At 42.3% G+C, this 144179-nt stretch overlaps 1 protein-coding gene and 1 pseudogene across 1 annotated transcript; both read right to left on the reverse strand.

The window, feature by feature from the left end:
- Window positions 1–1344: 1344 nt before the first annotated feature.
- LOC112926965 (U6 spliceosomal RNA) lies at window positions 1345–1431 on the reverse strand (annotated as a pseudogene).
- Window positions 1432–2541: 1110 nt separating this feature from the next.
- DDX60 (DExD/H-box helicase 60) lies at window positions 2542–98052 on the reverse strand. Its single transcript, XM_026008101.2, has 38 exons — window positions 97746–98052; window positions 90873–90924; window positions 90673–90742; window positions 89895–90084; window positions 88443–88781; window positions 86613–86729; window positions 80875–81036; window positions 78991–79149; window positions 72533–72674; window positions 71494–71649; window positions 67532–67637; window positions 66938–67053; window positions 65466–65626; window positions 64158–64404; window positions 62523–62689; window positions 61804–61959; window positions 60270–60419; window positions 59233–59352; window positions 57723–57818; window positions 55044–55159; window positions 54018–54160; window positions 53822–53931; window positions 47414–47518; window positions 46694–46822; window positions 45271–45395; window positions 42994–43152; window positions 40040–40187; window positions 37476–37628; window positions 34823–34927; window positions 33486–33686; window positions 27565–27669; window positions 27152–27293; window positions 25241–25362; window positions 20083–20230; window positions 18393–18535; window positions 14378–14529; window positions 6454–6516; window positions 2542–3271 (listed from the first exon to the last, which is right to left on the reverse strand). Exons 2-38 carry the CDS (start codon window positions 90874–90876, stop codon window positions 3172–3174), a joined length of 5127 nt encoding a protein of 1708 aa, XP_025863886.2. The 5' UTR covers window positions 90877–90924; window positions 97746–98052; the 3' UTR covers window positions 2542–3171.
- Between the last annotated feature and the right edge of the window lie 46127 nt (window positions 98053–144179).

Here is a 144179-nt window from a genome sequence, read left to right on the forward strand (position 1 = left end):
CAGGGTTGTGAGATCAGCCCCCCTGTCGGGCTCTTCACTTCGTAGGGCATCTGCTTGTGATTCTCTCTCTCTCCCTCTGCCCCTCCCACTCATGCTCTCTGTGTCTAAAATAAATAAGTCTTTAATAAAAGAGCATGTGCATTTGCTTGTTGCAATACTTTAATGACAGATACTGTAAAATCCTTATAATTTAATCTCAACATTAGCTTTATCTTGGTATCAGTATCAGTGGTTTGTTTTGTTTTGTTTTGTTTTTCTCATTCAGGTTTTGATTTCTCTATTGATATGATGAATGGCATTTTACTGTATCCTTTGGACATTTTAGATATTACGCTAGGAGACTCTCAAGCCTATTTAATATGCTGCTTTTTTAGAAAGTGAGGTAAGGTGTAGCATGAGGAATGGGGTGGGTGGCAGTTCAGCTTTCTTGTAGACCTGCCGGCATCACGCCGGCTCAAGGAGCACAAGCTCACATTGCCTCCACGCCGAGAGTGACGTATTGAAGCTCAGCTTCGCTGGCAGGCTTCCTGACATCTCCCTGGTGAAAGTGGAATCATGCTTTCACTGCCTTGTTACTTGCCTCTGAGTGGGATATGTATGGACCTTCCCTACTAGGCCTTGCCCACAACAGGGAAGGGGGAAACAGGGTTCACTCACACTGCTCTGTTGTTTTAGGATGAGGATGGGAGCTCAGCGGTCACAGGAATGGATGCGGGACAGCGTTGATTAGTCTCTTGTGAAAGGACTCGTCACCAACTCATTCTTTCTTACTAATGCTGTTTGAGGGAAGAGGTTCAGCATCCTCCTTCCTCAATACACACACACCAGGGAAGGGGGTAAAAGCGGGGTCCTAATTAGCTCCACCTCATACCGCCTTGTTTATTCCCATAGAGGCTAGGTCAGGGAGTGGCTGGATGGTCCCAATGGCACCTGGAGATGGTGAAGTGAGGTCGTGATCAGCCTTTCCTCAGACTACAAGAGACAGCAAGAAAACTCAGTGTCATGTCGTTTCTCAAGTCCCAAGTTTCCTTTTGTTTTTGTGTTATGTCTAGTTACTTTGGTTTCACAGAGGAAGACCAAGGAGGAATGGGACTGCTCTGTCTTTGACTTTTATTAAAAGAAAGGAAGATATGGACATGTTAGGAAAAGTTTAAGCATATATATATATATATATATATATATATATATATATATACATATACATTTTTTTTCACATGAATCAGTAACTGGGCCAAGGGAAAGCTTCACTTCTTCATAAGGTTATGATTTCATCAGTAATTTGTATGTGGCCCTTTTGTCATATATTATTAACCATATATGTATGGGCTTTTTATTTTTCTTTTTTAAAACATGGAACATTCACAAATTTCCATGTCATCCTTCTATAGAGGCCATGCTAATCATCTCTGTATCATCCTAATTTTATTTTTTTTTATTTTTTTTTTAATTAATTTTTATTGGTGTTCAATTTACCCTAATTTTAACCTATGCAGTGCCGAAGCAAACATAGTATGTTATTTCTTATGCCAGCATTTGCACCTATAATTTGTATTTATCAAAATACAAATTTTTAATAAATGGCTCTTATAGAAGACCCTTTATAGACCTAATGCCAACATGATTTTCTCCTCTCATAGGAAAAAGGAATAAATTATGGTGATAATAATGCTTCTCCAGTAAATCTCACCAGGGTCTCTGCACATGTTTCACAGAAAGAAAAATTTCACATTATTACAACAAATGGACCATAAAATGCTTTTAGAGTTCCTGTATAATCTCTCTTTTCATAAGTTGTTCCAAGTTACTTTTTAAAGTTTTTGCTAAAAGTCAAAAAGGAAACAAAGGAAGCTTCCCACTAGACCCACCGCAAAAAGGTTAGATATAACTCCCTTTTAGCAGAATGACAGATTATAGGAAATAATCCTATTTTACCTCTAAAAATTAGGGAACCAGATTGGCTCAGTCATATGGAAAAAAAATCTTCATGTCTCCATCAGATTTATGAAACCACAAGTAAGAGGTAGAAACCAATGTGAGGTGACAATCTATTAATATTGTGTATCGGTGTTTTGAGTATAGAGGTCAGTAGGAATCACTTTAATTTCTAAGTATTTTGGTGTTCATCAATTGTTGCAGTGCACATTTTAAAATAATGTGAATGGATTTAGTCTGAAGAAACTGGAGTCTCCTAACATGGCACATGCAGGAATGGGTCAGTTCCAGGTAACAGAGTATTCCTTTATCTCCAGACAAAATGAACCACAGGTGTATTTCTAAGCCAACGTAATATATGTATAAATAATATCATACAAAAGATTATCTTCAGTAAGACATATAGATAGGAGAGAGCAGACCTTTAGCTCTGAGGATAAAATGTTCTGCTCAAGTTTAGAGTCTAAAATAGATTCCAAAACTATAATCTGAGGCTTAGATTATGGAGGGAAAGTTATTAGACATAAATTATTTATTATATATAAAATGCAGATGTGTGCAAATGGATTGAAAGATGTACAGACTTAATACAAAGAGACCAATGATAAATTGATTACACCCATTGTATTTATTTGTGGGTTTTCAGTCGTTTATATACAATTAAAATCAAGCCAAATCACCAGCTATATTTTATTTTAAAGCCTCATGGGACTTATGCCAAAACTGTCATTCATATTTTTCTAAAAAGTAAGTCAAGATTACAAGATGGTAAAATACATATCTAAGTCATATAATCACATTTAAGTTAATTAGAGAAAATATATTTCTACTCCAGGATACTGTAATAGCTTTCTTTTAGCCTTGATAGACTTTTACAAATTATGACATTGAGGAGGAAAATGCTGAGAATGTCATATTTGTTTACACTTCTCGGAGTAAAATTTTTTCTTCGGTCACACACAAAAATCTTTGGATTTTCTCAATCAGTCCACAAACTAGTTGAAATATAAGCATTATTATTCAACTATCTAAGGAAGCCAAGATTAAAAGATATTAAATAACTTGTCTAAAGGTACTTATAAGAGAACATGGCAGGTTTGATCACAATTCTGAATCCAAAGTGTTTGCTCTTTCCACTCCACCATATGTGTATTTCTGACAAAGAGTATGAGGATCGTAAAATATGACTTGAAAAATGCCCATAGCAACATTTTTAAGTGGTCTGGATAGTCTCTGTTTTTAAACTTCATCAAGTTTTTCAGAAAAGCTTTTACTCAATTGTTCAAATGCTAAGACCACGTTGTCGTCTTCATCTTCACATAGTTCACGCAAGGACACACTGTAAATGGAAACACACACACAGAGCACACATTTTAGTGAGAGTCAGTATTTTAAGAAGGACTTTCTACAGGCAGGAAGAATTAAGCAAATACCACTAGATGATGTAATGTTAGCAAAATATGAAGAATACTGATAAATATATTTACCTTTAAAAAAACTTGTATAGCAAATAATAATAATAATAATAATAAATAACAAAAGGTTCCCATGCACTTCCTCTTCATGTCGATTAGCAAGAAGATTTTCAAGGCCACCAAATCCCACCTAACCTTCTCCCATCCCCCTTCAATAGCAGCAACACAAAGTCCCTTCCTTTTCTCCACACATTTCTTTGGAGCCTATTTTGTATTTTTGTGGCTACCGTGTCCAGTATATACTGAAATCCACAAGTAACTACTTCTATGAAGATCAAAATATTCCTTCCTTTACCTAGATATGTGAGAAAAAATTTTAAAACAGAATATAATAAACAGAATAGTGGCTTTTATTTGTGTTCTAGGGACACCTGGGTGGCTCAGGGGTTGAGCATCTGCCTTCGGCTCAGGGCATAGTCCCAGGGTCCTGGGATCGAGTTCCGCATCAGCGTCCTCGTTGTATTTTGAATAAATACAAAATCTTTAGAAAAATTTATTTGTGTTCTAATTCACAGAAATCTAGGACCATGTTAGTTTACATGGTAACAGAGAATTAAGGTTGCAGATGGAATTGAAGTTGCTGATCAGCTGACTTTGTGATAGAAAAATTATCCTAAAAAAAAAAAGAAAAATTATCCTGGATTATCTGGGTGGGTGCAATATAGTCAAAGATTCTTGTGAGAGGCTTGTCAGGAGAGAGTTCATCTCAGAGTGATGCAATGTAAGACTTCCCTCACCATTGCTGGCCTTGAAGATGGAAGGGAACCATGATCAAAGTAATGCCAGCAGCCTCTAGAAGCTGTGGAAGACAATAAAGGAGATTCTCCTAAAGTCTCCAGAAAGAAATGAGCTTTGCCAACCTCTTTACCGTAACCCAGTTAGACCCATTTCGGACTTCAGGCTTCCGGGACTGCAAGAAAATAAATCTCTGCTGATTTAAACCATGAAGTTTGTGGTGGTTTGTTATGGCAGCAACAAGAAATGAATATGCAGGTGAAAAGAAAGGAGAGGAAATCCAAGAATGAACAGTGCAGCTGAGCTGACAAAGTACTGACCACAATCAGGATCTGACATTTCATCAGCCTTTTGCAATTCCTTATCTACCTTGGTTCCACTGGAGTTCCAAAATTTTTCCTAGTGTCTTCACTGACCTACTGCAGAGAATGACCAGATCTGTGTCTATAACACTGAATTTCTTCCTAGTCATAGACCTATAATTATGACACTGATCATTTCCCCTCGAACGAATTCCCGCAGGTATTACATGACATGTATAAATTCTAAGTCATTGTTTTTGGTTCTTGGTCCTCCTCAAGCTTCATCCTCACTTCTATGTTTCTTACGTATCCTTAACTAAAATAGAAACCTCATTATCATTACCAGCTACATGAACTTTGACAATTTCTCTGAATTCTATCTCATAAATATTTATCCAACCAACCATTTTTTTCTATCATTACTCTATTTCCTTAATTAAGATCCACACTCATTCTGACCTGCTTGGGTCTCAGCCTTTGAGTCTCTGCCACATATATAAACCAACCATATGCCATGGACCCATAGCATATTCATGCCTATATACTACCTATACATTATTCGGCATATTAAGTCCAAACTCCATGATATGAGAATTAAGACCCTTTCCAATGCCTATCCAAATTGCCTTTAAAGTTGCTTTAAACTTAACTCAGTGTCTTTCCCCATCCCTGTGACAAGTCCCACATTCCCCATGCCAGTAGAATGAGATTGAAGCCTACGCCTGACATATAAGACCACACTTTCTCATTTCTGTACATTGAAAACACTATTTCCTCTGCCCCATCCTTTAAGATCCTTTAAGGCTTAGTGAAAAAATTACTTCATTTGAAAATCCTTCTCTGAATCCAAGGTTGCCCCCATTATCTGTCATCCTACCCCTTATTGCCTTTAAAATAGTTTACAAGTCAGTTTCCTCACACTACACTGTAAGATTATGTCTAAAGCAGGGATAGATTTGTTGATTCTGTACATCTCAAATCCTTAGACGTATGTCTCAGACTAATAGTATTTCAATACATTTTAGATAAATGAATGAATGATATTCCTAGGACCAGATTTTGAGATTAAACCAAAGTCTATGGGGTTTCTTAGGATACTCTTGAATAACTATGAGCCACTCAAGAAATACACTACCTAGAGATGCTCAAGATAGTGAGCATTTCCCTCTGCTCTAGCATCCCCATAGTTTCATTCTCTGTATAAAACCTCCAAACAGGTCTGATTAATCTCATATCAAAAAATTAAAAAACAATGACCCGAATACCAAGAGCTTCATGAAGAGATTCATGGTAAATTACATATGTGCATGTATGTGAAGATATATAATTTTAAAGTAAGTGTAGAAAAGGGAAAAACATAAAGTATTAAAGTATGTGTAGACTACAGGCTTTAGAAAGATGTATATTTAACCAGGCAATACTAGAAGGGCCTAAGAATGGACCTTCTAAAAAGTCTTAGGATGGATGTATCCATATGAAGTTTAGAGTTGTCTGGGTCCCCACTGAGTCCCACATTCCCCATGCCAGGAGAATGGCAGGATAAAAAACAGGAAGCCAAATGAGAGACCAGACTGATAAACGCTGGAAAAAAACACTGCATAAAGCAAGAGAGTCTGGAATATGTAAGTTGATATAAACCAGGGACCTGGTGGAGCCCTAAGGGGCCTTCTGATGTATCATGTATCTCACAGACACTGGTTGTGAAAACTGAGAATACTGGGATCTAGGAATTCTTGAGGCTTTGGAACATTATCCTGCTGTTTGCAGGGCCTGAGGCTGGGGCTCTGGTTTGAATGAAACCTTCTGTCAAATGGGATTTGGAATTAATCCTATTATAGAACCAGTGCAACAGGGTGTTGAAGAGAAGCTCTGCAAAATGTTTGGGCAGTTGAAATTTGTCAATCTAACAAGCTTAATGGCACTTTTAAGTATGAGGTCAATGTTTTTCAAATTACCATTAAATTTTTGGAAAATCTGAAATCAATATTTAAAATATATAACATACATACCTGATAGATTTAATGGTAAGTGCAAAATCTTTCAACAAGTCATATGCAGCTCCTTCATGTAGCCTAAACAAAACATACTTTTGAAAATTAATAGTATGAAAACAAAAAAGAAATTAATTCATACTGAAATGCTGGATTTGTTGATAATAAATTACTTTTGTCCATCAAGACATATTTACTAGAAACATTTTGCCACAAGTCCTAGATGATGATTCAATCAACAGGAATAATGATTATAAATTCAAAAGTCATACGTATCACAACCACACATAATCAATACACACAGGGGACTGATCATCTCAGGAGAAAATCAAAATAGGAAAATTGTAAGCTCAGGAGAGTGAATGGGAGCTGGAGAATCAAAAGGAAAAATAAATCAAATGAATTATTTACTAATGTCACAACGTTATTTACAATAATGAGTCATATTTTGAAAAATGATCAGAATCCCATCCAAGAGGGAAGATGGTAGTGGAATAGAAAGACCCTAGGCCTGACTCATCCCATGAACACAACTACATAATGATGAAAACATCATAATACCCCAGAAAGCAACCTGAAGACTGACAGAACAAACTCCACAAAGGAAGGCAGACAAGAAACCACATTGAAGGTATGAAGAGCAGAGACATTGTTTGGGAGAGAACTGGATAATGGCCACTGCAGTGAGTAAGAGCCATGGAGGTGGAGCAGGCAAGACACAGACTAACACACAGCAGAGTATACAGGGAAGATGATTTCCCATAGCAACTGGTTTGGAAAATGAGAGGGGTTAAATTTCATGAGTTCTTGCAACCAGTGAAGCTTAAAGCTTGGAATTTTAAAGGTCAGTGAGCTTGGCTCGGATACGGCCCAGGGTCATTAGAGCTGCTTTTAGAGAGAAGGCAGGGCCAACAACTCATAGATATATAGCATGGAAACAGCAATTTGAAGAGTGCCTGTGGCACACAGTGGGGAGGTTATTTGCTCTTCTCAGAGCATATCCCAGAGAGGCAGTGCTCACAAGAGACCCCTCTGTGAACAAAGAAACTGGTCAGCACCACTTCCCTCCCCCGACCCTCAGCATAAGCACAGGGCTACTTGCAGGAACCAGTACCATGCCAGCACTCAGTACCTAACTTGTTTATGCCAAACTCTGCACGTGCCATGCTCTGATGGAACCACCCTTCTGAGTCATACTTGCCTTAGTCCCAGGCTCTGGACCCTTTCTCCAGGAAGACCATCTCACACCCCTTCCTACACTGCATCTCCCAACACAGGAGTTTTTCTGTATGAAGCTATTATCCTCAAAAACAGGAGAAGTAGCTGACTTTCCTAACACACAGTAGCTGATGCAAACTTATACAAAACGAGAAGACAGAGGAATGTGTCCCAAATGAAAGAACAGGATAAGGCCATGGCCAGAGATCTAAGTGAAACAGAGACTTTAAAGGAATGATCATAAAGATACACACTGGACTTAAGAGTGGAAGACATGATTGAGAACCTTAACACAGAGATAAGGAATAACACAGTGGAAATAAAGGGCTTGATAAATGAAATGACAAACATGCTTGATGGAATGAACAGCAGGATGGAGGAAGTAGAGGAATAAATTAATGACCTGGACAACATAGTAATAGAAAGTAATCAAGCTGAACAAAAGAGAAAAAAAATTATGCAAAATAAGAACACACTTAGGAACTCAGTGACTCTGTCAAATGTAATGACAATCACATTATAGGAGTGCCTGGGTGGCTCAGTCAGTTAACTGTCTGCCTTTGGCTCAGGTCATGACCTCAGGGTCCTGGAATCAAGCCCCATGTCCAGCTCCCTCACTCAGTGGAGAGTCTGCTTCTCCCTCTCCCTCTCTCCTCCCCATTTATGTCCTTTCTCACTCTTTTTCTATCTTCAAATAAATAAAATCTTTAAAAATTTTTTCACATTATAAAAGTCCCAGAAGAAGAGAAAGAAAAGGGGACATAAATTTATTTGAAGAAATGATAGCTGAAAACTTCCCTAATAAGGGGGAGGAAAAACATATCCAGATCCAGGAGGCATAGAGAAATCCCAACAAAATCAACAAAAGTATATCCACACTAAGACATAACTAAAACACCAAAATACAGTGATAAAAAAAATAAATAAAAGCAGCAAGGCAAAATAAGGCAGTTATATACAGGGGAAACTCCATAAAGCTATCAGGGTTGTTTTGGTTGTTTGTTTGTTTGTTTGTTTGTTTGTTTGTTTGTTTTGCAGCAGAAATTCTCCAAGCAAGAAGAAAGTGGCATGATATATTCAAAATGCTGAATGGGGAAAAAAAATTTGCAGCCAAGAACACCGTATCTAGCAAGTCTATCATTCAGAATAGAAAAAGAGATAGAGTTTCTCAGACAAACAAAAATTAAAGCAGTTCATGACCACTACACCAGTCCTTCAAGAAATATCTTTGAGTGGAAATGAAAAACCAAAAGTGACAGTATGAATGTACAAAACACAAAAGCAAAAGAAATGAATCTTTTTGTAAAATACCAGCCAAGGAACTCACAAAATAAAAGTATGTAAAATCAGTCACCACATATCTAAAACATGGAGAGGAGGGGAGTAAAGCATGGGCTCATACCTAAATGACCATCAACTTAATATAGACTGCTATATGCAGAAGATGTAACCTAATGGTAACCAAAAATCAAAAACCACTAATAAATATGCAAAGAATAAAGAGAAAGGAATCCAAATATATCACTAACAAAAATCAGCAAACTATGAAAAAGAGAAAGACAAGAAAGGATCAAGGAAAATCTTCAGAAACAACCGCAAAACAAGTAATAAAATAGCAATAAATGCATACCCACCAATAATTACATTGTATGTAAATGGACTAAACACTTGAATCAAAAAACACAAGGTGACAGAATGGATAAAATAAATAAATAAAATAAAAGACTCAACTATATGCTGCCTAGAAAAACATTTTAGCCCTGAAGACACCCACAGATTGAAAGTGAGGGGATGGAGAAACATTTACCATGCAAATGGATGTCAAAATGGAAGTCAGAAAGCCAGACTAGCAGTACTTACATTGGACAAACTAGACTTTAAAGCAAAGACTGTAACAAGAAACAAAGAAGGATGCTATATAACCATAAAGAGGACAACCCAACAAGAAGATATAACAATTGTAAATATTTACACACCCAACATGGGAGCACCTAAATACATAAAGTAGTTAATAACAAACATAAATGAACTAATTGATAATAACACAATAATAGTAGGGGACTTTAACATCCCACCTACATCACTGGACAGATGATCTAAACAGAAAACAACAAGGAAACAATGGTTTTAAATTACACACTGGACCAGATGAACTTAAAAGATATATTCAGAACATTTCACCTTAAAACACCTGGAATATTCTTCAGAATAGATCACATAATAGGCCACAAAATAATCCTCAACAAATTCAAAAAGATTCAAATCATACCATACATCTTTTGTGGCCACAACCCTAAGAAACTAAGAATTCAATCATAAGAAAAAATCTGGAAGAACCACAAATACATAGAGGTTAAATAACATGCTACAACACAATGAACAGGTCAACCAGGAAATCAAGGAATAAATTTTAAAAAATTGAAACAAATGTAAATGAAAACATAATGTTCCAAAACCTTTGGGATGCAGCAAAAATGATTCTAAGAGGGAAGTTTATAGCAATACAGGTCCACCTCAATAAGTAAGAAAACTCTCAAATAAAAAAAAAAACCTAACATTATACCCAAAAGAGAACAAGAACAATAAGCAAAATTGTTCTTTAGAAAAAGAACAATAAGTAAAACCTAAAACCAACAGAAAGAAGGAAATAATGAAGATTAGAGCAGAAATAAATGATATAAAAACTAAAAGACAATAGAACAGATCAATGTAACCAGAAGCTGGCTCTTTGAAAAAAAATAAATAAAATTGATAAACCTTTAATTACAAATGAGAGGGGAGACATAACTACCAACAGAACCAAAATACAATTATAAGAGAATATTATGAAAAACGATATGCCAACAAATTAGACAACCTGAAAAAAATAACTAACTTCTAAATTCCTAAAAATATAAAATGTGCCAAAACTAAAACAGGAAGAAATAGAAAATTTGAATAGACTGCATATCAGTAAAGGAATCAAATTAGTAATAAAAAAAATCCCAACAAACAAAAGTCCAAGACCAGATAGCTTCACAGGCAAATTGTATCAAGCATTTAAAAAAGAGTTAATACCTAGTCTCAAAATATTCCAAAACCTCCAAATTCATTCTATGAGGCCAGCATTGCCCTGATACCTAAACCAAATAAAGATACCATAAAAAAGAGAATGATAGGCCAATATCTCTGATGAACATAGATGCAAATATCTTCAATAAAATACTAACAAACCAAATCCAACAATATACTTAAAAAAAACAATTTACCATGATCAAGTGGGATTTGTTCCTGGGTTGCAAGAGTGGTTCGATATCCACAAAGCAACCAACATGATATGTCACATAAATAAAAGAAAGTATAAGAACCATTTGATCATCTCAATAGATGCAGAAAAAGCATGTGACAAAGTACAACATCCATTCATGATAAAAACCCTCAACAAAGCAGGTTTAGAGGGAACATACCTCAACATAAAAAGGCCGTACATGAAAAACCCACAGCTAAAATCATCCTCAGTGAGGACAAACTGAGAGCGTTCCCTCTAAGGTCAAGAACAAGACCAAGCTGTCCATCCTCACCACTCTTCTTCCACATAGTCCTGGAAGTCCTAACCACAGCAATCAGACAGCAAAAACAAGTAAAAGGCATCTAAATTGGTAGGGAAGAGGTAAAACTTTTACTATTTGCAGATGATATGATACTATATATAGAAAACTGGAAAGACTCCACTAAAAATCTGCAAGAACTAATAAATGAATTCAGTAAAGTCACAGGATACAAAATCAATGTACAGAAACCTGTTGCATTTCTATCCACCAATAATGAAGCAGCAGAAAGAGAAATTAAGGAATCAATACCATTTACAATCGCACCAAAAACGAGATACCTAGGAATAAACCTAACCAAAGAGCTGAAAGACTAGTACTCTGAAAACTATAAAGTGCTGATGAAAAATGACACAAAGAAATGGAAAGACATTCCACGCTCATGGATTGGTAGAAAACATATGATTAAAATGTCTATATCACTCAAAGCAATCTACAGATTTAATGCAATCCCTATCAAAATACCACCAGCATGTTTCACAGAGCTGGAACAAACGATCCTAAAATCTGTGTGGAGCCACGTGGGACTCTGAATACAGCAAAGCAACCTTGAAAAGCTGAAGGGATCCCAATTACAAACTTTAACTTACATTATAAAGCTGTAATGATGAAGACAGTGTTACTGGCATAAAGTAGACATATAGATCAATAGAAAAGATACAAAACCCAGCAGTAAACCCAAAATTATATGATCAATCGATCTTCTACAAAGCAAGAAAGAATATCCAATGGAAAAAAAGTAGTCTCTTCAACAAATGGTGTTGGGACAACTGGACACCATATATTCAGAAGAATGGAACTGGAAGGGGCACCTGGGGGGCTCAGTCAGTGAGGTGTCTGCCTTCAGCCCTGGTCGTGATCCAGGGGTCCCAGGATCCAGCCCTACATGGGCTCCCTGCTCACTGGAGAGTCTTCTTCTCCCTCTCCGTCGGACCCTCGACCTGTTCCTTCTCTCTCTCTCTCTCTCTCTTTCTCAAATAAATAAAATCTTTAAAAAAAATAAAAAAGAATGAAACTGGAAAACTTCATTATACCATATACAAAAGTAAATTAGAAACGCATTAAAGACCTAAACGTGAAACCTGAAACCATAACAATTCTAGAAGAGAACACAGACAATAACTTCCCTGACCGTGGATGGAACAACTTTTTTCTAGATTAGTCTCCTGAGGCGAAGGAAATAAAAGCAAACATAAACTATTAGGACTACAAAATAAGTAGCTTGAGGGGCACCTGGCTGGCTCATTTGGTAAAATGTAGGATTCTTAATCTCAGGTTCATGAGTTCAAGCCTCATGTTGGGCATGGAGCCTACTCAAAAAAAGAAAGAAAAAAAAAAAAAGTAGCTTCTGCAATGAAGGAAACAATTAACAAAATGAAAAGACAAGCCCCGGGGATGGAAGAAGATATTTGCAAATGACATATCTAATAAAGGTCCACAACCACAATATATCAAGTATTTATAAAACTCAATACCCCCAAAAAACAGTCCTTTAAAAAATGGCAGAAGGTCTGAAAGGACATTTCTCCAAGGAGGACGTACGGATGGCCCACAGACACGAGGAGATGCTTATCATTACTTGCCATCAGGGAAATGCAAATTAAAATCATAATAAAAAAAATAAAAATCATAATGAGATCTCACCTCACACCTGTCATAATGGCTAAAATAAAAAACACAAGAAACAGCAGGTGCTGGTGAGGACGTGGATAAAGAGTAAACGTCCTGCCCTGTTGGTGGAGTGAGGCCTGGTACAGCCACTGTGAGAAAAAGGAGTGTGGAGCTTCCTCAGCAGGTTAAAATTAGAGCCACCCTGCTCTCCAGCAATCACACTCCGGGGTATTTATCCAAAGAAAACATAACCCTGATCCCAAGGGCTACATGCACCCTCACGTCTATAACAGCATCACTTACAACAGGCAAGATGTGGAAGCAGCCGAGTGCCCATCAGCCGCGAATGGATAAAGAAGAGGTACATGTATATAAATATGTATGTAATACTGTGTTATTATATATCACATATATTTAATGAAATGTTATTCAGTCATAAAAAATGATATCTTGCCATTTGCAATGACATGGGTGGAGCTAGACAGTATAAAGCTAAGTGAAATAAGGCAGCCAGAGAAAAACAGATACCAAGGGCTTTCACTGCTCTGTGTAATTTAAGAATAAAACAAAGCAGCGAAGAGAAAGAGAGAGAGATCACATCACAGAGAGAGGCAAACCAAGAAATGGAGTCTTAACGATAGAGAAGGGATGGGTGGGGCGTTGGGTAATGGGTGAAGTGGGTGATGGGGATTAAGGAGGGCGCTCGTCATGACGAACACAGAGTGATTAAAATAAAAACTTAAAAAAAAAAAGAATAAAATCCAGTGAGTGAGCTGTGAAATACAAAACGAGCAAACCCCAAAATATCAACGTTTCTCTAGTGTCCTGAGTTTTAAATCCTTTAATTCAATAAAGACCGTTCAAGATTTTATGTAAAACGTCTATTGAATTCCTGCTTACTGTGAAGAAGGTCTCTCCCACATCTATATGCTCAGTGTCTGGGCCAATTTCTCTATTCTCAGGTAAATCCAAGAGGGTTTACCCCGCCTTACTGTTTTGGAAAATGATTTCCTTGCCAAAGCGCTAAGATGAGTCATAGGCCTTTTTATATACTTTGCTCAGATAATGGTGAGTATCGCATTGTTTGTTATTCTTTGTCAGTCTTAAAATATCTAATATTGAATAAATAGGATGTTAACAAATAAAAACACATCTGTGAACGTATAGAAATATAATCGTAGGGGACATCTCTAGGTCAAGCGAGGGTGTCTAAGTCCCCAGATTTTGCCGGTAAGCCACAAACAAAAATAACACAAAGTTTGTTTTTTCTCTCTCATCATTGATCTGCAGGGAAAAAGTTCCAGTATATTTTTTAGCATGATTCAACTCTACTTAAAATCATAAAAAGCTTTGCCTAAAATTCATTAGGTTCATCCACAATATATAAGATGTAGAGAGGGATACAGCAGTGGAACTGGAGGTGGAGGTAGAAATGAAAGAGGAAGACGGGGCCAGAGACACAAACGCAGACGTGGGACAGGAGAGCAAGATTCTAAGTGGTGGAGAAGAGAAGGGGACAAGCCCACCTGTTGTCCTGGACTAGTCCAGTCAAGGAGCCATGTTTGTAGAAATCAAGCGCGTAAGCATCGAGTGGCATCCTTCTTCCTTGGTTGTCAAATGTCTGTGACCACAGCACAGGAGCCCGACTGTGATCGATGCCTATTGTGCGCAGAACGACCTAAGGAAACACAACTCTTCTCGTTATTTGCGTGCAAAGAGTCTCTGATCTCTGACACCGAGCTGTGAACTTCCTTTCTGTACTCGGCCCTCTTGAAGCACACCCTTCGCCATGAAGGCAGAGGGTGTCTTCCGTACACAGTGGGTTGGTGGCGTCCTGAAGCAGGCCTGCAGGGTGACTTGGTACCGCCTGTGAACCTACTGCCTCAGAGCACGCGGACACTTCCAACCACCCAGCCGTGAGAATCACAGCAAGCCTCACTAGAAAAGAAAGGCTAATTTTAATTTTTTTTTATTATTATTATCCTAATTGGCCTAAGAGATACCTTGTAAACAGAGTATCGGAGAACCAGTGCCTTTCCTGTCTGAAGAGTTCGACTGAACGACTCTACCAATCACAAAAACCCAACCACCACCAGGATAAAAAGGAAGATATAGGGGGAAAGAGAAGAAAGATAAGAAGAGGAGGTACACAAGTCACTCGCTTTTGATGTCTGCTTATTTTACAACGACTATACGGGGTCATTAAGAACTACTCCGATACACTAATTGGTACAACTTTTCAAACGGCTTGGTAGTAGCATGGAAAGTTCTTTTATTATTAAGAGTTTCTTGGAATATTCTTATTCTCGCACAATCTAGAAAACTGTTGTGCCCTCAAAAATCCAGAAGATTCTACATTCAAGAAACTGCCATGCACGTGTACTAGACATTTGTGGCAGCGCGTTTGTAACAGTAAAGACTAGAAACAAACACAGTTTCTAAGAAGAGAATAGATCAACGGCTCTGAAATACTGTGAAGTAGTAAAAATAAAATAGAGCTTCATGCGACCACGTGGACGGATCTTGGGAGCATGGAGTTGAGTCCAGAAAACAGAAACAAGAAATGCAGGAGACTGCAGTGAGGATTCCTTTGCTTTTCATACAAAAGCAGCAAACATAAAAAGCAACTTTGGAATATGATGTTTTGTAAAGAATTAACACAAAATTCAGGATAATTGACATCCAGGCGAAAGAGGGGAGACAAGAGAATAAAACGGAGGAGGAGCCCATGGGTGATGAGTCCGTGAGTCTTCATTTTAGTTTTATGCTTTACAACGTATCTATGCGTGATTTAAAGATATCGTGAATGTCTATTTAACATTAAATTAAAAGGTAACGACCAGTAAAAGCAAAAGAATCTTGAGAGTGTACTAGGATACTAGGAAAGTAAAGTTGTATGTAGTGAGTGGGGTAAGGCAAAGGGCGTGCTGTCATCGAGGAATACTCTGGAAATCTTCATCAGTGCAGGATGCTTCAAAATAAATGAACTAGAACCACGCTCTTCCCTAGCGCACCATCAGGCACAACGAAAGGCCCGTCTTAGTCCATTCCCTGCACCTTAAAGGTCTCTTCTAATTGATGGTGACTGCGCAGCAACAGGACATAGACATTTTATCCTATTAAAACTGTATCAAGTCCCTCCAAAACTCGAGGGGGAAATTTGCATATGGAAAGGAACCAAAAGGGGGGATCCCTGGGTGGTGTAGCGGTTTGGCGCCTGCCTTTGGCCCAGGGCGCGATCCTGGAGACCCGGGACCAAATCCCACGTTGGGCTCCCGGTGCATGGAGCCTGCTTCTCCCTCTGCCTATGTCTCTGCCTCTCTCTCTCTCTCTCTCTCTCTCTCTGTGACTATCATAAATAAATAAAAATTAAAAAAAAAAAAAGGAAAGGAACCAAAAGTTAATGGTAGGTACTGACCATCCCTTAATTGTAAAATAGAGAAAAAGGGAAATTATAATACTTAACAAAACGCCTTGTTTTCAATGTGATTGGCTGCAAACGTCTTATATAAGTAATTCATTGTAATTATAGATATAACATACAGGGGAAAAAAGCTTCACAAAGTCATTGATCTTACAAGCGTGGTTCAGTCCACTCTTATTTCTATGCAAGATTCCACGTTCCGTAAGACACCGCTCGACGGGGGTAAAGAACTAGCCTGAGAGCTTCCCCGAGGCCCTGAGCAGTGGTCTCTAGTTCATTTTTAAACCATGTACATTATCAGTGAAAAAAAAAATTCTTTCTCATCTCTTCTTTCATAAATGCTTTTCTCTCATCTTATAAAACAAAAAGCTTCCTCAAACTTACGTGGGGTTTGAAAACGTACAGCGTAGCAATAAAGAGCAATATTGCTTTCCTAATGAGAAAGTGGATGACTTTAAAGGCTACATAAGAAGTGCATTTTTTTTCTCTTTTAAATTAGGTTGCTTCCAATTCCTTGAATTCAACAAAATTAAAGTGGCTCTAATTAAGTTGCTGATTAAAAGAGCATTAAAAATATATTTGTGGTAATAGACTGCTGGGTGACTTGAGACAAACAACTCAGAGGGAATCAGAAGAATCGTGTATCACTGGCATAACGAAAGTTGGTCAATTCTAAGCTACTTATCTATTTGAATAAGGTTTCTCAACATTCAAATTGAAATTCAATGATGGAACCCTGTTTCATTCTGAAAATAAGTAAATATTCATTCTTAGTTATATGGACTAATTTATAAATAGTTTCAGCCACTGCATTAATACATATATTTCTAATACAATATTAATTTTATTTTTAGTAATCCTCATAATTCATATTATATTTAAGTTTCTGTAATTAACAGAAAATAACCATTAAATTGAAATTGCATACTATTTAAGCTTAGAAATGGATAGGGTGGGTTGGTGTTTAAAAATATATTACATTATGTGAGAGAATGTATAATCTAACTCCAAGAGAAAAGAACTGTCCCAAATTTTTTAAGTCATTAGAAATTTTATTCTTGACTGTTTTTAATTTTATAATTAAGTCATTAGACATTTTATTCTTGACTGTTTTTAATTTTATAATTAAGTCATTAGAAATTTTATTCTTGACTATTTTTAATTTTATAATTACGGGTATCCAAATGCTTCAGTATTCATATTCCATTTTATTCATTAAAAATGATATGATGGCATTATTTTAACATATCAACATTTATCTGAAGCTGGAAATTATATCATTAGAAATTATTTGAATTTGTGATAAAAACGTATGTGTCCATTTAAAATGCACAACAGTCAAGACTCCTGGGTAACTCAGTGGTTTAGCGCCTGCCTTCGGCTCAGGTCGTGATCCTGGGGTCCCGGGATCGAGTCCCTCATCGGGGTCCCCACGGGGAGCCTGCTTCTCCCTCTGCCTGTGTCTCTGCCTCTCTCTGTGTGTCTCATGAATAAATACATAAAATTTAAAAAAAAAATAAAATAAAATGCACAAGGGTCAACTTAGTTTCTCAAAATTCTTTTAGGTAGACTATTTTACATAATAGAGGACAGACCGACTTGAGATGAGAATGGAATTGAGACACTAGTGTCTAACCGTATCAAATATCACGAAACTTATTTTTTTCACAAACTGTGTTGAAATATGCATTAAATTCCTACAAGATTCCAGCATTCAGTGGATTATCCAGCATGTTCCCAATGTGCTAGTTCTCTGTACTCCACTTTGGACATCAGTGATCCAGAATATATATATGGGATTTGTGGCCTCTGTAGCAATACTGGGAAAGCCCGAAGATAGTTTTAAGTGCTTTATGCATAGCAAACTTGCATCAACCTACAAAGACAGAAGAAAAGCTGGGAATTCTGTATAATGGAGCAGGGTTCCCCAGGCCAACACCGAAAAAAACAGAAATCCTACAGGGCTCAAGAGTACCATTTCCTGGATATTTCTGTTCATACACCTGGAATTTTTGTTTTTCAATTTGCGAAATATCAAATCCTTCTTAAACAGCCTAGAAGTTTAAATCTACTTCTTTCTTAAAGATCTTTTATTTATACACCCCATCTCCACTTACATGGTTTGGAGTATTTGGTTGAAGCAAATCGCTATCAGAGTTTCCAGAGAGACAAGCAAATGGAGAAATTGCTACTCTTCCTTCTTTGCAGCTCATCAAGTGAGACACAAGTTCAGAGTCCTCACATTCGTTTCCTGTGAAATCTGGTCATAATAGATTGGGATAGATCAGTTTTTTAAAAACCAGCCAAATTGGTAAGCTTCATGCACATACTCTAGGCCATGCTACAGAGGGAGTCATTCCGCGTGGCAGGACCCGTATCAGACTGGATGGGATATATCACGTAAAGTGAGCAGCATGTCTTGGCACAGAATACACTCAGTAACTGTTAGCTACCAATACGTCATCAATATCATAAAAGTTTGTATTATATTTGAGTTCCTTGATCAACAGGTAATAAAAGACCACATTTAAATTGCAATGCTAACATAGAATTATTGTTATTACCTTGGTGCTTTTTCCCCCCACAATCCTTCCAGACAGGGTATTCCAAGAGGCCACTATCACTAGGTTTGAAAATGGCATATTAACAAGAAATATTTTTTTTCCATTCCTACTCTTTTTGTTAAATATTTTATCTATTTATTTGAGGGAGAGTGAGAGAAAGAGAGAGAGCACGAGCAGGGGGAGGGGTAGAGGGAGAAGCAGACTCCCCACTGAGCAGGGACCCTGACTCAGGTTATGATCCCGGACTCTGCACCCCCATGAGGGACTCTGGGATCACCACCTGGGCTGAAGACAGACGCTTAACTGACTGAGCCACTCAGGTGCCCCCTCTGTTCCTACTCTTAAAAGGTACCGGATTATGCACCCGAAGTTGGCTCTGATTTGTAATGAAGGCACTGCCATTTGGCCTTCTCTGGGATGCTCACAATGTTCCACTGCTCCCATCTGCTTTTGTCCACGCTGCTTCCCACTTTAATAAGGTCCAGCAAGTAATAGGCTCTGCTTCCTTTACTTTTTCCAATGGAGGATGTTAGGGTTTAATGAAAGTGGGAAATTACTTCCCATGGCTCAACCCTTTCCTTTTATCCCAGCCAGCTTTTCCTGTTTACTTTCCCCTGGAAGATTTCTATCCAATAGCTTATGAAAAATAAGAGCAAAGATTAATGCATTTACTATGTGCTAGGTACCATTTTAAGATAGTCACATATATTAACTGAATTATTTAAAGCTTACCCCAACGAGGTAAGTAACGTTATTTTCTTTTTTTATATATCTTTTGAGAAAATTGAAGTATGAATATGGGTTATTGAAATAATATGGAATATTGCCCGAGGTCTCACTGCCAGGAATAGCAGGACCAGAGTTTGGGCCCAGGTCACCTGCCAAGAGTCTATATGTATTTCCTCTCAAGAAAATGAGCAATAGAATGATTTCTCACTTCCGTTCAATTCATAGGTATCCTTACTGTTTGTCAGGCTTGCCCCAAAAGCAACCTTTAATCAAGATGGTTTATGAATGACTCTAGTTGCATTCTCCGTTGCCCTTTTCACTTCTAATAACCAAGAGTTAATAATAATAATAATAATAATAACCAAGAGTTTGTTTCTTGGGGAAGCAAGAAGAATCTCCTTATTTTAAGGCAGACTGATCTTCCTCAGACTCTACTAGTTCTCTGGGAAAAAATATTCTTAGGAAGATAATATTTTCTTTAAATTGTTCCACAGTGGAGCTAAGATATACTTACTTATTTTTGACAATGGGAGTTGATATTCCTGTTTCATATCAGCCAATTTGGCAACATTTAGTAGGAAGGAGGCAAATTCCTTTGTAACATTCATGTTATACTCATGTAAAGCATCATTAAAATCCTCCGGGAGATCCTCAAGGAACACCTAAATCATCAGGGAGATCATTAAAAACACTGGAAGGCCAAATATTTTTTTTAAAAGAGAGATCTATATACCTTCCTTGAAAACTGAAACTTTGGAAGAATGGTAAAGAACACTGCAATACAATTCTGTAGTTACCTCTTTATTTAATAATGTAATTGTTTCATCCCTTCATCCATGAAATTGAAGTAAAATTCATTTTTTGTTTCTATTATACATTTATGAAAACTTGTATTTTCACTCTTAAATATTTACTTTCACACTAATTAATCAACACCACCTTTTAAAAAAAATTTTTATTTAAATTCCAGTACAGTTAACATACAGTGTGATATTGGTTTGAAGTGTAGAGTGTAGTGATTCAACACTTCCATATATACCCAGTTCTCGCTGTAAGTGCACTTTTTCTATTATTGTAGGAAAATTTTTAAAATAATTGAACACATTTCTTTAATAGATACCAGACACAGGACTTTTTTTTTTTTTTTTTATCTTCCTTGGTTAGTTTTGGAGGTTGCATTTTGTAGGACTTTGCCCATTTTGTCCAAATAATCAAATGTACTGGCATGAATTATTCATAATATCCTCATTTGTTCTTTTTGATATTCAAAGTAAGATCTGTAGTAATGTCCCACTTTCTTTCCTGATATTTGGAAAATTCATCCTGTTAGATTTTCTATTTGTTTTGTTTTCCTAGCTTCTGAAGCTGAAAAATTAAATCATTGATTTTTTTTCACCCTTTATTCTTTTCTAAGATATGATTATAAGGCTATCAATTTTGCTCTAATCATTGTATGAATTACATCTTGTATGTGTATGTTTCTTTTATTATTTTTAAATAAAATATTTTATAATTCCATTTTATTTTTGTCCTATATGTATTTTTTCTTATTTTAATTTTTAAATTTTCTTTTTTTAAGAAAATTTTCTTAAATTTTTTTCTATTTATATTCAAAAGGTATTTATCACAGTAAGCAATACAAGTACAATTTTTTAAAAAATCAGTGTTAAAAGGCTTACTCAACTACATGAACCTGTCTAATTTTCAGGCAGTTAAGGTGTTTCTGATTCTTCTGGTATTTACCTGGAATATCCCATTTTCTATCATTTCACTTTCAATCTTTCTGGGACCTTATAGCTAAGATATGAATTACATAAACAGCATATAATTGTTGGGGTTTTTTCTTAATAAAATAAAAAAAAAGTTAGTATTTTACCTGAAGTATTTAGTACATATATATTCAATGTACTTACTTATACAGTTGAGATTATATATACTATTTTAGTATTCAGTTTCTGTCTTGACCATATATTACATATTATTTTCTCTGTTCTTATCTTTTTAATGATCAAATGTACTGGCATAAATTATTCATAATATCCTCATTTATTCTTTTTGATATTCACAGTAAGATCTGTAGTAATGTCCCATTTTCTTTCCTGATATTTGTAAAATTTACCCTGCTAGATTTTCTATTTGTTTTGTTTTCCTAGCTTCTCAAGCTGAAAAATTAAATCATTGATTTTTTTCACCCTTTTCTTCTATTAGCACTTATTTGTACACTATTTTAGAAGATAATTGATGTGTTATGATGTCAAAACTATTACAAAATACATTTTTAATTTTTACAATTCTTAATACTGCAAGAACCTTAAAATACTCAAATATATTTACCCTTCCCAACACTTGTATCATGACTGTCATGCATTTTAGTTATGTACGCATATTATAAATTCCATAATACATTATAATTATTTTTAGATACAGTAGATATTTATTTATATCTACCCACACATTATCCTTTCTAGTGTACTTCATGCCCTGTTACATTTACAAGTTTAGATTTTTTTGTCTGCCTAAAGTATATGATATTTCTTTTAGCACATACACCAAAACCTGTTAGAACTAATAAGCAATATCAGCAAAATTGGAGAATACAAAATCAACATTAAAAAATAGTTGTGTTTCAAAAAAAAAAAAAAGTTGTTTCTACATACTAAGTAAGTATCTGAAAAGAAAATTAGGACAATCTCATCTGTAATATATCAAAAAAAATAAAGTTTTTAGGTATAAACTTAACCATGGAAGTGAAAGACCTCTACACTGAAAAGCATAAAACACTGATGAAAGAAATTATAGCAGACACAAATTATGCCAAGACATGCCATGTTCATGATTGGAAGAATAATTACTATTAAGATGTCAAAACTATCCAAATTGATCTACAGATTCATTGCAATTCCTATCAAAATCCCATGGCATTTTTTACATAAACATAAAAAACAATCTCAAAAATCATATGGAATCACAAAAGACCTTGAATAGTCAAAATGATCTTGAGGGGAAAAAAACAAAGCCAGAGGCATCACATTTCCTAGTTTCAGAATAGATTACAAAGCTACAGTAATTAAAACAGTATGGTACCGGCATAATGAAAAACATAGATTGATGGAACAACAGAGTAAGTCCAGAAATAAATCCACGTGTATATGGTCAACAGATCTTTGACAAGGGTGCCAAGAGCACACAATAGGAAAGGATAATTTCTTCAACAAATGGTGTGGGAAAAATTTGGTATACACATGTAAAAGAATGAAATTGACCCTTACCATACACTGTACATAAAAACAAACTCAAATGTATTAAAGACTTAAATGCAAGACTTGAAACTATAAAAGTCATAGAAAAAAATACGGACATTATATTTTTTTCAATTCTGAAGTTTCCATTTAATTATATGGTAAAATTCTAATTATCTGGTGAAATTCTCTATCTTTTCATAAATTTTGTCTATCACTTCTCCTATTTTCTTGAACATATTAATCATACTTATATTCTTTATCTCTTAATCCCAATATCTGAATCATCTGTGTATCTACTACTATTGCCTGCTCTTCTTCCTGCCAGTTGGTCATACAGTCTTGCTTGCTTATTTACTTTTTAGTTCTGGGGCTTTTTTTTTTTTCACCATAAATTTTTAGGACTTGATAGGATTTAAATGATGTTATCTTCCACCAGAGTGAATTTTCCCATTTTTGTGTTTGGTTATGTGATTAAAATGTGATCACTCCAATCCAAGTAGAGATTAAAGTGGTATTGTTGGTATTGCTGGTATTGTTTTCCAGTTTTATTAAGTTTCAGTTGATACCTGATTTATATATTTTTAAATTTTTTTAAAGCTTTTATTTATTTACTCATGAGAGACACAGAGAGAGAGGCAGAGTCACAGGCAGAGGGAGAAGTGGGCTCCCCACGAAGAACCCGATATAGGACTTGATCCTGAGACTCCAGGATCATGCCCTGGGCCAAAGGCAGATGTTCAACTGCTGAGCCACTCGGGCATCCCAAGTTGATACCTGATTTAACTCTGTTCCTGGGTCATGACCCTCTTGGGACTTTGAGTATAAGGCTGGTGGGTCTCGTTTACTCAGTCCTAAAAGATTCCCAAAGATCCACCTCTTTCCTACAGAGCTTCCTAACCTTTTACATCTTCTGGCTCTAAAAGTCTTCAAAAATGTCTTGAGAGGAATACAAGCCTGTGAATAAATGCAGAACCTTCCTTCTAGTGGGTTTTTACTTAATAAATGCCACAAGACTAGAAACAGTTTGGTGTAGTAACCTCACATTTCACTCAGATCTGATGCTCAGTGAACGTTCTCAGTAAACTCATAGAAACCCCATCTCCTCAATTTCTGTCACTCCAGCCCCATGTGGTCACTAAAAGCTTTAATAGCTTTTTTTTTTTAAATCTCATAGGAGAGGCTCTCTGAATATATGCTAAGTACAATTTTCAAACCCTGTCCAGAATCAACAAATCCTTTGGGAGAAAACCATGATTAAAGATTCCCATCACACCATTCGTAAGTTCTTGCCATTTTATAATTTTAGCCAGCCAAATCCTTATTGTTTCCACAGCTCTCTGTCTCAATACGAATGATAACCACCCACTACGTCCTACTTGGAAGTGCACAAATTTCCAATAACCTTTAAAAAAAAAAAGACAGAGAAAGAGACAGACAGCGAGAGAGACAGGAGATCTCCATGCAAAACATTTCTTTATTGTATATTTTTTATATCTTTTTCCTTGTAAGATTTTAGGTACTAACTTTTCTAAGTTAAATATAAATCATTTAAACAAAATGAATAATACCTCAAGAGTATACTTGTGATGAAAAAAATGTGATGATAGATCAGTGACTAAAGTTGTGTTCACTGGTCAAGAGAATATTCCTTGAGGGCTAAGATTTGTAATTTGACATTGTGGAGCTAGACAATATAGACTTGCTCATCTCTCGGTTCCTTGTCACCTTTTACTAATGTTATTTAGTATAACCAGCCTATCCCATTTTCTCAGATCCTCCTGGGGTATATTAGGAACAGTATTTGATGCTGATTTAATAATAGCAAATCCTGATCAAAGAATATGTTGCAAATAAAATTGGAAAAGAGTTTTCTTGCCTTTATCCTATGTGAGTCAAGGGATGATTTCTTCAACGACTATTCTAATATTTTTCAGTGAGGACATTATAGTTCATAAGATGTATTTCTTACCTGTGCCCCACCTCAAGGTGAAAAGACCCTAAGGGAACTACAGATTCAATGATGGGAACTATTAGTTCATTTACTGTCTAATTATCTACATTTTTATTTTAGTCACTGGATGTCCAGCCACTGGACATCCCCATTTTTAACATTTAAGTTGAATGTTTGGCTGCATTTCATTTCATGGAAACTGGATGCTATAATTTGATACAATCATACAATAAAATGGAAAACATGAGCAAAATTCTTTATCTTATTATTCCTCAAGGCATTTCATCTTTTGATAGATTTATGTGCAGAAGCTTATGAATTATAGGTTAACTAGGACAGTAATCACTGATACAAAAAATTATTATTTTATAAAACAAATGAGCCCTATATTGATAAAACTCTACTGCTGCTGAATCACTTACGGTTGGATCTACTTAATCACAGTAATTATTTAATGTCATCAGAAACATGAATTTTACCTTTGATTGATAAAACTTGATAGTAGTTTCCTGAAACTTTGCTGGAAGAATTCTTCTTCCAAACAGATTGGCCAATATTAACACTAGCTTTTCCATAACATCTTGAGAAAAATGTTTTGAACCTATACAAATCAAAGAGCCTTGTTATAAAGGTAAAAAAGGTGCATCAATCTCATCTTTAACATTTCTTTAAAGATTATAGTCATTTATTTGACAGAGAAGCAGGGGGAAGCAGGCCCCCCGCTGAGGAGAACCAGGTGTGGGGCTCGACCTTGGGTCGCCGGGATCATAACCTGAGCTGAAGGCAGATGCTTAACTGACTCAGCCACCCAGTCATCCCCATTTTTGACATTTAAATTGAATGTTTGGCTGCATTTCATTTCATGGAACCGGAAAATCTGTAACAAATACAGCAACCAAGGAACTGACAGTGTGCAACGGTGCCTTCTTCTTCCTGCTTTCTACTCCCACACTAGTTCATACCATAGTCATTCTAACCGCAAATTGGCCCATCTCCTCACCTGGATTCCATCCACTCCTCTCACCCTCAACTTCAAGCTATGATCAGTCTTCCTAAAGCATTTTATGATCATGTCTCTCACCCATTCAAAAATCTCCAATTACACCTCAGTATCTAGTGAGCAAAATCCAATCTCCTTAGCCTAGCATTTAAGGCTTTCCAAAACTCAGCCCACCAATGACCAAGTCCTATCTCCCTTCCTTACCTTCTCGCCACTCACGTTAAGGCACCACCCCTTTGACTTACTCTCTACCGTTCACAACGCATGAATATTACACCGTAGTGATTAAAAAAGTGCTACTTTTAATGACTGGGGCTCTAGACTCAGACCATTTATACGTGAATCTTGGCTCTGACACTTATTACAACTGTATGGCCATGGCAGTTTATTCAGCTTCTCTGTGTCTGAGTTTCCATATTTACAAAATAGTGATAGCCATGTCACATGCCTCATAAAGTCATCAAATTTTCTACCTCCATGATTATAATAGTATACACCCTCCCACCCCAGCTACCCATGCCCACAGAGCTTTTGGGGGGATAGAATTTCCTAAGTGCCCTTGTTTCATGGAACGATGCATGCTCAGAGCATAGTGACTAGACTTCTTGCACAAAGTAAAGTGTTGCTATCAATTATGATAGAAGATAAAGAAATGCTATGAAAGGCACTGCATTTGTCAGGAATTGGGAAATATAACAAATTTAAGCACAAAAAGGAGAACACTTCTTTTAGAGACACTGTTTAAAGGTCTACGGTTTAATTTAAAAAATTGAAGGCTTTTAATTTAAAAAAAAAATATTAGCCATTGGAATATTAGGCAGGCATCAAAATGCAATTCACAAAAGATTACATGATATTGGCAAAATATATTTCAAGGAAAAGAAGATTCTAGATTCTAATTAGTTATTTAAATATATAAATTTATATATATTTATACTATATACTTATATATTTACTCTACTATACTATATATTTATACTCTAAGAAAATACGATTGGAAAAAAAATTCACAAATACTAATGGTGAATATTATATTTAACATAATGCTTTCCTATATCTCTTTTCTACGCTCTGCACATATTAAATTTAGTTATAAAAGATATTTATTAAAAAATCATATATTTTAAAAATATGCTCTGAGTCCTAGAATCTAGAAATTACCCAAGTTCATAAAAAACTAACATTTTAAAATAGATGACACAAAAGATGGTTGTCTCTCATATAACCTATATTAGTAGGTATATAAAACTTTATTTTATCTAATTCAGTAGTTCCAAACTATCTAAATATTAACTTGTGTTATTTTTGGCGAAAAAATTTTCCTGAAGTGCTAGCTCCACTATAGTTTCTGTTGCTATTTTAAGATTATACACAAGAACAGCAAGCTTACCTTTCCTAGTTGGCTGACAGAGATTATGGAAAAGGCCTTTTATGAGAAAACTGACAAAAACAAAATTAGAAGGCTCATGATAATGCAAATGTGATACAAGGCCAGCAAACCCCCTTGGTTTACCTTCTTGATCTAAATAGCCCTAAAAAACAAAAATAATTTATTAGTTTGACTCAACTCACCCACGTGTAGTAATTAATAACTAACTTATTCAGTGTCAGTTTAAAATAGTATTTAATACCAATACAAGAGGAATTGGTCATTGTTATCTGGCTCATATGTGACAATCATATCAAGTAAAGAAACATTAGTCATTGGATATAACCTTGAAAGACCACAAATTAATTCAGTATGATTAAAAAAATGAAGATAGTGCCATTCCTGTTTCACAAAAAGACAAGGGGCAATCATACCTGTTTCACAAGGAGTTGGAAAGAAAACAAGAAGTAAAGTTTCAATAGCTCCGTGATTCTGGGTTGTTTGAAGGACAGCAGTGAATGCTTTAGCACGGACAGCACCTTTAAAGAAGAGTATCCGCACCCTGTTAGTTTTATGAAATATATTTGCAAATAGTAATATAGACATGCTCTAATCTTAAATGTCTTTCTGTATCTTATGATGCTTAGACATCTTAAAAAACCTTTCCGGAAAAACAAATATCCTTTCTGGCTGGAGAGAGACTGTCGCTCCCAGGCCTAGCTAACTCCTGAAGGTGACAACGTCTCCAAAGCACGCCTTCCATGTACAAACCAACCGGTCCCAGGTGTATACCCCAGCTACTCCTCCCCAGCTCGCACACACCTAGCCAATATTTCTTGTCCAACGTCACCCCGGAGCCAGGTCCCAGGCAACAAGAGGCCACCTGTAGAGCCCAAAACCCAGGAGAGTTATTCACAGTCGCCAATCCCAGACTGCTTGCTCTGACCTGTCTCGCCTTTTCCATAGAAACTATAATAAAGGAGGCACCTGAACCTTCCTGCTCCTCCCGTCTTTTGCCTCCAGACCAGCCTGGTGTCCTTCACAGTGCCCCGTAGTGTGCCGTGACTCCTGTCTCTAAGCCTTGTAAATATAACACTTTATTTTCCCGAGCTTTATCTCTGTCTCCTCTTGTGGCTGCACCTGACTATCACATAAAAGAATATAAAGGCAGGATATCAGCCGTATGTGCTATACCACAGATACGACGAGCAACATGTACGATCCAGTTAAATTTCACACTATGTGCTTTACCGTCTCCTTACATGGCACATCCTTCCTTTAACAAATAGAACATATAAAACACAACCATCAGAACTGAAGCATGTTGCCAAATAACCTGGTAATAAATGTGAACCCAGTTTAAGAGCTTACAGCCCTTAGTTTATTCTGGAAGAAAACAAGGTCTGCCGTCGCATGCCCTGCAGTGTTGTGGCAAAAATAACAGAAGTGTGTTGATTAAAACAAAAGTACTGAGAACACTGCTTGGTTTCCGCTGTGAAACAGCACTGGGGGCGTAGTTCAGGTACCTTGGAGCTGCGCACTAACACGTCTATGAAATACCAATAAGAGGAAGATTTCCCAACGTCATCACGTTTGAGCCTGTCTGCCATCAGGCCTGGGAGTTTATAGAACCTGGGAAGAACCTGTATTCATTGTAAGGCCGGCGGACTCTGAAATGAAGGTGGGAGGATATGGATGAGAGAGAGAAGGGAGAAAGGCAGGGGGTATAGTATACGTCGTCCTTACTCTAGGATGATCCTTTATGAGGGTCCCCAAAAATGCCCTTTCCTACCACCTCTCTCTCTCTCTCTCTTGCTCTACATTTAGTCATAGATGGCAACAGCAAGAAAACAGCAGAGTAGTAAGAGGGTGAGCAAGTCATGGTAGTTCACTGTAGTCTTAGAGCTGTAGACACATAACTAAAGCCTTACTAAGATAGTAAGGACCCTGACGCCAATGCAGGCCACCGTTGTAGCGATGACTGACATCTACGTGATCAATGTGGCAGCAGGACTGGCAAAAGTAGATCAATAAACTTCCAGTCCAGAAAAGCTACATAAGTGTTAAAATCTATTACACACTAGCATGTGGTTCAAAAGCTATTCATCAAGCCTCACATTTAATAGGGTATTTGAGCCCCACTTAGGAGGGCAGAGAGCAGCCAGAGTGAATTCATACATCCTATTCTTTGGTAATCCAACAGATTGCCACTAATGTACCTATATCCAAAAGTGAGAAAATAGAAAAACCCACAATAGATCAACTTTTTATAAGAAAATTGATCACTTTCCTAAAGTTATTCAGTCATGCTAAAAAATATTTATTAAATGTCTATACGAGGAATGAAGACAAAGATCTTTGGCCACAGAGTGTTTATATTCCAGTGGGAAATATAGAGAAAATAAGTAAAAACATGATAGATAGATGATAGATAGATAGATGATAGAAGATAGGTAGATGATAGATAGATGATAGGTGATAGATAGATGATAGATAGAAGATAGATAGATAGATTAGATAGATAGATAGATAGATAGATAGATAGATAGATAGATATAGATAGATAGATGACATAAATAGATAGATGATAGGTGATAGATAGATAGATAGATAGATAGATAGATAGATAGATAGACGATGGGTGACGATAGATAGATGATAGATAGATGATAGGTGATAGATAGATGATAGATAGATGATAGATGACAGATAGATGATAAGTGATATAGATAGATAGATAGATAGATAGATAGATAGATGATAGATAGATGACAGATAAATAGATAGATGATAGGTGATAGATGATAGATAGATAGATAGATAGATAGATAGATAGATAGATGATAGATGACAGATAAATAGATAGATGATAGGTGATAGATGACAGATAAATAGATAGGTGATAGGTGATAGATAGATGGTAGATAGATAATAGGTGATAGATAGATAGATAGATAGATAGATAGATAGATAGATAGATGATAGATAGATAATAGGTGACGATAGATAGATGATAGATAGATGATAGGTGATAGATAGATGATAGATAGATGATAGATGACAGATAGATGATAAGTGATATAGATAGATAGATAGATAGATAGATGATAGATAGATGACAGATAAATAGATAGATGATAGGTGATAGATGACAGATAAATAGATAGGTGATAGGTGATAGATAGATGGTAGATAGATAATAGGTGATAGATAGATAGATAGATAGATAGATGATAGATAGATAATAGGTGACGATAGATAGATGATAGATAGATGATAGGTGATAGATAGATGATAGATAGATGATAGATGACAGATAGATGATAAGTGATATAGATAGATAGATAGATAGATAGATAGATAGATAGATAGATGATAGATAGATGACAGATAAATAGATAGATGATAGGTGATAGATGATAGATAGATAGATAGATAGATAGATAGATAGATAGATGATAGATGACAGATAAATAGATAGATGATAGGTGATAGATGACAGATAAATAGATAGGTGATAGGTGATAGATAGATGGTAGATAGATAATAGGTGATAGATAGATAGATAGATAGATGATAGATAGATAATAGGTGACGATAGATAGATGATAGATAGATAGATGATAGGTGATAGATGACAGATAAATAGATAGGTGATAGGTGATAGATAGATAACAGGTGATAGGTGATAGATACTGATGTGCGGAAGGAGGGGCAGCGCTGTGTATAAGTGAAGCAGGATACAGCGCAGCACACAGGAGAAACATTTACAACTTAGAAAGGGCAACGTCAGGCTTTACTGAGAGTAACGTTAGAACCAAAACTTGAATGAGGTAAAGGAGTGAGGCTACGCACACGACTGAGAGAAGATGTTGGAAGCAAAAGAAACAGCAAAGCCCTGGTCCTCAGGCTGTAACGTGCCTTGAATATCCCTGGGGCAGGCGGTGGGCTCATGTGGGACGCAGGGAGACGTGAGTTCAGCAAGATCATCGGGAATCCGGTTCTGCAGAATCATCATAAGAAGGGGTAGGGGGCTGACCTATAAAAACTGTTTTCTTGAGACGCCCGGGGGGCTCAGTGGCTGAGCGTCTGCCTTGGGCTCAGGGTGTGATCCTGGAGTCCCGGATCGAGTCCCACATCGGGCTCCCTGCGGGGAGCCTGCTTCTCCCTCTGCCTGGGTCTCTGCCTCTTTCTCTGTGTCTCTCAGGAATAAATAAATAAAATCTTTTTAAAAAATGGTTTTCTTAAAAAAATGGTTCTCTTTATGGAACAAAATTGTTTTTTGAGAAATTATTTGGCATCCTTGATGGGCACCATAAGATACGACCTCTGCAAGACAAGGCAAAATAACATAAGGTAAATGGATAATTATGAATTGACATTTAAAAAAAATACTTTATTAACATGTGGAAGAGTGATGTAAGAAATAGTGAAGCATTTCAGGAAAATTAAAATTCCGGTAGCAGACTTAAAATCCACATGTGTATAACTACAGAGCAGAACTGAAACCGGAGAGGGCAGCAGCGACGTGAAAGATAAATTTCACATGTTCTCCCATAATGAAGAAACACATAGCAATAGAGTACAGAGAAAGAATTCTTGATTTAAAAACTATAATTTTTCCTGATAAAAAATTGGACAAATGAAAACAGAAGCAAATATCAAAGACCTAACTTAAGAAATCTCTTCTTAGTTCCAAAACCACTTGACCGTAGCGAAATGGAAATGAATTTAACATTACTGAATCGTACGCTTAAAACCGGCTAAGATGGTAATTTTACGTTATTTTTATTTTACCACAATTTTAAAAACTGATCATGAAGATTCAAAGTTCTTAGCATGCAATAACTAAAACATCCATTTTAAAAATGGCCCACAAAACAGATTTTGAAATTTAAGGATTTTTCTTAAAGATTCATATAAATACGTAGGCAGAAAAAAATCAAATTAACGACAAGAGAGTAGGAATTACGTGGCTCCTTTAGGGGAGACTAAAAGTGTCTACTCCTCTTTATTTTTTTTTATTTTATTTTTTTTTCTACTCCTCTTTAACAGTACGCTCCAGAGGAAACGAAGCCATCTTACTTTGATGTGATGAGTAGAGAAAATTCTGAGAACTTTATGTCCGTAGTTGAGCTTTTTATGTGTGAAGATTACACATAGATTTTCTTGAATATGCCAAGGCAAAGAAAATAAACCACCCCAATAAACTTCCTTAAATTTTTTTTTAAAAACTTGCTAAAAGATCTATTCTTCTCTCCTACACAGGAGTAAAAATTAAGAATGCAGAAATGGGAGAGTTTTGGTCTAAAATGATAGGTGCCTGCACTGTTAGACCAGCACCCCCAGAAGAGCCAACTCATTACGAAAGTCCTAAAAGATTCCTCGCATCAACAAACGGTATCTGAATTAATATACAATATTAAATATTAATATTCAATATACAAAAATAATGCATCTTCATAAGAATAAACATCAAATTGTTTTGTTATGAATTTTAAATCTCTCATGGTGAGATTAGACACAAAATATTCATCTCAGCGAAAATTTCAGGAAAAGTTCAAAATCATATCAACGTCTAATCAAATATATCAGTGTTTAAAAACCAAACGTACATGTGTGGCCAAATACCAAAATGATAATAAGACTGTCTTTGGATGATGAATCCTGTATGCGTTTCATCTTCCTTCAACCTTCTATATTATCTAAATATTCTTTGATGAATTTGGGTTACTTTGTGTTTTTGCAAAAAATAAACCCATCTGTTATGAAATGATCACAACTAATCATCTTGCTCCTTTTGAAAATGGAATCTAACACAGATCTTTTAAGATCTACCGCCAGGGGCAAGGGGGTGGCTCCGCGGGGTGAGCATCTGACTCTTGATTTCCGCTCAGGTCGTGATCTCAGGGTCATGAGATGGAGCCCGGAGTCAGGCTCTGAGCTCAGCAGGGCGTCTGCTTGAGGCTCTCTCTCCCCCTCCCGCTGCACCTCCCTCCCCTCATGTTCCATCTCTCTCTCTGAGTAAATAAATAACATTTTTAAAAAATCAAATCCAATCAAATCTATAGCCAGCCCTTAACTACTCTAGGACAACACCGATCCCACATGAAAAAAAAAAGTAATCCTTAATTCCAAATGCCCATTCAGCACAAATCCTGTGATTGTCAGAGGAGACAAAACTAATGATTATCCTCTCACTCTAGCCCCAACCCTCCACAATGCAGGACATTGCAAAGCGCAAAAAGCCGATGAAACTGAAAAGTCACCGCTACAGACCGCTAAGGGAAAGCCAAGCTGACCACGGCCGGGCTGGCAATGAAGACTCCACCTCCGAGAATATCAAGCGCGATACCTTGGCTTTAGCATCCTCTGGGTCGTCCGCCTTGGAAGCCAGCAGCATGAGTCGCAGGACCAGGGTGATGCCCAGAGGGAACTGTCCTCTCAGTTCAGGAACGTTGGATTTAATGAGTTTTTCTATTTTGGGCAATGGAATACCAAAGAAATATACATCTCCCATCAGGTCTTGACCTCGTCTCCCGGCTCGTCCAGACATCTGGAACCGAGAGAATCACAAGGTCAAACTCCCCTACACATTTTGTCCATCGCAGGGTGAGAAATGAGCCTTTCGCGTGGGGCTGGAGCAAGTCAGCTGCGCGTACGTCCAACCGTTAAGTAACCTGAAGCTAGAATCCAACTAAGACAGAGCTGAGAACGAGGCGGTTACCATTATTACGCCCTCGCTTCGTGTCAAAAATGGTGCTAAATATTCATATCATGGTATAAATTGGAAAGAGCACAACGGGAAGAGAAGACTGGCCCTTATTTCAGATTCACTTAGAGCTGAACTGTTTACCCCAATCCTGTCCTTCCCCACTTCCTCTCCCTTGTTCCTTCCCTACACACCGGTGTGCTGTGCCGCATCACCAGTCACCATCCAAATTGTGCACAGATTGAAGAAATACACGAGTAAGATAAAATTCAGAGATGCTACTCAGAGAAAACAAACTCTTTGTAGGAGCTGCATTAGTTCTCATCTCTTAGGTGCTCAGAATGCGCTAAATCCTTTGAACTGTTCTGATACGGGCCTCGCAACACACACCACGTGAGGTAAATATGACCATTATCTCCATGTCACGATGTGGGGATAGGAACGCGGGGCACGGAGAAACTTGTCCGTAGTCAAACACCAGGAGGGGGAAGATCCAGGACTCACACCATGACACCTTGACCCCAAAGCTCCTCATCGGCAATGTCATAACGCCCTGGCTCCGGAGCCCGACGCGATTGCAAAGGTGCCATGGGAGAGGGAGCTGGTGCAGAACACAGCCCGGGAGGAGAGAGCACAGGACAGAGGTTGGGGAAGAGGCGGGAAATAAGAGGGGTGTTCTGTGGGATGGAAATGGGGCCTGCGGGGGAATAAGGAGGAGGTGTTTGGAGAGAAGGAGAGGAGGGCATTTGGATGACAGCCTGAATGCTGGCTGATGGGCATTTGGATGACAGCCTGAATGCTGGCTGCCAGACGTGGTCCCGCGCCCTTGCGCTCGTGTGCCACTCTGCGTCCCACACTCAGAAGCGATGGGCAGGCCCGAGTGGAGGTCAAGGTGCGCCGGCCCAAGAGCAGGCCCTGGGTGCCAGCGCCTGAGGGCCGCACATGCACACGGCGACGGGAGCGTCTGCGTGTGGCAATACCTGTCTGTAATTGAGGGCATCCAGGTACATGGAGTTCTGGGCAAAAACCACGGATTTACAGGGCATATTGATTCCTAAAGCCAGTGTCCCGGTAGCTGTCACCACCTAGGAAGAGAAGAAAGGGATCCTTCACGAAATAGCATTTCAGGAGAAGGCTAACCCTGGGCTTCCCGGAGCCCCCGAAGGAGACCCCCCCCCACCCCACACACTCCCGGGGGCCACGGCCCAGGACACTGTTCTCCTGCCAAGCTCATCTGGCTGATTCAGTTCTCGGCTCAAAGGTCGAACAGAAAACCTGGGACCAGCAGAGCCACAGCAAGCACCGGCCACCGGCCGGCCACGACCCCCCGCCCTGCACACGTGTCCTCGTGGGACTGTGATGCTCAGGTGGCAGTCGTGGGTCTGCTGTCCTCCACTGGGCCCCGAGCCCTCTTGGCCACTGCATCCCCGGGGACGAGAGTCCCTGGCCGGGGACAGGTCCTCAGTGACTGTTTCTTAATGAGGGACTGAAAAGGGGATTTCTTCCTGGCGGGGCAGCAACACTTAGCAACCCGCTCCTGGGCTATTGCCTGCTTTGCCCACGACCACTTACTTGTGAAGGTTATTTCTATGGAAATTACGGATCTTGTAATAATAAGAGCAAAACAGTTTCATTTTTCCCCCAGAAGTGCCTTGACAAACTGACCAAAAAGGCACCAGGGCAAACTTTAATGATTCTTAAATGATCCAACTTTTGCTCATTTTCTCATATAATGCTGAGTATTTCATTTTTTTTTTTTAATGCTGAGTATTTCCAACGGCCCCCTCTTTCTCTTTTCATTGATTGTTTATATGCCATGGCTTCATGTCAATGTGGAATAATTTTCTGGAGTTATTCTGTAACTCAGACCTACACATCTGTGAAAATGAAACGCATACTCTATTAGCTCTTTCTAAAGCTCGTTAATGAAAACAAAAATGGGAAAAGTAAAAACGTTAAATTTATATTGTAACTAGAAGAAATACCTCTTTAGAAATGTGTTCTCTATGACAAAGCTATCACTATTTCCATATTGCCTTTTCCGGGGTGATCTAATTACTCATTTAGTAAACTGGTAGTATTTAGGCCTCTACTATTTAACGTATACTGTTTTATTTATTTTTATTTTATTTTATTTATTTTTATTTTTTATTTTTTTCGTATACTATTTTAGACACAAGACATGTCAATCAAAATAGGTGTACCTCTCTTCCTCAATGTACAAGTGTGTAGAAAATCTTGTCTCTAGTTACTGTCTTTTTCCTTAAGGATTTATTTGAAAGAGAGAGAGGGTAGGAGTGGAGGGAGGGGCAGAGGAGAGGGACAAGCAGACTCTCCGCTTAGCAGGGAGCCCGACGAGGGGGCTGCATCTAGGACCCTGGGGTCACGACCTGAGCAGAAGGCAGAGGCTTAACTGACTGAACCACCCAGGCGCCCCTCTAGTTAATGACTTTTAAAATAAATAAATAACTTATTAGTTAGGAGAAAAGCCAAGCAAAGTTGTTAATGATACATCTTAGTTTTTATCCAGATTAAAATATTACCTTTTGATTTTCTTCAACACATTATTCAAAATTAAGAAATACTTACCTACAGTATTATCCTCTCCCTCTCTCCTCCCTCCCTCCCCCTCCTTTGGCTCTCTCTTTCTCTCTTTCTCACTTTCTTTCTTTTTTTTTTTTTTTAAGATTTTATTTATTTATTCATGAGAGACACAGAGAGAAGCAGAGACCCAGGCAGAGGGAGAAGCAGACTCCATGCAGGAAGCCCCATGTGGGACTCGATCCTGGGATCCCGGGGTCACGCCCTGAGCCAAAGGCAGACACTCAACCACTGAGCAGCCTAGGCATCCCTCTTTCTCACTTTCTCACGTACACAAATATATATCAGACAAAAGAATTTGATATGGATACTTTTAAAAATTCAGGGGCTATTTTTAAATATTACTCAAGGTCTGAACTGAGATATTATATTAATTGTCCTTGTGGATTTATCCAGACTATCTGCACACACCCTCATGTAACATACTACATAAAATGTAATAAGGGCTGGCTTTCCAGCCATGTAAGGTAATCTTCGTCTTATCTGCCATCAGTGACAGGAGAGACAGCACGTAGGGGCGACTCAAATAAAAACTGCCAAGACAGGCATGAGCTCCGAGGAAGTGACACATTCTTGCTCTGACTTCAGCTATTACAGAGAAAAGATTTGACCAAAACCCTATTATAAGTGTCCTCTAAGCTCATGAAAGGATGTCTGTAACGAAGATCACATGAACAACTGGCAAAATTCCCTAGAAATTATGAATGAAAAAGCAAGGGGTTGCTGTTGCAAGATCATAATAGGCATACTTCATTCCAGAAATATCTGGAAAAGTATCTGCTTAGGGAATATTTTAATTCATGAGAAAGAGGTAATAATGAATTTCAAACCCCCTCCCTCAATTAAATAAGGTGGAAGACTATGCAGTGATATCCTGAGTTGTAAATATATATATATATATATATATATATATATATATATATATATATATATGATATAATTAGATAAGAAAGAATTGCTATTTTCCCCTTTCATGGACATTCACTTTCATATAGACACACTTCAACTTTTAGGATGAAAAAATTTACCTACCCTAATAAATCCTTTCCTAAAAAGAATCTCAACTAACTGTTTGTCTTTGAAGCTTAAAGAGCCGTGATGATATCCAATACCCCTTCTTGCCAAAGCCTTCAGCTCTGCACCTTTTCTTGTGAATTTTACTCGATCAAATACCATCCGCAAAGTCTGAAAGAAGCAAGAATATTAGGGACTTTGATCACTTATCTAAGTTGAATTTAAATCAGAATAAAATATTTAAATGAAAGTAGCAGTCATACTATGTAATAGTTTTGTTCTGTTTTTAAAGATTTTATTTCTTATTCATGAGAGACCCAGAGAGAGGCAGAGACCCAGGCAGAGGGAGAAGCAGGCTCCATGCAGGGAGCCCGATGCCGGACTCGATCCCAGGACCTTGGGGTCACACCCTGAGCTGAAGGCAGAGGCTCAACCGCTGAGCCACCCGGGCGGCCCTTATGTAATAGTTTGACTAAATGAAGCAACTGCTTGAGATTAACTCTACGTGAGAACCAAGAACATTTTATGGCAGCAACAGTAACTACAGGAAATATTCCCAAATCCTTGAACATGCTGTCTCTGTTTCACCCCACTTTAGAGATGAAAAATAGTGACAAAACAGTAAAGAAAACACCTAGCGGAGGCATGAGTATATGACCTGTCCTAGCCTGAGTGATGTCAGCTCTCTGTGGAGCCTCAAAGTTCTCCCTGGGCAGAAAAAGACTTCTCCAGGAAGGCAGAGCTGGCTTCGTACCCTGTATGGTTGGAGAGCACTTACCTCTCACTGTAAATCAGTCATAAAAGGCCTTAAACATGGCGATTCCCTAAGGAGGAAATCCACTTGTGTGGAGAGTTATATGTACAAAGATAAATACTGCGTATGAGAGAGAGAAGAAAAGAAAGGAGAAGAAAGAAAGAAGAAAGAAAGAAAGAAAGAAAGAAAGAAAGAAAGAAAGAAAGAGAAAGAAAGAAAGAAAGAAAGAAAGAAAGAAAGAAAGAAAGAGAAAGAAAGAAAGAGAAAGAAGGAAAGAAAGAAAGAAAGAAAGAAAGAAAGAAAGAAAGAAGGAAGGAAGGAAGGAAGGAAGGAAGGAAGGAAGGAAGGAAGAAAGAGAAAGAAGAAAGAAAGAAAGAAGGAAGGAAAGCAAGAAAGAAAAAGAAAGAAAGAAAGAAGAAAGAGAAAGAAGGAAAGAAAGAAGAAAGAAGAAAAAGAAAGAAAGAAAGAAAGAAAGAAGAAAGAAAGAGAAAGAAGGAAAGAAAGAAGACAGAAAGAAAAAAGAAAGAGGACAAAAGAAAGAAAGAAGGAAGGAAGGAAGGAAGGAAGGAAGGAAAAGAAAGAAAGAAAAAAAAAGAAAGAAGACAGAAATAAAGAAAGAAAAAAGGAAAGAAAGAAAGAAGGAAAGAAAGAAAGAGAAAGAAGGAAGAAAGAAAGAAAGAAAGAAGATGAAAGAAAGAAAGAAAGAAAGAAAGAAAGAAAGAAAGAAGGAAGGAAGGAAAGAAAGAAAGAAAGAAAGAAGAAAGAAAGAAAGAAAGAAAGAAAGAAAGAAAGAAAGAAGACAGAAATAAAAAAAGAGGACAAAAGAAAGAAGGAAGGAAGGAAGGAAGGAAGGAAGGAAGGAAGGAAAAGAAAGAAAGAAAAATAAAGAAAAAGAAAGAAGAAAGAAAGAAAGAAGACAGAAAGAAAAAAGAAAGAGGACAAAAGAGAGAAAGAAAGAAGGAAGGAAGGAAGGAAGGAAGGAAGGAAGGAAGGAAGGAAGGAAGAAAGAAAGAAAGAAAGAAAGAAAGAAAGAAAGAAAGAAAGAAAGAAAGGAAACCCTAAGTATCCAAAAGCAAGAGATACTTCAGTTGTTTAGTCATCCATGCAATGGAATATTGAGGAGATACTCATATGATGATGTAAATTTATGCTTATTAAAAAGGAAGAGACTGTGTAGTTTACCAAAAAAAAAAAAAAAAAAAGTATACAGTAGAACTGTGTGTGTACATAGTCCCCAATTAAAAATGTATGAAAGGTTCATCCAAAGGGCAGTGATTCCTTCTGATTGATGCTATTGCTTTTATTATTACTAATTTGTATTTTCAACTTCATCGACCTTAAGCCTGGATTATTTTCATTTAAAAAATTTTGAGGAAAAAAATGGCATACCACTTTTTAGATATTTCAATGTCTCTTTGGTGGAATGTACTAACTATGATGTAGACAGCTTCTGATTTTGACAAATTCATTATTTAAAGAGTATTGAACCACATGTACCCAAATATTCGAATGAGGCATGTGGGATGGAAGTGTAGAATTCAGGATGTGAAAAAGCCTTTCTATGAAAGAATAAATAATAAAAGGACAGACCCGCTCCGGGATTAATGGTTAACAAGCAAGAAATAATCTATAAAGCCAGATCCTGTCCTTTCTAGATACGCTCTGCTCTGTAGAGCCCTCGAGTTACATGTAGCTAGGAGGTCACACACAGAGATCTCTGTTCTGCTGGAGATCGCATTCAGTTATTACATTCAACACTGTCTACAACTGAGAGATAATGGCTGATGAGTGACATCATTTCCCGGAGTATTTCATTCCGAGAGCTGACCTCAGCATCTATCGCTTTTTGATTAGCATATGTGCACTCCTCAGGGATTTCCAGGTTCTTCTTTAGAATCTTGAGTAGATTATTATGTTCAGCTTCACGTATTAGCTCTTGATCCATTTTTCTGGGATTTTTCTGGCTTCTCTCATCTCTGTTCATAAAGATAAGTTTTAAGTAATAAATAGTCAGATTCAGCTACCATCGTGAGCCCAGGGCTTCCCAGACCCCCTCATCACCCAGACATTCGCTCCCACATACATCTGTACTGCTTTGATTCAGACTTCTACTGCACTTCCTCTAATGCACTCCCCTATTAGCCTCTGGGACTGGTGGTCCTTCGGTAGACGTTTCGCCTTGTACCCATATTTTCCTTGAATGTTCCCTTTCGTCTCTGCTGCAAGTAGCCTTCTAACCAAATCTAGTTCTCCTCAGACGACCTCTGTTGCTACAGTGGTGATCGTTTTCTCTGTCTCAGCCTTCGTGACATCAGGCTTGGAGGTAAGGTAGGTGTCTCCCTTGCTCCACATTGCCAATTTCAGGCCACTGTACCTCTCCCCTTGTGGTAAAGGCTGTGACAGCTCTGAGTTTGGTTGTTAAGCAAGGGCTTTCAGCACCACCATTCCCTGGAGAAGTGTCCTTAACTGACAAGAGCTTCCTAGAAATGCCTGCGAGGTTACAACCTCTCTTGGGAGAGAGGAAGAGTCTACAGCCAGTAATTGACTAATATGAGGTATAGAAATCAGCCCCCTGGGCCCAGGCTGGGACATTTTGTGATGCTCCCAGATCTCCCTATTGGACCAGGACCAGCCAATGTTCCAGAAAAACTCACATCCATGCATGTTTTCTTTGCTTTCTCTCTCCCTCTCTTTTTTTTTCTTCCTTCACTCTCCTACAGGTCCTTCATAAGTGGAACCTTTCAATAAATCACTTACACAGATATCTCCATCTCAGGGCGTACTACTAAGGAATCTTCCCTCAGACACTGTTGCATAAACCCTGGCTGTGTCATCAGACCATATTGTCCATTACCTGTCAATGTAACAGCCTTTTATACCCAGCTCACTTACTTTTCTTTAATTTTTTTTTTCACATTGTGTCCTAGCTGTGAATATAAGACAACTTCAAAATGATAAGAAGAGCTCAGTGGTATCCCATCACTAAGAGTTTCCCCCTCCAAATAACATCACCCTTAACTCAAGGGAGAATGATGTGACTATGGAAAGGCCTGGCCCTAATGTTTGCAGACCATGGGGCAAAGTACTAATGGAGGCCCACATATTGTTGTTTAACTACTGGTTTTAAATCAAAGTAACAAACTGTCAAATAAAATATATTCTCTCCTTCTACCTTGACACATATAGCTCCATAATAATATGGAATTTAAAAGGGTGAGAATGAGCTCTGGGTGGCTATGCCTCCCAAGATCCACTGACTCCTAATATTATAGGAATAGTTACAGATAGAAGAGGGAGGGCCAGAGGGGAACCCTCCAAAACACAAGGCTCAAGATAAGATCCCCTCTTACCCTCCATATAATGGTGGTACTGAACAAGATATTAAAACATCCTTTATATTTTTATATTTGAACTGTTGGTCACTAATCCATTTGGAAATGATGGCTCCCAGTGGCCTGAAGAAAGGTCGCCTAGAGATCAGCTCCTGAAAAGGCTTATACTACCGATGCTGTCCCTGTCTGGGCTCTTCACCTCCCACTACTTCCAAGAAAACATCACAATAAGCAGAGGGAAGATAAGAAAGGTCAGCAGCAAAGTACAGCTTGCTCTAGAGCTTGAGAAATCTGACTCAGAGAAGTTCTAAAAGCTGTGTCTACTTTGAAAAAAATATCGGAGTTTGATTGCTCGGAATCATTTAAAAATATCTTACCTTCCAAGCAATATGCTGAGCATTGCGGATAAAAAGAGGAAAATATTGATAATGTAGGAAAAAGAAAGACAAGTGAAAAATAACAGTAATGCATCATAATAATTGATCTACTAAACACTGAAAGCGTAACAAGAACACAGGGAAAAAAAGATTACTAAATTTAGGGAATTACAGTAAGATTCAGAGGAGAGAGCAAAATTATGAGTGTAAGCTTTGGGGACAATCAGAAAAGAGTGCACTTAAGGCAGATGGGCCAGATCATGTGCAAACATAGAGGTAGAAGAACAGGTCATGTAAGGAGAACCGTCATGCTGAATATGGGTAGAGGGGAGTGGTAGGGAGTAAAATGGGAAAAGTCATGGCAAAGCCCCAAACCTGTTGGCATACAGCAACAGCCAAAATGAGAAGAAAGAATACTGAACATGGAATAATTTAATCAATCAGAGCAACTGTTAGCTACGCTGGAGGGTAGTGAACCCCCAGGCTCTGGAGTCTGAAAAGAAGACCCCTGCAGTCATTCAAGGAAGACTCATAATGAGCATCTACCCCGGGTGGCAACTACAGAAGGAGGCAACTACGGGGAGACCATGAACTCGGAGGACCAGAGCTGTCAGGATTCTGCATGAGAACAGCAGGGAAGAGGAGTCAAAAGCAAAGTTCTCAACCATAAAACTGACATTGCTGTCAGTTCTCAAATCCCTCAGATGTTCTCGTAGGTGACCGTGATGCTAAATCCCTGTTGTGATCCAAGACACGACGCCTTCCGACCTTGTTCTGAGGACTGACCCAGAGCTGGAGGCGCGACTATGGCAGGTAATAACCCCCCACGCTCACAGGCTGTGGTCCAGCCGCCCGGGAGCCCTGAAAGACACTCGTCTATGCAGCTAAGGTATATGCATATGAATAGCATCACCACCAGTCTTTACCCCATTCTCCCACCCAAACTTACACGATTTGCAAAGAAGTCCAGGCAGTTACTAGAACTTCTTTGTAGCACATTCAATGCATCTTTCTGACTGGACTTGTGAAGTACTTTGACCTTTAACCACTAATTCATTTTGTTAAATACTTACATGGTCTTTTGTCTCTCGATGGATTTTTTGATTTTTCGAATTTTGTTAATCACGTCATGGGCCTCTTTATCAGCTCTGGGAGGCCTTTTTATTGCTTGCTTTCGCACCAGGAAATTCCTCAAGCTTGCAGCCCTTCCTTCTACATCTCCTAAGTTGAATCTACGAATAAATGAAAAGACCGCTTACCTTGGAAACCATTTCATCAATAAAATCTAAATCATATTTCCATCTACTGTTCACATCCTGACATATACCTGGTGAGTTCTTAATATCCACCTTTAGGAGTTTTATCCCGAATAGGCACACAGGGTGCCTGGGTCTGCAGACTCCTTATTAATTACCTTCTATTTTTTTTAAATAAATTAATTTTTTATTGGTGCTCAATTTACCAACATACAGAATAACACCCAGTGCTCATCCTGTCAAGTGCCCCCCTCAGTGCCCGTCACCCATTCACCCCCACCCCCCGCCCTCCTCCCCTTCCACCACCCCTAGTTCGTTTCCCCGAGTTAGGGGTCTTTTTCTTCTCTGGAACCAGTAAGCTCCCCTCCTTGCTGCAGACCTTACCCCGAGGCAACAACCAGAGCCCATGGAGATTTTTCCTGTAAATGTACTCAGATACTCCACAGGTAAAGGAGAGAGAACAATGGATTTTCCCTATTTACGTACAGAAAAGAGATCGCTCCTTCCCCAAAACAAGATGAGAAAAAGAAGTTTAAAAACAAAAAAATATATATGCTCTTCTGCTGATTTGTGTTATTGTTGTAGTTGCTCTTGTATTAATTCCACTCATCTTGAGGTCAAAGGCCTTAGCATTATATAAAAATATGTAAGTTCAGATTTCACAAATCTTTTGTGAATTTTAGGGATTCCTTTGTGGTTTTTTTTCATTTTACTGAAATCTAATTGACATGTAACATTCTATAAGTTTAAGGTATACAACACGATATATTTGATACACATGTGCACCACAAAGTGATTACCAATACAACATTAGTTAACACATCCATCACCTCCGCGTAGTTGCCTTTTGTGTATTAGTGTGAAAAGATTTAAGATCTACTCTTTTACTAACTTTGAAGTAGATAGTACAGTATTCTGGGTCAGCAGACTCCAGTCTACTGCTTTCTACAGAATTGTGTTTCTTTCTAAAATATGTAGCCATGCTCTAAAGTAAAGTAGGTGAGCTGTGTAACTTTTGGTACAAGTTACACAGTTTTGGTACAACTACCAAAAGTTCAGAAATTTTTTTCCTTGTGCCAACAAAAAAAAAGGTAAAAGGATTGCTATCTCCAAAAGTTCCAAACACAGCCATACATCCAATTACCATCATTATTTTAAATATACATCACAAATAATGACCCCCTACTACATGTCTGTTACATATAAACAAGTTTCATTAAACTTTGCCAGCTGAGCAAAATTATGTAGCTTTATTGGTTGATTGATTGATTGATTGATTGATTGATATCTGTAGCCTGTTTAAGCTTCTATGGCTGAAAGTAGTTTGAAATTGTCTAAAGTAAAAAAAGCATTTTATTCTGATCCCAAACTATGTGATCAAAGTTAATCCAGGATATAGTGTTACCTATGTAGTGATTTTATTTAGGTATAATTAAGGTATAGAATATATATATAATATATATACCTTAATTATATATAATCATATATAATTATATATATTATATATAATATATATAACTTAATTACAAATATAATATAGATATTTATACATATATATATAGGTATATTTAAGTATATAATTTATACCTCACCCAAACTGGATGATTACATTCAATTTTAAGCTATTTTCACGCTATAGCATATATATATGTTAGCAAGATTGTGTCTCTAAGTTACAGTTCTCTTAACTTTAAATTAAAAACAATAAAATATACCACCAACAAATACGCTAGCATGTTGTAAGGATACTCTAATTCTACTTGTGTGTGTTAACATTCAATTTATTTTGCCAAGAATCTCATTATTTACTGGAAATTTACAAGACCTAAATAAAAATATAATAGTTTGTAGTATGAAGATAACCAAAAAAAATAGAGTAGGAAACTATTTAAAGATGGTAATTTGTAATAGCACCAGTAAAAATATTTTTTTTAAGAACTGAACTAGGAAGGTATATCTTTTAAATATGCTTTCTGATAAGTGAACACCAGAAATAGTTATGAATATTTTATTACAACAGTGAATTTGTGTAATTTTCCTCAACAGAACAAGCTTCATTCAAATTACAAACAAAAACAAATTAAAATGACTTACAAAAAAAACAATGCTGGTAACTTTTCCATTTTCCTTAGCTTTTCAACGAGAAGTGGAAACATGCCGACTGTGTTTTCTGAACTAAAAACTGAATCAGGACAAAGATTCTTCAGAACTGTTTTGGCCTGTAGCAATGAATTAAAAATCACTAGTTTTGAATTCTGCATAATAAAGAAAGGAACTACCACTTTCAGCTAAAATATTTTCATAGTTGTCTAGTCTGTGTTTCTGTGCTTCTTTAAGATAAAATAGAATAACAAAATAATTATGAAAATGTAAACTTTTGTAGAGAATGACCAAAGATATATGCAAATCAATGCACCAAAGAACAACAAAAAGACTAGTCTATATACATGCACACATCTATGCAACTTAACATGCAATCATGTAAGGCAACATAATCAGGCCGAAAGAGCTCGCTCAGTAAATGATGCCGGTGCCACTACTGCAAAAGGTGCGGTAAATCAGTTTCTCTCCATGCCGGGTATAAAAACCACTTTCAGATATGTTTTGAACGCTTTTAAACAACAAAAATAAATGGAAGGAAATGTAAATTAATTATGCTTCTGAGTGGAAAGAGATTTCCTAAATTAAAATGTAATGGGAAAAAACCTCAAATGGGAAAAGTCTAGCACATGTCACTCACCAGAAATGAGAAACCTCAATGTGTGACAACAAAACAAACTTCAAAATATAAAGACCATCATCAACTTACTTAACATAAATATGCAAAACTTATGACTCCAGGTTAAGGTTCTAAGACACCAATAGTTCCTACAAATTGAAATAAAAATCATAAAATAAAATTTAAAAAAAATCCCTTCGGGCTCCTGGGTGGCTCCGTAGGCTAAGCGTCTGCCCTCAGCTCAGGCCATGATCCCGGGGTCCTGGGACCAAGCCCGGCACGGAGCTCCCTGCTCAGTGGTGAGTCTGCTGCTCTTTCTCTCTCTCCCTCTGCTCCTTGCCACTGCTCGTTCTCCTCCTATCTCTCAGGTAAATAAAATATTTTTTTAAAAAGAAAGAAAGAAAGAAAAGGGGAAGACAAAAAGATCCCAAGACAAACATGACAAAGGAGTAAAGAGTGCTTCGGAGCTACCACTACTGTGACTTCAGTCTCTCTGCTGTCAAGGCACCAACACTGACCGCGGATGCCGGCGCCCCTGTTCTGGTCCCATTATGGAAGGGGGCTTCTGCTGCACGCTTCGGAAAGCCAGAGGATTAAGCAAAGAGCAATTTCCTCTTCCCCCTTCTATCCTATCTCAAAATCCCTAGACCTCCAGTTCAACATAAAACCCTAAAGTGAACATTGAAGACTAAACCAATAGCAGTAATGATGATGATGATGATATTGGCGATGGCAACGTAAGTCAAGAAAACAAAGAACATAGGGTTTTGCCAAAAAAAAAAAAAAAGTGAAAATTACCTCCTCGGCATGGCCATTTTTAACCCAACTGGTTAATTCTGCCTTTAAGCTCTCTTCGTATTTTCTGGCATCCAACTTTCTAATGACTATTTTATCCTTAAAATGAATGAATTTCTCCGGATCCAACTCCTTGAAAAGAAATGCCACAGAATCAAACAAAAAAAACATGCAGGAAAATCCAAAGATGTTTCTCAATTATGCATTTAATTAACAGAATTACAAGCTCCTTGAGAGTACAGATTACTGAAGGTCTTCTAACCCCCCGCGCCCCCCCCCCAAGTTTCCCGGACGAAACCTAATAGGATGAATGAACTCTTCAAAGGAAGAATGCAGAGCAAAACCACGCAGAAGATGAAAACAGACAGCACGTAGGGCCTAAGGAGGGAAGGGCAGTGCGATGAGAGAATAAAGGAATATGAATCCAAGACGTAAAAGGAGACTAAAATATTCTAACATCCCAGAAATTGAAAAAAAGAAATATTTTCAGGGATTCCGTGGCATTTTACCCCACTAAAGTGAAACACAAAATATTAGCAAGAAGCATGTCTGAGAAGGGGTCATTTTATTTCGGAAAAAATCGATCAATAATTTTAGAAGATGAGAGGCACAGGATCGGAAGGGGTGAGACTTTATCCTTCTGAACAACGATGTCACCATCCACTATAATAAAACTAATAAAACTAATTCTAATTTCTAATGAAATGTGTAATTATTACGTACCTGGGCCCTGGGCCAGCTCTCCCAAAACTGAAGCATGGTATCATAAAGCTGGACCGTTTCTCGAGGGGAAAGGGTCAGGTCACGAGGGAATCCGTACTTTTCGATCTAAATTTCAAATAAAATTTAAGAGTTTCATATCCTTTCATATTATCTCATGTTCTGTGATTTGTACCATGAACCAGTGTGACCTCTTGGCCCGGGAGAGCCTCTGTTCAGGGACTAAAACCTTATCTCGTTTTTGAAACAGGAACCAGGAATATTGAAGTGGGGAAGACCCAGGATTGAGAACAGGACTGCTGGGTGTGTGCCCTTGGGAAAAACTGCCCCCCCCCCCCCGGGGGCACCTGCGGGCGGTGGGTTAAGGTTGCCCCGGGCTGGGGTCGGGCTCCCAGGGCCCGGGAGGGGGGCCTGCTTCTCCCTCCCCTCCCTGCCTCTGCGCTGTCTCCCGATCTCTGTTGCTATCTCTTGCCTCTCAAATAAATAAATGAAATCTAAAAAAAAAAAAAAAAGAGAGAGAGAGAGAGACACTGAAAAAGATATTTTCCTAGCCACTGACATAACGCACTCAGAAAACCAATAAATCATCAACTTCAAGCACATCTTCCAATCCTAATCTTTGGAAAACAACTTGTGTAAGTTTCCTGATACTCCCCCAACTGGCTAACAAAGATCCCTGGCGCTTACTTTTCAAGTGCGACACAATCTGCCTTTGGCCCCAATTTGCAGCTCCAAGACCCCAGATGAATACCTCTCTTTCGGCTCCTGTTCTTCCCTTTTCCTCAGTCAGCAGCCTCAAAGTCACTACCAGGAGCCCAAAGACACTGAAAACAGCACTAAACTAAAACGTTCAAAGGGTGATAAGTGCTGACTATAAACAAAACACTAAGCAAGAGCTTGACTGATTTTGTAAAAAAAAAAAAAAAAAAAAAAATCCACCAAAAAGTGTTTGCATTATTTCCTAAAACATTTTAATTGGGCTCATTCTCTATAAACTGCCTCTGCACGTCCAATCAGAGTGGCGGAAGCTAAAAGATGGGCGGGCTGCGTAGGCAAGAAAGCACAACCTGTTCCCCGTAGCTGAAAAGGGTTTAATTATGAATATGGTCCCTGTTTCCGAGTACCAACCCAGGCTAAAAAGGGCCAAACCTAATTTTCTTAAGTTCTGAGAAAGGAGCTGGGCCGACTTCAAGACTAAGACGCGGTGATCGCCTTTGAGACACTCAGGAAAGCTTCCTTCCCAGGTCAGTCACTTGGTTCTGCTCTAAGCCTTTCTGATATGCGTGTCACTAATTTTTCCACAAGCATTTTAAGGTATAAATTAAACACTCCCGTTCCCCCCAAATTTGCACTGTGGGATTTTTTTAGTGGTTTCAACCGCTGTTGCTACAAATCAATTGCCTGGCAAGCCCTGATCCCTGAAAGGTTAATAGGTCATCTTTAAAAGAAAGCGGGCGGGGGGGGGGGGGGGGGGGGGGGGGGGGGGGGGTGTCTATTCAATGGGCTTCTTAAAGGTTTGTCATCGGAAATGGTAAGTCTTAAAGAAGGGACCATCCTATACAGATTTCTCCACATCTTTTCACAGCAGGACACCCGTTTTAGCAAATAGCTGTGAAGTTAAGGAACTCAGGTTTGGAAATTCTGCACTGAGGAAGCCACACCAAACACAAGGCCGTTGGGCAAGAAAACTGCTTGGTAGGATGCAGACGACAGCAGAGCCTGAATCAGAAAATCCCGTTCTATTTCCTCCTCTAGATGACTCCTCATCTATAATACAGGAATTAAAATATCTGTACTTCCACCTTATAAACCGGTAAAACCAAACGAGATAAACATGACAGGATGATTTTTAAATTTCAAAGACTAGTAGGTAAGGAAGTCCTGAAGGTCTAATGCCCAGTACAGCGATTACGGACGATGCTGTAACACAAACATCAAGTACGCTGAGACTGGATCTAATTATCGCCACCACCAAAAAATAACAATAATGGAAATAACTGTGGGAGACAGAGGCGCTGGCTGGGGCTGCCCTGCCAATCGCAGTGCAATATATACTATGCGTGGGTCAAAGGAGCATGTTGTATCCCGTCCTCCTTTACACTGTCACGTGCCCAATAGATTTGTTGAAAAGTCAATTCGCCTTTGAATTACGCTTGTAAAAAAATAAAAAAATAAAAAAATAAAAAAACTAAGGTGCAGATCATTGCCTGGAATGGGCTGCGTGATGCCAACACAGTAACGGGATACGTGATTTTGGATCCTGAGCATTCTGTTCTCTAATTATTACGACTTGGAAGTGGTGACTCATTTGGCCTAAGAAACAGGTATGTACGATCAACCCGAAAATTATCACCGTTTTTACGACAGAAGTCTTATTTCTGTCACTAGAATGCTTGTGATCTCTATTTTTTTTTTTTTTGCTTGTGATTTCTTAAGGCTCTTAACCTTTTATCGAAGGCTGAGTTTCTTCGTTTCTAAAATGTACAACTCTGCCTACGCCATAGACTCATCGTAAGAATCGAGTTAGATTAAAAAAGAAGAAGAAGAAAAAGAAGAAGAAGAAGAAGAAGAAGAAGAAGAAGAAGAAGAAGAAGAAGAAGAAGAAGAAGAAGAAGAAGAAGGTTAGGTGATGGATGTAATAGGTCTAGGGAGACACCCGGCACCTGGTTGGCCCCTCAACTGTCAGTGACCACCTTACAAGGCTGACTGGTGAAAGCGGTTTAATGACTCTGGCTAAGAGCTGGGATTCAATCCAGTTGTTCTCCGCTAGAGTCACTAATGACCTGGCAAAGCCCGAGCCAGCCGAGGTGGAAAAGGATGGGAAATAGGAGGTCACAGATCCGTACCATCCTTCATGTGCAGGTACTACAGCATTGTGCTACGATGCTGTTCTGCAGACCACATTGTCCCTAAGGCCACAGGCGATGGCAAGAATTGATATGCACTGAGCAGAAAGAGGCGATGGTTCTTTCAAGGACCTCCTGGGACTGACATCTCTCCGTGATGAGCAGCTGCTCCCCCCCGGGCTTTGTATTGGTTGCAAAGGCCGGTCGGGCTCTTCCAGAAAGAAGCCTCATGTGGATAGAGGCGTAATCCTTCCCCTCAGCTGGATTAACAAGTTTACCCATCCTGCTCCATCCCTTCCCATCTAGGGATCCCTGGGTGGCGCAGCAGTTTGGCGCCTGCCTTTGGCCCAGGGCGCGATCCTGGAGACCCAGGATCGAATCCCATGTCGGGCTCCTGGTGCATGGAGCCTGCTTCTCCCTCTGCCTATGTCTCTGCCTCTCTCTCTCTCTCTCTCTCTGTGACTATCATAAAAAAAAAATTAAAAAAAAGAAACTACTTCTAGGATGGAGCTCTAGGGGCAGCGATCAAGGTGGATGTTTCTCTTCTTTACGTTGCCACAATCTATCAAGCTTTTTCTGGCCAATCAGTTCTTTCATACTGATCTGCGGTACGGCACACAACATCAGGAATAGTAAGTCTACTCCTTTGGGAAGGTCTGCCCACTCCGTATGGCTGCTGCTACAGGGGACACACTACATAAACACGTGCCACACAAACAGCTACCAGAACACACTTAATAATGCCCAAGCCTTTGAGGTCACCCTCCATTCCTGCTGCAAAAGTCCAGAAGTCCTAAGGAGACTCTACAACAATGTGACCTTCGCAGAAGTCATAGCAGGTCAGAGCACACTGCAGCAGTTCTGCTGCGTCCACTTTGTCCTGAAAATACAGGAAAGGCACTTGGACCAACATGCCAGTCGTGCTAGGTACTCCAAGCCCACTACCCTCATTGCTACTTAAAGATAACAGGCCTGAGGCACCTGCGGGGCTCAGGGGCTGAGCTGAGCGTCTGCCTTCAGCCCAGGGCGTGATCCTGGAGACCCGGGATCAAGTCCCGCATCGGGCTCCCTGCGTGGAGCCTGCTTCTCCGTCTGCCTGTGTCTCTGCCTCTCTCTCTGTGTCTCTCATGAATAAATAAAATCTTTAAAAAAAAAAGAGAGATAACCTGCCTGGAACCATCCTATGCAAAATAAATATATATATTTTAAATACTACGCTGCTCTAAAAATGCCAGGTGACTATGGGGAAAGAAAAAAAGAAACAGAAAGAGAAAGAAAGAGACAGAAAAAGAAGTCTATTATTTATGTGTGGGTTATTATCTATATTCTAAGTTTGGGATGTGAGGTCACAGGAGTTTTGTCCATATTTTAGTGTTATTTAGTTTGAATTGGGCCATTGCCACACAAAAGAGAAACTTTTGTAATAAAATCTTAGAAAATCACCATTCACACCAAAAGAAGTCATTCAGTTGCTCTTTAGAAGCCACTGCATCAGCCCAAAGGCTATAAAGTGGTTCTCACTCATTCACTCCTTCAAGAGTGCGGTGACCACAGGGTGAGCTCTGGAGTCTCCCTTGATTGTATCCTGGCCCCACTACTTACTTGTGGTGCAATAAGGAGTTGGGTAAGTGCTCTAAGCCTCACCTTCCTCGTTTCTAAAACGGGAGTATTCACAGGACATCTATCCTCAAACTTTTGTGATGGTTAAAAGGGACAAAATGCATAAAATTCTTAGAACACAAATAAATGCTTAATTTAAGTTGGCTATCTTTACTCAACATACATTGATTTTTTTTTTTCTAACAGGCTTTAAAAATAACCTTTTATTTGAAAATGTAGAATTATCAAAACTAAGAAAGTAACATTGGTACAATATGATGAACTAACCTATATACTTTATTCAGATATTATTAACTATTCTATTATGTCATTTTATATCATTTGATCCAAGCCAGGATTCTGCATTGTATCTAGATGGCATGTCCCTTGAATATCTCAACATACATCGATTAATCATCTTTTTTATAGACACAGTTTTTTGGGAACTCATAAGAATTCAAATTTGTCTTCAAGGAGTTATTCTAGTGAGATAAAGGAGATAGCAACCAGCAGGAAGCTGATCATAATTGGTGTCATGCAGGAAATTACAGGCAAGGTACTATGGAGAGAAGGTTGTGCCCAGCTTAGGAAGTCACAGAAGGACTCTGAAGATGTTTCACACTAGAAGATTCATAAAAGATGAACAGGACCTGAACAACCGGCACTTGGCATCTCTGGTGAAATACCCCAGGAACAAAAGGCATCGAGGGCCTCCAGATCTGGGGGCCGGTCAGAGAAGACCTAGGAGGCCAAGCCAAGGAGCCGTGCAATTAGTCACGTCCATCGGAAAGCCATTAAAGCATGGTGAGATCATAATTATGTTTTAGGAGGTTTACCTGACAACAGAATTTGGAATGTTTCCTGCTCGCTAGGTTTTGAAAGGAAGGGAAACTAATGACTGATTATCACTTTGAGAGGCAATGAGAGCTTGAATGGGCCATTCCTAAGAACAGGATGAGAAAGAAAGATAATTATGCAAGGAAGACTAAGAACTCTTCCTCCACAGGCACCCCGATGCCCCAAATAATATCTTAAGACCTCCACTTTATTGACTCACACCAAAAAATCATGTAATTGCTGTTACTGAAATGTCTTTTCCTTATTTGACCTGACTTGCAAGGATCAGATTCTCACATGTACTAGTAGCCGTCCGCACATAGTTGTGTGCTAAGGGTTAGCGTCACCAGGGTGGACAGAGGGATGTGGATGCTGAGAATTAAAAATGGACAAAGATAATGTACAAGAATAAGTAAAATTAACCAAAAAAAAAAAACACTTCAGGTTAAAAATTTTAGTTATTTTCAAGCTTTGTGGTTCTAGACACCACTGAGGTTTCGTTGATGACCACAAAGTCATTTTTGTTACTTTTAAAAAACTGAAGTTAGCAAATATTATTTAACCCTGAGAAAGGAGGATCCCCTGCCATTTGAAACAACATGGATGCATCTTGAACACGTTACACTAAGTTATAAAGAGATAAGTCGGGGAATGAGAAAGAACTGCATCGTATCACTTAGATGTGGAATCTAAAAAAGTCAAACCTGTAAAAAAAAAAAAAAAACACACACACAGTAAAATGATGGTTAGCAGGGGCCGTAACAAATTTGCAATGAGGAAACACCACATAGAGGTTTAACGCATAATATAGTAAATATGGACAATGATATTGTAGCATAATTACGTAATGTGGCGGAGGTGCTACATACTGCTATCCCACGTACTTTACAAGATATGACCATATCAAATTAGCATGTTGCACACCTTCAATTTATATCATGTCACACGTCACATGTATTCAATGAGATAAAATACAGCAAAATAGCAAAATAAGAGATAAAACGACGGTTGAATATCCGTCATAAAGTATCAGTTCCGTAATTTCCGTAAAATAGGCAGCTTGTCGGCTATAATATGTACACAAGTAACTTGCATCGCTCGGAGCAAATATGGCTAAAGCGCTACTTACGTGATCCACTGTCAGCGCGGCACATGGGTGGAAATGGTCGAAACAAACGTCGCGACGTTTTATGGAACATATGTGCTTCTCTAAATCGTTGTATCTCTCTCCATAGAGCACTAACGGTGAAGAGCGAGAATTTCCAAATCAGTGGACACGTGAGGACTGGAAGGATTTTCAGGTAAAAGAAAAATTCCAGACATACCAAGTCTAACTTTATACGATTCCCTTATCTGGAAGTAATCTTTGGGGGCCTTGGTGCGCCGGCCAGCGTTTCTTTTAAAAGCAGTATTTTCTCTCATTGTCTTGTCTTCTTGTTTCCAGTAGCTTTTCACTGATTGCAGCCACCTTAAAAAACGAATTTACGTATTATGTAGACAATAATACAGTTCCACTTCCTATGACATTAAACATCTTAATAAAGAAGACGTCGTGTGCCTTAAAACTCGTACATAGAGGACGAGGCCTGGAGGCCGAGCAGCCGAGCCTCCTCACTGCTGCCCGAGGCTCCTGCTTGAATCGCTTACATTCTTCATGTCTCGTTTTCCACGTCCTACATGCCATAAAAATGGAAATAATTGTAGGAGTAGTAGAAACACTATTTAATAGTAGTAATGGAAAAAAATTTAAAAATAAAAAAATAATAGTAGTAATGGAAATAGTAAATCATAAGGGTTGTTGGGTATTTAAGATAAATTAATATTTGCAAAGCGCTTAGAATAGCGCCCGGCACACGGGAGCCTTGGCTCTAATTGTCTCTATTACTAGGCAGAAATCTGGCCCGATGACAGAACAACACAGGCCTTCCAGTTAGTAGGGCTTTGCTCTCTTTCTAAACGTCTACAAAGGGGGACAGTGACAGAAATCTCAAGGTCTGTGGCAGAGGATGTCATACTATTTCATATTTTATTTCTTGCTAACAGACCAAAACAAAAAAAAAAAGGAACACAGATTTATCATTTGTGGTGAACTTTATTTGACAAATGGAAAAAAATGTCCTACTGGATCCCAGATCTGGCTAGGGAGGCCCTTGATTTTCCTTTATTGCGTGTGGCCTCTCTCTGCCCCTGCCACGAGGTGCTACCAATGCTCCGTTGCTTGAGTAGCCAGAGCTAAGTCAATAGACTCGCCAGAAAGTCACGAAACGCTTCGGAACCTATAGGTAAAGTACAAAATTCAAAATATAAGAGCCTTTATCCGAATTATAACCGAATTATAACGTAATGCTTACTCAGTGAGATGCTCAGGGTTACTTATAGTAGCTGAAAGGGCCAGAAAGGGACATCGGATCATGACAAGGAGATGCTCCCAGACTTCTGCTCCAATTTCTCCACCAAGACAATGGACCTATTAAAGAAAAAGAAAAAAAAAAACTCTCCTTTAAAAAGCTAATTTAAAAATGACAGATGAAAATAAGGCACAGAAGCTCCAGTCACTATGCACGGTCTCATGCTACCTTGAATTGACCGTGGCGAGTTCATATAAATAGCCCCAAATCAGGTAATAGGAAATCTTGACACAAATTTTCTTCAATCCCCATAACCGATCCATCAATAATTCATCTTTCTCTTCCTTTCCAAGGTTCTTTCAAATCTATGCATTTCTCTCGGCGTCCACCGCTCCCAAGTCACCGTCACGTCAGCTGCAGCCCCAGTACCCTCCTGACTGCTCTCCTGCTCTCACCTGATGCCTCCTACCTTCTTCGAGTCACGGCCAAAACGATATGGCCTAAAAGACAGATTAGATCAGGCCGTGTCCCTAATTAAGTGCCTTCCACAGCCTCCCTGCACGTGGGGCAGAATGTTAGCTCCTCACCAGGCTGTACCTCACACCTGCTAACCTGGCCCTGCTTCCTCTCCAGCCTCCTAGCAGCCCTCCGGCCTACGCCGCTCCCCGCTCCCCCCTTGCGTAGGACACCCTAGACTTCTCTGCGTTCCTTCAACACGCCTTTCCTCCCCCAGAACTTTCACGTGTATCATTCCCTCTGCTTATCACGTTCTTACCCCCCCCCCCCCCGCAACTTCCAGAACCCAGGCTAATGTCGCTCCACTAGGAAGGCTCCTCCGACGGCCGCTCCAGGGCCGCCTTCCTACCAGCCTGCTGCCCTCGTGACAGCCAGGACCGCCTGCCCTTTCTCCCGACAACCTGTCCCCGTGGGGGCCGGCCTCGTCATTTGTACTAATTCCCTTCTTTCAGTCACTCTGCGACCTGAGACCCAGGCACTCCCAGCACCAGCAGTGCCTGGCATGCCGGGGGCACCCCTTAAATATTTGCTGAATAAAAGAATGAATGTCTTTTAACCAAGTAAGTCACATTGAACTTGATTCAGAGAAGATTCCCACACGTGGTCTTCTTTGAACACATTAAATCATGGAACGTGGCAATTAGCTGGAAAGGACCAGCAAGCCAGATGATTCAAAATATATTTTTTTTCAGGTGCCTGGGTGGCTCCGTCAGTTGAGCATCTGCCTTCTGCTCAGGTCGTGATCGCAGGGTCCTGGGATCCAGTCCTCCAGGGGGCTCCCTGCTGGGCCAGGACTCTGCTCCTCCCTCGGCCCTGCCCCCAGCTTGTGCGTGCACGTGCGTGCGTGTGCACACTCTCTCTCAAAAATAAATTAAAAACATATTTTTAGACATTTTTTAAAGACTTGGTTTGGGCCTGGTTGGATACTACACAGCTCTGCTTTTATGAAGCATTCAGCACTTTTCTCTGACTCTGACAGAAGAGGCACAGCCTTCAAAACCCTTCAGCTTCGCCCTTATATGAAACTGGGGAAATTAAGGTACCCAATGTCACAGCATTTCAGTTTTGAAATCTAGAGTGCAACTACAACTCACGTTCTTGATTGCAAAGAGAGAACTGTTGAATTTTTATTTTGAACGGGAATGTTCAAGGCCTTCAAGATGCAATATATACGGAGTAACCAAAAATAAACACAAAAATCAGTATCAAACAAATAAATATAGGCTGCTCAGCAGCTCCAAGTCGGCAACAAGAATTAAGTTAAATACAAGCTTATCATTCTTTTCCCCTTTAGGGCGAAAATCCCTCGGAGTATTTTAAATCTCTTCCATTAAATATCTTTAATAATGCTACTATAAAAGTGGTATAAATATCTCCCTTCGGCCCCCATGAATCTCCAGTGTTTTCCATCCTGCTCTTTTCGGCCCAGGAAACTGACCTATAGAGACGACCTTACAAGGACTCCAGTGCTTTCTGGTCCCACCGGACTTAGCCAATGGAGAGCCTTGATGGGATCAGGAGAAGGGAAGAAGGATGGGAATGAGGTCTTTCCTTCCCCGGGTCCCTTCCCGAAAGGTCACCTTGAACTGGCCCTGACCCTCAACTGACGCAAGTTCTCCCAACGTGGCCACCTCGGTCAGGATCTCCTTCGTGCCTCAGTAACTGCTTCTTTTCCTCGTCCCTTCAAGCGAAGGGCTAGGTCACTACCCCTACGGGATGCCCGATTGCTGTGCTAACCTTATAGTTTTCCCTCGCACACACTTTTGGAAAACTCTTCCCGAATTGCTATGTTTTGACTGTGCCACTTGCTTCTCTTTGGGGTCCACGGCTGATGAAATAACTTACTTAACTGCTATCATTGTTAGAGACCAAAATGCTCTGCTTTAGAGATCACAGACTGGATTTGGAAGCCTCTCCCCAGGAAAACTTACACCATGGAGGTCAGTTCTCCCCTTGCCGCACAGACCTCTGCAGCTTATGCTGACATCCCCTATTGAGTCACGACGCAGAAACGGAGCCAAGAGCCTGAGTACGATTTGCTGAGGAAACCATTGGGAAGGACGCGCCCCCTGCTGACCTGAGCTCTATACCAAGGGACAAGTGTCATGAAGCACCAGCCCAGATGCACACTAGGAGATCAACCTAGAGCAGTAATACCGAACCTACCTCATCAAATATGACATATCTGATCCTTTTCACCCATGCTTGGCGATGAGGAGCTAATAGCAGAATTTCAAAGCAGGCAGGCACTGTGATAAGTACCTAAAAATAACATAGCATAAACAAAAATTTTGAGTACTTATTATTACGTACAGACTTCATTGTGAGGATACAAACGATAGAATTCCAACTCTTGAATGTACCTGCTAATGACTTAGTATCGCTCTGAGAATATTTTATTAAAATTGTGACATAGTAGGTTAAAGCTTATGAAACTATAATTTTTACGAGTCAACGTGGTAAAATATCAGATTTGAAGCTTAAATTCTTATTTATTTATTTATTTATCTATTTATTTATTTATTTTAATTCTTTTTTAAAAGCATTCAAAGTAATACAAACGGAGAGTTAACCATCACAGGTTTATTTCTTCCTCTGACTCTAAGATAGTTTTGTTTGAAAAATGTCACAACATTAGGATCAACAACAACGGATGTGGGGAGAAGTAGGACTGGGCCGACGGAGAGGCCAAACTTCAAAAGAGACCTGAGGAAACCTTGGCCAACGCGGCTCAGACCTCGGAGCCCAGGCTGCTGTCAGAGCCCTTCCACTGCAGGCTGAGATGTCCCAGTGTTTGCCCCCTGCCCAACTCAGCCCCCGGACATGGACTGTGGAGCGGAAATGGAAGAATTGACAGTTGGCATTGGTCCCGACCAGTCCCCACATCTGGGCAGCGGGTCCGTCCTTGAAAGGAAATCGGGGGGGCACATCTTCATGTCCGCTCTGCAGTGTTCTATGATCAACTTTCTACTTTTTTGTTCAGTCTTATTGATTTATGGATTTGTTAGGGAGGAAAACTATCTATGACTTATTCAGCATTAGGTATTCTATCAATAATACAACATATTTTGAATTATGATGAGTATCAGGGCGCCTGGGTGGCTCAGTTGGTTTAGGCATCCGCCCTCGGCTCGGGTCATGATCGCAGGGTCCTGGGATCAGGCCCCATGTCAGGCTCCCTGCTCAGCCAGGAGTCTACTTCTTCCCCTGCCCCTTGCCCCTCCTGTGCATGCATGCTCGCTCTCTTTCTCTCTCTCTCAAATAAATACATAATAATTTTTAAAAATCATGATGAGTATCCTACTCATCAAAAAAAAAAAAGCGACTATATCCTAATTGTCAAGAAAAAGTCATTCTGGTTAGAAATTGGTGTTTGTTACTTTTTATAGCATTGGGTTCTTCAGATCATTTCGAATCCATTTATAAGCCAAGATTATACAATAAACTATAACTGAAATCTGAAATCAAAATATAAGTATCCTTAGAGAAAGATGAGTGCTATTTCTCAACTCTGGAACGTGACAATATTAAATTTTCTGTAAAGCCATTTCATCTTTTGTAAATTCAGAAAACTATTTCCATGAGGCTTTGGGAAGATGCTGAGTTTCTAGTGAAATAGATATATATTAGTACTATTACACATTTGAAAACAAATGCATTAATCAATATATCTCACCTGACAGTTTAAGGCGTCATGACGATAATCCCTTGTAAAAACACCACATAGAGCTTCACCATTTGGCAGACTTTTGGTAAAACGATTATGAACAGTTGCTGCCACTTGATTAACAAGGGCCTGATTGACAAGGAAAGAAATTCAATAATCACATAATAAGGCAGAGATGACACCTCAAAGAAGGAGAGGAACCGTCTAAAAATGTGTATGATTGTAAGTGTAGAAAGCTTAACAGCCTGTCTTATTCACATCTATTTTAAATACACTAACATGCTCTCTGAGATATTTGCTATGCATAGATCAAATGAACCTCATTGATAAACCTCAACTTAAAGTAAAATGGGAAAAAATAAAATAAATAAAGTAAAATGGGGGAAAAATGGCTTAATCAGAAGAAAAAAAAAAAACAGGAAATGTCGCTCACACATCGGAAAAAAAGGCTGAATCCCTGGATGACCAAGGCTTAGAAAGGAGCTGTTGAGTCTACGATAGAAGAAAGGTCAAGTGAAGGACGGTCAGATAGACCTCTGGTTCTTATGGAAACAGAGAACAGATTGATGGGGTAGGGGTGGGAGGCAGTGGGTGAAATGGGTGAAGGGGGTAAAAGGTACAAACTTCCAGTTATAAAATAGATAAGTAGTAGGCAAGGAATGTACAGCATGGGAACGCTCGTGGACAATACTGCCTCGCATATTTGAAAGCTGCTAAGGGCGTGGATCTTAAAAGTTCTCATCAAAAGAAAAAAAAACAAAACAAAAAAAAAAGCAAAAGAAAAAAAGTTTGTAGATACATGAGGTGATGGACGCTAACCAAGCTCACCCTGGCAAGCAGTTCACCACGTCTGCATCCCTCAGCGTATGTGTGTGCACCTTAAGTAGCACAATGTTACGTGCCGATCATACATCAATAAATACATCAATACAACTAGAAAGTAAGTAAACCGTAAAAAGTGAGACAGACTCACCACGGGACGACATGCGGTATTTTAAAAAGAGCTTTAGGAATGAAAGAGAAAATTGGAGTCACTGGAGCGCTACCTTTGTTGGTGCGACATACACGACCACCCCTTCGTTGCTCTCCTTCAGCACCTTCTCCATGCAGTAGTAGGAAGCATAGGTCTTGCCCGAGGACGTGGGGGCAACAATCACCGCCGACTCATTATTATCCACAACATCAAGGAGCTCTCGCTGCAGGGTTCGGAGCACGTGAACAGCCCATTACCAAAACAAATCCATTGGTTCACTTCTAATGTAATTTTCTGAACCTCAAATGGCATGAAGGGGAGTTGAGAACACATGAAAAAACATGGGAAAACCTGAAGAACTGCTGGCATTCTCTCAGAAGACAGAAATGCTATGTTTCGAGCGTCGGAAGGTGGGTTCGTATGTGAAAAATGAGCCTGAATAAGATATCTTCTCATTGGGAAGATTTCTTTTTTTTTCCCTAAGTGTCATTGATTAAATACAGCCCTTCTCTAAAGGCTTTGAGAAATTAAGTATTTCTAAGAAGTAGCCAATGTGTATTTTTGTAATAGTGAAATGGTAGCTGAAGAGAGAAAAAAAATCAGTCATTCATCATTTTACCGCTTAGCTTGTACTTTTTTATATAGAAGAATGTCAGGTGGCTACTTTGGAGGACATGCAAAATTTCCATCCTCTCAGTTTATGTTTTTTATTCATCAAAATGATAACTAATCCAAGAATCATACATTTCTATGATGGACAGAAGATGGAAAAACATCCCCCAACCTCAGTCTGCACACTCGTGATCTAGGTCCACTCTGGGCCACACCTCAAAATAAAATGGACAACGGGTGTGGGATTTATAGAGAGCACTTGGCTGTTTTGTGTCCTGCGCTAACGTAAGGAACTGGTCCTCCCGTTCCCGAAAAGGAGGCAGGAATTTTTTAAGATATCCTACTATCATCAACATAAGAAAGACAAAGTCATATTCTGTACTGGAAATCTGTTAGATTGAACTTATGAAATTGCACTTCTGTAGCTAAACATGTTCAATTTATCAGCAATTTAATACAGTTCAATTTATGTAGAAGCACACCATTTTATTTCAAATTTTATATCCATCAATTTTGCATTTATTTATCGAAAGATGGCTACTATGGTGACAGGCAGAGCATGTAAATGTCTAAACAATGGCTGTATTGTTTAAGCTACCACGATTGCTCTGTGCACATTTACATATGAAACCCTACGACGCAGTGAAAACGTGGAGATTGCTCCACAGTGATACACCTGGATGACACAGACAGAACTTGAAAAATAGATATGGGAATCCTTCAAAGTACCTCCAAGGAGACGGCCTATTTATAAAACATGAATGAAATGAAAATTTTACTCTCTTTAAATAGAAAATAGTTTCCATTTTGTCATTTCTAACGATGAAATAATTTTCAATGACATGACTCAATATTAAGTTCATGCCAAATATAATATGTAGAGTCACAATAATGAGAAGTTTCTGAGATCACATTTAATAATAAAATTAAAAAATTAAAAAATAATAATAATAAAATACAAATAAAATAAAATTTTTGTTTCATTCCATTATTACCTGCCATGTGTCAGGAATAAAATCCTGAACTCTGGGATCTGGATCTTTTCTCTCATCTCGTATCAAGTAATGACCCATGTATTGTAGTTGAAACCGAACTGGCCCCATGCCAACTGAGTATTTATCTGTTTTCTTCTTTATGTCATCTTCTGCAACCTACGTTATTTCAAAACTCCATTGAGAAAGTGATTTTAAACTAAAATATTATTTAAATAATTAAAATACTTATTACTGAGCACTTTTTATGAGAAAAGCATTTTACCGTCTTTCCAGTTTTATAATATTTATTGAAGAAGTTCTTTACCCCCCAAGTCATTATCTTAACTCTCAGTATGTTGATAGGCATCAGGATTTTCAAATATCCATTATGGTATTTGTAGCTACAACCTAATACACTTAAAGACAACGGAACAAGGACAATATAGTTCTTAAACTGTTTGCTAGAATTAAACACAGTAGTAGTTTTAAGGGTCTGCAGGAATTATCTGGCATTTAATCTGTTTGTCCAGACAAAAATTTGTATTAGTTTAGATTCTAGATTCTGATTCTAGATTATTCTGAGTTCGGGCAGCTGAATTACTAGTAATGGCTTTGAACGTAGGAGTAAATATTTTCGGTTAATAAAAAGAAAAATCTAGAAGAGGTGACTGTATTTTCACAAGACACTTAATGTACACCCAATAGTTATTCTATTTAAATGGAGCTATTCTGAAAATTACCTGGGTTGGATATAAAGAACTTGCCAACTCAGCAAATCCTAAATACTTCAGGCATCTGGCTATGAGTTGCTGATCTGCCTCCTGCAAAAGTTCCGGGTATTTTTCCACCAAGGAATAGATCCTTTTCATCATTTGAACAGCTATGTTTAAATCTTTTGTGGTTTCACCTTGGCAAAGAATAAACAATATGATTTTTATGAAGACTTTCAAAAATAATGTTTGATTATCCAAGACTAGTCACCCAGGCCACCAATCTGACCTAGTTAAACCCACTATTTAACACTAATAAGGGTAAATACAGCTATACTCATTTCATCATTTCCATGGATAACCGGGAAGTTGCTGTGCAAATAATGGCCACAAAGAAAAGTCGTATAGTTCGTGGCACAAACAAGACTGATAAAGTGCAAGGTTGTGTAAGTGTTCTGGGGAACCCCAGAGCTGTTCCCCACCTATTATTTTCATCCCCTCTCTACTATGGTCAAAGAAAAATATTTACATAACTTTAAATATCTGGTTGGAAATTCTGCAGCATTTACCGAGTCCTACTGTTGACCATAAGTAACTATTTGGTGTGATCGTCGGAAGTTGGCAATTCAGTCCGTCGATTGCAACTGCCAGACACAGACGTTGCTAATTCTTCTTCATTTCGGTGTGGGTGTACTCGCCCTTTTTACTCCTCCTCATTGCTAATCTTCGCACACTTACGATGTCAGGGCTGTTTTCACTTTCAAATTTCTTCCAGTAAATCTGCATTTTAGCTATCTAACAAATGCCCCAAACACCCACTGAATGCTCTAAGAGACTAAAAAAAAATTCAATGTAGAATTCTTACCCTCAAGAGGGTGAGCCACTTAATTTTAACCCTTCTCAGTGGCAGTCACCTGCAAATTCACATACAGCAGCTGGTTTGGGGAGAAATGTGTAAGCCAAACCTTATCTCTCTCTCTCTGACAGAAACCACAGTGAAAGGTTAACTGTGCTAGAGCAGGTTGAGGTTAATAGGATGAGGGCGGAGGGAGGAGAGCCTGGTGACCATGTGTTAAAGGATCCAGGTGCGGAGGCGCTCAAGTCAGACCCATGGCCTAGGCTCCCCAGGAGGCACGCCAGCTTGGAGCTCTGGGCACATGACCACCGCACCTGCTCTCGATTTACATCCTCCACCCAGGCTTATTTCCCCGTATCTTCCTCCTCCTGTCTCCTTTTTATCCGACTATATGTGCTACAGAAATTGCAAAGTAGACCACACGGAAGCCATAGCAACGTTTGGAAGAATCCAGCATGGTCAGCTAACATGACCTTCAGTTTTTACCCAGAAAGAAAATGTGTGCACTTCAGATCTCAAGACCGAGTGGCAGGTCTTTGCTGGTTCCCTTGACGATGCCCACGATTTTGTAAGCAGCTAGTCTTCAGCCCATCTTTGACTGATCGCACTTGAATTTGCTTAGGAATGTGCTGCATATTGGCCACTCTGAGGCTGCTCACTGATCCAAGAAGTAACACTTAGAGGAATTTTGTAAGGAGAGGATCACAGAATCCACCTACGGCTTCTAACACAAACTGCTGTCGTCATTACATCCCTTTATTAATTCTCAAATTCATCAAAACGAAAAGTATAGGCTGACATATCCTTACCTTGGCAATGTTCTTTCCATGCTTTCAAGCAGGCATTCAACGCTACCATTTCAACTCGGTATTTCACGGAGTTACTTTTACATGATTTCAAAAAATCTTCCAGGTTGTTTATTCCAGAGTTTAAGTTCTCTTTCATTTCCTCCTCAATAGAAAATGACAGAGCATTCCATTTTTTCTCCTCTTTTTCTTCTTCCTTAGCAAATAACCTCTTTTTATTCTCTCTAGCAATTATTTCAGCCTTGGTTTCCTGCCCAATGGGGGGGGAAGGGTGGGACGGGGAAACATATCATAAAACAAGTTGGAAATAGTCCAAGATTAAATTTCATATATGAGACAATATTCTTAAGTGTATATTGGTTATTTTGATCATCATCCCATTCTTGAATAGGAACAGTTTTAGGCTCAGTATTTGTTTCTTAAAATTAAAGCCTCTATTAATTAAAAACTTATGACAATTAAATTTAATCACCATAAAGCCCCTCTGCACATAATTCTGCAGATTTCTGAGTGGTATAGATTACAAATCAAAGAGTAAATTAATAAAATCAAAGACATCAGACCAGTTTTCTCATGTTTCCTGCGTTGGTCCCTGCCGATCTCTCTGGCACGGATTTTCCTCCTCCACTCTTCCATGGCCACCCTGTTTCCTACTTGTCCTTCAAGCTATTCCCTCCATCGGGTCTTCCCTAACTCCCAAGTAAATGTGGTCCTAATCCTTTCCTCCTGAGGGAAAAACTGGGACTTCTGAGTTCTCTTCCAATTATATATCTCTGCACCAGGGGGGAGGAGTTTATGTCTCAGCCTCTTCTACCTATTTTATTGTGGGTTTTTCTTTTTCTTTTTTTTTTTCATTTGTCCAAGGTGTTATTTCTCTAGTTTTGCAGATTGCCTTCAGAGAGAATTTTTCTGTATTTATCTGTAAGTTCACTATGCAGATTGCCTTCAGAGAGAATTTTTCTCTATTTATCTGTAAGTTCACTATGCCTATGAGAGGAGACAAGTTCAGGAACCTCCTGTATTGCCACCTGAGACCAGAACTCAATAAAACTATATTTTTAATTTTACTTCAACATTTCTAAATCCAAGACTTTAGTATCTTACTGTCTTATATTCTCTCTCAAATAAATATATATTTTATTCTGTATAGAAGAGGTTAGACTTTCTTACTAAGTAAGTAAAATAACCCAAGTGATCATACATAAAAAGAAAAGTCATAGCATGCAAAGAAACTACCAGAGGAATTGAACAAATATCAACTTAAGATGAAAAAAAAAAGTTTTAGAACTTGATAGAACTAATAGAACCTACATGTGTCTTTTTGTTCTTGGGTGCATTGAAATTACTTTTTGGCTTTACAGCTTGAGTTACAATGAGTTTTGGAGAGACTGATTCTAATGAATTCCCATAATATTGCTGAAAAGCATGATACTTCTGCACGTTCCTAAGATGACGAGGATCTCTAGATTTTTCTGAAAAAGAAAAGACTTATAATGTAAGACTCCTATAGTTTTTCAAGACCTAAAATGTAAAACTCCTAGAGTTTTTCAATAGCATTCTCACTAGTTCTTCATGCCATCACACACACACGTACTTTTTATTTTAAAACAGCAATTTAGTCTAATTTACTTTTGTTAAAGAGGGAATCTTAAGTCAGGCTAATTCTTGTTTACGGAGTCATTCCTTACCTTATCAAAGGATGGAAGTGATGAAACACTCTTTCACTGTCTACATCCTAAAGCCAATATCAGGATGCTAAAAAGAATGTCAGATTCTGAGTTTTACCTCTCTTATCTGCCCTATGAATGGGTTTAAGAAGAAGGTAGAGGCAAAACCAAGAAGATACCCATCTTGGATACTCTGGCTTCTGGCACTGCTGGACAGAAAACTCCTCACTCCAAACCATAGCCACAGAGTCAAGAGTCTGGGAGCTGAAAAACACTTTCACTACGGAAAAATCCACTGACATAGGAAACTCCAACAATCAAGGTATGACTTCCTCCCAAACAAAAGGAAAATTACAATTAAGGGATAATTAAGCCAGTTGATTTTTTTCCATGTCTGTGTCTACACATATCGAATTAAACCACTTGGAAGGATATTAATGGTTAAACTAAAAGATCCCCTCACATCTTGCAGGATCTTAGTAGCTGTTTATATAAAGAGGCTGATACATATGAGCGAGCTTACTATGCGCACTCCTAGATTCTTCTGGAAGTAACTTGAAGGACGGTGGAGGTAAGCATAGGGGTAGGCAAAGGTGAGATGAAGACAAGGGATGAACCAAGGAGACAAGATCCCTAATTCAATCTCTCCTGATCTACTTTTAGTGGTTTCATGAGCCTCCTTTTGCAGTTCCAACCATCCTGAGCATGAAGACACATAAAATACTGGCACTTGTTGCATTTAATCAACTGGGTGGTATGAAAGTGGCTGAAACTGCCTGAAAGACAATGGCCTCAGCATTATGAAGCAATACTTCAAGTAATACACAAAGATCTTAAGCTACAAACCATATTTATTTTAAAAAGGCTTGAATTCTTGTGGGGACAAATGCAGTATTGGTGCACTTCCTAGGACATCTGCATTTCTGCATCCCCGTGACTATCAGTAAACGATGGGACTTTTTCATTACCATCTCTACCGACATGCATCTAAATATCTTGTAGACTATCATTATTCAAGAAATATAACCCATGGTTCATGATACAATTTTTTATTACAAAATTTAAAAAAGGAGTGAAATTGATTTTAATTTATTTCACCATAGTCATAGAACTCACCATCGAATTGACACCTTGTCCTGTCATAGTCATCACTAAGGGGTCTGTGAGAATGCCAGTGCACAAGCTCATCAAATTCCTTTTGTTTAACTAGTGAAGTTACAATAGGGTCATCACTGTGGGACAAAAAAATATGCATGCTTTAAATTTCATGCCTCTAAATAGAACACAGCACAGATCTCATTTTTTAATATTTTTTTTCATTTTTTAATATTTTAAAAAACCATCACCACGCTTTCTCTTTCTGTAATAGGATGCGGCTTTTAGAATCCAAAAAGCACTTTACTAGGTGCTTTAGAACCCAGAATCTACTCCACATTTCTAACAGTCCCATCAACATCAACAAATATTCATTAATTAATCCATTAATTAAAAATTAATTCATTAGTTAGAAATTCCAGCTGCAGTAATTTTACTCTAAAATTAAAATCATGTTGATTTTAACCTAGCTATGATCAAAGACATTGATAAATTTGCTATAAACTCATTATGTGTCACAAACACATATTGCATCTAATATACTCCATTTCGTAGAATCTCCAATGAGTACATCATCCATTCCACCCATTTACTGAGGTATTTTCGGTTTTATACCTCTTCAAGAAAGGGAAATCTTTCAGAAGGTCGCCAACGAACTTATCAACCACTTCAGATGACATTGAAATAAATCCCAAATTAGGAACCTTTTTCTTGAAAGTATCTGTAAACAAGTTAAAAAAAAAAAAAAAAGACAATGTCAAATGTGAAACTTTCACACAGGAATATTATACATCATTTTCTAAAACTTTACATTAAAAAACACATTTCATTGATTTTATTTACATTTATCAATTTAGTTCTAGTTTTCTTTCTTTTCTTTTTTTTTTTTAAGAAAACTATTTAATTTTTTTTTTGGTTGATTTCCCATAAAGCTATTGCCCACATTAAAACACTTTGGAACATAGTAGAGTATGAAGAAATAGGCAGCACTTAGGCATGTAGGTAGGTATTTATAAATGTCTATTTCCTTCATTATCCTCATGACAAGGAATTTGAATACGGAACTCTCACTCGTAGATCCATATAAATACTTTTATGGAAATGAATCTTTAAAAAGTAGTGGGAAATATAGAAAATAATGAGGTAATTTGATATCTTTACAGTATTTTCTTGCATCCTCTTTGCTATCACATATGTACCAGCACATACACACGTAGACCCCATGCGCATCACATGTATTTCCTATGTATAATAGTTGGCTAATAAATCCCTTTTTATTTACATCTGGTCCATGATTCTAGGTAAGCTGCCTTTGCTCTGCCCGTTATCCCCTTGGTGGCCACTGCTCCCGTGTTTCCTGGCACCTTCTTACTGCAAGTCTCTGCAACTCTCTGCCTGAGCGCTCTTCTCCTTACTGCCATGCAGGAGGCCACAGGTGCTAAGGATGCAATGCCCCACAGATAGCCCTCGGCCAGAAACATGATAGGACTTGTAGGGTAAATGCCCCAGCTATCTTGCCCCTCAGGTAAGACATCTCGGAGGCAGTTTGTACGCCATTCTGAGATTCCCAGTAAAATCTACCTGTAGCTGCCCCGGTGGAAACCCACTTGTTAACACGTCCCGCGTTGGTCTTGTTCCGTTCCGGATCCTACCTAACCATTCCCTTATTTGATCTTCCTGGGATCAATAAATTACTTGTACTTGAGAGTTTTTAGTGGAATTCATCAGGACATAAGAGTGTATATTCTTCCCCCATATTCTGAAAAATATACTTGTACCAACCCATCCCAAATTCCCCTTAGCTTCCTTTCTCACATTCCTTAGGGGGACATTTGAATCTTCCTGAAATTCATGGAGTGGAAATATCATCCATGATGCTACGATGATGGATAAAAATCAGTTTTTATATTTCTAAACATGTTTATATTACTTCTTCATTCTTAAATATTTTAGGAATCATATATAATTTCACCATAATCTGGTTTCTCTCATTGTTATAGAAGAAGTTTATTGTAGACTAGTTTTTGTTCCTTTGTAGGTAACTTGTTAAGATATTCATTTTTTATATTCTATAATTTTACTATATTGCATCCAGTGTGTGTATTTATCTGTGAGTGTGTGTGTGCATATGCTTAATTTATCCCACTTGGGATTCTTCATCCATCCTAAATGTGCAAATTCTTGTCTCTCATCAATCCAGGCAAATACCTATCCATGATGGATCATTCTTTCTTTCCAAATCTCCAAATTAATAAAAGGCTAAACTTCTTCATTATACCTTAGTTTTTGACATATTTTTATATTGTTTCATCTCTTATTTCTTTGTTTTTTTTTTTTAGTGATTTTCTAGCTTTATTGAGATGTAATTGACATATGACATTGTGTAAGCTTAAGGTGTATAACATGGTCATCTCTATTTTTAGGTGTAATTATTTTGATCTATCTCTAGTTCACATGTTCTCTTTAGCAATATCAAATCAGCTTTTTAACCTGTCCATCGACAATATTTTCATTTCTAACCTTTGGTTACTTTAAAATGTAAATAGTAATTTTTAGAATTGTGTGATTTTCTCATGTTTCAAATTTCATATTTTATTTCTTTGAGCATTTTAAATATACATATAGCATATTCTACTTCTGATAATTACAAAATATGACATTCTAGAGGAACCTCTATACCATTTTCCAGCGTGTCTATACCAGCTCGCATTCCCACCAACAGTGCAGGAGGGCTCCCCTCTCTCCACATCCTCTCCAACATTTGCTGTTTCCTGCCTTGTTAATTTTCCCCATTCTCACGGGTGTGAGGTGGGATCTCATTGTGGTTTTGATGTGTATTTCCCTCATGGTCAGTGATGCCGAGCATTTTCTCATGTGCGTGTTGGCCATGTCTAGGTCTTCCTCTGTGAAATTTCTGTTCATATTTTCTGCCCGTTGTTTGGTTTATTTCTTTTTTGGGTCTTGATTTTGATAAATTCTTTATAGATCTTGGATACAAACCCTTTATTTTATATGTAATTTGCGAATATTTTCTCCCATTCTATAGGTTACCTTTTGGTTTTGTTGACTGTTTGCTTTGTTGGGCAGAAGCTTTTTATCCTGATTAAGTCCCAATAATTCATTTTTGCTTTTGTTTCTCTTGCCTTCATGGATGCATCTTGCAAGAAGTTGCTGTGGCCAAGTTCAAAAAGGGTGTTGCCTGTGTTCTCCTTTAGGATTTTGATGGAATCTTGTCTCACATTTAGATCTTTCATCCATTTTGAGTTTATCTTTGTGTCTGGTGTAAGAGAATGGTCCAGTTTTATTCTTCTGCATGTGGATGTCCAATTTTCCCAGCACCATTTATTGAAGAGACGGTCATTTTTTCCATTGGATAGTCTTTCCTCCTTTGTCAAAGATGAGTCGATCATAGAATTGAGGGTCCATTTCTGGGTTCTCTACTCTGTTCATTGATCCTTGTGTCTGTTTTTGTGCGAGTACCACACTGTCTTGATGATTATAACTTCCTAATAGAGCTTGAAGTCAGGCACTGTGATGCCACCAGCTTTGGTTTTCCTTTTCAACATTCCTCTGGGTATTTGAGGTCTTTTTCCGGTTCTATACAAATTTTAGGATTATTTGTTTCCAGCTCTGTAAAAAGCGTTGATGGTATTTGATAGAACTTCTAGAAGTTCTAGTTCTATAGCTTACTGTTCTCTTGCAGCTGATTTCCTCTGTTGTTTTATAAATTTGTATCTGTACTCATATTTGGCAAAGTATGAGTAAAATCTGTATCTTGTAAAACCAGGGCTTATGATGTTTTTCCTCTACAGAGAATGTATAAGATTCTCCTGATCACTTTAATTTTCTAGTTTAGAAAGTTATCTATCTTCTTGACCCTACTAATAGAATAACTGAAACCTCAGATTCCATATAGGAAAATGAACCTATAATTAGAAATTATCAGGCTAATTCATTTTGTATTACCCGGAGATCAGTCTTTCCCTTTATTTTTGGCTCCTGGAATTGAACTTGTGTTACTTTGAGCTTAGCTATAATACAAAAAGATGTTTTGTGTGCCTTATCAGCATTTAAGTTGTTTCCCAAAGAGATTTTTCCCCTTATCTATGCTGCCATATTGACAGAAATGAAAGTCATATTTATCTAATTTTTTTTGATTGGCAACATTAGCCACAAGCAAAACTTTTTTTAAAAAGATTTTATTTATTCATGAGAGACACATTGAGAGAGAGAGAGAGAGAGAGAGAGAGAGGCAGAGACCCAGGTAGAGGGAGAAGCAGGCTCCATGCAGGGAGCCCGACATGGGACTCGAACCCGGGTCTCCAGGATTACGCCCTGGGCGGAAAGCAGACTCTCAACCGCCGAATCACCCACCCAGGGATCCCCCACAAGCAAAACTTATAACTTTTCAAAATTATACTCATAGCATATCATCCCAATGATATAGCAAAAGGTAATTTATTATTAAAATGCATAGTGCCAGGAAATTATTTTGATCTACAACATTTAGTTAGTTTTCAAAAAAAAAAATTTCAGAGATTTAAACTGTTATTTCAAATTAATTTAGAAATTTATACCTTTGATTGGTGATGAATTCTTCTCAAGAAAAGAAAGTTCCGTTGTTCTCAGAGGAAATGGCTTTCCAACAGTGAACTTTCTCACCAACTTTGACACAGTATTCCAGAGATGTTCATAATCTTTCATAATGACATCTCCCAAATTCAAATGTAGGCCTATATAATGTTAAAAGTACTAAATATTAAAAGCCATTCCTGTATATACAGGAGCACATACTTTGACTAAATTCATAGAGTTCTGAAATATTTGTCAAACTGAAATTTTTGGTGAGTTCCACATTGTGCCTAAATATATAAATTACAATGATCACAAATAACAGTAACAAATTGTGAATATGTATTTTTCAGGTAAAAAGAAAAGTTATGCCATGCATAACTGTACAACCAATAAAACTGAATATAACTTATTTTTCAGAGACTGGGAAAATTTGTAGAGAATTGCTAAATTTATATGTAGCTAACTCATTCCAATGTCAGCAATATGTAGGAACCAAATTCTAGACATCAAAGAAGTTTCAAGAATGCACAATGGCTTATAGCTCTCTTAAAATATGTTTTTTTCTTTGACTATTAAGAAACAGCAGAACATTTATTTAAAAAAAAATAATCCAAAGGGGAAAAAAAAAACAAAGTAGATATAACATATAAATCAGCTTTGTCTTTGGAAAAAAATTAAAATTCCCTAAATATCTCATAATAGTAGGATAATTGCCTTACTTACAGTAAATATTTTTAAAATGTTTTCCATATGTTTAAGTGAAAAATTCAACTGTTAAAATTATCTAGAAATGCCACATACCCATACACATATTTCTTTCAAGAATATTTGAGTATATTAAGCTAAAAATGTCTTAAAATATAACATTCACTCTCACTGCAACTAAATAAAACTTATATGCATGTATAAACAAAGACTGAAAGGAAAACAATTGCTACATTATATGTTGGACATATAGGAAAATGATTTTGAAGTGTTAAGTCCTTTATAATCTTTATCTGTAGATGAAAGTAAAATCATAATAATATACTAAGGTGGTACCTTCAACATTTTCATTTTCATAGTAAAAAGCAATATTCTTCAACAGAAGCTCATCATTTAAGTCTGAAAGGTGAATTAAATTCAGATTCCAAAATTCAAAAATATTCATATTACTTAAGATGAAATATTCACACCACTTTTTCTGAAAATCAGAAATAAAACCAAGTCATTGATGATTGTTATATTATCAATAAAATATAATATAACTTCAAATGTATCAATAATCCAATGAAAAGGCAAGTTGGCGGGGCTCTTCCAAGTCCTATTACTCTAAGTCCTTTCAGGCTGGATAATGATGAATGCTTTATATCTTGAAAGGCTGGATCATAAAATAAAACCAAACTGACCAAAAGATTAATTCAGAGTAGTTCTTTATTCTGAATCATAGAAATCTGTGTTTGACTCCATCCAATTTTTTTCTCACACTAATCCACAGGTACAGTGTCCGTGCTACAGAAATACTTCCGCTTTCGAATGTGCCTCTGTTCTTTCCTGAGGTTTTAATGTTTCCAATTTTACTTTCAGGTCAAAAAATGATTTAAAAAATAGCATTTGAGGGGATTCCTGGGTGGTTCAGCAGTTTAGCACCTGCCTTCAGCCCAGGGCCTGACCCTGGAGACCCGGGATCGAGTCCCACGTTGGGCTCCCTGCAGGGAGCTTGCTTCTCCCTCTGCCTGGGTCTCTCCTTCTCTATCTCTCTCTCTCTCTCTCTCTCTCTCTGTCTCTCATGAATAAATAAATAAAATATTTTTTAAAAATAGCATTTGATTGTTCAGGGGTCTAGAAGATGCTTCAAACTCAAAGATTCTCTTTCACCTACACTGGTGTGTACCTGCTGAGTTTATGATAATGAGGCTATATTCACGCCTAACACGGGAAGGATGTCTTTACTGGCCACGTCTAGTTTAGCGTTGATTAGACGTGAGTAAATTATCTTAGTGAGTCAGAGTCTAGTCATCTTTTCAGTCGATGACAGAGTTTGGGGAATTAGGTTCAGCAGGGGATAACCGAGGCTTCTCTGCTCCACACTCCTTCAATGATAAAACCAAATGCTTCCCAAATATGAACCATTTATTTCTCTATATTGATATGGAAATCAAACCCAGAATTATCCAACAGAAATATAACACAGGCAAGCTGCATATTTTATTCTAAATTTTCCAGAAGTCACATTTAAAAAAATAAACAAGCAAAATTGTATTTTATTTAACTCAGCTTATCCAAAGTATTATCATTTCAATGTATAATCAATATAAAAATATTGACAGAATACTTTACATGTTTTTCACACTAAGTTTTCTTTGAAATCCAGTGTTTCTTTTCAGTATAGAGCGCATCTCATTTCATACTACCCACGTTCCAAGTGCTCAATATCCACTTGTGGCTTATAGGCTACCGCTTTGGACAACCTAGCTCGGAACAGATGTTAGGGAGATTGCCCAAGGTTCTTGAAAAGACATAAATATCAAAGTGGGAGCCTCCTACCTACACTGTAGTTTTACCTACAATAAAATACTAAAGAGATCTCCATAGAGCCATAGAGCAGTGGTTCTCCAAGTTCAGCAGAAGCCTCGCCTGGAAAGACTGTCAAATAAAACATAGATTCCTAGGCCCCAGCCCAAGATTAATTCAGTAGCTCTGGGATGAAGCCTAAGAATTGACATTTCTAACAAGTTCCCAGGTGATGTCGATATTGTTGCTCAGAGGAGCCTTCCTTGGAGAACCACTGCCATGTAAGGTTCATACCATGCAATCCTTTCCCCAAATACCACTGAGTAAATAACAGTAATATGAGAATACAGTACGGCAAGCAATCCTCATTTTATTCACTTCACGTGAGAAGTGCCACCATGTGGTCTCCACGTGTCAAGATTTGAGTAAACATGAAACTCTCCCCTCAGTATGCTTGAGGGAGAGAGGTCCAGAGACCTCAGAATATATCTTTTATTCTGAAAATTTCAGAGAGGCTCCCTGAATTCACACCTTCAGCTACTGGGTGCTACCAAAGAGAAGCGTGGAAATAGGAGACACCAAAGGGGTGCTTGACTATGGGGTGATCAGCTGTTTCCCGCATCAAGGGAGCGGAGGGGGGTGGGAAGGTTACAGATTTGGAAGCTGGACGGAGATGAAGTTATCTCGCACCTTGATCATTTATTAGTTGTGTTAATGGGCCACTTAGCCTTTCCGAGGCCAAGGTTTTCTTTTTTTTTTTTTTTCTTGGTTTTTTTTTTATAAATTTATTTTTTATTGGTGTTCAATTTGCCAAGGTCTTCATTTGTAAAATGAGGGCATAAGAGGAGAATTGTTATGTCTTAATGAGGCAATATAGGTAAAGTACACACAAAAAGCTGGTGCAGAATAACTGGCAGCGGTTCCTATCATCGCGTCCACAATCCATGCTCCTAGTTAAAGAACGACATTTTCTATCAGCTAAAACCACAAAGTCTGTCCCGCAGAACCATCTTAGAAACATTCCATCATTCAGAAAGACTTTGTAATATCCTTTCACCTGATGACTACTGTCTATAAAAAACTGTTTATAAAACTCGTTATAAATGAAAACTATACAAGTAGAACATTCATCTAAATCTGTAAATCAATATCACAATTATCGTATTCATAGCACTCGTAACTGAGTATATGTAACTCATCCTATAAAAAGTTGACAAAAAAATCAAATATTATCTGAGAAATAACAACAGAACTCATAGCACAATAACATTGATGCCATAATGTATTATTTTAACATCTGACATGTCATATCAATAGTTTTAATGTATTAAACTGACATACCTTTTTGGAAATATCTAAAATAAAATAGGGGAGCCTGGGTGGCTCCGTCAGTTAAGCATCTGCCTTAGGCCTACGTCATGACACCAGGGTCCTGGGATGGAGCCCTGCCCAGGCTTCCCTGCTCAATGAGGAGTCTGTTTCTCCCCCTCCGTCTCCATCTGCCCTGCTCCCTGCTCATGCACGCTCACACGTGCTCTTACTGTCTCTCAAGTAAATAAATTAAAAAATAAATAAATAATAAAATCTTTTAAATTAAATAAACTAAAAGGACCTGGAAATGCAGTCTTCTTATTCCTTTAATTAACCATAGTCGGCCTCTTCCTAACAGACTATCAAAATGTCTAGAAGAAAGTTCCCCAATGGGATCTGGGATACAGGAGAATATTCTCTCCCCCAAGCATCAGCAGATAGTATTGTGTACGTCACATCATAAAACCTTTTAACGCTTCTGTTAGAGCAGTTGTAAGTGCTCACAACTATAAACCTAGATCCCAATCAACGTATCTTTCTGTTTCTGAATTTTGACTGTTGATCCTACATACCTATTATGCTATTTCAGTAAATATAATCTAAACCCTACAAAGTAAAATCAGTCCAATTCAATTACTTCCTAGTCACACTTAGGTCAATTCTCTTCATGAATCTTCTCTGAATCTCCCATGCCAGGCTTTGATAGGGGTGTTTATACAAGTGTCATTCTCATTTTGGCCCAAAAAAAAAAAAAAAAAAAAGATGGTGCCCACCACTCAGCATGGCTGTCTCCAGTCGTACCTCGCTCTGCAGTACGCTACACGGACAAAAGACCCAGGTCCCTTGAGTAGAGATTAAATGGTCAGTGGCCATGGAGTGACTTTCAGTGGGTTCCATGGACCTCACCGTCTACTGAAATACGGTACTCAGATTTAGAGGGGTCTTTTCCATGTCATTTCCCACTTATCCCCTCATCTGACTCTGAGACTTCTGTGAAGACTCGCAGGTTCCCCTTGCCTCTCAATCAATTAGCATGACCCACTTAGAGCCGACAAGAGCTTTCAGATGCCCTCCCTCAGGAAGTACAGGGGCCACTTCCCACACTGAACACCACTGAAACTCAATTCCAGTAGGGAATTCTGGGAGCCTGCATACAATACGTTTCAGGGTTATCTCAACCTATATCCAAGGAAGCTGGGGTCTTCACCCTCCAATTCCTCATCTGTCCTTGGTGGACAGCTTGAGAACTAATAACCCAGCATTTCAGATCAAGCAAACAAAACCTGCGGGGGGACAGTCGTAGACATTTAGAGTAAGATGAAAAAGTAAGTGAATGGGAGACATAGACAAGGAAACAATAATAATGTCTGCCACGTTGCCTGATGAAGAGCGTCTTACTCCCACCTGTTGACCTTCTAACTTTGCATAATGATCATTCACACTTCTTTTTGGATCGTATCGGGACTTCCATTTCTACAGCTCCTCAACTTGCCCCCATCCAATGGAGTCCATCTGGTTTATCTCCATGAAACCAAGTCTATCATTTTTACCACCTTCTTTCAAAGATAGTAAAATCTCTTTTCCTTTTTTTTTCTCTTTTATAAAACTAATAGGTCCACTAATAGCTTTTCTGTGACAAAATTATCTTGTCTCTTTTTTTCCATAGCATCCAATCAGTTGTTTTCTTGTGCCTACGGTCATGTTGTTGAGACTGCTAGAAAAGAAAATCATACAATAACACATATTGATGCCACTATCATTGTTTTCTCAAAAACAAATAAGCCTTCAAAAGTGCTAGGCAGGACACAGTGGTATATCTTTGTTTCTCAATACAATTTACTCCCCTAAAATCCCCAATAAACTAAGTAGCTCTTGTCAGTGTCCTTCACCAGTGTCTCATTCTATTCCTAACCATTTAATATCAAAAGACCTCAGGATTCTATTCGAGGCTCTTTTGTCTTTCCCAAACTAATTTTATCCACGGTCATGGCATTAATTAACTTCCATAGGCTAGTGATTTCCAAATCTTTATCCCGAATTCATTCCACTCTGCTAAGCTCCAAACCAGTATTTCAAATTGCCTACTAGATAGCTCCATTTGGGTATTTCATTGGCAACTCAATATTTCCAGAACTGAATTCATGATCTTCCTCTGCAATTATATTTCATACGATGGCATCATCCCCACAAATACTCCAGCCAGAGACATAGAGTCACTCGACTCCTCCCTTTCCCTCATGCTCACGCTAAACGTGTTAAATAATTGTTGAAATTGCCCATTGCTATGCATCCCTACTTATCGTTTCCTTAGTCCCTAATATAATTAACACTTATATGAAGTGAGGTAACAATCACCTGTTTTCCCTAAATCCAGTCTTGACTCTACAATGTACTCTTTGCATAGTAAGCCAAATAATTTTTTTAAATGAAAGTGCCCTTCATCTGCATTAATTTTAAAAATTCAATACCTGTCTTTCTGCAAAAGCAGCTCTATGAAAGTGGTGGGGTCGGATGGGTAAATGTATTCTCACTTTTCTCACTATGTCCTCAGTGATTCACACAATGTGTATACATTAGAAATATATTTGTGGACTAGCTTATTAATTGATTGGTTCTAAAATACTTAAACACTTTGTAAGTATTAAGATTCTTTAAAATTTTCCATTTGTTTTATTTTTTTTAAGATTTTACTTATTTATTCATGAGAGACACAGAGAGACAGGCAGAGACAGGCAGAGGGAGAAGCAGGCTCCATGCAGGGAGCCTGACATGGGACTTGATCCCAGGACCCCAGGATCACGCCCTGGGCTGAAGGCAGGCGCTAAACCACTGAGCCACTGGGGCTGCCCAAAATTTTCCATTCAAATTGATGCACTAATCCCACTTCTGGGCATGAAGTCTAAGTCAATATCAAGTTAAAGGAAAAGGCTTACACTCAGAGAATCTGGAGAATAGCAGCATTTATAATCTATATGAGAAAATGAGCAGGTAACCCATGGTACATTGAACAAAAAAATAGTAGCTATTAAGAAATGAAGTTAGCAAAGAGTATGAAAGAAAATTTTAAAATATGTGAAAAGAAAAATATTTTATATATATTTACATATGAATATATATTCATTCCAATATACAAATATAAATATACATATTCATTCTAATGTCAGAAACAATAACAGATAACAATAGAAAGTTGTATTCATTAAAAATTAAGAAAATAACCTAAAATATTATAGTTGTTGACTTGAATAATGGGTCACTGGGTGTTTCTTTTGTTTTTTCTATTTTCCTAAAGTCTACAATTCTTTTCTAAATAACGTCTATAATGGACAGAAATAACTATTACATTTATATCTTCAATTCCTCTCAAGAGCAGAACACAATGGTCACCAATCTCTTATAATTAATAACATGAAAACCTGAAACTGACTTAGACCATTAAACCTTTAAGATCCCCAAAGGGCTGACATTATTATTATTCCCTTATAAATCCTTTTGTTGTTGTTGTTAAGCTCCAACATGGGGCTTGAACTCACAACCCTGAGATCAAGAACTGAGCTGAAATCAAGAGATGCTTAACCACCTGAGCCACCCATAAGCCCCCTTATAAATCTGTCTTTGAAGGTGACTGTGGTTTCTTTATATCAAACGATTGAAACAAAAAAATAAATAAATAAACTAATAGAGAGCATATTTACCATTCTTAAGGAAGCCTGAACGTTCTTGGTCCAATGGGAAGTGATGAATCTAGCACAGGCTCTTTGAGAAAGAGGTAAGTGAAGTAGAAAGACCACACTGAGACAATGCAGTTTACACAAATCTTCCATCTCTTGTAGGGTTAAGCAATTACTTTCCACCTGAATAAGATAAAGGAGGTAAACTAGAGATCAGCAGGCTATGAAATTTGACACGCATGCGGCGCCACAAAGGTCGGCAGATGCATTTTGCTTGATTACAGTCTTCATTCTGTACGTTTTTGAATTCTCATCTTCATACATTAATTTGGCTACATATAAAATACCAATGTCAGGTAAGGGGATAGGCAACTGCCAGCTAGCCTGCAGTTTACATAAAGCATTTTACAAGTATTTTTAGTTAGGCCCAACTTTACATGAGCTGACCCAGTGGCTAACGAAGTCATGATCGCACGGGTCTTTGCACAGGTGAAACCATGCTTTAAAAGCCCTACTCTGTGCAAAGCATATTTTAAAAGTTACACTAAATATCATCAGAGTGAATAAACCAGGACCCATCTGAAAAACTTACCCAAATAGAAAAAGAGTAAAGGAATGGGCATATTTAACATGATGGGACAAGGATCTCCTCGCCATCTTCAAATGTTTGCAGGGTTGCCGGTAAAACAAAACTAAGACTTATTTTGGAGTGCTTCCACGGGGCCAGATAGGGTCTAATGATCGGAAGTTCCAAAGAGGTACAGTTGGTTTAGTATCATTTTTGTGACAATAACTTAAAAGTCATACCTAATCATGTAAAAAATATTTTACTAAGAACATATTCAAGTAGATACTGGAAAACCAAATATAAAGGATGCTAGGTAAAGGCAGTAGGTCCTGTTCATTTCTGAGGGTTCAAAAAGTTACAAAAATTTCCATATTTCTTTAATAAAAACTTTTAGGCAGGAATCGCCCCCCAGAAAGACAAAGTCCTGGCCACTTGGCTTCACCTGGGATAGCTGCGAGAGGCAACATCCCCTCCACCCCAGCTCCCCACAGGTTGGTGGCATCTTTGTCAGGCCTGGCTCACAATTTAAAACTTTCCTGCCCAATCTGGCTTCTTCCCCCTTTTTTCCATGGATGTTAATCTCTAATAAACATTTTGCACTCCCACCAAAAAAAAAAAAGAATCCCCCAGCAGTCAGATTGTATACAAAATAGTATGTGTACTCGTGTGTGTGTGTGTGTGTGTGTGTGTATTTGTACACATATATATAGGGATGATTATCTAGCTGGAGAGCAAACCCATACTGGATAACAGATTCTTACTCTATCAACCATAAAGAAGGTTAAAAGCTTAGCATTTCTCTAGCTAGGATGCCACTAAGACTCTACAGCATGTTCTTTCTAAAGACACTTGCCATTATGGAAGTTGAATAAGACAGACATGGTTTCAATCCTCAATCCACATTGCTATTTAATTAAGGACTGTCTAAACCTCTGGTGTTCCCATATGTGAAATGGGAATAAATACCTTCCTTAAAATGCTGTTGAGAGGATATAAAGGCACAAGGCATATAAAGACCCCAGAACATTATAATGTAAGCTCTCACAGAAAAGCTAATTTCCTTTCTTATTTCCCCTTCTTCTGGATGATTGGGTAAGTTTGACTAAATGGGTACTAAGGGGAAATGTCTTTATAGTAAAACACTAAATCATATAATGGCATCATAGATATTACCGATAAACAAGTTCCAGTTTTTTCCTCTTTTGGGAGAAATTTATATAAATAAATTGGGGAAATAAACTACCAAAAAAAAAAAAAAGGAAGACAAGGTATATGAAAATCAATAAAATATCAAAACTAGAAAGCAATGGTGTTTCACAGTAAAGTTGTAACAATCGCACCTCTTGGATGTTAGTTTTCTGATCAGAGCTAGTCTTCATTCTGTTTTCTAAAAAGTGATGATACATTCTCAAAGACAATGAGCATGAAGTAACACAAAGAACACGTCGAATGTCAGATCCTTCTGGCCAGAACTGCTTAAGCAGAGAAATAGTTTCACATGCCTGTCACAAAAGAAAACTATAAGTGTCATGATATTTTAAAAATATTTTTATTGACAAGTAATCTTGCTAGAAGAAATGCTACAAAGATGGATATGGCTACATACTATAAATATTTCTGTTAAAAATGATGAACAAAATTTTAAGGTGGGAAAATAAATATTTTGGTAAAATCATTAAAATTTAGCTATGTAAAGAGTTCCTATAAATCAATAATACAACATTCAACCTTTAATAAGATGTGAGCAAATAATTCACAAAAGAAATAATGAATATTAACAAAACAGAAAAATGTTCAACCTCTTTAGTAATAAATGAACAATAAATAGCATATTTTTACTTATAAATTAACAAAGAATATTTAATGATAATAGCTCTGGAAGTCATGTGATATGTCATTTCTCTTGTGCTTTGCTAATGAAAGTAGAGATAGAGGTACATAATTCCTGCAGAGCTATTTAGCAACAAATATGATTATATATTAAGTATATTGATGCTTTGTGACTGGCTATCAAGTTCTAGCTATCCAGGCTGGGTAAATAACACAGAATGTGTACCAAGAAGTTCATGCAGAATTATTTGTAGAAGCCAATTCTCAAATAATTTAAGTGTTTTGCATTAGGGAAGTATTTTGCATCCAGTAAAAATAAAATAGTGAAGAATTTTTATTAATTCAAATACGTATGGTATGCAAGAAACACAACTTATAGTGACTCAGAAGGACTGAAAATAAAAGGTGGATAAAAGTATACCAGGAAAATGGGAGGGGAAAGGAGAGAAGAGAGGCTAGCAATTTTTACAGCAGCTCAGAACAATTCAAGCTCAAAGACATTAAATATGAAAAAGAAAAGCACTCTTATTCTAAAAGCCACAATCCATCATGGAGACATAACCTTTACGAATGATTTATCTCACATGGATAATTATGCAACATATAATGTCACAACCAACTTTACAAAGCAAAAACTACAGGTGATTAAAGGAACTATATTCAAAAACACACTAATAATAGACTACTCCCAGTACATGAGAAACCAAGTGGACAAAAAATAACCAAAAAGATAGATGACTTAAATGGTACAATCAATAGTGTAGATTCTATGAATTAAACTCTGGTGATAGAGAGTATCTATTCCTCTTAAGTGCCCCCAGCACATCCCTAAAAATTGGTCATGTGTTAAGTCACAAAGAAAGCATCAGTAGCTTCTATAATGTATAAAAACCATAAACAGCACTCTGACCAAAATACAATAAAGGTAGAATTTAGTTTCTTTTAAAAAAGGCACAGAAACCCTTCATTCTGAAGCTTAAAAACATTTTCAATTAAGCTACTGCTAGGTGAAAGGGAAATACAAATTGAAATTAAAGAATTTATAAAAATGATTATAAAAACATTACACATCATAATTTACGGATAAATTTAAAGCAGTGACCAAAGGAAAATTCATTGCATTAAACATATTTAACACTAAAAATGAAAGAATAAAAAAAAATGGATTAAATTCTCAGCTCCAAAAAGAACATCTAAAAAGGAACAACAAACTGAACTAAAGGAAAACAAAAGGAAGTGGAACATAAAAGTAAAAGTAAGCAAAAATTAAGAAAATTGGTAAATAGATCTAATTAATAAATCAAAATTCCAGGGATTTTTGAAAAATTTTTAAAAATAGAAAAGCCACTAGCTAATTTGATTATTAATAAATGGGAGAAATAAAAATTCTACAGAATAAAAAGGTAAAGGTAAAATAACTATTGAAACAAGAAATCTTTAAAAAGTATATAGCCTACTTTGCAAATTTCTATGCAAATAAATTATTTGAAATGTAAATGAATGGATAATTTCCTCATAAGAATTAATTATAAGAATTGACCCCACTGGAGTTAGTAAGCTTAAATAAATTAATTTCCATAGGACAAACAGAGAAAATTAAGAAACTATCCCACAAAAAAGCACCAGTCCCATTTGACTTTATAGGGAAATTCTATTTTAATCTTCAAAACCCAGATAATTCCAATAATCCATAAATTATTTTGGTATTTTGAAAAGAAAAAGAAATATTCTAATTTTTTATGAAGCCTACATGACACCATGATATCTAACCAAATAAATACAGTGCCCAGAAAGAAAATTACAGAAAAGTATCATTCATTTCACTAAGTATCACTATGCAGCATTTTGCATAGTGATGCAAAAATTCTAAACAAAATATTAGCAAACAAAACCCAACATCATATTAAGAAAATAATATCATGATCAAATGGGATTTATTCCAGGAATACAGTGTAGCTTCAATATTTAAAAATACGTTTATATCAAAATATCATATTAATAAAACTAAGATTTAAAAATCATAATTGTATCCAAACTTTCAATATATATTCATGATAAAAATACTCAAAAAATATAAGTTGAGGGATACAGTCTTAACATCAGAAAATATAGATAGATGATAGATGATAGATGATAGATAGATAGATATGTATATATGTACGTATACGTAATACTAGAAACATTTCCACTAAGATTAGAACAAGGCAAAGGTGCACCCTAACTCCGCTACAATCCACCACTATACCAGGTTTGTTACCTAATGCATCTAGACAGGAAAAGGTGATTTCAGGCATAAGAATGGGTAAAGAAGATACAAAACTATCACTGCTCACAGATGATATATTAGTATAAATGGATAACCCCAACGAATAATTAAAATTATACAAAACCACACCTACTACATATGATTATTTATTACAGCATTGATTATAATTACAAAATGTTGAAAATTAAATTCCATAGTAGGAAATTGGTTGAATATAGTATATGAGGAAGTGCTATACAGCTGTATAACCTAATGAGGAAGATATCTATAAATTGCTTTAAAATGGTTTCTAAAACATGCTGTTAAGTATAAAAAGAAAGGTGCTATATCTATACTATGTGATCCTTTATTTAAGACAGAAGAGGTTGTAAGAAAATAGACCCATGTCTATTTTTGTGCAAAAAATAATAATGCAAGAAGGATAAACCTGAAACTAGAGACAAATTCCCTACAGAAAGTACTTGGGGGCCCCTGGGGGGCTCAGTGTTTGAGCATCTGCCTTGGGCTCAAGTCCTGACCCCGGGGTCCCAGGATCGAATCCTACGTCAGGCTCCCTGCATGGAGCCTGCTTCTCCCTCTGCCTGTGTCTCTGCCCCCTCTCTCTCTGTGTCTCTCATTAATAAATAAATAAAATATTTTTAAAAAAGAAAGAAAATATTTAGGAAAGGGGTAACTGTAGAGGAGAATGGGATCAGAGTAGCATGGATAAGAACAAAGTGTCACCTCTTTGAGCATATCCTTTTGTACATCTCTGATTCTTAGGATCAAAAGCATCCTTCCTTTATCTTTCATATACCCCCCCAAAGTAAACAGATAATTAAAAACAATCTAGAAGTGGGTGGGAAGGACCCAAAGTGAAATACAAATACTAACCAATGAACCTAACTGTATTAGTAATGAATAACATAACTAACCTGAATGGTGGTGCAAGAACTAACCTAAATAACTTGGAAAGATGTATTGTAACATATTCCACGCCTAAAGATAAAAAGAACTGCACATAAATCCTGTAATCCACTTAGTAAATATGTTTCTCACAAGATACATTTTGCAAGTCTAATACTACTTTATGTATATACTAGAATTGAAAAAATAGGTAAATACGTTGTATGTAAGGAAAGCTGAATTTCTCATAATTGGAGAAAGAAATTACAAATAAAGAAAGGGGTGGGGTAAAATGAAGGATGTGAAGTTGGACCGGAGTAGAAGTTATCAGTATGGATGCATGATATTTAAGATAGATGATTAGATAGAGATAGATAGATGATAGATGATAGATAGATGATAGATGATGACAGATAGATAGATGATAGATGATAGATTGATAGATGATAGATAGATAGATAGATAGATAGATAGATAGATAGATGATAGATAGGTGATAGATGGTGATGATAGATAGATGATAGATAGATAGGTGATAGATGATGGATAGATGATAGATAGATAGATGATGATAGATAGATATAGATGATAGATAGATGATAGATAGATAGATAGATGATAGATGATAGATGATAGATAGATGATAGATAGATAGATAGATAGATGATAGATAGATAGATAGATGATAGATAGATAGGTGATAGATGATGGATAGATGATAGATAGATAGATGATGATAGGTGACAATAGATAGATGATAGATGATAGATAGATAATAGATGATAAATAGATGATAGATAGATAGATAGATAGATAGATAGATAGATAGATAGATAAAAGGTAGACGGGCGTATATGCGTGGCTTGGCATACATACAGATGTCTCCTAACTGTGTCTGCTGAAAAGTCAGACAATAACTAACTTATAGTTATTGACAGCAATGACGCCCTGGTGGAAATGAACAAACACAGCTCTCAGGTCTTGGCTCCTAAATGTCATTTTCCAACAAAAGCAACCAGAACTCCTTGGAGAAGTGGTTAATTTCAAGGCTGAGGCAGAGAAAACATGAGATGAGAATGGAACATTCTGTGGTGCTCAAAAGGATGGGGCCTGATGAATCGGAAGAGAAATATACACGTACGTACCCATCACCACAGTGGATGTCATCGTACCTCATAAAGTGGTTTTAGAAAAGGCAAAAGATGGGGAGCGGGTGAGGCTTGCAAAAGGACACAGGTGCAAACCTGAAGGAGTTTCTAATGTTCAAACCTAGAACAACTTGAGCCCAAAAACAGTTGCAATATTGGACTTCAATCTATAATGTAAAATATCCATTAGTCCATCCTGGTATAAATAAATAAACAAGTAAAGGGCAGAGACACAGGAGCTCTCCCTTACAGTAGGATTCCAAGTGATAAAAGGAAAAGGAAAAAGTGAAATACAAAATAACCATTAGGCAAACAGGTCTAGCGAAAACTGTTGCAGACAAGATCCGTTGATGGGCTCTAAAATTAACTGGCAAATTCTGAGAAGAAACAGGATTTGCATAGTTAGGAAATATGGTAACTTTACAGTAGAGAAGGCTGGCACACACCAGCTTAACCAGTGTTAAGATCTATCCATACCATGAACCCTTTGATATATTCACACATTCACCGGCATTCTTGCCAAAAATGCATTACCCCATTCCAATCATAAGAAAACATTACATACACCTAAATTGAGGAATATTAAAAAAAAAAAAACTTTTCAAAAATATTAAGGTCACAAAAGACAAGGAAACACTGAGAAACTACTACAGACTAGAGGCTACCAGAGAGAAATGACTATGTAGATGTGGTGTCCTGGACAGAATCCTGGAACAGAAAAAGGACATTCGTGGGAAAAGTAAGTGAAATTCAAATAATGTCTGAAGCTTAGTTAACAGTATTATACTGATGTTCATTTCTTGGTTTTGAAAAATGTACCATGGTTACATCAGATGCTAGTATTAAGGGACTCTGGGTGAGAAGTCTATGGAAACTCAGTAATATTTTTGTAACTTTTTTATAATCAACAAAATAGTTCAAATAGAGAGTTTAAAAAAAAATTCAGCACCTCTTCCATCATATTTTTCCATTTTAAATTTCCAAAAAGAGATTCCATTGCTAAAATTCGACCTTTTTCCAAATGTTTAATCAGGGCTTTATAAGCATTCTCAATCTCCTTTTCATTCTGTAAAAGGAAGCCACATAAATTGTCATAAATAACATATCTAATCACTTTCCAACTACAGAAAATCATATATTGAAGATATAATTGTTAAAATATATTTTCGAGTTCAAAAAAATTACACTAATGTAATTACAGATCACCAACAAGGCTTTTAAACCCTGCCAGGCAGCACTATTTTGTTTCTACTGAATTGATTTTTTTCTGGGAATTTAGTACATTTTATTTTTTTTAACGACTTTATGAAAAGTATAATTAACATGACAAAATTCACTCACTTTAAGGGGACAATTCAATGACTTTTGGTAAGGTCACAGAGTTGTGCAGCCATTACCATAATTTAATTTCAGAACATTTCCAACATCTCAAAAAGAAAGAGTGTGTCCATTTAATACACTGTATTTTATTACGAAAAATTTCAAACACACACATAAATAAGGAATAGCATAATCTCCCCCCAGGTACCCATCATCCAGCAACAACCATTACCAACATATACTGCATTTTTATTTGCATTTCATATAGTCCTCAAAGAGATAAACGAAATGGCCTCGTTAAAATGAGTGCTCAGTAAAGCAGGGAACATGTTATTATACTAGAAGTAAAGTCTAACGCTTAAAAACACCTTCTTAAGCAGAGATTGGGAAGGATGTTTGTAAGGCGCCCTTCAAGCTCAGCTTCGGAAATTGCTCTAACAGAATAAAATGGGATCAAGTGATTATAGTACCTCTTCCCAATATAAAAATCAATCCCAGGGCGTCCTACTCTCAGTGCACAACTAGCGTTGGGTATAGTTTAATGCCTGGAGTCCTGACTAAAGCAAAATAAATCATCTTCTCTTCTCTGATTTCATGTCAACCGTCTAGATGTCTCCAAATATCATGAGGGGAAAGACACTATTCTCAGCATAAAAAATGTTAACTAACTCAAAAAATCATTTTGATGAAATACAGCATTATCTTCATATTTAGAATTCACTATAAGTAGTGAAAACTGAACGGAAACGAGATTTATTCATAACATCAGTACGTATTTTTAACTCCCAGAAGTTCAGCATAGTAATTGCCAAATAGGCCTATTCAGCAAAAGAATAACCTGAAGGAAGAATTAAATTCTAAATACTTTGAAAGTTCGGTTAATGATTTACTATTAGGAAATAAACACTTCACTTATTTTCCTTCCTCATCACCCTTCTCCATTGTTTTTTTTTTTTCATTAAAACTACCGTATTAATGATCATTTCACTAGAATGTCTCAGCAACAGACGCATGAAGTCTGTGCCTCCACTTTAATGCATTTCTGCCCTTTATTAAGTCGGAGGCAGCACGTGCCCTCGTGGGTCAGCACATCAGGGCTGGAGTCGAGCTGCTGCTTTCAAATCCGTGCTCCATTATTCATTTAGTGTTGAGGAGGAGCAGATGAGTTATCCAAGCATCTGTGTCCTCACCCGCAAGACACGCGTGATGCCAACACCTAGCTGAAAGGGCTGCTGCGAAGGTCTAAACAACGACTCGTGAGAAGTACCAATCACGGCTGTCATTCCAGTAAGTTCTGGACATATGACTATGTACGTGCATCCCCTTATTATTAATTTTCTAGACTTCTCTATCAAACCTATGATAGTTTCCATAGAAGTGGTGGAAATAAAACTAAGTCAAGGAATACGGAAATTTTCTGTGAAATTCTAGAAGAAATTTGTCGTGAGGTATTAATTACCTCTTTGAAAAATTTCTGTTTTTTGTACGTGCTTGGCATAAGGTATGCGTAAAGTCGAAGGACATCAGATGTTTGCCCCGAGGAGAGCACAGCGTTGACCTTCATTGCCCAAGACTGAGTAACTAAGAAGCTGAAAAGGTGTGTTTGTAGATGGTTCAGGCCTTCATCCGCAACGATCAGGTAATATGGGTAACTCTCCTCCAAGAAAACTGCCCACTCTCGTGATAGGCACCCAGGAAACGTTCGGACGTCGATGGTCGTGTTATGCTGAAGATGAAGGATTAAAGCAGCTCTCAAAGGAAGAAGTTCAGGGAAGCTGGAATATGCACACTCCGCGTCCTGTGGTGATGGGATAAAGTGTATCTTTTAAAAGTATTATTTAGTTGGTTTATATATATATATCATTAAAGTCATTAAAGGAATATGTTCCAACACGGGTTTTGCTCTGCTCTACACTCAGGGAATAGACGCTGAAAGCTTGGCTCTCATTTCACAAATGCAAGCCACAAAACACAACTTAGATTTAAATACACATGTCCCCTTTAAGCGGGCGCATAATAGTCAGGGTTTATCCAAGGTTTATACTTTTCCTTCCTATTCTAATTTTTCTTTCCTTTCCAATCTCACTCCAAAAAGAAAAAGGATCAAAAAGTAGGCAAAGCAAGTGATGGATATAAATTATCCAGAACGGGAAGCCAAGGTAAATCCCTTTGAGAGAACGGTCACAATTTGGTGTGATCCTCCTGAAGCGGCAGAGGTTTTTCTGAACGGATCAAGATTAGTGCAGTAAACTAGACTGTAAACGTTAGGCTAGAATCCTGGCTCTTTATTCAAAACATTGCTTATATTTAAAAATATTTTAAAATCTAACAATAATGTCGATTGCAAAATGACTGAACAGACACACACCAAAATCCTTAAGAGTAACACAGTGGTTACCTTTAGGGATAGGTGTTTAGACCAATCTGTACTTGAAACTGTTATATTTTACCAATTATATTCATAATTATATAATTCATAAAATTGGGAAAGGAAGACCGAATATATTCCCTCAGAGGCATTTACTATAAAGCAAATAATAAACAAAGCAGTATTAATGAGTTTGACATTTTTCTGGGCTCAAATAAATTGCTGAGTTCTGAAGACAGAAGCAGTTCTCAGAGTTGGAAAAGTAGGATCCAGAGCTCAAGCGAGTTTCTGTTGAGATTTCTCATCCTCCCTCATGATCCTGTGTGTCCTTATGCACTTTAATTATTGAGAATACAATATAATCTTAAATGTGGTGATTTCTGAATACTGGGCTTATGAGTCATTTTTTTTTGTTCTTCCCTTTAAATTTTCTGAATTCTAATAGACATACTGAACTTTGTAATAAGGAAAACATTTACAGAATAGTAAGAAATGTTAGTTTTAGTTCTTAAATCACAGAAAAGGACTACCGTCACGTGTTACCTTGAAGAAAACTACGGCAAAGTGTCCTCCTTTACTGACAAGATCCATAAGATAGCATTCAACCAGATAAAAGAAGTGGAGCTCCTGCCCCTGCTTTAATGATTTCTCACATATGCATGTAGTAAGTAATGAATCTCCGTCAATCAGAAAAAATTCAGATTCAACAAAATCATTGAACAAACTGGAATATCTAAAATGAAAACAAAACGAAATTACAACATCGACTACATAAGGCCCAAAAAAGTCAGTAGCACTGTTATTATTATCCATTATCACTATCACAACAGGTGAATTCGCTGAGTAATTGTTTTATGTATGATAAGAATTTTCAAATATATCCATAGGCATGACTATCCTTTATAGGAAGAAGACGGTATTAGTCCCATTCTGTAGATACAGAAATTGAGGCTCAAAGAGATAGAGCAAATTATGTAAGACCACGTGTCAGAATCTGGATGGAATCAGGAATTTAACACCTCTGTTCTGCATATAGACCCGTATCAAATGCTTCCTGCTTAAAAAATCTTATTTCTTTATAAAACAATAGGTTCATTGACAACTGTGTACAAATAAAGCAAAAGACTATTTCCATTCACCATCAAACTGCTCTAAAAGTTGTGTGTGTGCAAATATATACATAGAATTATTTTTATAGATATAGAATTATATAATAATACTGAGATAAACATTACCTTTTTTAGATAGGCATTACTTTAATGTCAAATAGATACATAAGATATAGGATATCAAATTGTACATCTCTCATGACAATACTCACTGAGCTTTGGGCACTGCGTTCATAATCAGCTCTGACATTTTCTCTAAAATCATCATGTGCTCTTCTAAACCTGAAAAGAGAAGTATTGACTTATTATTTGAGAAAGAAACAACAAAGTTATTTTATTTCTATTAAATCTGTGTAGCTCTAAAAAGAATCATTATGTTATAATTCATAAAAAAAAATAACTTGGAAATTACCCATTCTTGATGCTACCTGGGGCCCGAACCTGAACTGCAGAAAATGACAAACCTACAAAGAAAGAAGAAAAATCAGAAATTCATTTATTCCATCGACAAATAGTTTTGAGTGACTACTGCATAGTAAGCAAAACATCAGGCAGGGAGAATACAAGAATGAACCAAAAAGGCAACATACTGTCAGTTCTCATGGACCTTAAAATCCATCAGGAAAGACAAATATTAATCAGATAATTATATACACGATGGAAAATCACAAATGTGACAAAGTCAGAGAGAATAGAGGAAGCTTCCCTAACAAAATAATGCTTGAGCTGATTTCTAAAAGATGAAACAAGAACTAGTTAAACAAGGAACGAATTAAACAAATTAAACAGGGGAGAGTAGCATTTCAGGCGGAGAGAACAGCAAAATACCACGTACAGAAATCCTGTGGCGCGAAGGGGTATGGGTGGCCCTAGATCCAAAATAGAAGCCAGCCAGACTGGAGTGGAGACGGGGAGGGAAGAGCTGGCTGTGCTAGAAGAGGACGCAGAGCCTTTGAGGGCATGTTCTCATCCTAAAATCCATGGATGGCTTTTAAGCAGGTAGTGCTATGAGCGGCTATCCGTTTTGAAAGAATCCTCTTGCTTCGGTAGACATGATAGACAGGATGGGAACAAAGTTCCTGTTACTGGGGCAGAGAGAAAAGCCATTGTGCAGGAGGGTAACCGTCATAGCTTGGTGTAAAATAGTTTGATGGTAGTTTGGAGCATCCATGGATAGTAAATAATTAGAGGGTAAGTTTGACATAATTTGGTCATGGATCTGATACAGACAGAGAAGCGGGGAGAGTGAGTGTTGTCAGGATGACTCTTAGGATTGCACCCGATGCATTAGGATGCAGAACGAGGCCATTCCCTGGGCAGGACACCTTGGAACAAACCCACATTTCAGGGAAAGATCATGAGTCCAAATTTGTGGCCAGAGTTTGACTTGGTCTTAAGACCTGCTGTAGAATATGCCTCGTGAGTAATTAAATATGCAGGTTAGAGGTCAAACACAAGGTCCGATTTAGGCCTGAGTCTGTGAGCAATTTTAATATTATTGCACACGAGGCCATCGATATAGATGAGCTTGCATGGACAGAGAGACACAGTATCATGCAAGAAGCAAAAAGGAATGAAAATCCAGTTTTGCAGATCACAAATATTTAACAAAGGCCAACAGGGTAGAGGAAGAGTCTATAAAGGTAACTGAGAAAGGACTGTCAAAGAGGCAGAAGGAAATCCACTTGAGCACGCTGTCAGGAAAACCAAGGAGACGTCCCTCAAATATACCCTACAGTATAGGGCAGAGAAACGACGATGGTGACGATGATGATGATGATGATAGATAGATAGATAGATAGATAGATAGATAGATAGATGATAATAGATGATTGATACATTAGATAGATGATAGATGATAGTAGATGATAGATTAGATAGATGATAGATGATAGATGATAGCTTAGATAGATAATTGATAGATAGATAATAGATGATAGATTAGACAGATGATAGATAGATGATTGATTAGATAGATGATAGATGATAGATTAGATAGATAGATAATAGATAGATGATAGATACTCATTCATATTACATGACAAGTATGAAAAGTACAGATTTTTAGATTGAGAAGCTTTTCCAAGGACTAAGAAGAAATGACCAAAGAGGAACATAGACTTAGAAATAGAACTTTCAAATTGCAGGGATCCCTGCGGGGCTCAGTGCTTGAGCGTCTGCCTCCGGCCCCGGGGTGTGATCTTGGGGTCCCGCGTCAGGCTCCCTGCATGGAGCCTGCTTCTCCCTCTGCCTGTGTCTTTGCCTCCCTCTGTGTGTGTCTCATGAATGATAAATAAAATCTTTAAAATTAAAAAAAAAAGAACTTTCAAATTGCAGAGATCTAAGAGCAAAAAAATGGATATATGTTATAAAGAAATGGTAAGTCAGAGAGGCGTAAGGTGTAAGGTGTCTAAGCATGAGCACGATTGGCCAAGTTCTGAGACGTACTGTAGTGATCTCGGACAAACTATTGACTCTCTCTGTATCTCAGTCCACTTATTTATAAAATTGGGACAATGATGATACGCTCCTTTCGTTGTGTTTTTTGGTTTTTTTTTTTTTTTTTGGTTGTGTTTTTAGGCTATTTAAGTGTATGAGCTGATGTATACAAATTGATTAAAATAGTACCTGGCACACAGAACTGCATAAAATGAAAACCATCACTGGATATTTTGATAAAAGAAAACAATGTTTTCAAAGTTCCCAAGGGAAAATATTTTGAACTTCGAATTCTCTACCTAGTCATTCAATCCGTTAAGAGGGAGGAAAGACAATATCACCAGACATTTAAGAAGTCAGATTTTTACCAACCACGTATCCTAACTGATAATTTTATTTTAAAGAGATAAAACGGAAAATTAGGGGGGTGGGGAGATCAAGCATAGGACAACCAAGAAACAGTGAATCGTCAGAAAAATTAAAGATCCAGATCCAGATCATGATCCAGAAAAATTAAAGGAAGCTCTAAAGAAAAATGGGAGGATCCATGATACTTTGAATTTACAAAAGCATCAATTTCAAACAGCAGTCTTAATAAAGAACCACATTTCAAGTCAAACATATAGATTTCTTCTACAATGAATAACAAAGTAAATAATTTTGTGACTTGTTTACTTGGCTTTCCATTTTTTTTATTCAACTAGAAACAAATCACAAGATTTAAGTCTTAAAATACCGTAAACTATGATAAACCCTGACAATATAAAACCACTATACTTAACCAAATTGGGAGGTTCAGAAAGGGACGAATAGTAGAAAAGTGTATATTAAGTTCCTTGTTTTTCATACCAGGAAGTCCAGAGACAGTATCTAAAGATAATATATCAAAAGGGAAGGATTTCTGGAATCAAGAAGTTCAATTGCCTTCCTCACATAGGTACGGAACCATGGGGGACCCAATAACATAAATGGGGAAACTTCATTTACATTTGTATTACAACTTCTGATGAATTAATAGATCTTGTTATTTTTAGGGGATAGCAACAAAAATACAGGTAAATATCTACCATCATGTGGAACTGCACCATTGTTGAAATGTTCCAAAGAAAAGAAAAAAAATTTAACTTGTTTAATCAAAACTCTAGCAGCAACAATTCATTGACAAGACATTTATAAGAGAGAGGACGTGTTAAAGGACACCAGGAAGATTAGAATCTCTACGAGACAAAAAAAGAAGCGGGGGGGGGGGGGGGGGGGGGGGGGAGAAGCGGGGGAAAGGGAAGGCAAAGGAAAGGAAGGGAAATAACCTCAATTTATTAACAAATTACAAGAAGATGAAAGAGATTGTGACAAATTGAAAGCTATACCATCCCATCGTAGTAGTGCCAGAACCTTACTTGGATTCTGGGTTAAACAATCTTTAAAAGAAATAAGAGAAAAGTAAAAAAGAGAAATCAGAGATTATTACGGCTGGGACTGCCCAATTTAGGGAAAAAGGCCGAGGGAGTGGAGGCACCACTGGACAGAAAGACTCAAATTCCCAAAGAGCATCTGGAGAAGAGCTGAGCGGCAATGGACGGAGTTCTTGACGCCCCCACCCCCCGACCCCCGGCCCCCCGACCCCCGGCACCTAGGCCCCAGCGCCCCTGGCCCCAACCTCCAGGCCCCCAGCCCCCAGGCCTCAGGCCCCCAGTCCCCCAGGCCCCCAGCCCTCCAGCCCCCCAGGTCTCAGGCCCCCAGGCCCTCGGGCCCCAGACCCCCAGTCCCCCAGGTCCCCCAGCCCTAGGTCCCCAGCCCCCCAGGCCCCTAGTCCCCCAGGCCTCAGGCCCCCAGGCTCCCAGCCCCCCAGGCCCCCAGGCCTCAGGCCCCCAGGCCCTCGGGCACCAGACCCCCAGTCCCCCAGCCCTAGGCCCCCAGGCCCCCAGTGCCCAAGGCCTCCAGTCCCCCGGCCCCCCGGTCTCCAGGCATTCATGTTCTTAAATTTTGAGTTTAAAGATGAACAAGACATAGAAATAAATATTTTATTATTTGATTATGCGCAGCAAGCATAGTGCCTCCCACTTTTCATTTACGTGATATGTGCTTGTTGCATTGGTTGAATGTCTGCTACAGGCTGAGGCTTGGGATAAAATACGAGGAAGGGGCAGTATCCCTGCTCTGAAAGGCTTCACAATCCAGTTAGGGCCAGAAGGCCTATATGGAAAAAGTCTAGCACACACCCTGTGTGTTTATAGCAAGCAGTGAGTACTTGCTGAGTGAGTGAATGAATGAATAATATTTGGGAATGGCAAAATCAAATACACCTCGAATGTTACAATAAGATGTTTCAAGAGTGTGATTATGTGTTAATAAAATCAAATATATCACTATAAAAAAAAAAGGCTCCCAGGCCCCCAGCCCCCCAGGCCTCAGGCCCCAGCCCCCCAGCCCCCCAGTTCCCAGGCCCCAGCCCCTCAGTCCCCAGGCCCCAGGCCCCCAGCCCCCCAACCCCCTAGTCCCCAGGCTCCCAGGCCCCCAGCCCCCCAGGCCCGAGGATCCCAGCCCCGCAGGCCCCAGGCTCCCAGCACCCCAGCCCCCCAGTTCCCAGGCCCCAGCCCCTCAGTCCCCAGGCTCCCAGCCCCCCAGCCCCCCAGGCCTCAGGCCCCCAGGCCCTCAGGCCCCAGCCCCCCAGGCCCAGTCCTCCAGGCCCCCAGGCCCCCAGTCCCCCAGGCCCCAGTCCCCCAGGCCCCCAGACACCCAGGCCCCAGGCCTCAGCCCCCCAGCCCCCCCACACCCCCCAGCCCTAGACCCCCAGGCTCCCAGCCTCCCCAGCCCCCCAGACCTCAGGCCCCCAGGCCCTTAGGCCCCAGACCCCCAGCCCCAGACCCCCAGCCCCCTAGGCCCCAGTCCCCAGGCCCCAGTCCCCCAGGCTCCCAGCCCCCCAGTCCCCCAGCCCCCCAGTCCCCCAGGCCCCCTAGCCCTAGGCCCCCAGCCCTCAGGCCCCAGCTCCCCAGGCCCCCAGTCCCCCAGCCCCTCAGGCCCCCAGGCCCTCAGGCCCCAGACCCCCAGACCCCCAGCCCCAGCCCCCCAGACCCTCAGTCCCTAGGCCCCAGCCCCCCAGTCTCCCAGCCCCCCAGCCCCCAGTCCCCAGGCCCCAGCCCCCCAGTCCCCAGGCTCCCAGCCCCCCAGCCCCCCAGGCCTCAGGCCCCCAGGTCCTCAGGCCCCAGACCCCGGACCCCCAGCCCCAGACCCCCAGCCCCCCAGGCCCTAGTCCCCCAAGCCCCCAGTCCCCAGGCCCCAGCCCCCCAGTCCCCAGGCTCCCAGCCCCCCAGGCCTCAGGCCCCCAGGTCCTCAGGCCCCAGACCCCCGGACCCCCAGCCCCAGACCCCCAGCCCCCCAGGCCCCAGTCCCCCAAGCCCCCAGTCCCCAGGCCCCAGCCCCCCAGTCCCCAGGCTCCCAGCCCCCCAGGCCCCCAGGCCCCCAGTCTCCCAGCCCCCCAGTCCCCAGGCCCCCAGCCCCGAATGTCCCCCCGAGGGTGGGCAGGGTGCGACCCGAGGCACCTGGGGTGAGGCCACTTGTTTAAGCTCCAGCCTAAGGAGACAGTGCCTCGACTTCCCACTTACGGAAACTTCTAAACTAATTCATTTTTATTGATTTATGCCACTAAATTTGCGATTGTTTTTTTTTTAAGATTTTATTCATTTATTCATGAGAGACACAGAGAGAGAGAGGCAGAGGCCCAGGCCGAGGGAGCAGCAGGCCCCACGCAGGGAGCCCGAGGCGGACTCGATCCCGGGACCCAGGGTCATGGCCTGGGCCGCAGGTGGTGCTCCACCCCTGAGCCCCCGGGATCCCCTAAGTGTGCGATGGTTACACAGCAGTGGAAAAGCCACGCATGTCCCTTGAGCTCGGGCACAGTCCCGTCCCTGCTGCACCAGGAGCAAACCTACCCCCGAGCACCCGAATGCACGAGGAGCACCCCCTGACCAGTCACATGCGGATTCGGATTCTGCAAGTTTGCGGCCGCGCTCCGGGGCTGGAGGCTGGGAAGCTGCCTCAAGGGGGGACCCCGGGACGGGGGGGTCACATCCAGGTGCCCTCGGGCCCAGGTCCCCAGCACCGCGCCCCCGGCAGGACCCTGACCTGCTGACCCTGGGGCTTCCCTAACACCAAGCAGCCAGGTCCCCACAGGCCTGCCTGTCCCCCCCCACCTGGCCTTGCTCCAGGATTAGACCAGGCCCCTGCTGTGACAGGGGCGCCCCCAGCCCAGGGCAGGCGAGCCCAGCACGTCCAGGGGCACCCGCAGCCTCGAGTGAGTCCCTCTGTCATCCTGGGCCCTGGGGACACCTGCACCCTGAGTCTCCCCCGAGTCCCCCTGTCGTCCTGAGCCCTGGGGACACCTCCCCCCTGAGTCTCCCCCGAGTCCCCCTGTCATCCTGAGCCCTGGAGACACCTGCACTCTGAGTCTCCCCCGAGTTCCCCTGTCATCCTGGGCCCTGGGGACACCTGCACCCTGAGTCTCCCCCGAGTCCCCCTGTCGTCCTGGGCCCTGGGGACACCTCCCCCCTGAGTCTCCCCCGAGTCCCCCTGTCATCCTGAGCCCTGGAGACACCTGCACTCTGAGTCTCCCCCGAGTCCCCCTGTCATCCTGGGCCCTGGGGACACCTCCTCCCTGAGTCTCCCCCGAGTCCCCCTGTCATCCTGGGCCCTGGGGACACCTCCCCCCTGGGTCTCCCCCGAGTCCCCCTGTCGTTCTGAGCCCTGGAGACACCTGCACCCTGAGTCTCCCCCGAGTGCCCCTGTCGTCCTGGGGAGCAGCCGGACGGCGCAGGGAGGCACCGGCCTTGGCCTGGAGCCTGGGTCTTACCTGCCTCCCCGGAGCTGCAGGGGCCCCGTGGAGCTGGACGACAGGGAGTGAGGGCGGAGGCGCCGAGGCAGGCTCGGCCTTTATGCCCAGGAAGGGAGTTTTGGTTTCCTTTCTCCTGTCGGGCGTCTGAGTTTCGTTTCCCGAGTGCTGCTGCAGCTCAGGAGGCTGTCATTGTCCCCTTCACCCTGAGCCTAAAGAGGCAGCGACAAGGATCACGCAGCCTTTGGAGTTTGGCCAGAAACTAGAGAAAAGTGAGCCCGAGCAACCTGGGGCATCTGACCCTAAATCACGGGGAGGGGGGGGCTCCTTAGAGACGGATGGGCCCGGGGGCTGGGGGTGTGGTGCACGTGGGAGGGGCCCCGGGGCTGCACAGGTAGCAGGAGAGGCTGGTGGGGAAGGGGCAGGGGGCTGAGGTTGTCATCCTCTCCTGCAGCACCTTACAGTGCAGAGGACCAGGAGGGTAAGGGGCTGGGGGGGCGAGGGAGGGGGGGAGGGAGGGACAGAGGGAGGAGAGATGGAGGGAGAGAGGGAGGGAGAGAGGGAGGGAGGGGGAGGGCACGGTTGCCAGGAGCTGGGGTAGGGGATGTTGCTGCGGGAGGCCGGGTGCCCGGTGGCCCGGAGGCCGCGGCGAGCTGGCGGGACGCTGACATCCTCCTCCTCCTCCTGTCATGCTCACAGCAGCCTCGCGGGCCACCTGCTGTTGTTTTTGTCATTTTCTAGATGAGACGAAGAAGGTGAGCCCAGGAGCTGGGTGGCCCGGCCTAGGCGGCTCCGGTGGGCAGGTGTCCGACAGATTCTTCAGGGTCAGGCTGAAGGCCCGTCGCCAAGAGACGATGGTCCCGCCTTGGCCTCTGGTCACAGGCCCGAGCGAGCGCCAACCTCAGGGTCGCGTTTACCTCCATGGACTTCCGTTGTGCCAGGGGAGCCCTGAGCGAACCACGGCCCCACCGGGCTGATCCTCCAGCCCCGCCTCCTCGGACAACACGCGGAGCCTCTGCTTTGCCTTTGCCCATCAGGACCCGCTGCCACAGGCTCCCTTGCACCCCCTGGACCTCGCTCAGAACCTTCGTCGTCTACGTCTCTATTTTGCAGGCCCTTCCCTTGGGACCCCTGACTTTCTGTCTTATCAGGACGACCCTGCAAGCAAACCCTTCGACCTTCCCATAACTCACATGCGCAGCCGCTTGAGCCTCTTGATTTTCCTCCACACCTGGGCTTGCAGTGGAATAATCTGGAACAATTTTTAAAAATGCGTTTGTTTCTGGCTACGGAGGAAAACGGCCAAGCCTGCGCCCTACGAAAAGGTTCACAAACAGCCGATACCCCTTATTTCTACCCCAGGCCTTCCGCATGTTTTACGGTGATGGTTACAACCCTGCAGCGCTTTATATTCGCTGGTTCTTTTTTTTTTTTTAATTTTTTAGACATTTTATTGGAATTCTATCTGCCGGCACGTAGTATAACACCCAGTGTCCTCAAGTTCTTTCTGATTAAAGGCCGTCTCTTTTTCGATTCTTTCTCAACCTTAGGATAACTGCATACGCATCGCTGCTGAAGAGTCCGAGACGAGTCGTACACGTAAACCACATCTGCTCTACCCATTCATCTTTCGATGGACACTGAAATGACAGACACCCGCCATGGGCTTCAGCGCGGATGGACCTGGAGGGTATGAGGCTGAGTGAAGTGAGTCAGTCGGAGAAGGACAAACAGTGTATGTTCTCATTCATTTGGGGAATATAAATAATAGTGAAAGGGAATATAAGGGAAGGGAGAGGAAATGAGTGGGAAATAGCAGAAAGGGAGACAGAACATAAAGACTCCTAACTCTGGGAAACGAACTAGGGGTGGTGGGAGGGGAGGAGGGCGGGGGGTGGGGGGACTGGGTGAGGGGCACTGAGGGAGGCATTTGGCGGGATGAGCACTGGGTGTTATTCTGTATGTTGGCAAATTGTACACCAATAAAAAATCAATTTATTATTTAAAGCAAAAAAAGAGTCCGAGAAGAAGACATCAGGCCGTCTCCATACCCAACATTACTAACCCTTTGTGATTTGGATGTGGTTCCCTCGACCATCTCACACCACTTGTTCTTCAGACTGACGTACCCACAACTTCACTCAGTCGACTAAATGCACTGCCCACCCTCCTAAGACACCCGAGTCTACTTTAAAATACTCCCAACAGTGGTCTCCTGCTCTATTTCGTACCTTCTCTCTGTGGTCTACACCTCAGTGGTCTATACTTCTTCACCCTCTTCCAAGCCCTTAGGCCGCTTTAGTCCAGACGCGCCCCAAGCTGCTCCGTCAAAGATCCCCAATGACGACCCGATCGCTGAGAAACACAAGCAAAACCCATGTTTGTTTAATCAACGATCCACTTACTTCTCTCTCTCTTTCTCTGAGATACTTGAAAGCGTTTTTCAAGCAATCACTCTCTTGCAAAGAGCCTCTTTTCTCCTAGTTTACAGTATTCTTCAAACCTCTCTCCCCCTACCTTCTCTATCAGAATGGATGGAATTTTTTACCCAACAGCTGATCGAGTGGAGGCCCGGCACCCATCGCTGCGTCCGCCCCTGCTCGAGCCCCAGTGGACCGGGGGTCTGCTGACACAGAATCTACGTCTTCCCTCTCCCATTCTCCAAAGGCTAGAGCGAGCGACGCCATTTCTCATCTGCAAAACTGGAACAGTCTATTTCCTTCCCAACTGAATTAAGTAATTTTACTGGCCGGGGCTCCTGGGTGGCCCAGTTGGTTAAGCATCTGACTCTTGATTTGGGCTCATGACGTCAGGATCTTGAGATCAAGCCCCACATCAGGTTCCGTGCTGAGCACGGAGTCTGCTTGAGACTCTCTCTCCCTTTGCCCACCCACATGCTCTCTCTCTCTCTTAAATAAATAAATCTTAAAAAAAAAATAAATAAATCTTTAAAAAAAAGAGCAAATAAATAAAATAAAATAATATTTCTGGCTGGCAAGGAAGTGAAGCTATTAGGTAAATGCAGCTGTTCTGACTGATAGAGGAACTAGCCAGGTAGGGAACCCCTCTCACCAGATATGGCCCTGATGCCCCCACGAGGAGCCCATGGAGTCCTGGGAGTCAAGATAGTGATGGGGTTCAGGACGTGATGCCCAAAGACATGGCGCCTCGACATATCGAATATGTTAGCTGGAAGACTTGAGAGCACCGTAGAAGCAAGAAGATCCCTCTGACTTCCCCCACACCCTTCTTCCCTAAAAGCAGGAGATAAATCCCCCATGTGAAATGAGGCCTTCGGTCACTGTCAGTCATGTCTGGAGCTCTAAATAGGTAATGAATGAACCTTTGAGGTACTGCATTGTGGATTTAGTACATGCAGAGATACCGGTTACATTAATGTATATTTTGGGTATCTGTGAAATAAGAGATTTCCAGAATTCTCTATCAATGGGAGAGACTCTTAGGCTACCCTCTAAGGATATGTAAAAATGTATAGATGGAGGGACGCCTGGGGTGGCTCAGCGGTTGAGCGTCTGCCTTTGCCTCCGGGCGTGACCCCGGGGTCCTGGGATCGAGTCCCGCATCGGGCTCCGTACATGGAGCCTGCTTCTCTCCCTGCCTGTGTCTCTGCCTCTCTCTGTGTGTCTCTCATGAATAAATAAAATCTTTTTAAAAAGAGAGAGAGAGAGAGAGAGAGAGAGATGGGAAAGCAGCAACATTCCACTGGGCACCATTACATACAGTAGGGTATTCCATCTATAAAACCTACAAAATAAAAGAAAAATAAATAAATAAATAAATAAATACAAACCCTACAAATTTCCAATTGCTTTCACTCAGTTTTGTTCTCCAGGAAGCCCAGTTGTCTGGGCGAGGGTCACCTCCTCCAATACAATGGCATCTAGCAAGGGACTAAGAAAAGGAGATAAGGAGGACCTTGTGCAAATGGGGTAGGCCAGAGAGCCCATGCTTGGCTCCATCCTATAGCAGGGAGGCCTTGGTCGCAATCCCAAGTTTGCGAGGTATTGCTTCCATGATCCGCGGTATGATGTGCAACCGAGTACATACGCTCAGGGTCTGTTTTCAAGGAGAGTCTCCATTTCCGGGAGAAATGGTGAACTGTGACTCCAGGGGACGTGAAGGGCGGGCAGAGATAATCTGCAGATCCCCATTCCGCCCCTGCTTCCCGGACCACCCATGGCTTCTAAAGAAAATGCCATTTACAAATCAGTTCTTAGATTTTTTTTTTTTTACCTGTTTAATGGCTGTTTACTTAATTTTTTTGGAGTTAGGAAGTGATTCACATCTAGCTAGCAATTAAGACTGTATTTTTATTTTTCTCACCACCTATGCAATAGCTGGATGGAGAGTGGAAAATAGGTCACGCATCGTTGGTACTTATCCTCCCTGTTGGATTAATGCATTTCATAGAATTGTGGATTATTTTTTGTTATTATGGAGGTTTAGGTGGCTCCTTCTAGTGATTAAAAGGGGATGACAAATAATATTTTAATCAAAGAGCTGACATATACCCTGGAATGTGTAACATGAGGTAACAAGCACAAGGACAAAATGCCAACATGCCAAGAATAATGGGGGAAAAAAAGAAGAATCGAGCCTGCATCCTTGATGGTATCGTCGAACTCCTGCACTGGTTTTCCAGACCTCACATTGTTGCGATTAAACGTCTATTGCTTAAATTCTGCTGGTTGAGGTTGTTTCTTGCAGCCAAAAGCATTCTTAGCCTGTCTGATGCCTCAAGCCGAACTTCTTCTCTCCCACCTCCTGGCCCATCCTGTCCCTCCTCTGATAAGCCTTCGGCTAATGGCACCCACCCAGATGCCCGAGCCGGGATCTCAGGGATCTTTCTCAACCCCTTCCTCTCGTTCACCTGCCTCCGTAAATATATGGACTATTTCTTGCTCATCCTTTGATTGCCGATTCCTAGTACGATGTCTGGTACGCAGGAAAAACTCAAAACATGTTATGTTGGATTAAATAGTCAATGTCATGGATTAGTGCACAGACACTGAGCAGAGTCAAAAGGATAATCTTGGGGAATATATATATATTTTTAGATTATGGTGAATTTTGATGAACTAGCTTTGCCCCTTGTCATGGACCATCTTTCTCTTGACTACAATTCTTGTGTCTCCCTGGTTATCCGTGTCCTTCACAGAGACATTGTTGGATAAGCATGATCGTGTTATTTTTTTCTTGGACTCTTTAAAGTAGTTTTATCTTAAAATTCCTCTTTCATGATATTTCTGTCCCTTAGATCAGTACTATTAAGCTACAGTCCGTGTTGCTCTTCCTGCCTTGCTCCTGCCAAACATTCTGCGTCTTTGTGGTGACTTCCGCTAATGTCTGCTCTATTCTTTTGCGTTGGTTGGTTGTATGAACCTTATTCTCAGAATCTTGGGTAAGTTCCCTATTTCTCTATGTACAGGATAAGGACATAATGACCAGTCATGGGGTGCATAAGCTTGTGGGGAAATGAAAGAAGACCAGATCTGAAATGGGAAAGAAAAAAAGAAAAAACCCTAGGGTTTGTGTCATAGTACCTCCTGTGTGTATGACTTTAATCCAGTTAAGAAACCGAATCAATTTTGGTTTTTGACACCTACAATGAGCGGCAGAGCTACACCTATCCTGTCCAACACTGTTCACAACACTGTTGTGAGAATTGAGAATCCTGCGTGTGCAAGGGGGATATGGGACGTGTCTTTTCTGGGGTGTGGTAACAGGCGCTTGAACCACTGAGCAAGGCAGTTACGGGACGGGAGGAGGTGCATCTCCAGGGGGAGAAAGATCAGGCAAACGATAATGTCCCAAAGCGCCAGCTTACAGAGTCCAGGCACGCTGCGAAGTCTTCTGTGCTTGAGAAAAGTTTCCGTTTTTTTCTTTTTTTTCTTTCCTATACAATGTAGAAGTCGCTGGAAGAAACGATGGGGGGATAAATTATGTTCAGAGATATACGAACTACTGGCAAAGCTCTAAGTCCTCCTATATGGCTCGTCCCAGGATTGCCACGCTGAGCCCCTAAGCTCAGGATCCGAGGAGGGCCCCCCCCGACCTCGGGTGGAGTGATTGGAACCCAAGGTGACCCTTGTTCACCCCTCTCGTGTTACAGGAAAGAAACGGAAATTCAATGAAGGGAAATTACTTGCTTTAGACGGAGCTAACCAGGGTGTGATGAGGACCCGGGGCCCAGGCCTCTCGGCCGCTGTGCTGGGAGACGCAGCCGTGTTAGGGTCCGTTGCAGTGGCTTCCAGGTACTCATCACCAGGAAGAGTTCAGGCGCCAAGATTTTTGAAAGATTTCGTTGTTGTTGTCGTTGTTCTAGAGAAACGAGAGCAAATTCAAGGCTCTCTCTACCGTCATACCCATCTCTCTTATTTACATTCCCTCATTTCCTGAAGAGGAAACGTTAGGGATTTTATTCAAGCTCGGGTACATCCGTGAGAATATTTGTGCCTTTGTGAGTATCAGCGGTGTCCTAACAAAAAGTTTAAATAGCGCAATGTGAGATCACATGATGTCCGGGAGAGCCTCCGGGAGTCTGCCCTTCTGTGATTTTTTTTTTTTTCCCCTCTGAAAGGAAAAAAATAGGGCCTGATTTTCCCTAGGGACGATGTTGTATGGAGAAGGACACTGTGTCCCTTAACACCCACACCTCAAGGGGCACCAACGACTTTTTAATCTCTCTTCTGTTCTTAGAGAGTCTCAGATCTCACTGGATATTTTCACTAAAGACTTCTCGTGCTTTTACTAAATTCAGTCATACCTTCCTTTAGTTAGCAAATATTCAGAGGGCCTCTATGTGCCAGACGCCAACAGTATAGATGAGCACACAAAGAGACCATTCACTGAGCTTATACTTCCATACTTGTAGTTCCAAAGTGAATAATAATGATTTTTTTATTTTTATTTTTTATTATTATATTTTTATTTTTTATTTTTTTATGATTTTCTTTTTTAAATACTGGGAGAGTAGTTAAGACTGTGGTGTGCTATTTCATGATTAGCCTCTTTGTCAAGCCGTGCTGTAGGACACATTAGAGCACTTAGTAGAAAAAAGTACATTTCAGTGGGTCTTCAATAAATATTGATGACGCTGGTGACGATAATGATGACAGTGATCACCGTGACAAGGATGAAGTAACCAGGGCACCTTGCAGTTTGTGGTGAACACAGCAACGTCTGCCGTTGTCTTCCAGACAAGTGCCCGAGCGTGCCCGTTAACTGCAGGGATTGCTGCGAAGCCTCTCGGTAACAGGCAGCCTTAATCCAGGCAAACGGGGGAAATCGGTATTAGCTGGATGTCTGCAAGAGGCCACTAATTGTATGAATAACACTGTTTCATGGTAATTATAAATCTCTGAAGAGGGACCAACGGGGAGATGAATATTTTTGGAGGATTTTCGGGTAAGGTCAACATGGTAATGAGAACTGGACAGGGTCCTTGTGGACTCCGGAGTCTGACTGAGCAGCCGTCAGCTGTATCTTTGCCGAATTACGAATTACGAGGGCGTTGACCCCAGGCTCCCAGGCTCTATTTGTTGTTGTTGTTTGCCCCCCTGAGGCCACGGGGAATGTCACAGGACTGCGAGTCAAGGAAGAACAGCTACTCTAGCAGTGGTGCTCGAGAACCCGCATCCGCTGTAAAATCTGGCACCTCCGTGTTCCCGTCTCGCATAAAGACTTGTTGAAGGGGTAGATGGATGCTTGCTTCTCAGATTACTAGGATGATGTGACCCTCGGCCAGCCTGACGGGCGCAGATCTTACACACGGATCTACAGAATCTTTCATAATGCGTTCTGACATGGCATTTTTGCCAAACTCATTCCTTCATATTGCAGATTATTTTGCACAGGGCGCTGCTTTAAATCCTACGTCGAACAAATCAAGGTCACTTGATAAGAATCTGTCTTTCCAAGTCTTAGACAAGAACCCACTCTCCTCAGATTTGGGCCTCCGGAGTATTTATTTCAAATGAAGACTTGAATGAAGATGTGAGTCATTATCAATATTCTTATTTGCTGTATCTGTCTCCTGTGGGGGTAGCCAGGGCTAGAGAAAATGAGGAGTGGAGATTGGAGAAGAAGCAGGAAATGCTCGGTTTTGTTGGGGGGACAGGGAAGATATGAGCTGAAGTTTGTGCCGGCATGGAGTCAATCCCCTGAGCTAAGACCGTGTAAAAGGGCCCAGGCTTCTATCCGTAGGGAAGGAAAGAATGACAGACACGAATTATAACACAAGGGTTAACATGGAAAACATGTGAAGGATTCATACATTTCAAAAGCAAACAAAATGAAACAAAACAAACAACAACAAAAAATACAAATAAAAATGGGCAAAAGACCTGACCATATGTTTCTCCGGGGAAGATATGTGAAAGGTCAACAGGTACAGGCTAAGATACTCAACATTACTCAGGGAAATGCAAACTGAAACTATGACGTATCTCCTCACATCTGTTAGAATGACTCAGGAAACAAGATAAGAGATAACGAATGCCCGTGAGGATGTGGAGAGAAGAGTACACCTTTGCACCGTTGGTAGGGATGTAAACTGGCACACCCCTTATGGAAAATAGAACGGAGGATCCTCAAAAAATTTAAAAATAAAACTATTATATGATCCAGCAATTCTGCTGCTGGGAATATATCCAAGGTAGTGAAAACACGGACGTGAAAAGATATCTGCACCCCCATGTTCAAAGAAATACCATTTATAATAATCAAGACATGGAAACAACTGGTGTCCATCGGTGGAGGAATGTATGAAGAAAATGTGGTGTGTGCGTGCGTGCGTGTGTACATATATATGGAATATTATCCACCCACGAACAAGAAATCCTGACGTTTTCAACAACATGAACGGAATGTGAAATAAGTCAGACAGTGAAAGACACCGTCTGACCTCACTGACATACGGGATCTCTATAAAGACCCCCCCCACACACACACACACAATAAATAAATAAATAAATAAATAAATAAATAAATAAATAAAAAGACCCCACAGAACCAAAATTATAGAAAAAGAGATCAGACTTGTGCTCACTGGAGGCAGGGGTTGGAGGGAAGAGGAATTGAAAGTACCAAGGTTCAGTTATAAGATAAAGAAGTACTAGGGAGGTAACCTGCAGCATGGCGCTACATGAAACACCGTGAAGTTGTCAGAGCAAACCCTAAGAGTTCTCATCACTCGGGTGGAATCTTTTCCTTTTATTCGTTTCTTTCTTTTTATTGTATCTATATGAGGAGATAGATCTTTGCTGAATCTACTATAATCATTCCACAATACATGCAAACCAAACCACCTTGCTGTAGACCTACAGTGATGCGTGTCAATTATTTCTCGATAAAACTGGAAAAAATTATAACACAATACTTTTATTCACAGAAAAATAAAAGAAAATATTTTATAATTGCATCATGCTTTGCCGCAGCTCAGGTGCACACACCTCACCCAATTACCTGGAGAAGGTGGCTAATTTTCACAAGGCAGGGAGGGAGTTTGTACCCTTTATCAGAGGCGGTGATAGTAGACAAAAGACTTTGCCAGCACTTTGCATGAATGATGGTCTCATTCAATCCTTAAAACACGTCAGTGAGAAAGGGAGCTTTCCTATCATCATTTTATGCATGAGAAAACTGGGATTTAGGAGATTTAGGGGCCAACTGCCTGAAGTCTTACAGACACCGCAAGCAGTCTTCCCTGATAGCCCGTGTGCAGCGGTACTGACCTTCTGTTGATCCCGAGGGGGAAATGGGGTTCAGAGACATTCAGCAAATTGCTCAAGATCACACCGTAAACAGCAGAGGATCAAACCTAGGTCAAGTATGTCAGACTTTAATGCAGTGGCGTTCTGTTCTCATCCTCACATACTCGAGCCTCGCAGTCTAAGTGGTACCTACGGTGGCACACTGGGCATTTGAAACATCCCCTAAAGGAGACTGATATGTACCGTCTTTTTCAGCCTTATTCCCTTGCACGCAGAACCTTAGGCAAAACTCCGGTGCTAATAACCCTTTATTGGAGGATATGCAAAGGCGAAGTGGGCATGAGGCTGGCAGGAGGCAGAACGGCAGTGGCTCCATGAGAAGTCAGGCTCTGGTGCTCGCTCACGTGGTCTGCTTCCGGCCATGCCATAAGGGACCACGCACCACAGAGAGAGGAAGAGAGAAGACTTTTTCTGAGAGCTCTTTCCTGTGTTTTGCCTCTTTCCACGGGACTTTTGTTTCCGGGGACGTCAACTCCCTTGGGTTTGTCTCCTGGCTTCAGGAGCAGGCCCCTGGAGAAGCCGCTGGAGCTCCTGGGGCGCTGGCCGTCCCAGGCCCAGTACCCGAGCTGCTGTGAGTCTGGCCTTCACCTGGGGCACGGGGGGTAGGAGGGCAGGCAAGACCCCTCACACAGTGGAGTGAAGCAGCAGGCCCAGGCCCAGGAGGCTGACAGAGCCGAGCAGCTCCGGGGATGCCCTGGTCCGCCGTCCCGGAGCTCTGGCTGCAGGCGCTGCGAGTGGGCCTTCAGCTTTCTAAGACCCGGGTGCCCTCGTTTCGTTCCTGAGAGCGCAGGAGAAATCAGTTCACCACAGACTCCGCATTACTTCCAATCCACTAAAAGCCCTTCACGTGGGCCAGTGAACTAAGCTGCAGTCCCGGCTGCAACAGCCGATGCCAAAGCCTGGCTGACACTCGCCATCAGCCTCTTCAACCACCCGCTTTGACTTCCTTTACCCCAGGCAAGCACGTTGGCTCGTCTTGCTTGCTAGTCGGGTAGGGATTCCACACCTTCGTCCCTAAGAGGCCTGAGCGCATGGTGGCTTTTGTCTTCGTGGTCTGTAGTGTTCATTGTAACTGCCCACAAACAGCAATAACCACGCAACGTCAGTGTTAAGAGATGGCCTACTGAATCTTCTGGACGCCATAAATAATCTTTTCTGTCTTATTGTAGAGTAGCAACCCAAACTCCTCATGATAATCAGAGTTGGCTCCTCAGCAGGAAGGGATTTTCTTTCGCCTGCTGGTTCATGGGCCTGAGGAGCCCCACGCGGCCGGGTGGTAACAGGCACGGCTTTCCAACTCAGTGGGATCCTAGCGGTGTCAGTGGGTGGAAGTGTCCTCCACCTTCCCTGACTCCCTGCACACACACACACACACACACACACACACACACACACACACGGAACTCTGACTTGGCATAACTTGCATGTTCAGGACAGGAAATATGAATTGTGCTCGGGGAAGTAGGGGTTAGAATCACTGCTTCTGCTTCTACACCTTGGCTCCTAGATCCAGGGAGTCTCACTACGGACTCCCAGCATCATATATTGGCCTTTGATTCTGTGTGTTTACTGAATCCTGGAAAAGTGTGAGTGTAACCCAAGCAGGCTCTCTAGCTGAGTCTTCATTAGGGTCCACCGTTACCCTTTCAGGTCCTCTTCTCCTGGTAATGGGGTGTGGAGTAGGACTAGTGAGTCCTGTGGTCACGGGCCCATTGTCACACCTCATTTGTCTTAAAATGGACTCCTCTGTTTGAAATGGTGCAGTGTGAAACATCACACTGGTGGGTTAGGCATCCTATAGACCCCCAGATGCTGGAGCTGGCGGAGACCATGCAGCCAGAGAAAGAGACCTGGAGTGGATATTAATTCTGATAAAGATGAACTGCTGTCTCTTTGAGGTGGACGGTGTTCAGTCATGAACGGCTACACACTGAGGGCTCAGCATTGCCCTGTGCATCTGGTGGGTTAGGCACTCAGCCATGGCGGTAGCTAGATTAGCTTTGGTGGGAGGGGGTCTATGATGCTGGGCCCACGTGGAGCTTCTACTACTGCCACAAGGCCACTCAGTTCATGGCCTATTGAAGTGTTCCCCAGGGGCTGACTGGGGGAACAGAGGTTGGCTGACATCCGTAGGTGGCATCATCTTATCCATTTGGTCTTTGAGCTCTTTCTCTGAGGTGGATGATTTCTGGTGAACATTTATCTAAGACGCAAGCATCTACATTTTGGGTCTACTCCCAGGGGTCCATCCATAGACCTTTCCACAGGCCTCACTGTAACTGACCCTCAGACCTCTTGCCTTCCAGGCCCTGAACAATTACCCAAACTATTTGCTTATATTCAAGTGACTGTTTATATGCATATCACAGGCCAACTTCCCAACCAAGTATACTGCTTGGAAATCCACCCACTAGGAGAATTTCCCTTCTCCAGTGTTTCTCAGGGTATCCCCGAGTCGCGCTGTACTGTGCGGCGGTGCAGTTCCTGCTAGCACCAACATAAGCAGACCTCACCCGTGGAGCAGGCCTCAGTACCTCCTCCTTGCTCCAGTCTTTGCTCACAGAGAGCTCCTTGTGAAGCTGCACACGCGGGTGAAGGGACAGTACCAACAGGAGTCTGAGTTTCCCGTTCATTTGAGTTGCCCACACCTTCTGGGCCTGCCTGGGCCTGGTTCCCCAAGTGCCCGGGGGTCATGACTCCGGGGGTCACCCACTGCCTGTAGTCGGTAGAAAGCCAAGAGCTGCTTTTCAAGCTGAGAACGATCCTGGGGTGGAGGTCACAACCCTGCCCTGGGACCGTGGTGATCAGCACTGCTGAGCTCTGCTCTCCCCCATCTCTCTCCAATTTCCCTTGATTGTGTTCAGAGCGGGAGCGCTCCTCCAAATGTGCCATCATCGTGGAGAATACTGCTGTACATCACTGGAGAAGTCCAGGGCCTTCCACTGGTGACCATTTATAGAGAACCGGTACCTTATTTTAGACTAATTTTGTTAAGGCCATCAAGTGAATTGACATCTACACCTCATGTGGAGGAAACAATGCATTTGCACGTCAGTGTGTAAACAGAAAATGGGAGAGAGGACTGGGGCGGGGGGTGGGGGGGAGAGCCATTTTCTAGCTCAACACATGGCAACATCCCGAGAACTGCTCTTAGTCTTGGAAGAGCTCGGGGAGACCAGCGCCCATCCAGTGTAAGCCTTTGGCCCAGGCTGGGCAGCGGCCGTCCATGTTAAGAGCCCCCCGAGGACACAGAACCCTGAGTGGCCGTCTCCTTTGCTCCCATCCTGGGTGTGGGTGGTGCTCCTCTGCTGGACACCGTGTGGTCCTCCCTGCCAGCGCTCTTCCACCCAGTCCAGGAGCCTCGGTCTTGTGGGGTCACGCTCTTCCCCTTGATTCACCTTATTTCTCAAAGCTCTTCTCCCATAACCCCAGCTCCAATTCCTTTTTTTTTTTATTTATTTTTTATTGGTGTTCAATTTGCCAACATATAGCATAACACCCAGTGCTCATCCCATCAAGTGCCCACCTCAGTGCCCGTCACCCAGTCACCCTCACCCCCCACCCACCTCCCCTTCCACCACCCCCAGTTCGTTTCCCAGATTTAGGAGTCTCCCATGGTCTGTCTCCCTTTCTGAGATTTCCCACTCAATTTTTCTCCTTTCCCCTTGATTCCCTTTCACTATTTTTTATATTCCCCAAATGAATGAGACCATATAATGTTTGTCCTTCTCCGATTGACTTACTTCACTTAGCATCATACCCTCCAGTTCCATCCATCTCGAAGCAAATGGTGGGTATTTGTCGTTTCTAATGACTGAGGAATATTCCATTGTATACAGAGACCACAGCTTCTCTATCCATCATCTGTCGATGGACACCGAGGCTCCTTCCACAGTTTGGCTATTGTGGACATTGCTGCTAGAAACATCGGGGTGCAGGTGTCCCGGCGTTTCACTGCCCAGCTCCAATTCCTAATCCTCACTTTTTTTTTTTCCTCCGCTCTGGTTATTAGTCACTGAGCTGCATTTGGTTTTCCCCAGGATGAAGCTGGAATAAGAAAGGGTGGCTGGACACGCTACTTGTTGGTCCAGCCTCGGGGTCAAGCATCTACACAGCACCATCAGATTTTTTCAGTCTCAACATGGTTCCTGGATGTTTTATGGAGAGACAGTGTAAAGTAGTGATTAGATCAATGAGTTCTAGAACTAGATTGCCTGGGTCCACACCCCAGCTCCACCACTTTGCTCTGTGACCTGGGGTAAGTAAGCCTTTAACCTCTGTTCCTTAGTTTTCTCATCTGTAAAATTGAGGGAAATAATGTACCTATGTCAGGGAGTTTTATGAGAATTAATAAATTTACGTGTGTAAACTACACAGAAGAGCACTTGGCACATCCTAAGTGACTTATAAGTGTTTGCTATCACATCTTATTAAGGATGCTAATAGCCAATATGCCCTTTCTCTTTTTCCAGTTGCATTTCAAAAGATCGTCTTCTGCTAGCTCCCATGGTACAGAGCCAGGCCTTAGAAAGCAGGTCAATATATACTCCGTCCAAAATTGGGGGTAGAGGAGAGAAAACAAATCATCTTAACAAAAAAAGCACTGGTTGTTATTCTGTATGTTGGTAAATTGAACACCAATAAAAAATAAATTATTAAAAAAAAAAAAAAGGCGCTGGCAAGTCAGGATGTAAAGTAAAAAAAAAGCACTGGCAAGTCAGGATGTAAAGTAATGGAAGGGACTATAACTTTTAGGCCCTGGAATGTGAGGACATATTAATTTGCTTAAAAGCAACTAAGGAATCTAGATAGTCAAGGGTAGGTGTCTAAGTGATTTATTCAAGCAAGCCGGATCATGAATGTGTGGATCACTTAAAATACTTGATGGAAAATTAATAAATAAATAAATAAATAAATAAATAAATAAATAAATACTTGATGATTTACACAATTGGAGAAAGGAAGGCTGGGAGGTCCCAGGAGATTGCTAGATTCTTCTCCAATTTTCATCATTATTTATTGTTTCTGTTTCCAAGTGGAGGAAAAAAGTCAATTTACTCTTCTATTTTTGAAGATGATGGGGCGGACATGTTGCAATGTTTGGTTTAGTACATTGTGAAGATGTTCATGACAAGGTGAAAAATTAGGAGATCACATTCCCTTTCACTTCGTGCATTTCAAACAAAATAGAATTTTGTGGTTTTATTTAAAGAGGAATTAAAATTCAAGGATAAGCTCAGCATTTTGCTACAGTTGGAAAAGACTGAGGGTCAACCAGTTAGATTTGATGGCTTGTTGTAACATGCGTGCGGATGCCCTCCCACAGACACACAATTACGAAGAGCAAAAGAACTTATCTTTTCCTTTCTAAAAGGCTTCTGTTCAAATAGCTTTGAATTTCAAAAGGAAAGAGAAAAGCAAAGCCATTTCACACAGTATTGGCATTTATCAAGTACTTACATATTTGTTTGATATTTGAATTTAGGTTGAGATATATTAACTTTTTGTTTTGAAGATTTTATTTATTTATTCACGAGAGACCCAGAGAGAGACAGAGACACAGGCCAAGGGAGAAGCAGGCTCCACCCAGGGAGCCCAACGTGGGACTCGATCCCGGGACCCCGGGGTCACTCCCTGGGCTGAAGGCAGACGCTCAACCTCTGGACCACTGGGGGTCCCAAGACATATGAACTTAACGTTATAGATTCTTTCTGTCAGTGGCTGCAGTACTTCCTTGGGTGCCTGCCCCTCTGCCTCGTGACCCTGCAGGTCCTCCCATCAGGAAGTGAAGTTTCTTTCCCCATCATCTGGACATGAGCTGGGCTGTGCCTCGTCTGGACGTAAAGTACCATGGAGGTGGCACCGGCTGGGCTCAGTCCTAGGCCTCAGGAAGCCTTGCCCCGTCCACAGTCTTGGGGCCCTCTTGGCACCGCGTGAGAAGCCAGGCCGCTCTCTGGGGAGGAGGCTGCCCACCCCGTGGCCCGCTGGCCCTGGTGACAGCCGCCACCTGCTAGACATGTGGATGGGACCATCCCGGACCATCGGCCTGGAGGAGCTGCGCGGCCTGGATGTGACAGGCGGGGAGCTCTTGGGCGCACGATGTTCCTCTGGCCAGTGTCAGCAGCATCACCCGGCCGGCCCGGGGCAGGCGGTGGCCCACAGCCTGGGAAGTGGCAGCTGGCACCGGGCTGGACCAGCCAGCATCTCCCGCGTGTTCAGATGCATCACGCGGACTGACAGTTGCTGATTCAACCCCCGTAGCGACGCTGGTGGGGCTGCAGTGAAGGAGGTGACGGCAGACATCACAGCTGGGCGACCCTCGGGAGCCTGACAATAGGGTCATGCTAGGGCAAAGGTCCAGGTGACAGGCCAGGTCGCCTCAGGCCCTTCACGGGGGGGGGGTCCTTAGAGAGCAGTCTGCTGACACTTCCCATAAAGGGTTGGATCGTAAATATTTTAGACTTTTCTGGCCATACATGGAGTACCTGCCAGACGGGACGGATGAGTGGCCTCCAGGCAGCCAAAGTCCCTTGCGGCTCTGAAGCACCGTTGGGAGAACCGAGGATGCTCCTGCTGAGCCTCTCCAGAGGCCACACTTCCCCTGCAGAATCCCGGATGGGGAAGGCAAGGTGGGCGTTAGCCTCACCCTAAACCCTGTCCTTTCCTTGGCCCTGGGGTAACTGCTGTCTCCGCAGATGGTATTTCCCCGTTTGCTCCTGGGGGGGACAAGGGACCCGGGCCAAAGAGGAGGAGGAGGCACTTCTCTGGAGGCCGACAAGCGTCTCTGCTGTTTCAGCCGGGAGCTCACCGCTCACCGCCGAGCCCAGCCCCAGCCAGAGACCGGGGCTCTGACCCGCTGCCCTGGGCCAGGTCCCGCTCATGGAGCTGCGCTTAGGGCCACAGTCCCGCACCTGCTAACTGAGACTTCTCATTTTGCCTCTCACTTGAATTATAGTCTTTCTTGGTTTGAAAATAATTTTCCCTTAAAACTTTGACAAAAATAAATAAATAAAAATAATAAATAAATAAATAAATAAACAAACTTTGAGCATATCGCTCCACTGTTTTCTTGCCTCTAGTCTTATTGATATGAAGTCAAATGTGTATCTGACTTCCGTTGCTTTGAAGTGCCATCTTTATTTTTTATTTTGTATACTTAAAAAATTTGTCTTTATTCCGAACAAATTTTATCACGATTTGAATGGGAGTGGGCCTTTTTTCATTCTTGCCCAGCGCTCAGGGGATGCTTTCTATATGCAAACTCCTGTCTGTTCTTCAGCTCAGGGAACTTTTCTACCGTTATTTATTTTGTGAACAATATGACTAGTGTTTTTATAACAAGTGGGAATTTGGACGTAGACACACAGACATGGAGATGCCGCGTGAGCATGAAGGGAGACATCGGGGCCACATATCTGAAAGCCAGAAGGGGCCGAAGGTGGTCAGTAAACCAACAGAAGCTAGGAGGGGGGCAGAGAAGAGATTTTCCCCCAGAATGAATAGCCTTTGCCAACGCTTTGATTTTGGGCTTGTAGCTTCCAGAATGGAGACCATAAATTCGTGTTGCCTGAGCCACCCGGTTTGTGGTGCTTTGTCGCTCCAGCTCTAGGAAACTAGTACAACCGCGGTCGTGCTCTCCCTTTTTTTTTTTTTTTTTTTTTTTGTCTTTCCAGTAGCATCATCTTCTGTTATTTGGAAGAATCTCTCAACCTGCTCTCACAGCTCACTGCCTTGTTCTAGACCTATGTCCATTCCGTTGGTTTTTATACTATTTATATTTTCATTACAAGGATATATCATTGGTTTGTTTTCATTAATAGCCGGTTCTTATTTTGTGGACCCCACAAACAGATTTTCTCTTTTCCTGTATCGGCCTTCCCTACTTTGAGATGTACTAGATAGGATTGTGCTCAATTTAAAGTAACAGAAATAACAACAAACTGTAACTTATGCAGGAATGAGTTGGTTTTTCTCATGAATCCAAAAGTCCAGGAATGAACATCTAGAGTTGTCATCCAGGGACTAGGCCCCTTCCATCTGTTTTTTGTTTTTTTTTTTTTTAAGTTATGTATTTTTTTCTTCTTTTTAGCCTAACATTTTGAGCATGTGGCTTCATCCTTCTAGATGTAAGCTGACCGCCACATCTCCAAGCACTGGGTATGTACTACAGGCCAGAAAAGGAAAGAATAAAGAGCAAGGATTGGCGTCCATATTAGCGTAACAAACGCATCTGACAAAATCCAAAATCATAAAGACTTAAACATGAAGCTTACCTAGTCTTATATTGATGAAATCTGGATGCAGTTGGTCCAGAGCTGATATCCCACCACGTGATGTCAGGAATGTAGGCTCCTTTTCTTTTGTTTTATCATCTAAAATATGTGGCTCCTTTTACGTGATCCAATGTGGTTGCTCAAGATCTGGCCGTCATGTCTTTACTCCAGCTGGCAAGGAAATAGAAGAATGAGGACATAAACTTACACCACTGGCCAGAACTTAGTTCTGTGACCAACTTAGCCGCTAGGAAGATCCCCTGAATTTTCCAGTGGTGTCTCCCCCCTCCTTCTTAGGCAGCCAGAGAAGGGGCTAAAATCAGGGGTTTTAACAGGAACAAAGAAGAGAAGAATGAATATTAGGAGACAACTGGCCAGCTCCGTTATAATTAGGAGAGCAAACCTTACCCAGAGATGCCCGGGGGACTTCTCTCTTACTGGCCACATATATCAGTTTCTTCTGACATGGTTGAGAGGTAGAGTTTTGTTAAATCATTCAATCAAAATTCTGGTAGGAAGGAAGAAAAAAAATAGATATTGGGTAGGCAACTAGCAAGTCAGTCACGTTTGTGTATAAGATTTTCAATTTCAACAGTGATGCTTCTTTTATGGTATTTGTTTTCCTTAAATTGTTAACTTATTAGTGATTTCTGCATATGTGACCTCCTCCTCTTTTTTTTCCCCCTGGTTTATTATCTTTTTCTTATTGTTGGTCGTGGTGGTGGTGGTGGCAATTACTCCAAGGATAATTCTAGACTCCTTAACTGAAAGAGGTGTCACAGAATACGAAGAGCGAGGTGACACTGTTTGGAGGGCACACCACAGCCTGCAAAGGCCACAGGATGCCGGTGGGGCACAGGGATGAGTCCCCACGGTGGCCAGGGGACACGACCAGGAGACAAGCAGGGTGACCAAGTCTTGGGGAATTGTGTTCATCTGCACCGTTTGGGTATTTCAGATGGAATGACTGCAGGTGACACCCGGGGGACCAGAACACCCGAACGACCACCCTCAAGGTGAGGTAAGGTAGGCTTGAGACAGGTGCAGTGAGCTTGCAGGAGGCTCAGGGGGTGAGAGGTGGAGGCCGCAGGGGGCCACCTGCCCAGGGGGAGGCGGGGAGGGTGCCCAGGGTAGAGGCCACAGGGGGCCACCTGTGTAGGGGGGAGGGGCCTGGGCTCTTGGGTGACCCCGTTACAGCTGGGGGTGCGCAGGCTGGTGGGTGTGAGTGCTGCGGGCTGGTCGGGGATGCCCAGGTGACCCCCTCATGTCTGGGGGTGCACAGGCTGATGGTGTGAGCACTGAGGGGCCATCTGGGATGCCCGGGCGACCCCCTACAGCTGGGGGTATGCAGGCGTCTCTTTCCTCTAATGCACGGGCTTAGCTTTAGTTGTGCATGCGCGTGTGCGTGTGTGCATGTATTTATTTGACCTCTATTGGCATATATCAACCGGCAGCGGGTGTGAGCCTGGGGCGCCCTGGGCCTGGTGCGGAGCCGGCAACCTGATGGTGACCGGGGCACCGGCTCTGCCTCCACCGAGTCACATGATTCCTATTTCCTTTTTCTGGTGAGAAGATGTTGCCAAGATCCTGTTTTAATCTCGTTCGCCTACACACCCAGAGGTGGAACTGCTGGATCACAGGGCAGCTCCTTTTTTGGTTGTTTTGAGGGACCTCATGGTGACCGGCCAGTTTACATCCCATCAGCGGCCACAAGGCTTCCTCTTGCCCCACATCGTCTCCAGCACTTGTGGTCGCTCGTCCCTGTGACAACAGCTGTCAGGCAATAACACACTGTGACCTGGATCTGCATTTTCCTGATGATTAGTGAAGCTGAGCACGGATTTTTAAAAATATTTATTCATTTATCTGAGAGAAAGAGAGTGAGCAAGGGAGAAGGGCAGAGGGAGAAGCAGATTGTTTGCCAAGCTCGGAGCCCAGTGTGGGGCTCGATCCCATGACCCTGAGATCACGGCCTGAGCCGAAGTCAAAGGTTGGGCCCTTAACTGAGCCACCAGATGCCCCATGAGCACCTTTTTATATACTTGTTGGCTGTTTGTACATTTTCTTTGGGAAAATATCTATTCATTTTTCAAATCAGATTTTCCCCAGTATTGAGTTGTATGAATCCTTTATGCATTTTCCATATTAACCCCTTATCTGGCATGTAATTTGCAAATGTTTTCTCCCATTTCTTAGATTGTCTTTTCATTTGGTGGATTGTTTCTTCTGCTGCGCACAGACTTTTTAGTTTCATGTAGTTCTACTATTAACGTTTTGCTTTTGTTGCTTGTGCTTTGGTGCCATATCCAAAAAAATTGCTGCCAAGGCCAATGTCGAGACCCTATGTTTTCTCCCAGAAGTTTTGTGTTTGAGTCTTTATTCCATTTTGAGTTACTTTTTTGCGAGTGGTATAAAATAAGGGCCCAGTTTCAATCTTCTGCATGTGGTTTTCCAGTTTCGCCAACTCCATTTGCTGACGACTGTCCTTTTCTGATTGAGGGTCCCTCGCTCCCTTGTCAAAGATCCCTCGACCAATCACGTGGGGGTTCATTTCTGGCCTCTTGAGTCTGTTCCCTTGGTGTGTGTGTGTGTCTCTGGCACCGCAATTCTGTTTTGTTTAGTGTAGCTTTGCAGTGTGGTTTGAACCAGGAAGTGCGATGTCTCTGGCTTTGTTCTTCTTTCTCAAGATTCCTTTGGCTATTTGGGGTCTTTTGGCATTCCCTACAAATTTTAGGGTTGTTTTTTTTCCATTTCTGTGAAAAATGGCATTTTGATAACTATTGCATTGAATCTATAGATGGCTTTGGGTGGTGTGGACATTTTAACAGTATTAATTCTTCTCATTCATGAACACGGGTTCTCTTGCCATTTGTGTCCTCCTCAGCTTCTCTCGTTAGCTGACTTCCCCAAGCACTCTCTGCCCGCACTCCATCTACGCCGCATTCTTCTTCCTAGCTTTATTTTTTATTTTTCCATATGGCATTTAACACTCCCTGACAGCTGTTTGTATACTTATTGTTACTGTTTATTCCTCCCCATTCCTCTAAACTGAAGTGTAAATTCTATGAGGAAAGGAACTTTTATCTGTTTTGTTCATTACTTTATCAGTGCTGACATAGTATCTGGCATATGGCAAATACTCAATAAGAATTTGTTGAACGGATACGTTGATCCCTTTAGTTTAGACTTTGCCCCTTTATTTTTGGCAATTATTTTATCAAAGATGATTGAGGCTCCAAAGTTTGGCTTTGACCTCACTCTTCAGCTGAAAATGTGTGATTCAAGCTGGGGCTTTGTTCTCAAACGTTAGAAGACTAAGTCACCAAATGCCTCCTCCAGTGCCTGTTCTGGAATCCCTAAGCTGACTTCTGGCTTACTGGCTTGTTGAGAGATCTGGACCTCAAAATAGCCAACAAACAGTAAATCCGATTAAAGAAATATTCTTAAAAAGGAAAAGCAGCATAATATCATGTGTTATCATTGCTATTGCAAAAACAATAACAACAACAAAGCAGCCCAACATTGTGAAGGGTGTGAATGATTTCAGCCCTAAAAAGTATGATGTGTTCGCACCCTTCACTTGTAGGTTCAGAAAAGAATTATAGCATGGGGGTAGCGCGATAAGATTGCTGGCTGCAAGGCAGTGCGCCCACTTATTATTCTTCCTCAGCTGAAGACAAGCACCAGGTAACCTAATGCATGAGTTTGAGGGCACAAGTATTTCAGGCATGAAACCTCCTAGAAGGATTCATTTCTCCTACTGCTGCAGGAAAGATGGTGAAATTGCTGGGCATCTAATGAAGGCTAAGGTGCAAATAGAAATTCAGAAACTATTTTGCTATCTTGGAACTCATCTATGGTGCTCTATTGCCACGTTTCTAGATCTAAGTTTTAAGGGCAAATTAAAGTAGTAAGTTCTTGCACAGGTTTTAAAATTTTTTAAAATGTGAGGGCAAAAACTTGCTTTTGCTTCTCAGAGTGTTTTGAAAGCTTCTTCCTCCACCAGCGCACAGAGGTCCTGCTTGTGAGGTTGCTTCAGTGAAATTGCACAATAACTGCTGACTAGATCTCAATCCAGAAGGAGCAGGGGAGACAAGAGCTTACTTTAATCCAGTTGCTACTAGGGTGAAGGGCAGCATTACTGCCAGCAGTGGCCTATTTTGACAACATTTGGAAAAAAAAAAAAATTCTTTCCCTTTTGCTAACCCCAGTTGAAAGGAAAGATCTATCTGATTCTGTAACTGCGTGTACATTGGCCATTCATAGGAGCCTCCTGTAAGTCCATGGAGCTGAGCAAGGACTGTTCCAGCACTATAAATGCCAGCTTTGATGTTTGAGAAATAATATATTAAGTAATCAGAGCAGAGCGGTGATTCAGTTTATTTTCTGGAGAAATATTCAGATTTATCCCATCTCAAGAATTTCATTCTACGATAGTAAGCTTCACCTTTGGTTTTCACCTCATCCAAACGTTGAGTTCACACTTGGCCCATCAGTATTGGGCCAACGCGGGTATTTGTTACATTTCTGTTAACTTCAATGTAGATGCAAAATAACAATCAGAAAAAAAGGAACATCAATCACCTACTACTTGATTTAAGAAAAATAACAACACCCTTAGTATTAAGTGCTCTGTGTGCTTTCCTTAAGCCCATCCTCTGCGCCCCCCTCCAGGTATCCAGTCTTCTGAGTTTTGCAGTTATCAATTCCTTGCTTTTATTTCACATGCATATGCTTTTACATCACTGAGCAATATGGTTTTTTTTTACAATATGTTTTTAGTATATTTTTAGTTTTTCTCTAACAACATTTTTAACATTTTTAAAATCCAAGTGGCAACCTTCATTTTCATGGCACTATCGTATTTCATTATGTGAATATTCCACACTTTATTCATTCTACTCTTTATGCACATGTGCTGCTTGAGTTTTTTTAAATTTTACTGTTTCACAGTGTTCCTATGAATATTCTTATGTCATGTGTCCAAATGCATACACGCAAGGGTTTTTCTAATGGGCGTGTGTGTGTAGAGTGTGAGGTAGAAGTCAAGTTTCCTCTCTCTCATGTGGGTGTCCAGTTGTGTCAACCCTCCTTTCTTCACTCCTGTGAGTATCTCCTCTATATCAAGGGCCATTTATGACTTAGCCTATGTCTAGTCCCTCTAGTCTGTTCCAGAGGTTTATTTGTGTCTTGGGGCATCCGTGCAATATTGAGTCTTCTAACCCACGAACAATGGCATCTCTCTCCGTTTGTTTAGGTCACCTCTACTGTCTTTCAGTGAAGCTCTCTAAGTCCCGTGTCGAAGGTCCCACACATCTTGTCCCTTCAGCCCCATGAAGATGTCAGAACCACCGCCCAGCCTCTCAGCTGCCTCTTCCAGATTGGCCAACGTGCTTTTGGCAAAACTCCAGACTCCCATCTTGGGCTTTCTATTTTCTTGTAGATCTTGGCCCAGTAGTTCCATACTATCTTTTTAGCTTGATACTTAAAGAACATGATTTTTATATTCTGTCCAGATATTTTAGTTTTCTTCAGCAATAGAGTTGGCCCAAATTACTCAGTCTGCCACCACTGGGAGGAAGTTCTCAGATCTTTATACTTGCATCCTCTAGATCTAATTTATCTCTTCTTTCTTTACTCTCCGTGTCATCTCATTATCTTATCTCTCCAGCACCAAGCTTCACTTTACTCTTTCCCTCTTTCTTCCTGTTGGCTTTGTTTCTTTCAGCTTCTCTGATGGCCTCACCTCTTACCCCTTTCTTTGTATTTTAATTAAAATTACAGCATGTTTTGTGATCAAGACAAACAGAAATGAGCTTAGTGGAAACTAAGAACATTAGCACATCCCTCAAAACAAAACTACATAATGGTCTCACCAGGATTCAGTCATTAATCACGCTTACTTATCATATATAGGAGTCAGAAAACTGATAGAGGAAAATCAGGAGGCAGTGTGGCAGTGTCAGAGAACTTGGCTGTAGCTTAAGATAGGTTTAGACTTTCGTCTCTCTCCACCACTCGATAGCTGTGGAAACAGGGGCAGATTTAGGGACTGTAATTAATGTAAGTCAACCTCTTTGTTTCCTTGCGGTTGGTCAGTAGATCTATATTTTGTCTACCCAGGCTGCACAACTGCTCTGATGCTCTTTTTATTCCATAGTGAACTCTTCCACAGAAGACTTCATTTTTCATTAAAGGAAAAGATCACTATAGATACTTTATCTTAAGCCCCGATATATGGGCTGTCAGATGTTTCAGGTCCTTTGACTTATTCTGAAATTTGAATTGTCCAGTTCTCTGGATTAGCTGATGGCACTACATTACCTAATTAAATATAAATGTCTGTCGTTTGGTATTTCTTTGGTTGACACTAAGAAAGAGAGTTATGGTTGTGATGTCAGAGACTTCTTGGAGAGGTCACTGAAGATTAATAACGGCATTAAGGCAGAGAGGAGAAGAGGGCTTTTGAGAGATTAACATTTCAGGAATTGGAGATGAATATAGCCCTTGCTAGAGGTGTGTATCTCAATTTACATAAAAGATCAATTTATGAAAATTTGTGTATGCGTTAACTGTTAATAAGTGTAATCACATTAGATTTCCCAAAGGGTATTAGTACTTAATGAAACCTGGTTGTGAATCCTTCTGTAAAATGAAAAATGTTTTTTTTCTTTTTTAAAAATATCAAATAAAAAAATATCACCTTTTATTAAAATAAATGTTACATGGACTTTGAAATGTTAACTACTAAAAATATACTTCAAGTATAAACACATTATTCATTTACCAAGGAGCAGATTTTTCTAAAAGAGATCAGGGTAAAAAGTAGCATATTTTCACCTACTTGAATCGTAACATATGTATTTTTCTAAGGAGTATTTTTAGGTTTAAATGTTAGCAGATTGGATATTTAGGTTTCTTTCTCTCTCTCTTTCTGTTTTTCCTTAATATAGCAGCTAGTTTTCAAAGCTGAGAACTTCTACATTTTGCTTCGTTCACTTGTACAACCTGTACATGTATTACCATGTGCAGATAGCCGTGCAAGAAACACAGATGTCATTATATTCTTGCATAATATCTTCTCTTTTCCCTGATAATCTAGTTATGTCTCTCTTCTACTTCACTGGGGAAGATCACTGGGGAATTTATATAATCTTAAGTAAAACACAAGGACCTAAAGTATAAATTTGTTATTTTGGGAAGTCTAATTCCAAGTTCTAACTTAGACTCCAGTATCTCCTTTGGATGCCGTGTGCCAACCCAGCACACTAGCAGCTTTTGTCCGGAGCTAAATAGGCAAGCGATATGCTCAAAGAAATTACCATCCCTGTTTCATCCGATAGTAGGAACATGAGATTATAAAGTAATGCAACTATGAAAGGGGGAATGGATATGGATAAAGGATGGGGTAGAGGGAATATTTTATATCTTACTGAGATAGAAGGACTGATGCTTCCGTGTCTGAAGGAATGCTTGCCCTTGAAGCTGGCCTTGGAAATTCGAAACTCTCTAGAAGGGGATATATAAACTCTGGAACCCCACTGTGATGAAGTTAACAGATAAAGCTTTGGTCCTCCCTGGTGTTTACAAAGAACAGACATTCATGGTTAGTGACAGCTCTATTTTAGGAGGTCACTTCTCAAGACCTCTGTCTTCTAGAAAATGATATTTATCTTAGAGGAGTTTCATCTCCACAATATCTGTTCTTGCATTGTCAGTCTGTTAAATTAGGAGCTTCCATTACAAAGATCCATCAAGAGAGGAAGGCAAGGGTGATCATGCAGCCAAGAATAATGTTCATTTACTTATTTTCTCCAGATCCCAAAGTGCTAATGAATGGGATAAATTAGAAAAAGAATGTTGATGATTTGCACATTAACTGTATTTGGTGATAGATAACAGTTTTCTCTGGAGCCCCTTCAAGGCCAAACTATGCAGATTTATCGTATCTGGTTGCATTATTTACACCAAATGGTATCATATAATTTTATAGGCATTATAGACTCAGTTTTGGTATGGCCTGATGCAGCCCATTGCCTTGAAGACAGCATGAAATACCAGGGAAGAAGATGTTTCAACTCATAATGAGGACCAGGATATACAAGACAAATAAGTTCCTGCCTTACTAGTGAAGCTAACCTCTAAAGTCCTCACTCTCCCAGAAGTAAGTGCTGCTCTTGGATCTGGTTCATGGCAGGGAGTGCTTGGATCTGGAAGGGGGTGTGTTGGATTCTCTCAATGACTGGTAAGGGCCAATGGTTCTGCAAGTTTTGCAAAACATGAGACACTCCCACAAATGAGGAATTGTTCTGCCTAAAGTGCAAATAATATTCCTCTTCAGAAGCACTGCAGACAATACAAGGGCCACAGGGACACACTGTTTCAGCTACCAGTGCTCTGTGGTAAACTGCCCTGAAACTCAGAGGATTCAGAGCACAGTGACTTGTCATTTCTCATGATTCTGTGGGTTGACTGGGCTCAGCGGGGCTGGTTTTCTGCTGCTTGTGGTAAGCTGAGGACATTTGTGCAGCTCTTCAGCTGAGAGCGCAACTAGGCTTGGAACATTCCACGTGGCTTTGCTTTTCCAGGGTCTCTGTGTGTGTGGCTTCTCCTTATTCTGTAGTCTAGACAGAGCTTCTTTATTACAGCACGGTGCCTGGCTTTCAAGTGGGAGTTTTCCAAAAGTGCAAAAGCAGAAGTTACAAGCCTTCTTATCACTTCTGCCTCCTTCTGTTGGACAATGCAACTCCCAGGCCAGCCCAGATTCAAAGGGAGGGTAGGTGAAGTGGGCCCATTGCAGCACTGAGGCTCTGGAAAGGGGCCAATGTGAGATCTACCCCTGGAGTTTTCAGAATGTTAGTCAACAAATTCCTTTTTTTTTTTTTTTTCTTGAACTGGTTTTCTATTGACTACAGTGAAAATAATCCTGAGTGATAGACCATTTATGGTGACCAAAAGGACTCTCAGAAAAACACCTCACATAAATATGCCCATGAAAAGAAATAACAATTCAAGAATTCCATTGGGAGTCAAATAATGGGGATCCTAAGGTAGTATAATGATAGAACTCCAGCTAAGTACAGTTGACCCTTGAACAATGTGGATTCGAACTGCCCAGGTCCATTCGCATCCAGATTATTTTCAATAAATACAGTACTGTAAATGCATTCTTTTCTTTATGATTTTCTTGACATTTCCTTTCCTCTGGCTTTACTTTTGTAAGAATACAGTCTGTATTTTGTATATAAAATACAAAATATGCGTTAATCAACTGTTTATATTATCAGCAAGTTTTCTAGTTAACAGGAGGCTATGAGCATTCAAGTTTTGGGGGAATCAAAAGTTAAGTGTGGATTTTTGATTGGGGGGGACAGCACCTCTAACTCCTGCGTTGTCAACTGTACAAAGGAGTATAATATGGCATCAGGAAATCTATCAATAAGAAACAAAATGGCAATAAGTGCTACTAGATTGTGTTCTCAGCTAGCTGACGGTATGAGTTGTACGCTGTTTCTGAAGGCAAGATTTCTAGTACATTGCCCTATACGGAGCAACTGCTAAAGTAGTAACTGTCATCTGAGCCCTGAAGTCACCGAACAGAGTCTCTTTAGTCTCTTCCTAAAAAGAAGGCAAATGTTTTTTTTTTTTTCTTTCATGTACCAACTCTGATCATTGCTAGTGCCTGCTTGGGGCATAGACTGAAGAAGGCTTGTGAGCCCGTTGAGGCTGTGGGAGAGGGGGATGGGGTGCTAGTGCCCGCTGTGTGTGAGGGGAGGGCACGTGGAAGCAGCATCTGGTCTTATATATGGTGCTGACAGATGGAGAGAGGAGAGCTGCCCTTTTATTTTTCTTTTCTTTTTTTTTTTAAATTGGGACAATCTGATTTATTCTTTTTTAAAGTTTTTTTTTTTTAATTTATTCATTCATGAAAGACACAAAGAGAGAGAGAAGCAGAGGGAGAAGCAGGCTCTATGCAGGGAGCCCGACATGGGACTCGATCCCGGGTCTCCAGGATCACATGCTGGGCCAAAGACAGGTGATAAAGCCCTGAGCCACCCCAGGATCCCCTATTTTTCTTTTCTTACTGGTCTTAAACCTACCAATTTTGAACATTTCCTTGTTAGATAGTTATAGCTGATTTCTCTGTTAACTTACCTAAGCCAGAAGTCCCAAGGTTATGTTTGGAGGTCACTTAGGTGACTTGGCTTCCCATATCAAGAGGTAAAATGTACCAAACAGAAAAATATTTTCTACCATTTTGTTTGGTTGGCTTGAGTTAGGTAGGTATAGACTGAGTCCCAAGTAACCCATGGAGGCCTAGTATACTTTTGCCAAATCCTTCTCTTTTCCACTGTGATCTTTAGGGGCGGCAGGGAGTCACAGGTCAGCTTACACTGGTGGAATGTACTGATGGCATTTGTTAGAACCTCACTGGAACCGTCAGAGCAATGTCCCACCAACCCTGTAAGACATCCCTGTCCTGATTCCTCGGACCTGTGGGCATGTTACGTTACCTGGCAAAGGGGAGTTAGGGGTACACATGAAATTAAGATTAGTAATAATTAACATAGACTATCCTGGTTGTCTGGGTGGGCCCAGCGTCATCTCAAGGGATCTTAAAAGTGGAAAAGGAGCAAATGAAGGGGTTGGAGTAACGTGATATGAGGAGCTCAGCCTGCATTGTGACCTTGAAGTCAGAGGAAGGGGGCCGTGAGCCAAGGAGCTGGAAAAAGCGAGGAAATAGATTGTCCCCTGGAGCCTACAGGAAGGAAGGCAGTCCCGCTGAGACCTGATTAGCCCAGTGAGTCCTGTGTCACACTTCTCAACTGCAGAGTGGCGAGATGATAAGTTTGTATGGTTTTAAGCCACTAAGTTGGTGGCAATTTGTTACAGCAGCAATAGGAAATGAGTACAGATTTGAGAAAACTCTATTACATGCAAGTGGAATTGAAGAATCCGAGTTCAAAGGGATCTGGAGGGCGTTAGCCCCCACTTAACTCCCTGTACATGAATTTCCTCTGCCATATGCCTGGTAGGGGTCTTCCAGGCTCTGGGACTCTGTCCGCAGTGGGAATTGGCAAGATCCAGAAGTGGTTTGTTCCATTTTTGTGTGGTTCAAACTGTCAAAGTTCTGTCCAGCAAAAACAGAAGTGAGCTTTCCTGTAGCATCACTGCTTTATTTGGGTTTTGTTTTCTAGATTGCACAGAAATTATCCAAGTACCTTGTTCATAAAAAAGATAGGTATTTAGATATTTGAAGATTTAACCGATTCCTTAAAGGGCTCTTTTTTCCCTGACTGCACATCCTCATGCTCTTCTTGGGGAGTCCACAGCACACGTCCCCTGGGGAACAAAAACTACAGGTGTGGTCTGATCAGTAGAGTCTGTGGGGGCTTAATCGTCGCCTCCGTTTGGGATATCGTATCTCTGGGTTGCGTTTACTTTGTCAGGAGCGTCTCTACCATCTACCCAGTGCTGTATAAATGGCTCTTTCTTTCATCATAATGAAATCTCCCCCTTCGCCTTCTCCAAAGCTCTGAGTGCTGTGCTCAGCCTGATAAGATGTTTATTATTTTATTTTATTTAAAATAAAATAGGGATCCCCAATGTTTATTCTTGAACATGCCGTGGTTTTCTTATCCTTCATCTTCCTGGTCTCGGTTCTCACATGACCCGCACTTGGGGGTGAAGCAGGGGAGGGATAAAGTGATTCCCAGTGTACGGGAAGAGCATACGGAGACGCGGGCCCAAACCGATTTTCTGTCTTCCTGGCTCTGAACTGTGGGTAAGTTACTTAGTCTCTTGTGAACCTCAGTTTCTTCATCTGGAAAAAGGCGCAGAGTAATTCTTACCCACTGACTGTGGTGAGGATTAGGTGAGATTGTCTACGTAACATACACAACAGTCCTCGGCATAATTTGCTCTCTCTTATTTCCTGCTTCTCGTACTACTTCTCACTTTATTCCTCTTTCACCTTTTACAACTAGAAAACTACAAAATTGGGGCCCCTGGGTGGTTCAGTGGTGTGACCCCGGGGTCCTGGGATCGAGTCCCGAATCCGGCTCCCTGCATGGAGCTCACTTCTCCCTCTGCCTGTGTCTCTGCCTCTCTCTCTCTGTGTCTTGTGAATAAATAAATAAAATTAAAAAAAAAAAAGAAAACAGCACAAAAGTGAACTGCTTGGGTCCATCTAAGAAGCTCAGGATGACCACTGGGGCTGGAGCAAGAGCAGGCCTCCTGGAGGGAGCAGAGCCGGGGAGGAACCTCGCAGGCCGGATGGCAGCGAGCTGAATGCAGGGATGCCTGGGAGAGTTTGTTCTCTGACTTTGAACGTGAGGTTCATTTTCATGCCTTCCGAGGTCGAGGTCCAAGACAGAGCCGCTGGCACCCCACGTGGAAAGGAATGTTTTGTTGATCACAAAATTAGTCTCGAAACCTCCTTGAAAGAAGGTGGGGCACGGCTTGCCCCGGCGAGGAGACAGAGCGGGGGGCGAAGGCAGCCTAGTGAGGCCTCAGCTGCCGAGGGCCTGAGCCGGGCCTTCCTCGATGTTTGCAAACCGGGAAGACTTCATTTGGCTTCCATGAGGCAAGGTCGGTGGTGGTGGTGGGTTTTTTGGTTTTGTTTTTGTCTTTTCACTTAGCAGGTCTGGTGTGGGCAGTGAAGACCAGCCCGCCGAGGCCACCGCATTACCGTGGGGAGGCTGGGAAGCCAGGCCGGGAGCGCTCAGAATGGCAGGACAGTGGGTTCGGGGGAAGTTCGAGGTTGCTGAGAGAAGCTGGACTGCATCGGCCTGTCACTGCTCCACTCCTGAGTTCTCCAAAAATTCATCCTTTTTAGGTGGCTTGGCAAGCAATTATTTTATTTTTTTCCTCGTAGAATCATAATCTGGGACATCGTCCTGGAAAGCCTGCCAGTAGCTATTCTTTGGTCTGCTCTGCCTCCGCTAGTTTTATTTTTAACCCTCTCTTGATTATCTCTAAACCCCTTAATCACAAAATCCCGTTTTCTTTTATTAGGAGGGATTTATTCCCAAGGCTAAGTCACACCTACACAGCGTCCTTTAATACACATCACTGAACGGCGACATGGCTCTGCAAGCATTAAGAAGTGTTTTCTGATACAAGATACACGGAGCATGTGGAAAACGGAGAAGCTGGTGCCGGAGCTCATGATTTGATCTATCGATTCAGTTTTATATATGCTAAAGAAATCCTTTTGGCAATAATAGTGATCTCAGCAACAACGAGACAGACGGTTCCCTGTTCCCAGGTGCCAGGTGCTATGATAACGCAGTGAGCCAGCTGCACAAGGCCCGCGTCCTCAGGAAACGATGCTCCAGTATGCGAGGTCACCCCCCTCCCCGACAGACACACCGCAGGGTAGGGGGGACGAGTAAATGAAGTAATTGCAAATTGTCTAAATATCATGATGAAAGCCAAAAAGAAGATTAATGGGCTTGCTGAGTATTTGCGTCCCCCTCACATGCTTCCGCTGAGGCCCAGTGTGCAGTGTGATGGTACCTGGAGGCGGCCGGGCGTGGTGGAGGAGCCCTCACGCGGGTAGAGGACGCCGCCAGGAGGTGGCCCACTGTAAACCCAGACGTGAGCCTTCAGCAGCCCCTAAGCTGCCGGCTCCTTGGTCTCGGACCTCCCAACCTCCAGGACCCTGAGAAATAAACTCCTGTGGTTTATGGGCCACCCAGCCGCGGGGTTTTCACGTAGGAGCCCAAACAGACTAAAGCCGGGTCGATGGGGGGGGCACCTACTTGTAAAAGAAGCCTCTGACCGTCAGCCCGAGCTCGGTGCGTCCTCCGACCACGTCCTCTGCCTTCTCTTGAAGGTCTGGTCCCAAACGATCCCTTAAGCACCTTACTTACATGGATTTTATTGAGGGACCTATGGTAGGTAAGGCGCTGTCTTCTCTTCCAGGCCTGGGGGGAAGACAGAGAAGATGGTCCCTCCTCCGGGTCCTTGCAGGGTAGGGGGAGCAGGCATCGTGGTGAGCGCTGCGGCGGGGCAACGGTCTTTGGGGTTCTGGGAAGGCCTCCTAGGAGCGAGGGGCGAGGGGCCGGGTGACAGGTGCAGGGCGCAGGGTGATGTGTGTGAAGTCTCACCGGCAGCCAGCCCCTCGGCCCGTGTCCCCGTGCGGGGCCTGGACTCCTGGTGCTCCCCGGGCGGGCTGTGCCCCGAACTCAGGTCTGCTGACCTGTGCAGACGGCGCCCTCGGCTCTGGCTCCGGGGTGCCCCAGCGTTTTGCCCACTGTACTGGGGCCCAGGGTCCGGCATCTACTGTAGTCCCCCAGCCCGTGCTGCACCTCCTCCCTGTCCTGGGGAAGAATTCTGACTCTTGGGGTCTTCTCTCCTCCTCTTGGCACTGTTAGGTCATGTGGGGGCTGAGTCAGCGGCCTGACCCAGATTGCACCCCACAGGACATTTTCCTTGGCCCCTTGTGCTGGGGTTTCCATCGGCTTCCTCGCGTCTCTGCTCTTGGGCAGGGTCGTCACCCTCTGGGACTGATGAGGTCAAGAAGGGTGAGGGTGATGAGGACATGGTCAGTGGCGAGGTCATCTCTGCCTTCAGCAATGAGAAGGGGTCGTGGTCAGAAGCCAAGGAGGGAGAGGCCAGAGTGTGACCACAGGGCCCCCAGCCCGGCGTGTGCTCCTACAGAACAGGCACGGTGGTCCTGGGCTGGGAAGGCCCTGCTGCCCCAGGGAGGGCCCTGGGGACACTGAGTCAGGCAAGGCCCTGCTCCCAGGGAGGGCCCCGGGGACACTGAGTCAGGCCAGGCCCTGCTCCAGGACGCTACCTACCTGCAGTTGGTGTGGACGCCGTAGGTTGGCTCAGCCACATGAGGCCGTCCTCTGCTGGAGGCTCCAGCCACAGGTATGGCCTCCTAGGGGCCTCAACTTCTGTGCAACCGGGGTACAAACCAAGGGGTCCCCTGATCCCTCCTCAGACCTGGAGCTTGGCTGTGACTTAGGCGTCAGAACTCGGGGAAACGCTTTCCTTGTGGTCGCTGGTTTGCTGCAGAGGAGCTTCCAAAGGACACAAATGAGCAGCCAGGTGAGGACAAAGGTAAGGGGGAGGCCAGGGAGCCCTGGCACGGGGGCTCCCGTCCTGGTGGAGCTGGGGGTGCAGCTCCCACAGGACCACGGAGACTCCGCCCCTGTACCGTCCGGGCGACGGCCTCTCCCTGCTGCACCGGAGCCTCAAGGAGGGTGCGGGCGGCCCTGGTCACAGCAGCCCACACACCTGGCACAGCGGCTGCTCACTGACTGACCGTGTGACAACGGGACAGAGCGAGCACGTGTCCAATGGTTCAGGTCAGAGGCTTCAGCTCCTCTGTAGGAGAGCTGGGTGAGGGTAGACACTCCGTCCAGAACCGTCCCAAATCCTCATTTCAAAGTATCACTTCTTATAAGAAAGAAACAAGTTCCCAAATTTATTCCAATGTCTATTTTAATAGATATAAGGTTACTCCTATTTTGCCCTATATTTTGTTTAAAGTCTCCCCCCACCCCAGATTCCCAGAGTTTATGTCACTTCCTCAAATATGGCAAGTGCCTTACGACCCAGAGAGCCTCAGGCTCCTGGATGGCGAAGCCCAAGACCTTCCACGTCACATGATGTTGAAAATTCCCGGTGACCTTTGACCCTAAATGCAGTTGCAGATACGCTGCAGAACAAATCTTTCCAATAACACCCGAGCAAACGCTTCCTATCCTTCCAGATGGTTCCCCAGGAGGAGAGAAACCGAGGCCAGGAGGCAGCAACCCAGGGCATCCCATGTTCTGCTCCAGGTGGCTAAGTTAACCAGCTTTACGTAAAAAAATGAAACCCAAAGAAACCAAATGAAATACCAACGTGGAAAGCAACACCCCAACCAGAAGGCTCCTGAGAGGTAAGACGGTGACAACCGAGGAAAGGAGTCCCCTGGCGGGACTGCACCACGGGTGCTGGGAGACAAAGAAGGCCCCGGTCGGACTTCGCCATCCGTCCAGCTTCCTGCAGACTCCAGATTTGTCAGCTTCGGCCGGGCCCTGACTCTGCTTCAACGGCGGGCGATCGGCAGGTCCAGTGAAGTGGGGTGGCACCCAAATCCCTGCAGGCGCCCGCGGCCGGACACTCGACTCGTCAGGGACCCACGGCCACACGTTCCACTCGTCGGGCGCCCACGGCCACACGCTTGACTCGTCAGGTGCCTGCAGCCACATGCTGGACTCGTCAGGCGCCCACGGCCACACGCTCGACTTGCTGACGATCCCGGGAACTTGCCGCAGGCCCCCCAGCCGACGCCTCAGCCCAGCCCGTGCGCAGGCCCGACATGTGGCTGTGAACGGGCGTCACCCCTGCCCCTGGGGAGCACAGCGCAGCTTTCCGTGCACAGTCGCCGTGTGTTGGGGTCCGCCGGGCGCCGTGTGGCAAGGGAGTAATGGGGCCTGGTCGCCCGAAAGACCGAGCACCTCTGGTTATTGTCCCGTGTTACAGGTCAGTGTGTGAGGTGACTGACACCCCCACCTGCCGCTAATAGACGAGACTACGAGCGACTCTGAGGATTCGCAAACTTTAAGTTCAAAATCTGAGCCCAACTGAGCGTCACTAAACAGTTGAATCCCTTCAAGATGCAGCATAAGCGTCAAAGCGTTGAGAGCTGGTGTGGGAGCAGACGGGGCGCCACAGGAATGAACGGCGAAGCTTGAAACGGCAATAACGGGAGGCAGAGCATCCGAGTCGTTGGCGAGGTGGCCCTTCGGGGTCTGGGGGCGTAGACAGGTGTGCACCCCTCCACCTGCGCAGAGGCCCCCTCTCTCTTTCCTAAGGCCAGTGGCTCGGGGATGCCGGGGTTCAGGGTGGGCGGCCCAGGGCTGGGCTACTGCTGTTCACGCCGCACCCCTAGGTGGCCCTCAGAAGACAAAAAGACAGTCCCCCCCTCCTCCTCCTCCTCTTCCTGCTCCTCCTCCTCCTCCCCGCTCCTCCCTGTTCCCCCCCTCCCGGTGGCTCTGGATGCTGACCCACCTAATCTGTGTCCTTCCAACGCCAGGACCCAGTGACCCCAAAGGGTTGCAAATGAACGAGAGGAAAGCTCAGAGCAAGAGGACTCAGCCACCATCCACCCCCTCCCAGGAGCCCCCAGGAAGGACAGCCTGGGGCTCGGCCAGGGGCCCAACCAGAGCCTCCCCTGAGCTCGCCATCCCCCTTCCCCTCCCTGCACCTTGTGGGACCCCCGGCTCCTGGAGCCCAGTCTCCTCCCACCCCTCCAGGTGCTCCTCACCCCTCCCCTGGGGCTCCAACGCTCACTCGGGGCCCACAGACACCTGCTCCTGGGTGGCGGGGACTCGGTTATGGCCCAGACCCCACCCCTCTAGGGGCTCCTCACCCCTCCCCTAGGGCTCCGCCCCCCCCACCCTGCACTCCTACATCATTCATTCTCTCTCCACCCCCCCACATCATTCATTCTCTCCCCTCCCCCCTACATCATTCATCCCCCCCTCCGAGCTCTGACCCCATTCATTCTCTCCCCACCCACCCACCCCGTGCTCCTACATCATTCATTCTCTCCCCTCCCCCCTACATCATTCATTCTCTTCCCCCTGCCCCCTTGTGGTTCCCATCAGGGACTCACCCGCCCGGTGGCCGTGGCACCTGCTCCCCCACTGCGGCCTTCGGGGCGCTGAGCAGAGCTCCAGGAACAGGTGCGCCTCCTGAAGAAACCCCCAGCCCCCCTTCAGCCATCAGGGTGCAGGAAGGCAGGGCTGTGGCCTCCTGGCAGAAAGCCTCAGGGCCCCCCGGACCTCTGCACAGGACACAGGCCAATCTGGGGAGGGTTCTGGGTGCCACTCCAGCACCCTTTAAGGAAGGGCCGGAAGGGTCCCCCCCCAGTGTACCTGCCTGCCCACCTTCCCAGACTGGGGGGCAGCCGCCGTCACCCGGAGGGGGCTTGTCCAGGCCCGGGGTGCAGAGGTGGGTCTCCAGGCACACAGGGAAGGTCCCGGTGGCCGAGTCTAGGCTGAGCTGGGGCTGCTCCAAGTTAACTACTTTGCCTCCGTGACCACCCACCTCGTGGGTCCTGGTAATGGGTTTGCTTCTTTTGAAGGACGCGCGACTGTCACCAACATAAACGGTGAAAGCGCAGGTCTCTGTCCAAGGGAACACCCGCTCCCCCGGGCAGGAGGAGGGCTCCAGGCCTGGTTTCATTGACCAGCTCAGCAGTTACGTTCACGGAAGGGCGGTGCCTTCTCAAAAATGGTCAAGGCTCGGTGCTGCTTGGAGCTGCTAGTCACACCCCTGCCGGGCGGTTTTCAAAGTGAACAAGCTCAGTCTCAGATTCTAACTGGGATGAGTTAGATTGTGGCCAAAACTGGATCGACCTTAAATGACGAATATTTTATGTTCGTTTTCTGCTTCTGGACAGGCTAATTATGCTTAGAATTTGCAGTGGCTTGTGGCTGATCGCATATGGGAAGGCGAACGTAACCCAGACGCATCTCTAGGTGCCTGTGGCCCAAATCCCGCAGGCAAGCAGCCCTTTATCTATGGTAATTAAAGACCACTGGGACCAAAGAATACGCAGGGCAGCCCCCAAACACACGCTGTGAGAGGCCCTGCAAGGAAGAGGCGCCGGAGGTTGATCGAAGGCTGGGGTCACTGCGGTGAGAAGTGCACTCATCTAAGGCTACAGAAGAGTGAGGGGCCCGGCGGCCCGGCGGTCCCGCCTCCCGTCTTCGGGGTGTCAGCTCAGCTCATGGTCTAGGGTTGGAGGGATGGAGCCCCTCCTCGGCTCAGTCCTCCTCGGGGAGCCAGCTTGAGGTGCTCTCTCTCTCCCAATCCCATTCTCCTCTCTCTCTCTCTCTCTCTCTCTAATAAATAAATAAGTCTAAAGCACCGAAAGCTACAGAGAGGTCGGCACTCGGAGGGGAACACCAACAACGGAAGTTGAAGTTCATTTGCCCTTTCCAGGAGGGGTTCGTTCGGGCGTCACAAGCCCAGGCACCCGGCCCAGGGGCGATAGCAGGCAGCTCGGTCTGCCGGGACGCGAAGTGTGTGGAAATCCAGACGCTTTTCTTTGTAGAGAGTCACAGACCTACCAGGAGCTGGAATGTCCTGTCCGTTGGTCACACAGGGGGCCTGGATCCTGATGCGCGGCCGCAGGCACGTTTGGGTGAGGAGCTACCAACTCCCTACGACGTAATGTTCAAGCATTGGGCATTACGGAGAGAGGCATAGGGAGGTTTTCTACGGTTCTCAAAAAGTGGCGTGTGGGCTCCTGGGCCTATGCCTGAGGATGAAGTCCGCAAGCCCGCGTCCTGCTGTCTTACGCCGCGACGCAGACGCTGCAGCTCCACCTGCGGAGGGCCCCTGTCTGCGGGGCAGGCTGTCTAGTGGACAGCTCTGGACCTGTGGCTACTAATGTGCCTCGGTTTAAAGATCGTGAAATAAATGAGTCATTTTTTTATTCACTTAAAGACCCTCCAGGAAATGCCATAGTACCCCGGCGACTGAGCTGCGTGAACTTTTACCTTTTACTCCTTGTCAGCATGAGAGAAAGCAAGCAGGGAACCCAACCTAATTTCTATGTCGTGAAAAACAGCAACGTCCTCCTCACAGAAAGGTGCTTTTTTTTTTTAATGACTTTCTGTTCTTACAGCGTATTAAAGTTTCCGAAGTCCTTGATTTAGTCTCCTTCCAAAAACGCAGTTGGCCTGAAGCTTTAAGGGCAGGGCAGGGCTGGCCGCTGTCCTCTTGACAGCCCTTTCCAATCCAGCGCACAGTGTACGTCCCACGGGACAGATATTTCTTTGTTGTGATGAAGACGAACTGACCGAGTCAGGGAGCACTTGTAGCTCTTACCTCCTCCTATAAGGACTCCTACGTCGCACGTACCCGGAATCACTGACTCAGTCACCAGTGTTTACTGAGACCCTACTCTGGCCCCCGCTGCTTATCCAGGAATCCCCGTGTGCATCTTCTAAGCGTCGGTCTCACGATGGGAAAGTTTTGTTAAAAAGTTTTTGCTAAGAATGTTGATCGCGGCGTTATTTATGATTTTTCCAGGATCCAGCGTAGCGCCCGGCACGTAGTCTCCAAGGAGTGAGATGAACAAAGGAACAAGACAAACCAAGAGTGAAGTGACTCCAAGTTATGGGATACGATGGGGCAATAAAAGGGTAAGATCATCCCAGAGGCTCTGACTTCAGGAAGCTGCCCTTGACGGGATGTCTGGGGGGCACCCCTGGTTAAGCGGCTGACTCGGGGTTTTGGCTCATGATCTCAGGGTTGTGAGATGGAGCCCAGGGTCGGGCTTAGGATTCTGTCTCCACCTCTGCCTCTCCTGCCGGTGCACGTGCTCTCTGTCTGTCTGTCTGTCTCTCTCTCTCTGAAATAAATCTTTAAAAAAAAAGAAAAAAAAGAAAATTGTGATGTAGGAATGACTTAGGGGCAGAGGGGCTGAGCAGGGAAAGATAAGGGAAAGGCCCAGAGTCAGGCTTCCAGGAATCTGTGGGCTCCCCTAAACCCCAAGGACACTGAAAGGCCCCTGAGTCAGGCTCCTGTGCTTCCCAAGAAATCAGAGATAAGACCGTAAAAACAGCAGAAAATAAACCCGACTCCCAGCTCCGTGACGTTAGGGAGGACCCCCTTTAGGGACTACAAGGCTCACTGAACCCCCAGACGTAGAGAACTGTTAAGGGGCAGAGATTGACCAGTGCGAAGGGCACACCCGGCCTGGCTCACATCCACACAGAATCACCCGCTGTCCTGACGCTGGTTACGAGGGCCCCTTGCTTGCTCTGAGTGTGCAGCCCGCGTGGACAAGGGACTTGCCCGGTCCCCGCTCGGCCCCGCTCCGTTTCCTGCGAAAGCCCGGCCCTACAGGCGCCCATGGCAGCCCCTCGGGCCGCCTCCCGCTTTCGGGAGCTTTCTCTGTGTCTCTGCTCAGTAAGGCCGCGGCCTTGCTCTCTGGTCCGCGAGACCCACTCCGGGGCTCCGAGACAGGACCCAGGCTGTCCCCTACCAACTGCCCTTGTTGGTCACAGAAGTAAGCCGGGACGGGGGCAGAGGGAAGGGCATACACCACACACACACACACACACACCGTTTTTGGCAAGCACCACTCCCATGGAAAAATCCAGAACCAAACATATTACCTCTTAACAGTGAGACATAGGGATCCCTGGGTGGCGCAGCGGTTTGGCACCTGCCTTTGGCCCAGGGCGCGATCCTGGAGTCCCGTGATTGAGTCCCACGTCGGGCTCCCTGCATGGAGCCTGCTTCTCCCTCTGCCTGTGTCTCTGCCTCTCTCTCTCTGTGTGTGTGACTATCATTAAAAAAATAAAAATTAAAAAAAAAAAACCAGTGAGACATAGAAGGGCAGAGCGTGAAGGGGAAACTTGTGTTTCTGGACTATTTTTCGATGAAAACCTATTATTTTTGAAATTAAACATAGCAACGCAGGCAACATTGGAACCTGAGGAGACAGTGGGCTGAGTTCACGACCTGGGGGGTTAGCAGTGTCCTCGGAGAGACGGTGACAGCCGGACAGCTAGAGAGTGAGGCCGTTCACCTTCTGGATCTGGGATCTGGATGCTCATCTTTGCCAGGTGCATCACAGCAAGGAGCCCGACATGGGGCTCGATCCCAGGACCCTGCAACAGGGACCTGAGCCGAGGGCAGACACCAGACCAAGCGAGCCGCCAGGCCCCCCCGTAGGATTCTAATGTTGGGAAGCAACTGGACAGTTTGAGCCCAAGGCAACGATTCTCTACCTTGCTCCCCATATTGTTGAGCCCATTGCTCTCTTCCTAAGGAAATGCTGATTTTCAGTCTGGCATCGTGCCGTCTGGAAGGGGCTGTCGGGATCCTGAAGAGGGCTGGGGTTAGGTAGGAGGCAGAGGAGCAGGGGGGTGGAGGGGACGCCAGGGACACCGAGGCTGCTTTTCAATAAGGAACGTCTCCCCCACCCCCAGTTCTACTCCCAGCCCCTTCCCTGTGTGAGTCGCTGGTCCGGACTAGTCGGCAGGGAGAAAACTTGCTAACGAGCTCTAAGCCCTGTTGTCATGTTGAGAGTGTCCTGTGGCCAGTTCTGCGAGCCAGCGTCTAGAGGGCCGGGCACCTTGCACCCCAGCGAAGTTCAATTTTCAGCCCACTGAAGAGAAGCCCAGACTTCACAGGCTGGTGCCCTGCAGGACGCACCTGGACAGGCGGCTCCCGGCCCAGGCCGCAGGCGCCGTCCCCGTGGGCTGCCTCTCCGGTGGTTCCTCGTGGCTCCGTTCCAGTGAGGACACGGTTCTTCCAGTTAGGATGCGGTTCCCTTCCAGTTAGGGCCTGGTTCCAGTCCAGTTAGGATGCGGTTCCCTTCTGGTTAGGACGCGGTTCCAGTCCAGTTAGAACACAGTTCTGTTCCAGATAGGATGCGGTTCCAGTCCAGTTGGGACGTGGTTCCCTTCCAGTTAGGAGGTGGTTCTAGTCCATTTAGGACGTGGTTCCGCTCCAGTTAGGACGCGGTTCTGCTCCATTTAGGATGCAGTTCCATTCAAGTTAGGACGCGGTTCCAGTCCAGTTAGGACGTGGTTCTCTTCCAGTTAGGAGGCGGTTCTAGTCCATTTAGGATGTGGTTCTGCTCCATTTAGGACGCGTCTCTAGTTCCTTTAGGACGCGGTTCTGCTCCATTTAGGACGCGGTTCTAGTTCGTTTAGGATGTGGTTCTGCTCCATTTAGGACGCGGTTCCATTCCAGTCAGGACGTGGCTCTAGTCCATTTAGGACGCGGTTCTGCTCCATTTAGGACGCGGTTCCATTCCAGTTAGGACGTGCACACACCTCCTCCTCCACAATCTACTGGGGCACAACCATGACTCTCTGCCCTCACCCCAACGTGCCCTCCTTAATAGGAGCGGGGCTTGAAGTGCACATTGAAACCTGTGTATTTTTTTCTAATTCATGACATGAAGGAGGAGGATGCTGCTGGCGGACGTGCCCACACTGCGCAGCCCGGACCTTCCAGCCCTTAGCTGAGACTAAGTGTCCCGTGCGGGAGGCCGCAGCCTGCCGGCTCACCTGTGCCCTTCGTAGCTGGAGCGAGGTAATAACCGGTAGCCCTGTGCTTCCTGCGGCCCGTATCCCCCCAACAACCCCAGTCGTGGAATAAATGCTACAACAACCACGTGAAGATCACATAAACCCTTCTAGTAACTAAAGGTAGGGATTAGGAGACCTGGAAAGTGAGTGATCACAGATGAAGCTCTGACTTCTCCGTGTTTTCGATTCTTCTGATGTCTGGCGTGTTTTCAGGCAGTGGCCACCACAGACTGTATGTACAATTGTATGTACAATTTATGATTTTGATGGGAAATAACACCTGCTTTTATACCGATGTTGTCACCAAAAAGGAGCCGGACTCCTTTCATAAATCACTGACTCACTTATTATATCTTTACAACATCCTCTTAACTTCTGATGGCTCCTTAGTCTGCAGCCAATATTTAATCTGAAAACTTTAAGATTCGGGACAAAGCAATTGCCTATAATAATTTTTAAAACCATGTCTAATTTTCCTTTGTGCTTTTAAAATCCATTCTTTTCTGCTTAATTTCTTGACATTATATCACCCACTCCTACCTCTACCCTGACATTCTTCATTCTCTCCTTAGCTAGATCTCATAAATTGATCTTTGTCCTTCTTTTAACCAATATCCCTTGGTCTGGTTTCACTGAATATATCCACTTTTCTTCTGATCAAAGTTGAAGGAAAAAAAGTATCTTATTGATTGTATGTATCCCGGGTTTCTCCACTTAGCCACCTGTTGCTACTCAGTAAATACATTTGATTAACTGTACTTTTCATCTGTTTTGAGTCCCTTTGCCCCATAAGCATTTATCAAGCACCTACTATATGCTGAGTTTCATAAGGTGTAGCATAGATCCCTGGTGTTCGAAGTGTTCTCAACACAGGAGCCCCGGGTGAGTCAGTAGCTTGAGGGTCAGACTTTTGATTTTAGCTCAGGTCAGGACCTCAGGGCAGTGAGACCAGCCCCTCGTGGGGCCCCTTGCTCCGTCTGCTGGTCTGCTGGAGATTGTCTCCTGCCCCCGTGCATGTGTGCACCCTCAATCAATCAACCGATCAATCAACCAACCAATCAATCTTCAAAGTGTTCTCCATACAGTCGGAAAATAAGATGAACACATTAGAATTACACTTATCAGGACGTGATCATATTTCACCCAGAAGGGACTTGACGTATAATGTATTTATTTTCACATTTGTTCTCAAAGCTTTTTGCCCCAACTCATAGACTGCAGGAGACCTGCTTAGAACCCACTTGAATTGTGACTGCCGGTGCCAACCACTTCTGGCTCCTGCCCTCCCACCCCTTCATCTCTAGGATAACTCCCTTTGCAACATGCTAGTCAGTTTAAGTTGTATATGACTAAATCAACAGAAAAAGTTAAGAGGAAAACATAGAATAATAGTAGTTACACTCACGAGACGCTGCACCATAGGCATAGGGCCATGCGTGTACTCCATACAGTCAGGGCCTTGGCGGGAAAAGGCTGGCATGCCCAAAGAGATGAACCAAAGAGTCTAATGAAGGGACTACTTATAAAGGATGTGGTCGGAGAGGCCACTTCGGAGATGAACCAAGAAATGACGAAGCCCCCAGGGACACTGGAGGTCACTATCACCTCTGGGCCTGGAGGGGAGGGAGGGACAGGTGTCTCCAGTGCCAGTGAGAGCCAGCACTGTGGAAAGGGGCTGCCAGACAGCTGTGGCCTCCGGTGGAGGATGGAGTGGGGGGGGGGGTGAGATGAACAGTGATCTGACCTCTCTCCTCCGCCCTTGGATTTCCTGCTGGTGCCTGGCCTGGAGGGAGGAAGGCCAGATGGTACGGGGCAGAGAAGGGTGTGAGTGCGTCTGGAAGGGCAAATGGAGAATGACCATCACAGCTCCCTACGGAGTCCTGGGAGTCCGTGACCAGTGGTTGGTGGTAAGGTATTTCCAAGGCATTGAACTCCATCCAGATCCTCCGCTGGGGGGGCCAGCTCCATAGGCATGGGAGGGCCACCACAGAGACCGATGACCTCGGACGTTGGGTAACCAGTTACTCTCCCAAACAACCCCCTACACCAACTGCTGTACAGTTTAAATGTAGCCTAAGCTGCTAACACGTCACCTCCTGCCACCGCAGTGGCCAAGTGCTCGTTGGTCAGGTTTGACCTTGTCTTTGTGATGCGGGCCAACTAGGAGGACGGGACCCCACCGTGGAGGGAAGGGAAGCGGTTGCGCAGGCCCACTCCAGGCAGTCCCAGGTTAGACCTCACATACGACAAAAGTCATCCTGACTTTTGGAATTCAGAGAAAGTGGCCTCGGCTTCCGCATTATCTTGACCGGACTGTGGTCATTTTACATAAAGAACCGTCATGATCAGTACCGTCTGCTATAGGACAGCTGAGGACGGGGCGCAAACACTGCATGTTTGGGGGCACAGGTGTCCTTGGCCAGGACAGAGCTTCCTACCTGGAGTTTACTCCTCCACCGTTCTCTTTGTTAAACCAGAGGCTGGGTTACTGGCTGAGCCTGAGAGAGGTAGGATCCTGATAGGGGGCTTTCGGAGAGGGAGAGACCTGGAAAGACCTGGAGAGACCTGGAGAGGCCCGGAGAGACCCTGAAAGACCCGGAGAGACCCTGAGAGACCTGAGAAGACCTGGAGAGGCCCGGAGAGACCTGGAGAGAACCAGAGAGACCTGGAGAGGCCTGGAGAGACTGGAAATGAGGAAGCTGGCAAGAAACAAGAGAAGATCTGCCAGTGTTGAGGGCCAAGGCGAGGCTGAGGCTCGTGAATATGGAATGGAGCTGATGGCAGGCGCCACCTTCACCACAGCTGTGCCAGGACACCGGCGTGCTTGAGACACAGTAGATCGTTTCATCCAGGATCCAGACCTGGATCCAGACCAGGACCAGGACCCAGCCCCAGGACCAAGAGCCGGACCAGGACCTGGACCAGGACCAGGACCAGGACCCAGACCTGGACCAGGACCTGGACCTGGACCAGGACCAGGACATAGACCCGAACCCGGACCCGGACCAGGACCAGACCCAGACCGGACCCAGACCAGGACGGGCAAGTCTAGCAGAAAGGTAGACTGGCGGGGGATTAAGGCAGCGTCCAACAAGAGGGCGTAGGACTTGAACCTGTTAGATGTGAGCCCTGCCCTATTGTCTCGGTCACCGCTGCATCCCCGGAACCTGGCACAGCAGCTTCTGACCTTATCTGTGCATTAGACCCGCTGGAGCCCTTTAGAAGTCCCTGCTGCCTAAATGCGCAGGACCCACTTGAACTGGAGTCTCTGGGTGGGCCCGAGGCGCCGCATTCGTACACTTCCCTGACTCTGGGAAACAGTCGCTGAAGGGGAGCTGGGCAGGGGGCAGGGGGACAGGTGAGGCACGGCGGGGGGCAGGTGACAGGCTGAGCCCTGGGTGTTAGACTTTTTTTGGCAAATTGAATTTAAGTTAAATGAAAGTCAAACAAATAAATTTATTTATTTTTAAAGATTTTATTTATTTATTCATGAGAGATGCAGAGAGAGAGGCAGAGACCCAGGCAGAGGGAGGAGCAGGCTCCATGCGGGGAGCCCGACACGGGACTCGATCCCGGGACCCCGGGATCCTTGCGTGGGCGCGGGAGCCGCTGCCAGGGCGGGACAACCCAGTGCCACCCTCGGGCTGCCGGCGGCCGTCCCCTGGACGGGCTGTGCTCACTCCTGCGGCCGCAGCTCAGGACCGGGGCGGTGGGGGCAGGCTTGTGCGGCTCCATCCCTGCTGCCCGGGGGGCCGGCGGGAGGCCAGGAGGGCCTGGCGGTCTGGCTCTCGGGGGGCACGCTGATCCCAAGTAAACTGGCCCGACCTGGAACTCCTCCTCTTAGCTTCTTGCCCCCCAAAGTCGTGTTTTCCAGCGAATCCCTCAGGCGTCCGCACGTGCGCTCGCTTGGCTTCCCTGGCGCTGCGGCCGCCTGACGCCAAGGCAGACATGCCAAGGCCTTAACTGGCACAGGATCCTTAGTTTCCCTGCTTTCACAGGGCCCCGGGGGGCGAAGGCATCGAGGCTGGCAAGGCGGGGTCCTGAACGGTGGGGCGTGCCCTCTAAATGCTCTTCCTCTCCCCAAGACGCTGCTTGAGGCCGCTCCGATGGGGCCTCGACGGCGAGGATGGCACTGGAAGCCAAGCCCATAAAGCTCTCCCCCCAGACCCCATAATCTTTAGGACAGAAACACGGAGGCAAAGACCGTCTGAAATGTCACATCTTCTTATCTGAATGGGATACTCGTCGCTTACCTATGGCATCCCCGGACTTCCGTATGGGGTCCTGCGGGACCACGTGGAACTGTCCTGGTGACTTAGGTGGCCGGGCCGGGCGGCTCCCAGGACAAACCTCAACACACGCTCCCCATCGCCCAACGCCAACCCCTTGATATTTTTAAGAAGCTGGATAAAGTGTGGGCAGGTGGTGAATCGGGTTCAGGGTAGGGCCCAAGAACGGGGCCTTCCAGCCGCTGGCGCCGGGCGCCCCGGCAAGGCTTAGAGTGAGCGCGGGTCGCTGGACTCGGGGTCGCTGTCCTCGGGCCTTCGGGCTGTCCGAGCTCGACCCCGCGCCGTCCTCCCAAATGGCACCCTGGCACCCGGGGGTGGGGCGAGCTCTCCGGAGTCACTCCCGTGTCCTCAGTGCCCAGAACCCAGAGCCGGGCTCGGGGCCTGGGTGAGCACAGACCCCAGCTGGGGGGGAGGGTTAGGGCCCGGGAGCCGGGGGTCCCTAGTGCCAGCGCGGGGCTGACCCCCGGCAGCGCTGAGGGCGGGCCTGGCCTCCTTCATATGCACCTACGGACACGTACATTTTTACCGAGCTCCATTCGCCAGCACGCAGCACACCCCCGGGGCTCCCCGTCCCTGCCCCCTCGTGCCAGCCCACCAGGCCGCCCCTAGTCCGCTTCCCACAATAGGAGGGTGTCACGGCCTGTCTCCCTGTCTGGGGCTCCCCACTCAGTCCCTGTCACTGTGTCTCATCCTCCCCGTGTGAGCGAGGCCTTGTCATGATTGTCCTTCCCCCATGGACTGACCCCGCTTCCTGCGGAGGGGCGCCGAGCGGGGTTCCCCACCGGGCCTTCAGGCTCTTTGGGCTCCTGTGGTGGTGCTTGAGGACATAGCAGCGCGGCAGTGGGGGGGCTCTCTTGGAGCTTCGGGCCAGGGCCCGGGCTGGGGGGTCGGACCCCAGGGCAGGGTTAGGGCCAGGCCCCGGGGTTGGGGTGCTGGCGAAGGAGCCTGGGGTCAGCAGGGGTGGGTGGGGGCAGGGTTGAGGTGGGCTGGGCCGGCCCTGGGGGGGGCTGCGGGGGCTGGCAAGGGA

This window comes from Vulpes vulpes, chromosome 10, assembly GCF_048418805.1.
Source record: "Vulpes vulpes isolate BD-2025 chromosome 10, VulVul3, whole genome shotgun sequence".
NCBI classification, from domain to species: domain Eukaryota; kingdom Metazoa; phylum Chordata; class Mammalia; order Carnivora; family Canidae; genus Vulpes; species Vulpes vulpes.

Excerpts from the sequence above, each read along its gene's own strand:
- DDX60 (XM_026008101.2), bottom strand. Across the intron at positions 20,231-25,240 it reads TCAAGTTTTATCAATCAAAG|GTGTTCCTTGAGGATCTCCC; the intron begins GTAAAATTCATG and ends CTGATGATTTAG. Across the intron at positions 6,517-14,377 it reads GGACTAGTCCAGGACAACAG|GCTACATGAAGGAGCTGCAT; the intron begins GTGGGCTTGTCC and ends TGTTTTGTTTAG.